The sequence below is a fragment of the Pseudopodoces humilis genome, chromosome 19, assembly GCF_049639895.1.
Source record: "Pseudopodoces humilis isolate 2021_Gansu_Grassland_sample_001 chromosome 19, ASM4963989v1, whole genome shotgun sequence".
In the NCBI taxonomy this organism is placed as follows: Eukaryota; Metazoa; Chordata; class Aves; order Passeriformes; family Paridae; genus Pseudopodoces; species Pseudopodoces humilis.
This window is the reverse complement of record NC_142218.1, coordinates 9716410-9857447: the sequence shown is the minus strand read 5'-3', so window position 1 is coordinate 9857447 and position 141038 is coordinate 9716410. Positions and strand designations below refer to the sequence as shown.

The following is a 141038-nucleotide window of genomic DNA, read 5'->3' as shown; positions in this document are numbered from 1 at the left end:
CTGGAAAAGTCCTCTAAAACCCCATAAAACAAACCTGGCCTACATCCCCCTGCTACAAAAAAAAAAAAAAAAAAAATCCAAAATACTGTGCCAAAGAGAGCAGCTCAAAGCTCAAAGTACATGAAGAATTTGAATTCCAGTGGTTCAGTAAAATCCTGCTGCTCCCCATCTGCTGCCATAGCTTGATGGACTTTTCAGGGAAATGACATATCCGTGTTCCTTAAGAGTTGCTAAAATTGCGAGTGGAAAAGGTGTAGTTTCATAACAGACTCATCCACACCCAGGAAAACACAGAATGAGAGAGTGCTGCAACCTTGGGGACTTTCTGCACAAGCTCCATCATGTCCCTGCTCTCTGGTTTGGAAGCTGCTGAAATTTCTCCTTCCATGGAAATTATTCAGCAGAAGTCCCAGCTACAGACCTTCAATCAGAAAACTCCAAGAGCCACGCATGGACTTCTCCTGGGACTGGTCTGCAAGACCCAGCTGATGTCTCACTGTTCATCCAGATGTACTTGGGGACCAAACAGGTATAAATATATATACATACATAATTACTTTTTTTCTTTGGGTACTAGGCCATTATTTCTGTGTTCCAAGCTGAGAAAATGGTGTCACAAAAAAAGTTTTCCTTCCAAAGAAATACTGTGATTATAGAAGTGATTAGATAAGAACTGATATCCAAAACCTGGACAACTTAAGTTGTTTCATAATTGATTTCTATATATGGGACTTTATCTTCTGGTGAGGTCTTTACCTTTAAAAGCAGGTCTGTACCTCATAGAAAGGATAGAAAAGAGAGGTCATTTGTTATCTTATCTTCTAATGAGATCAGCAAAGAAAGACTTTTAAGGCCCTCCACAGCTTATTCATGGTCTCAGTGTGGTTCTTCAATTGCAGAATCAATCCAGGTGTAAATTGGGATGCTGGGACCTTGTCTCCTCCCTTCTGCCCTCATCAAGGAGCATCTGGGACCATGTCTGTGGGTCCTGAGTTGTGCTGGATTTACCTCTGGTGTGATCCAAACCATTGCTGCTGTCCCCACTGCCTGTCACCTCTGCTGCTGGCACATTTGGTAATTCAGATTATCAGTGGGTGGGGAGGAAGGATCAATGCAGGATGTTGCCTAACCCTGCTCCACACACACACACACACACAGACACCTTTGTGCCTCCTGCTCAGGACAGAGGCCATCACCAGAAATTGCTTCAGTAGTTTCAATTCAGTCTGCCAGAGCCCTTTGCTCCTAATGCCATTTAATCCAGTTCCTTCTTAGCCAGATTTTCACTGATATCAGGTTTTGGCCCAAGAACAGTGCAGATCCTTTTGAGCTGAATATCTTCAGCACAACACTTACATTTTGTCAGAAAAAAAGCCTGAACCAGCAGAAACTCTTTTAAAGCTAAGGCAGCATCATTACCATAGAGGCAAACACTAATTTAATGTGGTTCACAGTAACAACACACCATTTATTTAAATACTTCACCATTTAATTTATTCAGCATTTTATATTGAAGAGTATTTTCATTAGGATTCCTCTGCAAAACCGAAGAAGGCATTAAATCATTTAATATACTGACAACTCGCTTAATTTATTTAAGCACAGGAGTCTAATTCAAAAAAGCCAGACCTTATACAGAGCCCTGTCTTTACAGCCCTGGCATACAAGGGCCTATTAATTTCAGGGTAGTGCGTTACATGGATTTATTTTGAGATCCCAGTACGTGCTCTCCCCTGGTCAGCAGCCTGCTGTGGGGCTGCACCTGCCAGAGCTGCCTCTAGGAATTCCTCCCAGTGCACACCAGTCCTGCTCCGTGCCTTTTGCCTCTGCAAATGCCAGTGAGCATCCAGCCTTTTCCATTTGTCACCTGGCTGGGTTTGCTCCTTGATGTGACACAGAGTGACCAGCGTGGCTGGAGCAGCAGAGGTCAGCAGGGAAACAGAGGCAAATCAGCAGGCACTGGGGTCATCAGTGATGTCTTCAGATGAACTCATGGCATTCAGAGCACTTGGTGAAGTCTGGGGGATGCACTGAGATGTACCCCTGACTCGACAGACACAGAATTAACCAGGGACTCTCAGTGCTGTGGTGAGGCCCCTCCAGCCCCACCCTGAAGGTGCTGAGCAGCCTCAGGAGCTGTCACATCCAAGCTCTCACACCCTGCCTGAAGCAAATCCTCCACTTGGTATTCTGGGTGCTCATCTCCTTGGGCAATCCAGCCCTTGTGGCTTATTACTGATGTCCCCAGATGTCCCATAACGAATGGCAGAGAAGACAAATGTCACCTGTGACAAAGCTCTGGATGATATTGGGGTCCCCAGTGGCTCCCGGTTTGGCTGCTTTCCGAGACTGGTGCTGAAGCAGAACCTGGGAAACAATAGCACATTTTCAATAGGATGCACAGGGTGACATTAATAAACATTAGGGGGCTTGATATGATCAGGCAAAAGCAGCACAGCGAAATGAGGTACCAAAAGCAGGCTGGAGAGGAGGGGAAGGCACCTGAACAGGGTGTTTAATGACTCCCCCGGCTGGGAAATGCAGCAGAGGGCAAGGATGGGAGAGAAAACCTTTTAATGAATTCAACATGTGTGCACCCTTTGAAGGCCTAGCTCCCCATTCCCCAGTGGCGTTTGACCCACCTGAAGATATGGATCATACAGAAAATAATAACCAGTAAGTAATAATAATAATAGTAATAATAGGAAGAGCAGGACCTTCATCTCCAATTCATATTTATAATCCAGCAAATATCTCACCTAAAGCCACAAAATTTATGGGTTTGCATCTATAATTAATATCCTTCCTTAAGCAGGAAAGGGTATGTTTTCCTACAAATAAATCTGGTGCTCTAGACCTGGATTTTGAAGACTAATATTTAAATCCCTAGCAAGACACAGTTATTGATTGTATAGATGCATACAACAAAGACACACCACACACATTTACAGAGATAGCATTGTACAGCTATTTTAAAAATAAATAAAGTTTCTCTTTTAAATGCAATAGATGAGGCTTAATAAGGAAAAAAAAAGGAGGAAGATGGGGCAGTGGACTTGGTGTCTGCTCCAAACTGTCCCTATCTCCCAAAGATTTCATTTGTATCAGGCCCCTTGCTAAAAGCAGGGCTCTTCCTGGGCGCCGAGGCACATAAAGGGCTTTGAGACAAAGGGAATTGATTTGGTTTTAGTGTTATGAGGAAAATAAACAGTTAGGCTGATATAACAGTAAAAGGGTCAAGCAGGGTCAGGGCTAATGAAGTGACTTATGGCAGGTTGGAATTAAAACACCCTTCCTTTTCTCCATCCTCCCCTCCAGGAGTGATCCCTGTGAATGCCCAAAATCACACCTCTGTGTGACAGCAAAGCACCAGCCAAGGGTCATTTGGGGCTGGGCACTGGACTTGCCTTGGCTGAAGGTTTCCATGCCCAGCAGCACCTGCTGAGCCACGGAAAACTCCAGCCAAAGCAAGCCCTGCCCTTCAGCTCCCCATCAGGGACCACAGCCACTGCACATAGTCAGGGAGGCTCAGTGGTGCTCCAAATCATCCCTCCAGAGCTGAACTGGCCACTGGTGGGTGGAGGATCTCTTTAAGGGTCTGTGTTGTAGGCTTGGAGCTTTGCAGCCTCAGGACTACGTTGCTGTCACACACTGGGTCAACACCAGCTTGCCCAGCTTCTGCTGCCTCTGGTCTGTGCTCAGGAGATCTCCTCACTTTCTGAATATTCTCTACAACCAGGTTTCAAAGGATTTATTGGTTGTTTTTTGTTGGTTTTGGGATTTTTTTTCTCAGGGGTTTCTTTTCACTTTTGTGAGTTGTAATGAGCAAAGTGGGAATGTGCTGGGTAAGGAACCAAACCTAGGAAAATACAGCTTCTCTGGAGCAAGCAGAGATATATCTGAAAAAATATTGAGAATTACTGGAAACTTTAATGTAGGCATTCAACAAAGGTCAAGGGTGGAAGCATCACCTCATTTAATGGTGAACTTACTAACAGAGGTAAAACACTTCTGCTGTCCTTTATCTCAAGAGTAAAGACACGAACAGAGCCCAGACAATTGTATTTATGTTGTCCTAAGGTATTTAATTAATGGATATTTTAGTCAGTCATGTTTAAATAGCATTCATCAAAAATTTTAAAAAAGTCTTTTTGCACTCAATCATTTAAGGAACTCATCAGTGACAGCATGTGGGAGCCTCATTCAAACCTCACGGGGAAAGAGCTTCTTCTCCCCAGACTGTGGGCTCCCAGAAGGGAGATTATACCCAGGGGGCAGGAGAAGGAAAAGGAAGAAATTGGCAATAACACTTGTGTGGTGCCACCAAGGGGTGCTGAGCCCCCAGGCAGGCTGGCTGCACCCTGCTTTGGGGAGTGAGCTCCACCACCATGGATTGGAGATGGTCCTTCCCCCAAATGTTACTTTCAAGTGTCACAAAGCTTGTGTGGAAAGAGGGAAAAGAAAAAGCAAAAGAAACCTTCTGGTGAGCACTGTGATCCTCCAAAACCTAGCGACCATGGAGAAGCTTTCCCTACAGACATGCTGTCCAATGTATGCCCTCATGTTTTTTACCTGTGTGAAGATTGTGGGCTGTGGGTGTCCAGACACTGCTCTGCAGCTCTGGAAGGGGCAGGAATTCATGGCTGCTGCTCTTCAAGGCACAGGAGCTTGGGAAGCTGCAACCAGTGTGGGGTACTCAGCCAAGACAGAGCTTTGCTGCAGCTTGGTTTTCATGATTTAGCATTCCTGCTGTAAATAATTGATACTAATGTAAGTGAGATAAGAGACAGACTGTCTGTGGGTTGGGAGGAAGTGGATCCTGGTGACATCCACCTGGAAATGTGCTTGCGGATTTGTCTGAAATAAAAACGTTGAGAAGCCAAACACAATGTCCAAGAGGTGGGGAGGGAGCAGGGATGGGAAGGGTAATCAGTGATCAGCTCCGTGCACTCTCATCTCTCTAAGAAAAAGCTACCACTAATAATTTCCTTAATAAGAGAATTCCTGCACTAACTAGCACTTCCTCACTCTCTGAACATGGCTCTCACACTAGTCCATAAGCTGTGTTCCTGCATTGCCAGAGAGCTGGGTGGGTGTTAGCACAATTTAAGGAATTAAAATGTCATTAAGGGGGTGCGTGGAGCACACCCTTCCTTGTCGGACACCATGCCAGCAGGAAAATGCCAGTGAGCTCAGCGTATCTGATGCCTTTGGCTTAGGTTATCTACAACCAGCTGAGTACCAGGAAGGAGCTCTCCTGAATCTCAGCCTTTGAAACCGGAGAAGACAAAATTATATCTCTGGTCCTGTGAGGGCGGCCATGAGACAGGCGATGGAGACAATCCTGCTGGGTGGAGAAGGGGAGATTCCCCTGCTGGGAACCTTGGAATCCAGCACGTCCCCAGGACCATTACACCATATCCATTTCTAAATCCTGATTTGGAGGCTGCTATTGGCATTTCACATCCTCTGAGGAGTCTGTGCCCGGCAGCAAACCGACATTCACTTCCCCCCGCATGACATAATGCCTGTTTTCATCCTGTCTAGGGGATATAAAAAAAAAGATAATGTCAGCTTAAAAAAAAATGACATCACTATTGAGCCACTTTACAGCTCTCTGCTTCTCTCTCTCCTGTGTCTCCATCTTCACATCCCACCTGTGTTACCTGTTGCTCATCAGCCCGAGGACCTTCCTGCAGCCACTGCACTAGGTACGTGTGCCTGATGGTTTTAACTTGCTGCAGGAGTCAAGTGCCAAAGTGAAAGGAATTTGCAGTGGCAACTCCTTCATTTTAAACTATTTTCTTGTGTAAGGAAGGTCCCTCATGTTCTCTGTCTCCCTACAGCAGTCAGATCGCACTCCTCTCCTGAAGGCCATGCCTTTACACATCACTCTGGTAAGAGCATATTCAGGGCTCTAAATTTGTTTTAAAATACACTTCCTAACCTAGAGATTTCCTGCAGAAAGGCAGAGAAAAAAAGCTGCTTTGGAAATGTTAGGAAGGAGCAGCATTGACTCATCAGTGATATGAATGGGGAAAGCCAGAGGGACCTTCTCATCTCTAATGTGATTTTATGATTCAGTGAATAATGCATATTAGCATAATACTAACTAAAAAAATCCATACTCATCATAGAATCACAGCTATCAACATTATCCTATTATTAATTATTAACATTTACACTATCAATCAGCCCCTGGCTGACTGATAGCTTAAAATCTTGCATAAAGATGGTTACAACAATAGCCACAGTACATCACGTAATGTGCTTCACAGTCGGGCTGTGATATCCTCATCTATAAAGCTTTTTACTAATGCACTTTACAACATATCTTACAGTACATAGATGAAGAATGTGGCTGCACCCAGTAATAATTCCATTAATTATGAATAAAGCATTTACAAATGACATCCTTATTTAAAATTAGTGATGAACACATTTTGGTTTAATGCAGATGCACTGTGTAATTTGTAATTGGATAAAAAGCAATGCTGGCAGCATGGGGTAGGGAAAAAGGGCCAAGATCTTATGATCTTTGCATCAGCAAGGAAAGGGGGGGAAAAAAACAGTGGAGAAAATGATTGACAAACAACAAAACATTGGCATAAAGCTGACCAAACTCCAAGGTGATGGTTGAAAGCAATGATTAAAGGTGCCCTGCAGAGCTGAAAGGGAAAAATCCTTACCCACTGACCTTGCACTGCAGTTGTGTTAATAAAACTCACTCCTATATTAATAAAGTTTATATTTTCATTGCTTTCTCTCATTTCAGTGTTTTCAGCTGGCTGGCAGCTCACCAAGACTCGTTAGCCACATACAGTTTGCCTTTGCAGTACCTTGGTACCGCTTTGTCCTGTAGGCTCTTGGAGATGGCAGAATATTTATTACATACAATATTTCACTGAGGCTACTTACGTCAAAAGGCTATAAATACATTACTCTTCCCAGTTTACTTAAGGGATAAAAAGTGAGTAGCTAAGTTTACAGAGCAGGCTCAGGCTCTATTAATGTGTGGTCTGTTCATTTTCATATAGATCTCAATTGTTTGAAATTATTTTCCAGATTAATCCTGTGAGTGATTCTTGCCTTGCTGATCATTTCCGGGCACTGCTGCTCGACTTGGGCAGTGGTCATATTCAGGTTATTACATGTATTATGGAAGAAAGGTTAATTTAAACTGTGAATATTTATGTGGTCATAGTTTTCTACTGAGAGCCTTGTGCCAAGAACTTCTTATACTGAGGTTCAACTATTTCAATGCGTCACACTCAGGGATGCAAAAATCCCAGCAGCTCACCTCTGGCCACACTGGTATGGGAACAAGAGCTTTGGTGGTCAGGAGAAAGTCAGAAAACTCCTTTTAATTTCTTTTTCCCTGAATTTCCCCATTGTTTACAGCAGTCTGGATCAACAAGATAATGCACAGGCCATGGTGTCATGTGTCTGTTAGCACGGAGCCAGAGCTGTGCATGGTGCTGCGTGCTGAGGTTCAGCAGACTCAGAGAGTCAGAGAGAGACCTGGATCCACCACATAAAGTTAAGGGAAAAATTGCCTCGGGAGGGATCTAGTTTTGGGTTCAGGCAGATCTTTCTGCATATTTTCTAAGGAGATGAGATTGCAAGCCAGAGCTAAGCTAGTCAGGAATTCTGTCTGAATTATTTTCACATTCTCTTTTAATGTCCTGTCCATGGGTGATACCTAGTGCAATGCATGACACCTGACATGGCCCTTTCCCCATATTTTCAAGTTAATAAATGTAGTAAAAAATAATATACAGTGTTTATTGCCAGGACTGTCAGGGAGGACACTGCATTCCCCCTCCCCTCCAAACCCAGGGAGTGTAGGAGAGGCTGCTGTAATTACAGGTCTCCTTGTGCAAGACTGCTTTGAAATTCCCAATATTTCTCCAAACCACCAGCAAGTCGGTTTTCAGAGCTGCCTGACAGAGAATTTATTTATTAAGGTCTTGGCTGTTTGCAGCAGTGGCTGGGCAGCAGCAGTTCTGCAGAGTTATCAAAAATCTATTTCCTTGCAGAGTCACAAGTAAAATATCAAACCCCCTTTGAAAAGCCAAGTGCAACATTTACATTTTAATCTCCCCAAACACTTTCGTTTCTGACAAGCTGGGTTTTTTGGTCTGTGTGTTATGGAGAGGAGAGGCAGTGGGGCTGGAGGAGGAAGGTTTATAGCCCTGGGAGGAAGCGTGGGCTGCTTTGAGCGTGTGACACCGCTGGAGTGGCACGGTGACCTCCCCGTGCATGGGGACTGCAAGGACTGTCACCCTTCAGCACTGCTGGGGCCAGGTGAAAAAGAAAAGCAGCCTGGCCCCAAAATCCAGCAGTGCAGGGCATCAAACACTGAGCTGGGTTAGCAATCACATGTGCACTTGTAGAAAAGGAGGAGCACCAGCCCTGTGCTGGGCACAGCCTCTCCTGGCTACCAGCAGCCCGCATGGGGGGGTCAGTGGCCACTTGCAGCCACTGATCTATAGGGACAAAAGCCTTTATTCCACTGTCTGTTCACACCTCTGCCTGGGGTTAACTGGGCTGAAGTGGAGCAGCTGGCTGGACCCCAGCTCTCCAGTTTGTGGTCTGGCAACAAAAGCCGCTCTGCCTTTCCCTTGCTGTCAGCGGGGCTGAGGTCCTGCGCTGCCTCTGTGGAGTCACTGCAGCAAGCCATGAATTATGGATGAAATGAAAAATCCCAGCCCGGTGCACAGAGGGAATATGCAAAGTGCAGAGCGATCACCTTTGTGTGTGAGCCTTGCTTTGTGCCACCTTCACATGCACAAGGCCCAAAACACTCCGCTCTGCTTCGGCTGCGACACCCTCGGCCCACGGGGCCCAGGATTCCCTCCTCCCGAGGGATCTGGCTTCTGAAATGATGTTCATTGATTTGAAAAGCACGTCCTGGTGCTTTGTGGGATGTTCCTGGGAGCTACTGAGGGTGCTGTGTGGATGAGCTGTGTGGAGCTCACACTCAGAGGTGCCGGCATGGGCAGGGCGGGTGTCTGGGGCAGGCTGGCCCTGGGCAAATCTGCCATGGTGCCATGGGCAACTCCTGCACATCCACTCCAGGAGAGCTCCTGAGCACATGAACACACATTTGCAGGTGAGGTGATGCAGGAGTTCCCACCCAGGCACGGCCTTTCCACACACAGAGGATCCCTCAGGGGATCTGCAGAGGTGACAGTTCCCACCAGAGCTCCCTTTGCTTGAAGCAAAGCGTCAGAAAAGCGCTTGACAGGCTCTGACTTCAAGACTCTGTGATTTGGGGAAGTCTCTCTACTCCTAACTTCTCCTTCAGAGAGAAGATGCCATTCAGGAGGCATTTTTGAAATGTCTTTTAATTTTTAAATGCTTTAGCTCCTCATTTGCCAATCCAGCTCTCTGCTTTTGTGTACCATCTAATAATGTGCTTCCACACAGCCATTTCTGAGTGTGCAATATCAACATCTGGGCTAAAATCAAGCAGAAATTTTTCCCTGAAGCAAAATTTTGCTCTGTATTATTGTTACTTCTTTTTTTTCCTATTTAATGGTTTGCTTGTCATGGGGCCTCTTCAGCCTCTTATTTTCAGGAAATGAAGGTTCTCTGCCTCTCGCTCCTTGTCAAAGACACCCTGGCAGGTGAGAGCAGCGTCACCCTTGTCCCACCTCCTAAAAGCATTTTACTGAGTGCTCACTAAAACTGTGCTGCAGTAAAGCACCCCACTGAACTGGGTGCCTGATATGCAGCAGGTTGGCAGAATTAATTTATTGGTGTTAGTACAGCCTTTTGAACTTCTCCTGTTACGTAGGTGTCAATGATGATAACAAGAATAAAAATATTATTTTATTATTATTTGTATTGTTATTCTGACTTTCCATCATAGCCAATGATGAACATTCTCCTGTGCACGTATTTAAGCTATCCTGTGGGAGTTGCTTTGTTCTTGGTTTGATTATTTTAAGAAGTCCTTTAGCACATCAAATCATCAAATAATTTCCCTAGGCAAGGATTTATAGGAAGGTCTTGAGAGCTGTCAGAGTAATGTTTTTCCAGCAGTGAAAACTTAACCTCCTCTTTGATTTTCATTTCTGTTTTGTCCTGGGTGTAGCTGCAGCGTGTGCTTGGTCACAGCCATCATGATGGAGGAGATGTGTTGTCAGTTGTTTTATTTTTGATCCCATTTGAATGTGTCAATCAACTGCCTCGAATCAAAGAAAGTGAGAAGGAGCCTTTAACTGTTGTGATTGAAAACTTCAGACTTACCTTTTTTTTCTTATTTTTATAGACACTAAGTAAATGGTTGGCAGGTTCTTGTGAATCATAACATTTCTAAATATATCAAAGAGGCTCTTTGCCAAGCTTCTGAAGAAGGTGGTGTCTATTCCTATTGACTCCTTTCTCCCCTTCAGATTACTTTTGCATTTAATAATTTCAAATCATAACACAAAAAATCAGAGACTCTTAACTAGGCTGGCTAAGGCTGTGATTAATGAAAGTGTAATTCAAGCTACTGTAGAGTCATTAGAAACCAGTTAGCTAATTAGTGTAATCACAGAGGTGGAAATAATTAAGAGACCATAAAATAGAGGTAACCTAATAACAACATTTTCCTCTGACCCAGAACTGGTGAGAAAAGGATGGTTTGTTAGGTTAGGAAGGGAGAGGAGTGAGGATGGAATGTTCTGCGAGTAATCACTGTCAGGGAGGTCTCAGAGCACAGACAAGTAGAACAGAGCAGATTTTACACCAACATAATCCAGACTGCAGCAGAATCCTCTGGCAATGGTGCTTCACACCTCTGCATCCCTCTCCCATCTTATGCACTGCCACAATTTAGTGACAGACAATCAAGACACGGTGAGGCAGGAACTGGCTGCCTTGCTCTTTCTTACTTTGTTCCTTTTCTTCTTTCCCAGGTTATTAGCAAATATGATATTAAAACTAACTTCACCTTGCAGTGCCTGAGTCGACCAGGTTTGGTTTCAGGAAAAGGAGAATCCTAAGGTGTTTAAGAAGAAAATCCTGTTAGAGGATTCCCTGTATTTATAGAGTTCCTCATGTATTTATGTATGTTATTCACTGCAGTTTCACAGGACTCTACAGCTGGTTGAAACATCTCATGCTAAGAGGGAAGAGTCTTTCTGGGCAGAGGAGAATCGTGCAGTGATTGGTGAGGGTGGCAGTCACTTCCAGAGCTGCTCACAGGAGATGGGGCCAAGCAGATGTGTCTCCCCTTAAACCCTCCTCTGCTGCCTTTGCCCCCAGGGCAGCACTGGCACACTGGATCCTGAACAACCCCAAAATGTGCCCCAGTGCTCCCCATGCAGGACTGCCAGGCCAATGAGGGATGTGGGACAGTGTGATGGGCTGGATCTCACTCCTGGGGTTCGAAGTGACCTACCCCTGGCTTCTGGATGAAACAGGCAATAAAAATTCTTAACCTGTAATTTTCCAGCTGGCGTGGGTGACCACGATGACCATCTCCATTGGTTCTTAGCAGTTCTGCCACGGTTTGTGTGTGTTTCGTTTGACCTGGGTCTAATGAGCACAGAAGCGGAGCTGCAGACACACAATCAAGGCTCAGCCGCCGAGGCTGATGAGTCTGCCGAGACTGCTAAGTGGGTCTTCATTAGCGATTCACATGCGAGGAGCAGCCCTTATTTATTCTTCTTTCCTAGGTGAATCTATTTTTGAATATCTTTTGTAGTGATCTTGTCTGGGGAGGGTGGCGGGGAGATTGGATGGAGGGCACCACTACTGCCGGTTAACTGGATTATTGTCCTGGAAAAACAGGCTGTGACACCAAGCTGGCAGCAAGCTGCAAAGAAGAAACAATGTGATGCCATTTAGAGAAGGAAGAAATCATTTTCCCCAGTGACATCTCTGGTGAGAGGCAGAACTTTATCTTCTCTTTGCAGCTCAAATGAAGCATCACAGCAGCAGCATTAACTGTGCTTCCACGTTTCCAGCTTGTCTTTTCATTAACTTTTTTGGGGTTTTTTTTTTTTTGCTGTAGCAAGAAGCACACTTTCCAGGGAGGGTTTGTGGGTGAGTCACTGGAGCTGCAAGGCCAGGATGTCCCAGGTTGGTCCCCAGGCTGTGGCACATGTGCTGCTGTTGCAGCCAAATGGATGAGCCTGGTGGTCTGCAGGGAAGAAGGGAAACCTGATTTATGTCCACCTTTCTGGTGGAGAGGGGATTTTGGAGCAGCAGGTCACAGTGAGCCTTGCTCCACTTGTGCTTTCATCCCCCCAAGTCAGACATGTGGATCACCTGGGATGTCCTGGGACATCCTGAAGGACACCGAGCGGGCATTGCTTGACCTCCGGCAGCACCAGTGGCTCCACGTTTCATGTGAACGAGCCCCTTTTCCACACTGGGCACTTAAACGCTCTCCTTTAAGCTTTTCCTCGGGCGGGGCTGGGCCGGTGGGGTGCGGATCCTGCCGCCCTCACCTGCCTGTGGCGAAGGCTGCCCTCTCCCGACGCCGGGATCCGAGGGATGCGGTGGCTGAGCCGGGCCAGCATCCCCCGGCAGCGCCCACCCTGCTCCCCGCGGCACCGTGCCCAGCCCAGCCCGAGGAAAAGCTGCCAGCCATCAGCACAGAGCAGCACCCAGATGGCCTCGGGCATCCCCCGAGCTGCCCCAGCACCGCCTGCCTCCGATGCTGGATCCAACCTGCATCCCCCTCTAGCACCATGGGGATGCTGCTTGAGGAACCTCCTGCTGAATTGCTTTTTACCCATCCCAGCCCTTCCAAACATGCTCGGTACCTTCTTCCTTTTTGTTTCGTTTTATAATCTGGTAGTGTAGGTGTGAATCCCGTACTCCTCTGAGTTATCTTTCCCCAGCTGAGTCTGTGCTGCAGACTGTGTGGGTGACACCCTCGGGAAAGCCACGTTTAGCAGCACATTGCTCCAGGAAAAGTGTTTTTATATGAACAGAGATGTGAGACAAACTCTTGCACCTCTGGGGTTGGCAAACTGCTGATCCATGAGAGATGAGTTTTTACCCCCTTGTGATTTTGACCTTACTTGCTGAAAGTGAAACATCACCCAGCCTTCCAGGAAATACCACAAATCTTCTATCTGATATAAGAACATAAATCTTCTGTAAGGGTTCATCCATTCTGTATCTCAGGCCTCTGGAACTGAGGTGTGGACACTGGAGTGGGAATCTCAGCCTCCTGGACCCAGGGCTGCTGAACCTGAGCCCCTGCACCTCCCCAGCCTCGGGAAAAACAGCCCCATGGGGTTGGCCCTTACTGAGTTGGTTCTGCACCAGTACCTCATGGAAAAAGGGGGGGATTTGCCTGAATCACCTTGAGCCTTTTACATTTTTGTGGGAGACATGAAACTCTTCCCCTCCAGCTCTGAGTCTGGCTGAGATAAAACACAGCCTAAAGCAACCCACCTGTCCATGCTTCAGCCTCCCCATATCACCTCCTGGGAGAGGCTGCAGAGGTGTGGGGCTCTGCACCCCACGCTCAGCAGGGCAGTCCCAGCTCACTCCTGCAAGAACACATTTCCTGAGAGGATGCCTGCGGGTCCCTGACCTTGTCTGTGCACAAGCCTTTGTGGGTTTTGCCCCCACCCTGTTTTTTGGGGGACCACAGAGGCCTTTCTGAGAAGGCAGTGGAGCAGCTGTGGGGTTATTTGACCAGAAGAGGTTATTTGTGGGAAGACGTGGCTGCAAAATTTTCCACCCCCCCACCCTCCACAAGTGGTTTAGGACGTTCTTTTGCTCAAGAACTTTGTGCTTTTACTTCTGCTCCCCCTGGGCTGTATCCTTCAGTGTGCAAACCTCTTTGCTTCATGGCTCTTCCCCAGAGAAAGAGCATCCCAAACCCCAGTGGACCTGGGGAAGGCTCGGAGCCACCTTTGCACTTCGCTGTGTGTCCCTCCGCATCAGCTCGGTGACATTCCCAACCCTCAGCGGGCTGGGGATCATGGCTTTGACTGAGCCCACAGTGATACCCCTCCAAAAGCTTCAGAAAGTGAAAAGTGTCCTTTTTTCTGCCTGGGCCACTTTTCCTTGTTTTACCACTAGATGGGAGAGTGAGACTGGGCTAAGTCAGCTGCTCCCCTCCTTACCCCGGTCGGAATTCCGAGGGGAGAAGAGAACTGACAGATGCCCGAAAGTCATCCCGCAAATCCTCCCACCCCAGGAAGAGATCGGGTAACTCCCAAAACGTCTGGTTGTTGCTTAACCCCAAAAGTGCACAGTCGAGGGGCTCTAAAGCTTTCCTGGTGCTTTCCCGAAATACCAGGAGCCCCGTGGATCCCGCTCTGCCCTCATGGAAGGGGGATTCACTTAGACAAAGATTGGATATATTCTTGGGGTGAAACATTTCATATTTTTCCTCAAATCCACCTGTCCTAGAGCAGAGGGAGATAGGGGCAGCACTTGCAGTTCACTCCTCTCATCCATACCCCAAATCCTGCATCCCAGGAATCCAGGTGACCCTAAAAATTGTATGGAGAGGTTAAAAAGTCATAGAATCACAGAAAAATTAGGGCTGGAAGTGACTTTTGGAGATCATCTAGTCCAACATCCACCAGATAAATATAAATAAAGCATCATTTTCTCCTCCTTTCCTTCTACAGGATTTTCTTTCTCCTGTATGATTCTTGTGTAAGGATCCACCCAGTGATATCATTTTCCTGCAGAAAATAAAACTGGGCTGTTGCAATGATTGCATGTGCAGGAGGACAATTCATGCCACAGCTCACCCTGGGAGCTGCTGTGGGTGAGGGAGGGGACAGCCCTGGGCCCATTAATGTCTTAGTAAATTTGCTTTAACTGCAGCACTTCCCAGCTCCTGAGACTGCCCAAGGTTTTGCTGAGACTGGGTTTATTTGGGAATTATATAGCTGCAGAAGCAGTTTCTCAACCCAATCAGATTGTCCAGTTGGACTACTTTTATTATTGTTAGGTTTGGGGCTTTGAAAAGGAACATTTTGCTTCCTGAGATTTCACAGATTTTGCAAGAAACCTCACAGCAGACAAATTTTCCGACTGCCTGTGTGACTACACCAGAAGATGTAATCCCTGTAAAGTGGAAATTATGTTTTTGCAGGGCTTTTCCCACTGCCCAACCTTCTAAATTTGCAAGTTCTTCAGAGAAGTGACTCATCTTATGTGTTTAATTCCTGGTATAGTTGGGCAAGGAGATGAAATAATTCTAATAACTTCCCTAACTGCAGTACCCTTGTTGCCTCCATTGGGGTCTCCTGGCTTTGTCACCACAGGAAACATCTGACATTATCCTGCTAGACAGAAAGAACAGCTTCTTTAGAAGACAAAGTCTGATTTTTTACTGGCTCTATCTACTCTTATTTCCCATAAGCAACAGCTGTCCCACCCTGGATGTGCAATGAGGCCACTGAGTCACCATGGAGTGACCAGCTCATTTACCTGGCAGGGGAAGACCAAAAATCCCCTCCATTAAAAAGAAGAGAGATCTTCCTTCAGTTAATAAGCAGAGGTGAAAAAAGGAAAAAAACATAAAGAAAAAAAAAATAAAACAAACCAGAAAAAATAAAGAAGAGAGTCCAGAGTTGGATTTTTAAAATCAGACAGAGCTAGAGTGATCAAAACCTTATATGAGATAGTGTTAGAATTAGCCTCATGATTTCTTCTCCATATTTACAGGGATAATATTTTTCCAAAGTTCAAAGTCTTCTTCTGCAGGAAGCATGTGATGTGCTTTGCAGTCACACCATATTTTGGTGCTATGAACAATTAAAAAAATCAATTTCTGGAGCGATATTTTCTATGTTTATAATCTCTGAACTAATTACAGGGCTGGAAAATCGATAGCTATCTGGAAATCTTTCCAATACAGCCAACTAAGCATGCTACAGATCATGCTGGAATATATTCCTCCTAAACACAGGCTGCTCCTGACCGTCTCCCAGATCCCACGGGCAGATATACCACTGTCAATAAACCTCTGGACCTCATTGCCCTGCAGTGGCAGCATTTACCAAAATCTGCAGAGGGCATGGGGCTGAGAAAATTGCTGAGAGCTGGAGCAATGCTTCTGCCAGCATTTTAAGCCCATGACAAAAAAAAAAGTTGAAAGACTGAGTTAGTTCAACAGGAACCTAAAAAACGAGTGTGAAATAAAGCAATTATAAGTCCATGTCTTAGTTATAATGCTGTTTTTTCATCAGGCTTTATTAAAATAAAAAGCAGAACCTTTGGTGATTGGAAATAATGGGCAGTTTGATGGTGATTACACTTGAGAAACACATGTAAAGAGGAAGGGTGTTGCTCTGAGGAACAGATCTCCTCTTGCTGCACAAACACACCGTGTTGACTGTGGCAGATCAGCTGGAACAGGAGTTCAAACCCTTGTGCTGGTGCTCTCCACACTTCCCACACACTGCAGGCATTGCCAGGATCCCCTCCCCCAGATGCTGCCCTGTGAGAGCTCCATGTGCCTTTCCTTGCTGTGCTGGAGTTTGTGCTGCTGCTGGACTAAAATATGTGCTGGAATAAATATTCCCACTGGACACGGTGCCAACAGCACAGCGAGTGGATAAGGGGCACAGACCAGAGTGCAGGGATTTTCCCCACATTGCCATTTGCACTCCTGCTTGGTACAAGAATGTGATGAATTCTGAGCTGTCACAATGCCACAAAGTATTTGCTCTGATTTTATGTGTTTTTCTCTGATTTTTCTTCATAGCTTTTTACATCCAGTGAACTGAACAGAGGAAAAGCAGGACTGGGGCACATCTCTGCCCTCACTGCAGGCCCAAGCTGGGGGATTCCCACATCTCTCCAAGGGGTGATCCTCATCCTGGATTCCCACAGCTCCCCAAGGGGTGATCCTCATCCTGGATTCCCACATCTCCCCAAGGGGTGATCCTCATCCTGGATTCCCACATCTCTCCAAGGGGTGATCCTCATCCTGGATTCCCACAGCTCCCCAAGGGGTGATCCTCATCCTGGATTCCCACAGCTCCCCAAGGGGTGATCCTCATCCTGGAGCGGAGCTTTGTGTCTAGCAGCCCATGGAGGTAAAGTACAGCATTTGCCCTGTCCTAGCCCTCATCTCAGTAGACAGGCAATAATTTATAGTCCCTCCTATATAAGAACTTGTCAGGCTGGTTATGCTCAAAGAATTTAAATTTTGGAGTTGAACACAATGCATGCCATGATCTGGATTGTAAATATTGTTATTATTAATTTCTGATTGCACTTCTGTAGCACTCCCACGTGCAGCTGAGGAGCTCCTGTGCACATTGGGACAGAGGAAGGAGCCCATGAGCTGCTGACAGCCTGCCCAGAACAGCCTGCCCAGAACCTGAGAGGCACCAGGGGTGCTGATGGCAACAGCACCCAGAACACACCAGTGGTGTGGCTTTGCTAGCCTGGGCTGCTTTCTGCCAAAAAGCACACGTTACAAAAGCACTGTGTTTATCATCACCACACTGAAAATTTCCCTTTTAAGGCTGAAAGGTCCTTGGTGGGGACGTGGAGCTGCCGTGTGCCACGCACTGCTCAGACTCTGCAAGGACACACCTACAGCTGCTGCACTCGGCTTCAGCGGCTTTTCCATTCAGATGATGGTGTCTTTGGACTCTGCTATCATTCTTGAAATTTTAATGTCATATTTCCTTCAAATAAACTCAGCTGGAGTGTGAGAACTCATTTCTGTTTCTCTCTTAGGAAAGGAAGGCTGCGGTGTCTGCACATCACCTAAGGGGAATGACCTGAGGAAGAAGAGCTCAGACCCTTCAGAAATCTTTCAAAGAGAAGCTCCAGCTCTCCCTTATCTCTTTTAAAATGAACACATCATACTTTGCACATGTTGAGCAACAAATTTCCTAACGCAGCTTCCCAATAGCCCACACGCCCAGTGGGGCAGTGCCGTTGTTTTAGAAAGAGGGTGAGAACAGGACACTCACTCCCCTGGCCAGTGACAAGCAGCACCTCAGGGACAATCTGGAGTAGAGGTTTGCACAGAGAATATGGGGTTTAACAGCCACCAAAGCCTGTGTCACCCATGAATTTGTATAATTCTTCCTTAAACATAGTTACAGAGGCTCTGTGATGCCCCTGACACCAGCTGCTGTTGTTTAGTCAGCAGCTACTTTACACCTCCTTCCTCACCCTTTTCATTTACAGAAACCTTTGCTTTTGTAATAATGAAGGCAGCTCACAGAGCTGAGCAGAACAGATTCTGATGGTCCAGTTTGCAAAGACAACGGAGTCTCACAACAAGATAACACAAAGTCTGGTAAAAATCCCAGGGGGAGAATTTTCAGAAGTGCTTTTCTCACTGCAAGCCAGCACCAGCAGTCTTGAAAAATTCCATTTTTATTTGCTATTTATTATATGTTTCCTGTGAATAAATTTCTGGCTCAAATTAGACTTATAATAAAACTCAAAAAAAATCTGCTTTTGGGAAAAAAAACCCACCACAGATCTATTCTTCCTTCCTGGAGATTTGCTGCCTGTTCTGCAACAGGAGATGTGAACCATGGAAGTATTTATAACTGCAATATTAGGAAATGATCATTTGGGCACCAGAAATCCATATGAGATATTATGGCTTTAAATAAATTGTTTATTGCTATGTTAATCTAATCTTGTAAATACATGCACACTTAACTATATTAAAAATGTAAATGTTCCCAGACCTGGATTTCACATGATGAATAAATAACTCCCCTATTTTGCCTTGTCAGCTCTGTGGGTCTGGGAAAAACAAGATTTGATGGGCACTGAAAAAGTTGATGTCTGCACAGATTTAGCCAAAAGATTGTCACAATAATCTCATGGCCCACGTGGCTCACAGGACTGAACTTGAAGAAACCTCTTTCAACATCTGCTCATGACAGAGCAATTCCAGCTCCAGGAGTGCCTCCAGCCAGTGACTTCCCTTCCGTGGCACTGAATTTGCATTCATTAAACCCAAAGTTTTAATGATTTATGGAGATTTATAAAAAATGGCAGCCCAGAGCTGCTGACACTCCCAAAGCTTCTGACAGGAGCAGAACACATCATAAATCCATCCTGGTGTGAAATATTGAATGAAAACCCGTGCAGGCATATCTGCAAGTGTTAACATGTCCCATAAAATCAGGGATTGAGGCTAACTAAAATTATCAGTACCCCAAACCTGAGGGGATAACATATATAATAACAATAGCATAATAATTATAATGTTAGTAATAACACTACTAAGAGAGTTACAAGTCTCCTTGACATTGCTTATTATTGTCACTGCCTGGATAATTCTCAGCTCCAAGGATGGACAGAGGCACACACGGCCCCATGTTTTGAGAAACAACCTCTGTGCTTTGGGAAACAAACTCCAGCTTCTCCTATCCCTTAAACAGCTACCAAGATCTTTGGGATGGCTCTGGAGGAGCTTTCTGCCACTCACACAGCAAGGTGTGCATTGGCTCACGCTGAGCCCCAGGGTTTGACAAACTGGAGTTTAAACAAGCATGCCCCTGGGACAGACTCCTTTTTATTTACAAGTGAATCAGCAGAGATGACAAGGCTGATTTGCAGTGCCTGCCCAGAACCTCTTAAAGATTTTAGGAGGAAACAGACTTCTTCCAGGTGACCTCTGTCCTTCCTTGCCACACCTTCCCCCTTGGAGACCTTATCACAGTTGCTATTAGCTCATGCAAATCCACAACACAAGTTCCTTATCTTTACATCTCCCTCACCCAAGAGATAACCTACTTCGAGATGCTGAACAAAAAACAAAACAAAACAAAAAAAAAAACACTAAAAACTAAGTCAAAAATTACTCTGGACCTCTGAGGACAACTTCAGCCAAGGCAGAATGGACCAAAATACATGTGGAGAAGTGAGCTGAGCTGGGCTGAGGAGCAGGGTGCATCCCCTGCAGCCAGAGCCAATGATTCACGCAGCTCTGCACCCTGGAACAGGAAGCGTGGGGGGATTCCCCAGCTCGGATGCCTTTGACGCACTGCTTCACCTTTGCACATCTGTTGTCCTTTCCACCCTGTTTATTTAGAATAAAAAGGGTTGGAAACAGAACCTTATTCATCAGTGACTGCACGGCACCAGCCAAAACAATAGCCCAGCTTTGTTGTGCAGAAAATGATTTGTATATGATAAAGCAGTATCAGTTTGTATACATGGAGCAAATGTTTCCCGGTTTTCCTGGCCACAGCCTGTTGTAAACAACAGGCTCTCCTGCACTTCATTTTACTTTAAAAGCACATTCAACAGCTCCCAATTTAACCAAACCCCACAATAACCTCATCTACCCCCAGCTCCAAGGGAAGCAAGGATGCCACAAAGAGGCAGTGCCTTCCATCTCTGTTTTGGAGCCACAGAGGATGAGGAAGAGGCAGTGATGTGAACAGCACATCACCACAGCCCAAGCTGAGCTTTGATGAGCTGCTGGGTCTGCTTCTGCCTCAGCCTCTGCCCCAGCTCTTGGTTCCTTGTGTGTCCCTGAGCTCTGGCAGCAGCTGTGGTGCCACGCTGCTGTCCCTGCACTGTGCAGAGAGGGGATGGCAGCTGGATGGCAGATGTCTGCCCACGTCTTTGCCCTCCTCTCTGCCTCCTGCAGCATTAGCTGGGCTTTTCCATTAGCCAGGTTATCCTGTGTACTCTGGGAAATGGAGCACTGATTGCACTTCAGGAGCTAAACATGCAGGGCCTGAATTATTTATCTGTGAGCCTGCAGAAACGAGCCAAAACCCCAAGTGATGTGGAACGGCTCTCAGAACACAAAAGGAGGTGCAGAGGCAGCACCGGTGGGCATGAGGAGCTGCACAGTCAGAGCCACACGTGCACATCCCATCTGCTGGGACCCTTCCTGCCCAGGTGGATTGTGGACTGGAGGGTGTGGAGTGCTCGGGTGTGGGTTCTGATCTAGAGACTCTTCTGTGAAACTGCTCAAGAGCCACCTCTGCGCCTCAAACCAACCACTGTGACGGCGAGACCCCAAAAAGCAAAGAAAAACGCTCTAACAAATGTGTGAATGCAAATGCGGGGAGTTTGGGGTGTCCCACAGCTTTTCTGCTCAGCTCCCTCAACTCTGGAGGGCTTGTGCATCCTCTGCAATCATTAACTCAGCCGTGCCCAGCCTGACAGTGCCCGGCACGGTACCGTACCAGATAGTGCTACGATAGCCGTGTTTGTATCTCGGGTTCGATAATGCACCTGCTTCTCCACTTTCCTTTTTCCTCAGCCAGCTCAGCTCCAGCGATAGCTGGAGGAAAGACCAAAGTCCTGTCGCTGCTCTCTGCCACCACAGACGCGGATGCAGCTCCTCCAGCTCTGTTTTCCCCTCGGTCTGGCGCAGGGATGTATCCCCGAATGTCTCCGTGAGCCTGCCGGGGGTGCAGGGAGGCTGAGATACCCCGGACGAGGGTGGGCAGCCCAAGCCTGGGGGCTGCGAGGCTGTAGGTGCGCAGGGGCCGGGAAATAGGGCGGGTTTGGTGCGATGCCGAAGCCCTTACCCCTATTCCTACCCCTCCTCTCGCCTTACCCCCCTTCTTCTCGCTCCACCATCCCTCCCCCATTTTTCCTGCCCCCATACACACAGGACCCTCTCCCTACCCTTCCTCTCCCGCTCTCCAGCTCCCATCCCCGTCCCTCCCTTCGCCCGCATCCTCTGCTTTTCCCCGCTTTCACTTCGGCCTCAGTTTCCCCCCATTGGCCCGGCCGCCGGCGGCGTCCCCGACGATTGGAGGAGGTGTCGGTCTGTCAGGGCGCTGCCCGCCCCGGCCCCGGCCCCGGCACCGGCCCCGCGCCGAGCACCGAGCACCGAGCATCGCGCACCGAGCACCGAGCATCGCGCACAGAGCATCGCGCACCGAGCATCGCGCACAGAGCATCGCGCACCGCGCACCGAGCGGAGCCGGCGGGGCGCGGGCGGCGGCGGCAGCGGGTACCGGGCGGTGGGTACCGGGTATGGGGTACCGGGCGGTGGGTACCGGGTATGGGGTACTGGGTACCTGGCAGCAGGTACCGGGTATCGGGCGGCGGGTACCGGGTATGGGGTACAGGGTACCGGGCAGGGGCTGCTGGCAGGGATGCGACACCGCGGGATGCCCGGGAGAGCCTCCCCAGCCTCGGCAGGAGCTGCCGGGCGGTGCCCGCGGGGAGCCCCGAGGGGATGCGGAGCTCACGGGGGGCTCGGCCCCGCCGTGCGGGTTTTCGGTGGCCGCAGCGCGGGGTCCGTGCCGGGAACAGCCCGGTGGATGTCACGGGGAGAAAGTCACCGAAATGGCCCAAGTCGCTGAGGTTTTCTGCCTTGCGATGCTGTGCGAGGATGCTGCAAGGCTGCGTTGCTGCCTGGAACTGTGTTGGGGCTGAATCACCGCGGTTTGGGGTTTTCCTTGTAGCGTGACCGTGTCTCTCTATGGAAAATTTAAAAGATGCTGAGAAAAGACAGAAAGTAAGGAAAGGTAGTAAAGTGGCATGGCAGGATCCTTACAATAAGAAAAAATGTTACGTTAATGCAGAACTGAAGTTAGTAGCGGGCAGGATGCTGGGTGGAATCGGAGCACTGTAGTTACTTGCTCTATATTACTCTTATAACCCATTTGTTCAGATGATGCAAATCAAAAGCTGCTATAATAAAACCATGTTTTTTCAGCTCGGAGAGCCTAAAAAGCACAAGTGGGCCTTAACCACATGAGTTTGTTGCATTAACATTTTATTACCATTTTATAGGCTGCTTGATTTCACCAGGCAACACAATGCAAACCTGAAGTTATCCCTGCCTGGCACCTCCGTATAAATATATATATAAAATATATGTATGTTTCTGGGCTCCTACTTTCTCTAGTGCCACTTGGTAGTATACACACACATTAAAATAGCATTTGAGGCAGAAATGAACACAAAAGAGATCTTTAGAAAAGTGTGTCAGAGTGCTTGTAAACGTGAGAAAGGAAGAAACTGTGGGGGGAGCGGGTTACTCAAATAATGAAAAGGAAAAAAGAAATGTAGCTATTTATATGCAAAGAGGTCTGGTTTGCAAACTGCCAAAAGTGGTCGGAAACTGAAGCAGCAGCTCTGTGCACTGGGCGGGCTGGGGGGGACTGAGCAGAGCCAGCAGGGCTCCATCAGAGCCCTGCAGTGAGTGGTGAGCATGGTCAGGTGTCACAAGTGCCACCTGAAGCCCTGGGAAATAGCCACTTCACTGATATTCCCTGAAATTCTCCTGCCCATGGGGCAGACCTGCTCGGTGACAGTGGCAGAAACATGAAGTGTGAGCCTGGGATGAGAGGTGAGAGTGGGAAGCAGCGGTTCCTGCGAGGGTTGGATATTCTTGGCCAGTGAAACCAGGAGCTACCTGAGCAAGTACTTGCTCAGAAGTCTTTACAGAGATTAGAGATTTGCAGGCAAGGGGGAAGATGGGATCAACCACTAACAAAAGAAATACCCACGGGCTTAGGGAGATCAGCATCCAGCTGCTCGGTGCCTCATGACTGCAAACTCCTCCAGGCACTTTTAATCTTTTTTTTTTTTTTTGTGCATGTCTTTGCAGCACGGAGCATGCTGGGGAGGATCCTACCCTCCCATTTCGGGCTTTACACCCTGCACTAGCAGGGAATCATGGCTCTGTTTTATGCTGCTCATTTTGCTCAGTCCACCCCAAAAAGCATCACTGAACACTTACTTTGCTTTGCTTTATTTTAATTGGGTGTACCAAACCCAGAACGCTGCCTTTGCACAGATGAAGGTGCTCATATGCAGGACACCATTCTGCTTTACCATTTGGGATTTCTGTCTTCCTCACGTGGTTCCTTGAGGTGTTGCCTGTAAGTTGGTTATTCAGAGCCTGGGACATTTGTATCTTGCATAATCACAGTGAATGGTGGAAAAGTTTTGCAAGACTCTGCAGCCACGGAACAGAGTTGGCAGCTTTTTGTTGGTGGGTGAGATGCTGGGTATAATTTCAGGGAAAATGTTCCCCCTTGGGATTTTGTGCTTAATGAACTGAGGTTGCTGTGTTAAGGCAACATGTAAGGTATCAACCACGCACAGGCTGTTAGGAGTGTGAGCATTGAAATGCATTGGCCTGGGTTTCTGTGGCCACCCTGAAGGTGCTGTACTTCCCCAGCACAGTTAAAAACTCCGTTGCCTTGGTCTGGTGAGGGGCTCATCGTTGTGCAGAGGAGCAGAATTTGGGATCTGTAGCAGTCCAGAGCAGGCACAGGCAGGCTCAGGGCTCTGTCCACAGGGTGGGTGCCAGCGTGGCTCTCCTTGCACCTGTCCCCAGCTATCCCAGCCCTCTCTAGCTGTGGGATCTCCTCTCCTGCAGCCACTCTCCCTTTTCAAAACTGATTTATTGCTAGACCTTCCCACCACAGAATGAGTTTTGTTCCATCTTGGCCTTGAGTGACCTCCTGGCGTGCGAGCGCGGGCGCTGAACAGCGGGATTGGAGAACAAAGAGTTCCAGGGAAAATGCTCCGAGAGGTCAAAGACTTCATCTGGTTTATGAATCCCAGACAAAAGCATCCATCCTACTTCAGTAGATGGGATAAGTGATTGTAGACAAGTACTCAGAGAGGGCCACTAGCTTCAGTGGATTTTCTGTCAGAGCTCTCTCTAGTACAGAGAGCGTGTGATGAGGCACTGAAGTGTTTAATATTAGCTGAGTGGTGTTGTTCTAACCTTAAATCTCTCTTCAGGCTGAAGTACCCCTGAACCTGGGGTTATGCAATGGTGCTGCTGCAAAAAAATAGTGTCATTCCACCTCTAGGTTGTAAATGAGCTTGAGCAGTGGGCATATGTTAGCACTGGGAAATATTCCATTTATTCTGGTTCACCTCATTCAGAAGTGTTGAGCTTTTCCAGCAGCTCTTGAAATTCCTGGAGTGGTGACATCCCCTTTCTTCTCTTGTGCTATTTCATTGACATCTGTAGAGTTACAGTAAAACTGAATTGAATTGCTATTGTTAATGGCTTATTGCTGTATGGCATCAATAATCTTCAGTCACTGGAACTCCCAGAGCTTGGCTTCGTTGCTTCAAGAAAGAAAGTGAAATGCTGACAAGCTTTTGTGGCTGATGGTTTGAAGAAGTTAGGGAGTAATTTTCATGTTGAGAAAGCAAAATCAAACACTTTTTTTTTCCCTAAAAAATACTTTGATTTTGTAATATTCTAGCTGAAAAAAAAAATCCAAGTAAAAGTACTTTTTGTCATTTTTATAGCTTCATATTTGTCAGTTCAAGTGCTTGGGATATCCTCTGTGATAGGAGTTTATTTTTTGAGATGGGATTAAGAGATAAAATATATATTTAGAGTTTTGATAAACAGTAGCAACCCATGACACAGAAATAAAAAGTCCCCAAAATATCTGAAGGACTTGAGCTCTTTTAGAACTTTTTCTCTCATAGCTTCTCCTTGAAAAACTGCATCAATCTTTTTAGCTTGCTGTATTCCAAATAAATCAGATTTGAAATTTTAATTCAATATTCTTTTGCTTTAAAAGCCCTGTAGGAAACAGAATCTCAGCCAGTCAGAGCAGTGATGAGGCTTCTGTACCTTGCCTGGTCTGGGAGGGTTCACCCCTGTGGAGCTGTGGAGCTTTATCTTAACATAAAAATTCCCAGAAAAAAAAAAAAATATTTCCTCCCAGTTCTTTCAGAGCTACTTTATAGTTTCCTTGCATTGCTGGAGTGAATTTAGTCGCTGAGGATTTAGATCTTTGAGCCAGATGTGTGCCTTGGATATAGCAGAATCAGCCATTTCTGGAGTCCCCATATAACCCTGAGTAACCTGCAATATCTTTAGTGTTGCATATTTTCCTTTTATTTGGCAGTAAACCTTGGGAAGAGTTTAATTCAGAGAAACTGAATTAAAAGGAGTGAAAAGTAGGTAATCAAGCTGTGATACACTGATTACCTGTCTCCAATATTCTTTAAAATTTTTAAATAACTTAAATAATTTAAATAATAATTTTTAAATAATTCAAATTTTGAAATACTCCCTTTTTTCAAGAGGCAATAAAAAGAGTGCTTACTACCACAAACCAGCTGATTTTTGTTCTCTTGAATTCCTCTTTTGCTTGCTTTGAGCCATCCTGAGAGCCCTGCTTGGATGCCTTGTGTGAACAAGCACCACCCTGGTTTAGCAGCAATTGGCAGGATCAGGACCATCATTTTTGAAGGAACATGGATCAAACTCAGTCCTCAGTGACCTCCCTGAGCCAATGGCCAAGGACAAGGTTATTCTGCTGTGTCCATTCCTCCTGCTGGGGAGACTCTAGGATGTGAGCAGGTCCTTGCCAAGGAAAGTAGAAAAGTTCCTGAGCCAGAAATGGAAACCACACTGCTGCTGTGTGGGAGTGGGAACCCCTTGAAGGCAGTCTCCAGATTTCCAAGTAAATCCATCCTCCAGCAGCTGCTGTCCGAGGCTGTGGTTCCTGGTGCCTGAGAAAGGGGAGGGCACGAGGCAGAGCGTGGCTCGCCACTGCTCACGGACAGCAAACCCCTCCAAATCCAGCAGATGTTTGGGGTTGACAGTGGGAAAGTTATATGCCTGTTTATTCTTTTATCTCAAGAATAAACACCATTTGGCACCAAGTTCCTCCCTGGTGGTTGGAATGAATTGCTGACCTGGTTGAGCACTGTCAGATGTAGGACAAGCCAGCCTGCAAGAGGGACAGCCTGCAGAACCTGTGGTGCCTGCAGGGAGTGTGCACTCACCTCTGAACACCTCCCTCTCTGTCCCTTAGTGTGGTTATTGATGTGTGTGTGTGGAATTGCTGTTTCATACTGAGCTGGGGTTCTCAGAGAGGTCTCTGAAGGATATGGCTCAGCATTTTTCCACCTCTCAAAAGAGTCAGTGGAGTCTCACCTCTTCTGATCAGGGGGGATTTCTATTTATTTATTTAGAGGCATCCAGGCGTGGGAGAAGCCAGCACAGCCAGGATGCACCTGCCCATTCACAACCCTTGTGCTTTGTGGCCACACCTGAGATTTTCAGTGCTTTCTGCATGAGATGATGCTGCACCCTCTGTTGGAACTTGCAGTACACGGAGTTGCCATTGGAATACATCTGAGGTTTCTAAGGGAAGTAGAGTGCCAGGCTGGTTTCTTCCCACCCATCCTTGGTGGCAGTGGTCAGCAGCCCTGCATGCTGCCACCGTGCTGATCTCATGCTCTGCCCCAATTCCCCTTTGGCCCTGAGTTCCTGCCCTTCACCTCATAGCTGCTCTCATTTTTGGTTGTGGTCCTGGTCTGGGATTTTGAGTCAGAGAACGAAGTCATCCCCTTGAAAGTGTTCATCATTTCCTCTCGATGATACAAATAGGGATCTGCCTTCTTCAAAGAAATCCCCCAGTATACCACAGCCTGTCAAGATCTAGGGTATTGTAAGAGCAAATGCAAATTATCTGCAAGCTGACATGCTGTTCATATAAAAGTATGAAATAAAATGAAGTGTGATGCATGTTTAACTCATCTTTAGGGGATGGATGGGGAGTATTTGGTATCAGGAAACTTAGAGGCTGCAGATGCCATGTCAGAAGTCTTACAGCCATGTGAGCCTGTGCCAGTGCTGGACCAAATTCCCTGTGCCACACAGGTTTGTGCTGAATGGGTTAATTTTGCACCATCTGGCTTTGTGCTAGATCAAATATTGTTTCTGTTGTGGTAGCCAACATGAGGCCAGAATAAGCTCAGAGTAATATCCTCAGCTAATCCAACAGAAATACGATTATGTACCTGTTCTTTCTCCAGATCATATCTGCAATAATGGGTGATTTAGCAACACAAAATCATCCTTGTGGAGACAGGGGAGAAGACTGAGGGTGGAGCACTCCTGCTGGGAATACAGGCTCTGACAGCTGGGGTTGTTCAGCCTGGAGAAAATATATCTCTGGGGAGACTTTAGAGCCCCTTCCAGTGCCTAAAGGAAGCTGGAGAAGGAAATTTTACAGGGCCATGGAGTGACAGGACAAGTGGGGAATTGCTTCAAACTGAAAAAAAAAGTGGTTTTAGGTTAGATGTAAGGAAGGAATTCTTCCCTGTGAGGGTGGGGAGGCCTGGCACAGGTCACCCAGTCTCTGTGGCTGCCCCATCCCTGGAAGTGTCCAAGGCCAGGTTGGACAGGGCTTGGAGCAACCTGGGATAGTGGAAGGTGTCCCTGCCCATGGGTAGGAACTGGATGGTCTCTGAGGTCCCTTCCAACCCAAACCATTCTGTGATTCTGTGACTTGAGGGCTCTGGGTATCCTGAATGTGATGATCTCCTTGTACTTGGCAACAGAGACACAGTAGGAATGTCTAACTCAGATTAGGTACTTAGCTTTAAACAAGTCATTATGAGATAAAAATTTGCAGTCCAAGTCCAGAATGGCTTCTTAGGGAATCACCTGAGACACAGAAATGGAGGTGATTTAACTTTGCATTTTGCACACTGCAGTGACCTCCGAGGTGCTAATCTGAGGTTAACCAGAGCAGAACAGCTGGAGTTCTACTGCATTTTGAAGTCCTGCACATTTCAAGCAGTGAGTTCATTTAAGTGCTGTCTGGGAGGCTCTGCTGTTCCCCTGCTTGGCAGGAATCTCAAGACTAATACCTAAGAGGATTAGGGAGCATCACTGGATGTTAAACAAGATCCAGGCTAAGTGGTGTGCACCGGTGAGCTCGTGCTCCCAGGGCTGTTTGGGGAAGCTGTTACTTGCTGATCTAGAAAAAACAAGTGGATTTGTGGGGAAATACCCTTCCCTCAGCTGAATCCTTGGTGTGTGTCTCATGCTCCCACCTGGCTCCGTGTTTCCTCCACCTGCCCATCTCCTGTTGTCCTGTGCTCACTGCAGTGGTGTGTTGCAGGAGATGCCAATGAACAGCAAGTTTCTTTTTCTGTGGTGATTTTAGCTCTTCTAATGTGCTCCACTGAGCTCTGTGTAGCCTGGTTGGTCATGAATGAGTGGGCATCCAGCCCACCAACACAGGGCTGAGCTGGAGAGCTTGTCATAGAAAGCTCAAGCTAAAGTCTGTCCTTGGCTGGTAGAGCCAAATGACCTTTTTGGTATGTGATTTTCCCCAGAAAGTGCCCTCAGTGCAGAGAAGAGGGGTTGGAAGGCAATTGTTTCTCAGGAAAAAGTGAAGTTTTAGGTAGTTTCATGGTAACATTCCATCTGGTTTTCCTTTTTGTTTCTACCTTCATATTGATCAAACCATAAGGATTAAAAAGTGTAAGTGGCTGTAAACCATGGTAGATGTCAATATTATTGAAATACATCTGTTCTGAACACAGCATCCTCGGGTTGTGTAACACAGGATGTTGCATTTTTTGCATTTTAGTGCTTCTATCTTTAGAAACACCAGAGAATCACATGTCTCACATTCTTTATTTGGGTTTTGCTCATTTTGTTTAATTTCTTACATCATAAAGGATTTGCCTGAGTCTGCATCTTCTGCTTGGAAACAAAGAGGAGACAGCTGTAGGAACTAACTGGTAATCCTTGGGAAGAGCTGACCAGCAGCTCATGCAGAAAGAGTGTGCTGAATACAGAACATTCTTTAATGGGTTGTAAGAATCCAAATGGTGGAAAATAACACCATGCAGGGCTAGGGGCTGGGAAAATGCTGGTGGTGTATCTGGAAACACCCAGCTCCATGGGCACTGACAGGGATGGAGAGCACAGTGCTGTGCCAGCATGGAAACCTTCCCAGCAATGGCCAAATGTATGGGCAGGAAAAAGACATTAAAGCAAGAGTGACATTAGGGAGAGTGAGTTAGGAATTATGGCACAAAAGACTCTTTTGTCTGGTTAATCTGTGCTATGGCAAAAAGCAGTGCCCAGGTTAAATCTGCTCCGTACGTTGGCACTGCAAGTTTTTAAAGATGGTCTGAGGCAGCTGCAGCCAATTGTATTTGCACAGATAAACTGGAACAAGTAAATAGACTCAGAAAATCTGGCTAAATTTATCTTCAAAGCATTTGCAAGCAGCTAATTGAAAATTATCCAAGCCACCTTCCTGATTTCTTGCATATTATTGCAATAATTTCCCAACAAATGGAAAGCACTTGGAAAACATACACAGGGTTTGTGACTGCTAAGCTCTACTATTTGGAATTTATGTAATTATAAATATGCCCTTGCTCATGTGATAATTCAAAGCCAGTTTCTGCTGCTCTCTTCCATGCTTCAGATTCCAGTAGGGCTAATCATGTAAAAGCAGGTCTCTGACATGAGGGGTGGCTCAAGATATTCCTATTGTCCCCCATTCCTAGGACATCCCCCCTCATCCTCTGTCTGTCCCTGCAGCACTGCTGCTGAGCACATCATTCAGCACACAGTCATCTGGTTGCTCTCTGGGTGTGTTTCTCACTCCTGAACTTTTCCATGTGTGCAGGACCATGCTGTTCCCACAGGAATTGCTTACCAAAGGCTCCAGTCTGGTCCTGGTGCCAATCCTGCAATAGCAGCATCCTCTTTATTGCTGATCCAAAGGGATGCTTTTTAAAAGTGGGCTAAAAATGTCAGGTTTACACTTGGTGTGAGCTGGGTGAAGTTCCTCTGCTGCCAGGAAAACAGTTCAGTGTTACTCAGAACAACTCACTCATCCCATACTTGCTTTTATCTGCCTTGCACTGAAGCAGTGCCCTAAGGACAAGCCCTGTTCACAGGACTGGGATGTGGATTTATCTCACTTCTGGGAGGCTTCCCCACTCCTAAGGCAGCCAGTGGATTACACTTGATCCATATGGTGTTTATCAGCCATGACAGAAGGAGTGCTGCTAATCCTCTGAAGCCAAACTCTCCAAGGAAAATTCAGTGTGTGTTACCAAGAGAAGTTAAATGGACAAACCCAGATGAATTTATCCCTTGCTGCAGTAATATGAGCTCGGTACTTGGATGTGGACTTTCCCAGATTCTAGGTACTTGGTCAGTAAGTCCAGGATCACTCACATATTGAGGAAAATAAAAATAGAGGAAGCCCAGAGGAAAATAAAGGAGACCCATCACAGCTACAGAAGCATCGCCTGGGGCTGCTCCTCTTCTGTTTGCAGCACACTTCCTGGTCATTTTTAATCCCTTACCCCTGTTCATTAGGAAATATCTCCATGTATGCAATAGAACTGAAAAAATGCTAAGTCTACTCATAAACTGTACTCAGCTGTGGAAAGCAGAAATTATATATAGATGTTATTTGCCACAATAATACCATATAAAAGTCAAAAACCATAATGTGGAAGGGAAGATTAACTATTATTGGCCATGTTTCAGCAAATGGGATTATTTTGCATGTCAGTTATGAGTTAATTTGCAACATTAATCTCATCACAATCCTTGGCAGAAATACAAAATGTTTTTAATTGGTCCTGTGACTTTTTAAACGATCACCTGATGAAAAACTTGTAAGTTTTACTATTGACTTAATGCTAAATATTATGGGGGGGAAGTCTTTACAGATTTCATCAGGAAATACAAATCATACGCTTTCATTGCCTTGCTGCTTCTGCTGTGTTGACTCGATAATGTTGGCACTCTGGAACCAGCTGTACAGTGGAAAAAAAAAAGCAGAAATCTTGCAGCAAAATGAGGAAATCTATGGCAGAGAGATAATAGCATTGGGTCTGATTCAGTGTAAGCAAGAAATCACCCGCTGAGTCATTAAAAACAGAGATGAATGGGAGGCAATAAATGGATGGCTCGGAAGAGTATGAATGATTAGGAAGTGCATGAAGTTGCTTGGGTTTTTTTTTCCCTTGAAGATTATATTTTGTCCTCTAAAGTGGCATATGGCTCCCATGAAAGCTGATACCCACAGTGAATGTGTCTCAGGCAGTTTATAAATACTTCAAGAGATGCCAAGCAGCTCGGGGGACAGCGCAGAGCAGGAGTGGGCTCCCTGCCCACGGCACCTGGGCACGAGTCATTAGCCCAGGTCCACTGGGATGTGTACAGGAGGGGGATGTTGGGGCTGAGAAGCCTTCTGGGTGGGGGGAAACATCTGCTGCCTGGAGGAAAGGCTGGCTGCTTTCTTGGAAATGTTTCACCCTGTTTGCTGTTAACTCGCACTGACAGTGGCAAGAGTTGGAGGGGGGATGATGTGGTCACCTGGGTCCAGTGGCTCAGACTGCTGCTACCAGGGAAATAAAAGCTTTGATGAAGAGCTGTAATCTCTTTCCTGACTTACGAAATACCAGAATATCAATATAAATTCATGAGGTATCAGAGGAGAGATCCCAGTGTTTAAGGGAGTCTTTCCTCCAGGGTGAAATTTTGGGAGCTCACGGCTCCTGCTTGCATATCAGGTAAGAACAGAGATGTGCTTTTTTTGTCTGCTGAAATCAGTGAGAGCAAAATCAATCCCCAGCCAAGAAACCTTCTTTACAAGTGCAGTCAAGTGTAACATCAGACACGAGTCTGATACAAGTTTGATAGGAGGAGGGTGCAGCTGCAGTCCTGGCTGCTGTGCAAGGAGGCGTTTGATTTACATGAGTATGAACCATTTCGCCCCTTAGAGCCTGATTCAGAGCCTAATAATCACTTCTGACTTTAACAGAGTGCTAAAGCAGGCTTATTTATTGCTTCCAATATTGCATCCAAAGATGAGAAGCAGATTTAGAGCTGTAAGAGTCATAAGAACACTGGAGAGGCAAAAAAAGTGGAAAAAATAGAGCCTTGCACCAAGGCATAATTTTTTTTTGTGCCAGCACATTACAACAGTCTGTCTCTGCAGCAAAATTTCAACCCCTGCAGTCAGTTTTTGCATTTACACTTTACACATCGAAGTTACCTGGCTGTACTTGGCCAGCTAAGGTAGGAGTTACCTGGAGGAGTCCAGCGTGGAGCTGCAAAGCAGTGCCCTCCTGCCCACCATGCTCACCTGCCCTGCACTGTCATCAAATCCCTGCTGGAATCTGGACCTTGAAATAGGAAATAGTCCATGCACTCTGCTCCCCAGACAGGGTAATTAAGATAAAATCATTTGCAAATGAAAGTTGGACCTCATTTGTTTAACCTACTTTGAGGACCAGACGTGTTGTAGCAGTACTGACATGAATGTTTAGGATTTGGTAGCACACGTGGGATGTCCTCTGCCCTTCTGGGGTGGGAGCAGCACCTTCTGCTCAGTCCTGCCTCAGTGCCTGCAAGACCTGCCGGTGTGGAGAATCACATCTGTTTAACAAATGTCAATAATTTTTTTACAGCAACACACAGATAAGTATTAAAGTCTTTACCAAAGGGTGCAATATTCCCAGGTTACAGCCATCTGAACATAGTTCATTTTATCAGGGAAAAAAAATTCCCTTTTTCCCTCTTCCATGCTGATGAGGCTGTCATCTCAGGGGGAACCTTTTTTGTGGGAACCTCTCAAACAGATATTGGCAAAATTATTGAGAAATACAAGATGCTTTCTAATAAAAGAGTGCTCGCCTAGCATTTGTTGCATATTTAAGACCAGTATTCAAGGGAGAACCTTATTATTTTCATCATTTATAGTTCAGCCAAGGCATTTAAGGAAAAATACTCTTGGTTCCTGGCACGGTCAGGTGCTGCATTGCACAGGAACAGGGTGAAAGAAGGCAGTCTGCATCAGTAATCAGGTTAGAGTCAGCTGCCTCTGCCCTCCAGCCTGCTCTGAAATGGCATGTAGTCTAATTAGTTATAGAAAGGATTTTACTGAATAGTTGTAAACAGATCTGAGGGCTTGGAATAAAATCAATCTGACTGTGGAAACTTTTCAGGATAATTATAAACTGTTACTGGCAGAAAGAGAGACCAAAGGACTTCTAGCAGTGGGAAACTTGTAGCTGTGTGGGCTGTTCTCTGCCGAGGGAAGAAGGGGGGATGGAGGTGGTGGGGGTGTCACCAGGTTTGTATCAGAGGAGGGATAAGGGGCTTCAGTCAGTGAGGACACTGCCTTTGAGGTGCTTTTCTTTTAAGGCTCTTGAATTTCTTTTCTGTAATGTTAGTGATGCCCTGACACCTGAAGTACCAACACATCCCAGGGTGGAAGGCACATGACCAGGTGAACTGCACAGTGAAATGCTTATACTTGTTTACAAAAAATAAAAAAAAAGAAAGAATATTTGAGGGGTTTGAGCATGGTTTTATATAAAGGCATGTAAAAATTCTCTTTGCACAGATCAGAATGGTCTTGGCTCAGACCTTCACCATCTCCCTACTGAAGTAAGTGCTGAAAATTGCATCTCCTGGACGGGCTGGTCCTCGCTGCCCCACAGAGCCACCCTGGCCACCAGCCCCCCTCAATCTACCGCTGGACTCCGCATTCCCCTTCATGGCAATGCCCCAGAACTCCACCAGAGAAAATGGCTTTTGTTTCGCTCAGCCCCTCGACTTCTCCTGCCCGTGCCCCGGCCCTGGCGAGGCGGGCCGGCCGCTGGCTGCAGCTGCTGCCAGGGATGGCCACAGCACGGCCCTGAGCAATGGCATCGCCTCCTCGGGGGCTGCCAGCCCCTCCGAATCCTGCTCCGAGCCCCTCTGCTCGCCCGCCCCGGCCGAGGAGGAGACGCCGCTGGAAGAAGGGATTAAATACGTGTCTGCCGAAGGGGAGGAACTGGCCTGCGGCTGGGGGGGCTTCACCCCCGGCTGCTTGCAGCTCTGCAACACGTCCAAAGGGGTCTTGTTCTTCCTCTGCGTGGCCTCTTTCCTGCAGGGCATGACGGTGAACGGCTTCATCAACACCGTCATCACCTCCATCGAGCGCCGCTTCGACCTGCGCAGTTACCAGAGCGGGCTGATCGCCAGCTCCTACGACATCGCGGCCTGCATCTGCCTGACCTTCGTCAGCTACTTCGGGGGGAACGGCCACAAGCCCCGCTGGCTGGGCTGGGGGGTGCTGCTCATGGGCCTGGGCTCCCTGCTCTTCGCCCTGCCCCACTTCACCACGGGGCAGTACGAGGCACGCTCAGCTGCCCTTGTGGGCGTCTGTGGGGGCAACCAGAGCCTGCCCTGCTCCCAGGCTGCCTCCAGCCTCTCCGGCTACAGGTTTGTCTTCATGCTGGGGCAGTTCCTGCACGGGATGGGAGCCACGCCGCTCTACACGCTCGGTGTCACCTACTTAGATGAGAACGTCAAGACCAACTACTCCCCTGTGTACATTGGTGAGTGGGGCTGAAGGGACAGCTGCTGGGTGGTGGCACAGGGAGAGGTGATGGTCCCTTTGCCTTGGCCAGCCCACACTGGGAGCGCCTCTCCCAACACTGCTCAGCCTTTTGTTCCTTTTGAAGGGAGAGGTGGAAATCGGGCAGCTGTGGATTTATTTTTATTTTTTTTTTAAATAGCTGTTTTGATTATTTACCAGGAGGAAAAGTGTGAGCTCTGTGAGTTGGGTGTAGATGGGGAGTGCCTCCTGCTCCTGGCACAGCACCAGCCCATTAGCATCACTGGCAGACAGCCATGAGGCCATACCCCCATCCCTGCAAGGGGGCATAGGATCACAGCATGATTTGGGTGCAAAAGGACCTTTAAAGGTCATCTAGTCCAATGAGAAGGGACACTTGCAACTCGATCAGGTAGCTCAGAGACCCATCCAATCCGACCTTGAATGTTTCAAGGGATGGAACATCCACCACCTGTTTGGGCAGCCTGTGCCAGTGTTCCGTCACCATCATTTAACCTAAATCTTTAGATCATCATCTCTTCAGGCCTCAGCACAGCAGGGGTGGTCACTGGGCTGCTGAGCTGCTGCTGCTGCAAAGCACAGCCAAGAGAAGAGGCTCAGCTCGCTCCTCCGTGTCCCTGGTCACCCAGCAGCTGCCAGACGCTCACAGTCCTCTTGGTGAAAGTGCCCAAAGGGTGATCTTTCAGTAATTTGAAAACGTATCAGTCTGTCCAGGCTGTATCAGAAGGCTGTGTAGTGAGGGAAGGAGATCACAAGAGATCATCAGCAAGTTAATGGTTTAAACAGCAAACTGAAATAAGTGCCAGTGGTGCTGTGTTTGGTGTAGACAGTCGTGTTGTCAGTGGGGAGGGAATCCTGCTGCTCCTTGCTGTGGCTCAGGATGTGGCAGTGGGATCAGCTGCATCACTGCTAGATATGATTTATTTCTGAACCAATTTTGCCTGCCCCATACTATAAAACTTTCCAGGCTGGAAGCAAAAGCTTCCCTAGAACAGAAGCATGAGAGGAAAATTCTTTGGAAGGATCTGGGTTTGTGTCTTGGTGGTTTAGGGGGAGGATGTGAGGCAGCCAGAGGCTGATTATCCTGCATCCAGGAGGGAACCGGGCTGGGGATCCCTGGCTGACGTGTTGCTGGTTGTCTGACACGACTTGTTTTCCCTTTCAGCTGTTTTCTACACTGCTGCAATCCTTGGGCCTGCAGCGGGTTATCTGGTAGGAGGAATGTTTCTAAATATTTATACTGAAATTGGCAGAGAGTAAGTCGTTAAAAAAAAATCTTGTTCCTTTTCCTTTCTGCTCTGTGTTTCCTTTGGGGTAGAAAAAATAATAACAATGATCTGGAGCAATGAGCTGGTGGCTGGGTGGAACTGTGCCTGGGGTGTTGGGTGGTGTGTCTGCAGGAGGGGGAGGCTGGGAGGGTGGTTTGCATTACTGCTGCTGCTGGAGGGAAATTGCTGACAAACCTGTCAGCTTAAATCCCTCCTCACGCTGCACTGCCTGTGCTAATGAGGCTGTGAGCAGCAGGTGAATTTTTTGAATGAGTTCCCTGATGAAGTAGTGCTCCCAGCAGTGCTGCTTGCCCTCCCAGCCATCCCACCAGGATGCTTTGTAATATTTGTAATTCATTCTTGTTTCTTTATGCGCTCTTTGGTAGACTATAGAATCACAGAGTGCTTTGGGTTAGAAGGGACCTTAATGATCATCTAGTTCCAACCCCTCTGCCATAGGCAGGGACACCATTTACTAGACCATATGAATAGATTAAAAAGGGGGAATGGCTTTCCAGGGGAAGAAATTGGTTATTTCCTCCACTTTTCTTGCAAAGGGTGTTTTTGGGGTGGAGCAAGGATCTTGGAAACCCTCAAAGCACGGCTGAAAAGGAGTGAGGTGAATGTGCAAACCTGAGATTAAATGGGAATGAAGTGCTGTGATTTCGTGGGCTTGTGTTGTGCTCCGGTGAGGCAGTGCTGTGCTGTGGCAGGAAGGATGGAGGACGTGGCATCCATCAGATCACTCAGTTTCCTCCACTGTCACCCCCCATGGCCCCCCTGTCCCCTGCCAGCCTCAGGCAGAGGCACACGGAGCTGCCCCGCTCCGTCTCCAACCTCCGCCTCTCTCCCTTGTGTCCCTTTGGCTTTGCTCCTTGCAGGATCGACATCGCCCCCGAGAACACGCTGTGGGTGGGGGCCTGGTGGATCGGATTCCTGGGGGCTGGAGCCGCCTCCCTGCTCATCTCCATCCCCATCCTGGGCTACCCCCAGCGCCTCCCAGGTACGGAGCTGCTCCGCTCGGGACTCGGGGCTGGGGCTGCGCCGTGCTCCCGCTTGCCCCGGGGCTTCCATCCTCATGCACGTGTGGAGCAAAGGAAGAGCTTCCTGTGTTTTTAAGTTGTAATTCCTAAATGGATTTCACCCCTTTGGCTTTCCATCTGCCTGTGTCACTGCTCCTCCCTCGCAGCTGTTGGTGGAAGGAGGATGTCACGTTGAGTTTTCCCCCTGCAAATCCACGGCTTCAGGAGCATCCCCATCCCGTGTCTGACAGGCTCCTCGTTCCCTTTGCCTCTCATTTTCAGGATCCCAGCGCTACATCGTTATGAGGGTGTCAGAGGCTCATCAGCTAAAGGATGGGAGCCACAAAAAAGCGTCGGATCCGGATTTTGGGAAAACAGTGAAAGATCTGCCTCGGTGAGAAAAGCACCCCACACAGAGATTAGGGAGCCCTCTGCAGAGGGGAGAGGAATGAGCAGCTCAAAGGTTTTGCCCTTCCTCAATCAATGAGACTTTCTTGGCAGAGAAGGTGTCAAGGTACCCGGTGCTGTCACGGTCGGGGAGCTCTTGGCAAAGAGGCTGAACAGAGCTGGTTCTGGGGAGCCCATGGGGCAGCAGGGCACAAGTAGCCAGTCCCATCTGGGTTTTCTGAAGCTCATGTCCACCTGCAGTGCTGTGCCACACACTGAGTTTCGCTGAGAGTGGGTTGATGCCAAGCTTTAGGTGATGGGAGATGCCCAGGCATTGCCAGCTCCCTCCCTCTCCCCAGCAGCATTATTTCTGCCTGCCTGCTTCTGCCTGGCCTCACCTGGCCCAATTGTGTGTTTCCAACAGCTCCTGCTCCCCAGCCCCTCGCAGCTCTATTTCTTTCCTCTATTTTTACTTGTCTTAGATCCCTGTGTTGTCATTTTTAATGAGAAACGAGATTAAACAGGCCCTGTGATTCTCACAGCTCCATTCCAAAGCCAGGGAACAAGATACAGCACACTGTAACTTTCAGTTCCCTCACTCTTTTATTCTTGGCTTCCTTTTTTTTCTTTTGCCTTCACATCTTCCAGCCACCTTTTATGTTTCACTACTTCTTATCTCTCCAGCAAGTCAGTGACACAGCAACTTGCTTAATCCTGAGCTGCTGCTCAGCTCTGTGGTGGGAACAAAGCAGGGGCAAAAATGAAATGTGATCTTTCAACCACAGATTTTTGTTAGGGATTTTTAAAATATTTTATGATTTTTTTGTTGTTGTGTTGAGTTGTATTTGAATGGAGGGCAGGGGGAGAGGTGCTGCTTTATTTATTGCTTGGGGTTAGCTGGCATGGAGGCTCTGGATGTTGTGGAAATACCTGGATATTGATTCCTTTTTGAGGTTGAAGTCAATAAGGGGATCTTCCTTTTTTCTTTTTTTATTATTTCTCCCAGGACCATTTTTAGGGAGGAGATTTTATCCATGTGTGGTGGCTGCTCCCTGCAAAGACAAATGGTGTTGCTAAACCTCAATTGCTGCCAGCAATCACTTCTGAGCTTTATTTGTGGTCTTTGTTGTGCTGGCAGGGGAGGATGGAAGCAGGTGCTCAGAACAGGAATTTTCAGCACCAGTCGAGCTGTGTTGTGTCAACACAACGACTCACACCCATCTGAAATTCTTGAAGGCTTCCTAGGAAGTTTACCAGGGGTTAAGACAGTTTTATGAAGAATATTACATTGAACAGATTTCAATGCTGTTATTAAATGGCATTCTTGACTGGGTGCCATTTTCCGAGGTCATGGCTTGTTCTCCTCACGGAAATTGAATTCAAAACCTGCATTTAAATAACGATAAGGCTGTGACTAAAAGCAGCACAAACAGGGCAGCAGAGAGGGATGAAATTCAGTGGTTGATGCTTTTCTTGTTTGTCTGGAACAAAGCTCCCACTGTTTCTGCTGTCTGGCAGCAGGAACAGAGACAATCCTCCTCCAGGAGCATCTTGCACACCTCGTTCCTGAATGACAAATACCCAAAGGTGGGAACTTGTATCAGACAATTCAGACCAATCCAGACCTCAGTGTGGTTTGAAAGCAGGAACCAAGCAGACTCTTGTGGTTCCTGGTTTTGATTAATAAAAGGGAAGTGCCTTCAAGGCTTTCTGCTCTGGAAACTTGCATTAAAGAGGAGATCCCATCTGTGCAGGCAGCTCCTGGGGACACGTGTACCAGGCTGGAGAGTGAGGCCAAAGGACACTCACTGTTCCTTTTGTGCTAGCCAGGGATCGTGTGCCACACATTTTCTCACAGTGTGGGCAGTAACAGTCTCACAAAGATAAGCAGAAATGCTGATGAAATAAAATACTGTTCCGTGCCATCAGGTCCTTTCTTAGTGTTGTTAATGAATTGCTGCATTCACAGCGCTGCCTGAGAGCAGCAGGAGCTTACAGGAATGCAGCCCATACAGCCTAATCCTCTGCCCTGGAGACACTTCTGTCTTAACTCTTGGGTTGAAAAGGCCTGCTAAAATAGCATTTTCCTTTCTCTGCTTCCATATGATTGCTCTCTTGGAGTAACCCCTCCTGCCAGAGCAGAGGGACTCAAAGGGAGGGTGTGTAGAGCTGTACCAAGAGGAGGTTCTGTCCCTGCAAGCTGCAGCGTGGAGTTTGTGAGGATCACTCCCTGGCCTGGCGAGCTGTGGTCAGTATTTCACTGTGGTCAGTATTTCACTGACCACTCCTGGATTCGTTTCATTTCATGGTTTTTCTGCAGCTTCCCCACATTGCAAAGGGAGGTTGGTTTATGTTCCTGTGGGATGCACGTGGTGCCCTCTGTTCCCTTGGTGCTGGTGACAGTGGGTGTGGTTTTGTGCTGGAAAAGCCCCCATTCCCATGCTGTAAAATTGTAGAAATATCCATTTATTAATGTCTCATTATCTTGTGTCTCTACTCTGGTACAGTCAGGGGTGTCCTGGGCATGCCAGTGTTTCTCAGAGGAGCAGGCTCTGATCAGGCAGGTGGTCCCAACCTACTCAGAGGACCATTATGTGAGAAAGAGTTCCTGTATGTGCCCATATCAGTAAAGCCTTGGAGGATCAGCTTTTTTAGGTGGTGGGATTCTTCTCTGTGCAGTGCTGGACCTGCTGAAGTCTCTTTGGCTGCAAGAACTGAGCACTGCCAAGACTAATCAAGAGTTAGGTGATTTCTGGCTGTGTTTAAAGTCCTACTGATGTAATAAAAAGGTTTGTGTTGTCTTTGGTAAGGTTTTGTATGCCATAGCTCCTCACAACTATATCTTATGTCTTCAGACAGATTAAATTGAGTAAATCCTTATTCTTAGTGCTGAAAGGAGTTCCCTTGCATTTTCCTACTGGCAAGTCCAGGCTGTATCTTTTGGGCAGAGGGCACAAAGTCACACTAGTGCCAGTGAGCAACTCTTCTCCATAAAAAGGTGAAGGCACTGTCCATTTTCTGCCTCAGCCCCAAGATCTACGAGAGTTTTCTCACTAAAATGTTAGGCTTTATGCTTCCAAATTAAGCACAGTCCAAAAGGTCTCGAAAATAAAATAGTACATTAAACTAATCCCAAGAGTTAGGCAGTGTAAAGCCCTCTGTAATCAAAATGTAGGAATGTGTGGTATTTCTGTCTTTCAGCTTCTTTGTTCTTTTGATGTAGTGAAATTCTCCATGTGAGTAAAGTTGCATAAAACTGACTCTGAGCCTCAGCACATCTCTCCCTTGCTTGTACCAAGGCAGGTTTTCTCTGATCTCACATCTCCTCCAGAGCAGGAGGTGGTGACAGTGCCCTCCTGCTCAGTGGCCACCCCATGGCATCACCCTTGCATGATTTGTGCCCATCCCAGAAATGGAATCACCCATGGCACTGGTCTAGGCTTGGCTGGCGAAGTCGTGGGGCAGCATTTGAAGCTTGTTACAAAACATCCTCTGCAAAGCAATGTCAGCCCTCTTAGTCCAATATCCGAGATAGTGAGAGATAATTGAGACCATTCCCTGTGCCCGAGGGCCTTTCTGCATCTCAGGGATGGAATTGTTGCTGGATCTGCATGTAAATGACACATGGCAGTTTTTCAGTCGTATCTGCAGCTGTCTCCTGAATCCCAGTGGGTCGAAGTAAAATGGAATTACTCAATTTATACGTTAAGCTTCAAGTAAAACTGGGCTTAGATTGTGGCAGAAAGATTGCTTTCTGTTTCTCAGGTGTCTTGGAGGTGTTTCCTCCATACAGAAAGGTTTGCTTGGTATTTCCCCTGAGTTACAAAACATCCCTGGTTTTCAGAGGTTGTTATTGTTCTGAGAGTGTGGGTGCACAAGTAATGTGTGTTTGTGAGGATGTAACACAAGTTGCTCTTGGTTGAGCCAGGAGTCCCAAGATAATTTGCCAACAGGCACTAATAAAACCTTGAAATGATGGAGGTCAATGTCCTTTCTGTATTGCCCTGTTTAAAAAGAGGAAGTACTCAGCCTGACCCTAAATGTTGGAAAATTACTGCTGAAATCATCCGTGTAGAAGTCGTGGGTGCCCTTACTGTGAGTGATTCACACACATACATTGTTTGTGTCACTGACTGGAAAAGCTCTTCCAATCCCTAATTAGCTTCCTTTTGGTGTTTTTCCTGTCAAAGAGTTGCAGGATGATGGGATGCTGCCTTGTCTTACATGTGATCCTTCTGACTTAGAAGGCCTGAAATCAAAATGTGCCTGAAATCAGTGATTCAATTCCAATCTTTTGGTCCTTCCCAGGTCAGTGCTGCTACTTCTGAAGAACCCCACCTTCATCTTCCTCTGCTTAGCAGGAGCAACCGAGGCAACCCTGATTGCTGGGATGTCCACGTTTGGACCCAAATTCCTGGAGTCTCAGTTCAGTTTAAGTGCCTCTGAAGCTGCCACTTTTTTTGGTAAGGAAACCATGTTTTTGCAATGTTTTCCCATTTTGCCAACAAATAGAAGAGCACTTTTAGCTCATTTAGAGTGGAGACAGATGCTTTGCAGTTTAATTTATGGACTGGTTATCCTCTTCAGCTGTTAGATAGGATCATTTCCTATCAGCACACCTACACCCAGTGCATTTCCAGAGCTGCATCTACTGACATCAGGAGAAAACATGCCACTTCTGTAGCCATCTGTTACCCTCTAGAGGAAGGCAAAATAATTGTAATTCCTGCTAGTGTATCCCCAGGAAACACTGGCTAAACGTTTCCTCTGAGAAGGGATGTCAGAGCTGCCGGGGATATTTTGTCAGCATCCCAAAACTGGGAGGATCCTCACCTAAATGCCATAACATAGACCAAAGAATGGTGCCCAAAAAGCATCAGGACTCACAATGTGCTCCTTCAAGAGTCAGTTTTAATATCCCTGGGTAGGAAAAGCTGCTGCACCAGCCTGATAGCCTGGGCTGTTACAGCAACATCCACTGAACTCCCACCAAGAAGCCACACAGAAAACAAGGGGTCATTTATATGCAAAATACATTGCAATTAATGTACTCAAACCTGAAAACTCCTTGCTGACATTACTAAACTCACTTGTGGGTTTTTTCCTCTTGTTTTTCAGGTTATCTGGTTGTACCAGCCGGAGGGGGAGGCACATTCCTGGGAGGATTCCTCGTGAATAAATTTAAACTGCGCTGTTCAGGAATCATCAAGTTGTGTTTGCTTTGCACAGTGTCGAGTCTGCTGGCCATATTCATATTTTTTATCCACTGCCCTAACATGCCCATGGCAGGAGTAACCCAGATGTACGATGGAAGGTGACAACAACCACCCCGTCTGTCTGTCCTGAGGGGCTCTGGTCAGAATAGGAGGATAGCTCAAGCACACAGTGCTGGTGCCAGTCATGTGTGGGTGTGTTGGGGGTGAAAGTTGGTGTCTGATCAGTCCTACAGGCAGATAGCGAGGCTGAGACACAGAAAATAGATGTCCTAAGTTTTGCAGTGAGATGGAGTTTATGGAAGAGACTCTCTAGTTAGTAAGAGAGGGAAGATCAGCAGCACCAGGACGGGAGATGCTCCACTCTACAGCTGCCTTTGCAGCAGCCCCCATCTCCATCCAGTAGCATAAACTGGACCAAAAGTGGGAATGTCCTCTTTGAATGGAAGTGTCACCCTAAGAGCTGGTCACTTAAAGTCTCTTGGTGGCTGTGGGAGAGACAGCTCCAGGGCATGGTTACAATTTGGTGGGGTGAAAGCCTTCCCAAGCCTGGCTTTATGCTCCCTGGGGATCCATCACAACTCCCACTGTCCCCTCCTCTCCCCATTTCCTCCTGTAAAGTGCTGCTCACTGACTGCTCCTGTGTTTCCCTCAGTGCTTTGCCAGGAGGGCACCTCAACCTGACAGCAGCCTGCAATGCCCAGTGTGGCTGCTTGCAGGAGACCTACAGCCCTGTCTGTGGCACTGACCACATCATGTACTACTCTCCCTGCCATGCTGGCTGCAAAAGGGTGGCTGAAAACCTCAGGAATGGCAAGAAGGTAGGTCTGAAAGCACTGTGGATGAACATCTCTGGAGTGATTTGGCTAGCTCTGCAAAAGGTTTGAGCTTTGCTGCAAATCAGTGTAAAATCAGCCAGGGCTGGGTGGATGCTCCCAGGTACCACGTGAGATGAAGGCAGAAGGTGCTGTGAGGTCACCCTGCTTTGCTTCTCTCGTTGTGTCCAATCCTCTTTGCCTCATTCTGGGACAAACTGCTGAAATCCATGGAGAAATCACCCAGGAAGGCAGGGAGCTTGGTAAGCACCTGATTTCTGTCCTGGTGCTCATTTTGGGTTTTGAATGAACATGATGCATCTCCTCATCCTTCCAGCATGTTGCTCATGGAGTCAGGCAAAGGCTTAGGAAGGGTAGAGGTGATACTCAGCTGCCTGGCAGAGTTAATTTCCCTTCCTTGATTGACCTGTTTGTAAACAGAGGTGTGTCAAAAATGCAGCTTGATTTCCACTTCGTTCTGGGAGTCCAACCTGCTGCTTTCTGCCCTCCCTGAATTTCTTATTTTTAAAGCTTTGATGTCACCATGCTCTCCTCAGCAGAGCCCCCACCAGCCTTTCTTTCCCAGGTCTACCACGAGTGTAGCTGTGTTGACAAAGCCCTCCTGCCTGGCTCTGGCAAAGCTGAGGCAGGGAAATGCACCTCCTCCTGTGCAAAAAGGCCCTTGCTCCTTTGCTTCATGTTTGTGGTCATCCTCTTCACCTTCCTGAGCAGCATTCCTGCCCTGACTGCCACCCTGAGGTAAGCATGGGATGGCCTCATCCTCTGCCAGCACTGCAAGAAGCCTCAATATCCTCCTCTCTGTGCTTTTTCCTGTTGGATCAGGCATGGGAAAGGTGTGATGGGAACCACTGAGTTAGTGGCAGCCTGGAGACATCAGGACTAATTCCTGTCCCAGTCTTGCTGGGAAAGGAAATTCCAGCGTTAGAAGCTTTGTCCTGTGACAAGGGGTACACACATTTACAACAGGGGTGGAGGGAATTGCACTGGGGTGATCCTAAATCTCCAGAGGGAATGGAGGTCCCAGGCATGCTGGACTCAAGGACCTGGAGTTGTGAAGCACTTTTAAACAAACCCCTTTTTTCCCCAGGTGTGTCTCTGACAGACAAAGGTCCTTTGCACTCGGGATCCAGTGGATTGTGGTACGAACACTAGGTATGGAGCAGAGGGGATTTGCACTCCAGAATGGTCTGGTGGTTCTGGGAGGTATGTGCCAAGCTGTCACCCAAGAATAAAACACACTGGGTTGGAAAAGAAGGGGATAGGACACACACTGCTGAAAAGGAAGATGCTTTCTTATATTTGCTGTCATCCAGGACAACCAATTCCCTTTGCAGATTTGCAAACTGAATGGAGGGTTCTGTAAAACATCACAGGTGACAGAGGTTCAATGTCCTGCCAGTGTGCCCTTATTTTAAGGAAAAAAGAGGAGTTAACAGAGTCAACAGAGGTGTTGAAGCTCCTGTGAGTGTCTTTTGGCTCTTGTGCAGCATGTAGGTCAGGATGGCCAAAAGACCTGCTGGACTCTCAGATCTTGAAATTCAGCACATTTTTTGATACCTGGTGGCTCTGGATGCTGCAGGATGAGTTCTCTTAATCATGGTATCAGCAGAACCTGGTGCTTTTCTGCAAGGGCTGGTGTGTAGGTGCTGCCCAAACTGAAGGTGCCCTCTCTCTGCCCACAGGAGGCATCCCTGGCCCCATTGCCTTTGGATCCATGGTTGATAAATCCTGCCTGCTCTGGCAGGACCAGTGTGGCGAGCAGGGCTCCTGCTACATTTACCAGAACTCAGCCATGAGCCGATACACCCTCGTCGCTGGACTGGTCTACAAGGTGATGCTGCTGCTTCACTCCACTCCCTGATAAAGCAATCAGGTCTTTAGGGGACAACATTTTGCTCTGGGAAAGAATTTTACAAAATTGCATTGCCCTGATCTGTCCCACCCCCAGACGAAATTAAATTTTCACACAAGAAATGTCTCAGGGAAGGCAAAAGCCCTGTTTGCTTCTCATCAGGTAATGGTGCTCCAGACACTATCATTCTGTTAAATTCCCATTATTTTCTAGGCTTACAGCTTCTGTTGCACCATATGAAATACCTCCTTCCAACAGCAACCAAAGTGATTTTTGCTAGAAATGGAGTAAAATATCTAAGTGCAGTGTATTAGTTAGAGTGAGGGATGGCATTGTGGACAGGCTGTAAATAACCATTCCCCAGTCACTGCTAGAAAATAAGAGAGCTTAGAGCTGTGGGTTTTATTTATTAGCAGAAAACCAGCATTTTAACTGCTCCCAAATAAGCACTTGCCCTAGATAGTAGTGTTTAGCAGCTGCTGTGATAAAGAGGTTTTCAAAAGCCTTCCAGCAAAAGGCTGAGGCAGTGTTGGCTCATGCAGCGCTGTGCTCCAGGTGTCTGTGTGGGGCTGAACTTTTCCAAATTCCCATTGCTATGGGGCTGGCTAAATTCAGATTTTTACCCCCTCTGTGTACTGCTCTGCTTCCCAGGCTGGCCAACATCTCCTCCCCAAAGCTTGGTCAGCAGAGATGTGGGGTGGGCACCTGGATTTGGGGGAGAGCAGACAGTAATGGGGTGTCTCCATGGCTGCAGGTCCTTGGGACAACCTTCTTTATAGTGGCCTGTTTCCTCTACAAGCCCCCACCCCCGGAGTCAGCCCCAGGCAGCTCGGATGCATCCGAAAATGGCACCAGTGACCTCCAGGAGCACAAGCCTTCACTGCCAGCTGAAGAGGATTTATAGTGCTGTCCACATGCAAGCGACTTCCTCAGCCTCAGAAATACCACGAGAAGACATTATGCAGTCTCCCAAGGGGTTTTTAAATCAACAGTAATATTTTAAATTTTTATTCTTTTTTTAGTTGGAGATAAATAATTTAATTAACCACTGGTGTGCTTTGCTATTTTCTTAACGGCAGAAGCACATTTAAAGTTGTGCGCCGGTGCCACGTGCAGTTATTTAATTTTATTTAAAGAAAGGGCTATTGTAGATTTATTCTGTGTCTGTGACAAGCCAGGACCATGTTCTCCACTCGTGGAAGTAATCACTGGTAACTCCAATGGAGCATGTGGGGTTTAAAACACCAGAGGATCTGGGCTAACTGTATTGAATATCTCAATTGTAAAGCCAACTGTAGCAAAACTCCTGTTGGGACTTGCCAAGCCTGGGAGGAGCACTGCTGTCCTGCAGTCTGCACTGCAAAGGGGTCAGCTGGCCCTTGAACTGCTGCATGCAAAGCACACAGCCCTGGCAGTGTCCTCCTCCTTCCTGTGACACACAGGATCACTCTGTTCAGGAGCAGCTTCTCTCGTTATGCAAGTTCCTATTGCTGGGAGAGGAGATTTGATTAGCAAATGCATCAGTACACTACGAGCAGCCATCCCCAGAGCTGCCTAGCACTGTACACTCACTGCCTCACTCATTGCAGGGTTTACACGGTGCTGACACTTCATTTTCTTTATTTGTGTTGTTTAAAAGTGATGCCTTTTGTAATGCACTGTGCAAAACCTGAACTTCTTGCTGTTTGCTGGGCGTGGGAAGATGTGAGATACAGATCTATGCAATGTTTCTCTTGGGTTGTTCTGTAAAGACAGTGGGTTTGGGTAAATGGAAAGGTTGGAGTGAATTTAGTTTGTCTCTAGAGCAGTAGCCTGAGGGATGGCTCTGCCTTGTGGAAGGGGGATGCTGGCTTGTAAATGCCATGCTTGCAAGGAGAGAGGGCAGCGCTCCCAAAAGGACCTTTGAATGTGCTCTTGCAGTATTGATCAGGGGGGCAGAACTGGAATGGGGGCACGTGTGATTCTGGCTTCCCTCAGAGTGCAGATCAGGCCAGGTTAGTGCTTGGTGTGGCAGAGTTTGCACAGCCACGTGCTGCAGGTGCATCCCATGGGAGGCTGTGGCCAGCCCCTGGCACCCTGCACTGCGGGCACAGGGCACGGGACCTTCATCCCTGAGCTGCAGAACTGGCACTGCCTTGGTGCCAGCTCTCACTCAGAATTACTTTGTAGATGTTTTTGTATATTTTGTGTATTTATGCTTTCACAAATGGACACAGGATGGGCATTTGCTTCTTCATTAGGAAGGGAGTGACTCTCAGAGTGTTCCTGTTGCAGATGGGCATGGTGCTGCTGGGAGTGTGGTGGATATTCAGGTCATGGAGGAAAGCAGCTTCTTCCATTCACAGATCCCCTTCCACCAAAGCCACGTGGTGACCTTCCTGCTTCCAAGGCCCTTGTTTCCCATCCCCTGTCGAGTGCTGGGACAGACTGTGCATCCCCTGCCCCATCCCTGGAAGTGCTCAGTGCCAGGCTGGGTGAGGTTTGGAGCAAAACTGTCCAGCTGAAGATATCTCTGCCAACAGCAGGGGATTGAAACAAAATGATCTTTAATGTCCCTCCTAACCCAACCCATTCCATGATTCTGTTTCACTCTCTAGTAACTGCTGGAAAACCTAAAAGTGATAAGGGTGAGATGGATGGTGGCTTTTGGCTGCTTGTGGATGGGCAGCTGGTGCAGCTTTGATGGGGCACAGTGTGCAGGAGAGCCCTGTTTTTCTAGGGAGGCAGGATTAGACCCACTGATTCAGGATTTAACCCTAACACCTTCAGCTGGGTTTGGATCCACCTGCAAACACAAACCTGTGTCCAGGCCTTGCCCCTCCCAGCTTAGACACTTCGGGTACAAGCAGGGATCTTAGATGGGGAAATGCATGAATGTATTTTGGGAGCATATTTTATGTATGATGTATTTATGAAAGTTAGAAGTTTATATATATATGTATATGTGTATATACATATATATATATGGATATTGCAATGCAATTTTAGTGTTTATAAAATGAGCTTTATCTGAGTGTGTCGTTTCCAGAGATAAATAAAAGCTCATGGGATTCTGGGCATTTATTTATTATGTTGCTGTGGGACTGGTAACTCAAGGATTTTAGTAAGCAGCAACATGGCATTCCTGTTCCATAAACAGGCTGTTTAGGTGTACAGGTAACTTAAAATACTTGGAAGTACGTTTCCCAGTCTGATATGAAGTATTTTATTGCTATAAAAGCATAGAAATATAAGCACTCTTTCACAGGTCCTTGTGTGTGTGTTTTTCCTCGGTTGTCACCCTTTCCCAGCTGCAGTTCTTGCCAGGGGTGTATCCATGATGCCATTTGCTGCAAGGTCATTGTGGGATCTCCAAGGAGGAAGGTTGGAATTCAGGTTTGTGTTTAATTTGTGGCATTAATAAAGCCCCTCATGGCTACAGGAGCTTCAGGCATCAGGTGACATTGAGACCCTGTGGGTTGGTGGCTCCTGCTGATTTATCCTCTCCTCCTGAGACAGAGGTTGTTGCTTTGGAGGGCAAAAAGAGCTTTGTGGTGGCTGGGGAAGAAGAATCATTTCCCTTCTTCATTCACAGACCAACCCTGCTAAAGCCCTGGAGTGTCTGCCAGTCCTGCTCTGGGTAAAGAAGGGCAGAGTTTTTGTCGCCTGTGGTTTGCTCAGGGCGATTCACGCTGCTGGGAACTGCGGGGAGTGAAACAGAGGAGCGCACAGAGGGAGGGCAGGCAGGAGGAACTGGATGGTGTTTATTGTGGGCAACATCCCAGGCAGTCCATGAGCTGTTTCTCTCTGCTGAGGAGTTTGTTTGGAAGCTTCCTGGAGGTTTTAAAATGCCAGTAAATAAAAGCTTTGAGCGACACACAGATGGTTCTGCAGAGCTTCCCACCCTCCTCCTGCTGCGGTCTCTCCTGTGCCTGGGGGTGCAGAAGAGCCTCGATTCCTCCCTGTCCCAGCAGCTGCAGCCCTTGGCTTCCCCTGCCCCATCCCTGCAGCCCTCTGCCTTGGTGCCAGAGACAGGACTGGCAGCAAACATCGACAATTCACTTTTTATACTCGGCTTCATGTAACGCAGGAAGGGAAACACGCGCCAACCAAACGGACTGGCGTGATGTGATGTGAAGAGGAAGAACCCCCCTCTTTTTCCAAGGGTCAGGGTTGTGTGGGTCAGGGTTTTGTGCAGGCCCAGCTGGGACTGGGAAGGTGCCACTCGACTGGGGAAGGTGCCACTAGATGGCAATGGAGCACGGTGCCATGGCCAGCACCTCCGTGTGCTGCTGACAGCGGCCTCCTGCTGCTTTAGGGGAAGGAGAGAAATCAAATCACTGCACTGGATTGCACCTTTGCAACAGCAAAACCACAAATAACGTTTTATGACATCCAAATAAGGTCCAAAATTAAAATTTTGGTGTCTAGTGATACATTATACTGGGGAAAGTACACAATTTGTAAGCAGAAAGCTGTGCAACAGGTAAGTGTTCAAACAGAGCAGCTTTATGATTTCTGCAAAAGCTGGTAAATTCTTATTTGAAGTGTTCCCTTCCCAAGCAAGGATGGAGGGCTCTGATCTGTCATTCAAAGGGCAGTTTTTATATTTTGACTTTCTTTCTTCAGATGTTACAATTTGGGCTGCTATTAGCCTGATCCTTTCGTCTCACTCTGGGACAAGCCTGCCTGTATTCTCCTGGAGTTAAAAGGATGCTTGGTTTGGAGCACAGGAATAATCCCAGGTGCTCTGGCCCAGGTGCAACTCCATGCTGAGCCCATTGGTCTCTAGGCCAGTCTCATCATTAATAATATATCTAACTTGCTTTAAAATCAAACAGAAGAAGAAGAGTGGTAGGTTAAGGGAGATATGTGTGTTTTACCAGCCAGGGCAGCCTAAACTCAGCAAATGTGAGGGTGCCAGGAGGTGTGAGGGGTGGCTGTGGCTCTGTAGTGGGAGCAGAGCTGGGTTTCCATCACAGTTGCAGGGGATTTGAGGAAGCATAATGTGCTGGCATTTTCTGTGGCCAGATAACTTCCTCCAGATCAGAATGAATGCCAGAATTTTCTTGTCCTCCCTCAAGTTTTCATATTGACCTGCAAGCAGCAATTTTAGAAGAGGAAAATGAGACCATTCTGCTCCTTCTAATGAGGTGCTCTATGTCTTCTCCAGCCAGGGACCTGCCATCCAATTTCTTAGAGATGCACAGAAGAACGACTCTCACATTAAATTTGAATTTTCTGTGGTGTTACATCTCGCCTGCTTCATTATCAAGTAACACTCTGTCAGTTAAGAGAGTCCTGAGAAATCTCCTGTAAGTGTGTAGAAAGGGATGAACCCACCACAAATTCTCTTACAAAACCTCTCTTTCTAGTAAGGGGGAAGCAGAGCTGCTGTAAAATGAATATTGCAGTAGTTCAGTGAAACACTGATGCACAAGTAACTATAGAAACTGTAGCTCCAGACATGAGTGTTCAACATACTAATGTGCCCTGCTTCAAACTAATGTGCAAAATGTGATCTCTTACTATTCTGGCTTTCTGATTTAAAAATACAAAATCTGTTCCAAGTGGAGCAATGCTCTGGAAGTTGATGAAATCGTAGAAGCCTTGCACCTCAGCAGGGGGAAGAATTGAAAATCCTGAGCTACTCCAGCCTCTGTGGCATTGCAGATAAAATCTGCTCTGTAGTTCATAGAATCATGGAACCATCAAATGGTTTGGGTTTGAAAGGACCTCAAGGCTCATCTCATTCCACTCCCCTGCCATGGGCAGGGACACCTTCCACTATCCCAGGCTGCTCCAAGCCCCATCCAGCCTGGCCTTGGACCCTTCCAGGAATGGGACAGCCACAGTTGCTTTGGGCACCCTGTGCCAATTCCAACTGTGCACTTACCACCTAAACAGTAGCAATAAAAGGATTTTTAATAGAAAAAGTAAAGTACTTGTTGTCTCTGGATGCCTTCATTCCTAAGGATGGATTGGCAGAGGACTTGTCTTGGGAGATGCAGACACTAAGTTTTGTTTTTCTCTGTGATGAAGAAAAAAATCAGTAAGGTTGAGCTTGATGCAACAAAAAATGATAGATTTTTGTTTTTTTAGCATCTAGGATTGTCCATCTAACTTTCCAGAAACTCCCCTGCTTCTCCTGAGAGAGCCCAAGCTGCTGCAGAAAGCCAGTCAGGGACCTTCTGAGGTGTGGTTCATCCTTCTGTAACGAGATCTTAAAATCTTATTTTCATCTTTTTTTTTTCTTTTCAATTTTCTTTTTTAGATGTGGTAATTCCCAATTCCCCACCAGCAATCTGGGAAGATCATTTGTGCAATCCTTTTAACACTTCATTTGGATCTGCTCTGAGAATATTCCCTCATTAAGACACTGCAGTGCCTTTCATTTTCTCTGTGCTGGGAGCTGGGCCCTCAGCAGTGTGCTACCTGCATCTGCATAAATCAGATAACTGGGAGGAAAAGTGATGAAGACCCAGTTTATCAGCGTTTTTCAGGGATCTCACAGGTTGTGGGTCAGTGGAACTGTGAGTGTTCCTGGCACCTTATCTGCTTCTCGTCTTGCTCTAAATCTTATCTTGGAGATAAGGCTCCTCTCATTCTTCCACAGCTCGGTTATTTTGCTGTCCTGGAGATCCCAGGAGCTCCATGTGGGGTGGCTCCTGGGAGCTCCCAGTTGGGTTTGGCATTCCTTGTGCATCCTGCGACCGCTGGAGAACATCTGCTCCTCCCTGAGCTCCGCTGGCACTCCAGCTGCATGGGCTCTGCTGCTCGGGGACCTGCTCAACCTCTGCCTTCGGCCCCAGGCATTTAAAAGCTGGAAGAAGAGCAGGAAATCTTCCCACTCTGCTCTCCTGTCCGTCCCAGGGTGGGCACAGGGGCTGTGGGCACAGGAGCTGTGGGTACAGGGGCAGTGGGTACAGAGATGTGGGTACAGAGATGTGGGTACAGAGCAGTGGGTACAGAGATGTGGGTACAGAGCAGTGGGTACAGAGCTGTGGGTACAGAGATGTGGGTACAGAGATGTGGGTACAGAGATGTGGGTACAGAGCAGTGGGTACAGAGCTGTGGGTACAGAGCTGTGGGTACAGAGATGTGGGTACAGAGATGTGGGTGCAGAGATGTGGGTGCAGAGATGTGGGTACAGAGCAGTGGGTACAGAGCTGTGGGCACAGGGCTGTGGGTACAGAGCTGTGGGTACAGGGGCAGTGGGTACAGAGCTGTGGGTACAGGGGCAGTGGGTACAGGGGCAGTGGGTACAGAGATGTGGGTACAGAGATGTGGGTACAGAGCAGTGGGTACAGAGATGTGGGTACAGAGCTGTGGGTACAGAGCAGTGGGTACAGAGCAGTGGGTACAGAGATGTGGGTACAGGGGCAGTGGGTACAGAGCTGTGGGTACAGGGCTGTGGGTACAGAGATGTGGGTACAGAGATGTGGGTACAGAGATGTGGGTACAGAGCAGTGGGTACAGAGATGTGGGTACAGAGCTGTGGGTACAGAGCAGTGGGTACAGAGATGTGGGTACAGGGGCAGTGGGTACAGAGATGTGGGTACAGAGATGTGGGTACAGAGCAGTGGGTACAGAGCAGTGGGTACAGAGATGTGGGTACAGAGATGTGGGTGCAGAGATGTGGGTACAGAGATGTGGGTACAGAGCTGTGGGTGCAGAGATGTGGGTACAGAGATGTGGGTGCAGAGATGTGGGTACAGAGCAGTGGGTACAGAGCAGTGGGTACAGAGATGTGGGTGCAGAGATGTGGGTACAGAGCAGTGGGCACAGGCTCCCGGCTCCGGGGAATCCGCTCCCTCCGGAGCATCCCTCGGCCAGATGGGCGCTGATCCCACAGCACAAACTGGAGAGCTGCAGGGGAAAAACCCAAGTGGCTGTGCTCGTGTTTTGCTAATCTAATTAGGCAAAAGAACATCATTAATACTCTGTGTGTCTAATTGATTAACATTCCCGCTCGGCGCAAGGCTGCTCTCATTAGCGGAGTTTGGGAGCCGCGAACGCCTCTTTGCCCGAAGTTGCCGATGTGTTGTGTTATCTCTCAGGCAGCGTCTCCTCTCCGCCTTTGTGAAGTACTTTGCATTTTTACAGGGCTATTAGTGATGAGGGGAAAGGGAGGAGATGCAGGAAAACCCCCGGGTACAGAACGGCAGAGGGTTTTGCACAATGAAGGCTTGTTATCTTTTGTGCCTCATTAACAGTGGAAGGCAGAAACATTCTTATTTTTTTCAATCTTATAACAATAACATCGTTTTTTTTCTATCCCAAAACGTGACAACAAGATTTTACATTCTGCGCAGGAAAACCTGGAACTGTTCAACTTATTTCCATCTGAATGAATCAGACCTCTACATTTTCATTTTGCAGATCTTCTTTCCTTTTTTTCCCACCCCCCTTTCTTTTTTTCCCTTTAGTTTCATAAATATCTGTATATCAGTGTTTGTTTACACCAGGAATTTTCAGCTTCTAAAAGGAGAAATGTGAGATGATTTATGTCTCTTGCCAGACACACAGTGACCAGAGGGATTTCCCAGACTCCAGCACCTGATCTGGGTGTAGGAACAGAACTAAATTTAGACCATCAAATGATTCCTTTTGCAAGCAACTAAATGAAAATCCTGGTCGTGTTTGCCCTTTTTCTTATACTACTAGAGGGATAAAAGAAGTTATAAAAATATTAAGAGCTCCAGACTTTCTTAGGGAACTTACCAAGAGGCTGTTTTTTCAGGCAGCTTTGACCCCTTTCCCAGAGGGAAAACTCTTTCCCAGGTTATTTTTCTCAGTTGTATTTACCTGGCCCAATTTTCCCCAGCAGCAGAAATCAGTCTACAAGTTACAAACTGGTCCATCTGAGCCCATCCAGGGCAAACAAAAGCCCAGGGTGAGGCCAGTGCTACAAAACCTAAACGTGGATGGGCCTCTGCATTCCCTGGTCTCATTCTCCAGAGCGGTGACAAATCCCGTGTGAATCTGGGTCACACCAGGACAGTGACAAAGGAGCAGCACAGGCTGTGTGTGCTGCAGCTTCTGCTCAAGGACAGCCCCGCTCCAGCTGGGAAAAAATTGGTTTATTCTTTAGGAATGCACATTTAAAAAAAAAATAAATAAATAAATTGCAAAGCAGATTAATGCAACCAATTGAGTTTCATGCTCATTTCCTATAGAGTCATTGTGGAATTTTATTTCTGTTTGTTTCAGGGGAGAAAAAGGCACTTCCAAGAAGCAAATAATTGTATTTACAGAATTATTTTCATGTTCATAAGCTCTTGGGGGGAAGCAGTGGGAATGAGCTGGGCATACTGTGATCTGACTCACAGATAAACTGCTCAATGGACCCACTTCCCAGACTGCTACTGCTAATTTAGGTTGGCATTTGTTTATTATTTTCCTTTCATGTTGCTCGTTTCCTCTCCAACGCCCGCCCGCCTGGCATCGCCCACACTTCTCATTTCAGCAGGACAAAGCACCAAAGATGCTCAAGATATAAAGGGAAGGTCCCATCACAAATGCTCCCCTGTACCAGGAGGCAGCTGCAGGTTATTAAGGTTTATTCTTGTATTTTTCTGGCTTCCCATTTCCAAAGTGACACAGCTCAGGGAACCCAGACCCAGGGAAACAGTTTTCCTGTCTGGATAAGGAATCTTGTTAGTGCGGTAGGAGATGGGGCAGAGGGGCAGCAGCTTTGGGAGGTGATTTATTAACCCTCCTCCTCCACACAGCTGCCCTGGGAGTCTCTCCCATCCACATCCCCTCCTGTCACCTCTCCATAGCCACAATGCAAGGAAGTGATCCCACATTTATTAAAATAACCTCCTTTTTTGTCTCTGTAGCTCAGGAAAAAGCACCCATCCTATACCTGGAGTCCTGTTCTTTTAAAACACATATTTTTGCATGTGTTCAGCCTAAAATAGGGCTTCTGTGGATTTGGGGGATTTTACCCACATCCATGCCATATTAGGTTTTGAAAGAAATAACATCTTAGCTTATTCCACCCAGGATCACAGCAAATCCTCTACCTCTTGAGAGCTTTAGTTATCAGATTTCGTGGAATTCTTACACAAATCCTGTCAGTAGATTAAAGGCAGATCTGAGGATTTTGTACCCTCCAGGGCTGCAGGGCCAGGGCCCCTGGGTCCCCTGGTGGCTCAAAATGGGGGACAACCCTCTCCAGGCACACTGCAAAGGCTAAAAGCTCTTGCCCCCATCTCCTCAAAATTCCTGAACAAAATAAGCCAGAGAAGAGGTTTTCATCATCCCCTGGATCGTCTCAACATCAGCAATAATTGCAGTGACACTCTGATTTTCTGTCTGCTCTATTAACCCAACCTTGGGGACCACGGTCCCCACGAGGATGTGACCTCCCAGAGGTTTCCTGTCACATCTTCCAGCCCTTCTGGGGATGCCTCAGCTTCCGTGGGGGGTTCCAAAACAGCACATGACGTGCGTTCAGGCACCTGAATCCTTCCTCAAATGTCAGCCTCCTTTGGAAGTTTCACAGAAATTCACCTCACTTTCCCTCTGGCATTAGGTTACACTGTGCATTGCAAGAGCCGTGAGCAGGAATATGCATACACAGGGCTAGAGGAAGAAAGAAATGAAAGATCAGGTTATGAATTAAAGATAAAGGAAATGTGATTACTGCAGAAACCAACTGAGAGCAGGCAAATGCTGAGGTGGATTAAGGAGGAAGTGCTCACTGAGCGTTGCCACATTTGCTTCCGTAATATTCTGTTTATAGAGATAAAACCAAAGACAATATGTAGTTTGAAAGGAGCAACATTTAATCTCCCCTGTGCCAAGGGCTTTGATTTAGGCTTCTCTTGATGTGCCAGATGTAATTAAAACTCCTAAACAGCCGTGGAAATAGTGGAAATCCATCCTTCCCTACCTGCAGCCAGTTGAAGGGTGTCATTGGAAGCAGGTGGCTAAGAAGGCACCGGGGAGAGATCATTCCTGGTAACCTTTTGTCTGACAAGTGTAATGTTAGGGGCTTCCCTTCCCTCTCTCTGCTCCACAGCATTCCCACCTCACTGTTTCCCTTCTCTCCCACACAGGCAAGAAGTGAGAGTGTGCAGCCGTGGGTGTCTGTGGGGAAATTCACCCTGCGCAGCCTCCTGACAATACACAGAGTCCAGAGCTGCATCCTCTGCTGTCCTGCTGCCTAATTAGGTTTTACATACCTGGGAAATGACATTAAACAGACCCAGACTGGAAAGTATCTTGGAAAAGACAAAAGAAGTTAAATTTTGACTCAATGTAACACGGTGACCATGGTACATTAGCTTAAAACTCTGTATCAGACCCAAGTGCTGCTAAACCTTGACAGGTTCAGTTTTGAATTCAGATAAGATCATGCAAACTTTGGTGCAAACACTGAATTTTAGGGGCCTTATGTCTGAGTTAAAACCCAAGGAGGGTTGGCTCTTTTATCTTCTTGTTTAGCACCTGAGCAATCCAGGTGACTTCAACCCCTGCAAGGTCTTGGTGCTCAGCCCCACCTCTGGCCTGCTCCTAAACTGAAATTTCTGCACAAATCTAAGAAGAACTAAGAAGTTTTACTTGACATTTTAGAAAATCACTCGGGGGAGACGGAGTTAACACAAATCATACCTCCCAGCCAGCAGTACATGCTTGGAAAATAGGCTTCATTTCACTGACTCAGGTTTTTTTAAGCTCTATCCCTGCTGGAGAAGATGGCAGATAGCAAAAAACACATGGTGGAACCAGGAGCTGAGAAAGAAATGTTCTTATCTCATACTTACTCATTTATACCCTTAAGTTCTTATTTATCCCGTGTCCACCATCTGCTTTTCTCCTAATTAATCCCCTTTGGAGGGTAAACCTTCCTCCCACTGCCTTCCCCACACATGAGCTCTTCACAGGTGCTCTAAGATGCAAAAAGATTGTGGTGCACAAGGGCTAAATAAACAAAGAATCTCCTCTTGGGGGGATCCTGTAGCTGCAGGGAGCAGAGGGGGCTCCCCAAACCCCAAATCCCAAACCCCAAACCCCAAACCCCGTGTGTTTTCTCCTCCTGCCTGGGACAGCATCTTGCCAGGTCTCAGTGGCATTTGTCTCACTGCCATCACACCTGGTCCTGAAAAGGTTTTCTGTGTGCTGTGCTCTCAGCTGTTAATTTGGGTAATAGCATCACTGTAATTAGAAGGGAGAAAAAAAGCACAGAAAGAAAAGAAGTCCTGGGGTGTGTAGGGAAAACAATGAGGTTTGTTTGAGATTCCTCACTGCTTTCTTGATCTGATCAGTGGTTGCAGTAAATACACACACATACATAAATCCACACAGTCTAGCTTTTTCCACAGCTTACTCTGCACAGACAGAATGTAAAAACCATCATCATTTGATACTATAAAACTACTTGACATTTTTCATTGTGGAATATCAAGACTGTTTTCTTGCCACTGCAAATCCCTGCGGATGCGTTATGCCCAGTTATCTCAGCTCAACATATTTCACAGGGGGACATGTTATAAGAGTGGCAAGATTGACAAAAATAAAAATTCACTTGAATGTGGAAGGCAAATCTATTTCATGTTTAGCAGGCTCTGGCAACTGGTGCTTAAACAGCTCCTCATGCGTTTGGGATGCACTCACAGCACTTGGGCAGAGAAATCGCTGCCTCCCAGTCTGGAGGAGAGACAGGCACTTTGCACCACCCGTCTAATCGTGGATCATCAGAGCTAAAGCTGCACAAAAGCTGCTGCTTAAGTGCCTTTCAGCCTGGGGAATTCAGAGCTGCCTTTGTAAAGCATTTTGTTTGTATCAAAGCGAATTGGTTTAAGCATCGCCCTTATCTGGGCCTGAGCGGAGCGAGAGGTGGTGGAGTTCCTGCTCAGCTAAGCAAAACAAATGGACATTTTGCACCACTTCTGGATGCAAATTCCCTCCACTAGGAATCGGGGCTGGGAGAGCTAAAACCCATTGCAGGACTCAAAATATTTTAAAGTATTGTGTCCAGCACTTCATTCTGGTGGAGACTTGCCTTCAGCAGAAAATAAAAACCTAACAGGATCTGGATAAGAAGAAAGAGCTGGTGGACAGGCTGAATGATTCCAGGGAAGCTGGTGGGATTTTGATTTTGTATTCTCCCTGGGCACTTCACCAGCCAGCTCATCTCCTGAGCTGGCCACGATGCCCAGAGATGTGGGAGCAAAGGTTGGGGTCCCAATCCATGACCTGATGTAGGTGGGAGCCAGCTGTGGGTGGCAGCTCACCAGCTGTTATCCAGATTCATGGAAAATGGGCAGGAGACCCAGCTGGCTCCCCTGGGTCTGGTGAGCAACAATCCCAACGCTGAGTGAATCGCAGGAACAGAGTGTGTATCATTAGAAGAGCTCCTCATAAGTTATTCATTGTTATTTAGACTCAATACCAGACAGCAAAATTTAATCAGCCAGCATTGTGAAATAGCAGTGAGGGAAAACTGGTGAGCAGCTCCACATTTCCAGAGGCATTATGAAATGGTCCCTGTGGCTTTAGCTACTAATTTTGCCATGTTTGTTTGCAGTCCTGCTCCTCCTGTGTTATTCCTGCTAAGCAGAGGCAGTCTGTTTTGCTCCTCCACCATGCTCCCCAGCAGCTGGGAAAGGATCCTGGCTCACCTCTGTGACTTGTCTTCGTGGGTGAGACCTTGTGGTTGGTGGCACATGGGCAGGAGAAGACTACCAGAGAGTCTTTGGTGAAGGATTCACTGACTAAACTGTGTTCACACTCATGGCCAGCTCACCTGGTCCTTGAGTATTTAAATAGAGAATGCCTTTCAAAGTGACCTGCCCCAAAACCACAGTTACATGGATTATAATGCAGGAACATTACCTGTCTTCCCTCCTTTTGATCATGCCCCTTCAACCAGCAGCAGAACTGGATTGCCATGAAGAAGATGTAGCTTTCCTCTTTTTCTATTTGCGTTTCAAGTCTGTAAAGCTGTTCTTAAGGCTTCATTCACTTGACAATAACATTGTATTAAGATCCCCATCCACAGCTCCTCAGGTTTTTCCTTTCCCTCAGTGCTGCTGTCCTGGGTGAACCAGAGAGTTCTTTAAACTGAAATGGTGATTGCCATCATTGCAAAGAGATGCTGAATTTCCCAGTTGTGACTTGATGGTTAATTTGGTTTGTGAGAGGAGCAGAAAGGACCACTGGGCTCTGAGTGGAGTTTGAAAGGTGACCTTTTAATTAAAGTTAGAGGCACCAAAGAGGATTAGCCTGTCTGCAGTGCCAGCTCTGAAGGGTGAGCACAGCAGATGAATGGGCAGGAGGATCAGCACAAGATCACTGCTAAGCTGGGGCACAGAGGGAGGGAGATGCTCAAGCTGCCCCCCAAAGAAAGGCTTGGCAGCCACACCTTGCCTGCTGCAATCCTTTCTTGAAAAAACTAGGAGAAATCATTTAATCTCCTCCAAGAGGGAAAGGGAAAACATTCCAGTAATTGCTATCATTGGCTTGTGGCTATTTACAGCACCTTGAGGGGCAGCATGCCCTGTCAGAGAGCTTTGTGATCCTTTACCTGGGTCCTTTCTTCAGTTAAAATTGGAGATGTTCCCTTCATTTCCCTGACGTCCTTGGCAGGCAGCAGGCCATATGCTTTTAATACCTGCTGGTAAGAGAATTTCCAAGTGCCCCAGAAGTCTGATATATTTCTGTGTGCCTTTTTAAAATGGAGGGACACATTAATCAATTAATTCCAGGACCCAGGAGAATCTCCTTGCTTCCCAGCTACACATTCTCGGTGCTGGTTCCCAGTATCCATGGCAAACCACACTGCATCTCTGTGAGACAAGGAAAAGGAGGGTAGCAAATCCCCCTGAAAGGCTGATGCATCAGTTTATTGCCTCTCCTACTCTCACTAAGGCCATAATCTGATGGAATTAGGAGAGATGGTCCAAAAACCAGGAGAGTGGAACGATTCCCCCCAAAGCCGTAGGTACCCGTGAACCGCTCCCGCACGCACCCGTCTTTGCCGGATCTCGTGTGAGCAGGGAGGCAGCGGTACCCCAGCAGATGTGGAGCAGCAGAGCCATATGTTTGAGTGCTTTATGGCTCCCGGGGGGGCTGCTGCAATCACTGTCCTGTGGACAGCAGCCCTTGCTGGGCAGGATAATACAGAGGCAGAGCGTGTCTCGACAGGAGATGCTTTCACAGATGTAAGAAAGGGGTGTTTGAGGGCTCTGTGGGTGCCTGGGAGAGGTGACAGGGTTTTGTCTCCAGCTTGGCCCATCTTCCCTTCTCCTATCAGCACTTGGAGGGGCTCCATCCTGCAGCTTCATCTGCTTGGCTTCCTTCAGCACTGCTTGTTCACAGCCAGCCTTCTGCTCTGCTTGCTGCTAATGAAGTAATCCAGCGTCTCTGCCAGCCACCTGGTGCCTTTGTTAAACGGGGAGGGAGCAGCAAACTGTTCTCATCTCATTTCTAAGATGACAACTTTTCTCATGTGTAGAGTCATAAATATGTAGGAAATTCGGCGACCACATCAAATGCCTGATCCTAACTTAAACCCGACTCTCAAAGAAAGACACATCTGCTCAGAAATCAGCCGTCCTGCACTTTGACTGTTGTGCAGTGCCTGCTCTCTCCCGTGATCTTTACTGTGTCCCACTTGGGCTCCCACTAAATGAATAAATTCATACCTGTTAGTGAAAATTGGGTAGGGAACCCTGCACCAAAAAGAGGAGAGATTTTGTGAATATTTAATCAGATGGAAGAACAATGGAAAGTCCCAAGGCATGCACTGTTTCAAGCAGGAGGTGATGGAAAGCGGGTGTGAGAGGCTCTGCTGGTGGCTGGATTTGGCTTGGCACAGGGATTCCATGATGGGCCACGTGCAATGCAATGGTCTGGTGGGGAAATAATTGCTGGAGAACAGAGCTGGACCACTCCATCCATAAGGATTCAGAGGCAATTTTATGTACTACGAGTCTCATGCATGCTCATGTTGATTTCCCACATACCTTGTGTTATTTATGGCTTGAAGCTATAACTCTTTGGCTGAGGAAAAGATTCTGGATGGGTCCAGATCTTTTTCCCAGCCTACAGATAATGGTGTTCCTCCATAGTCTCCACCTGAGTAAGAGAGATCTGAATGTGAACAGTACATTTTGCATGCTGGAACAACATCAACTTATGGAGCCTGCCAAAGGTCACATAATGATGGAATTGGGAAATTATAGAGGTGCTGGGAAAACATTAGGTGGTATCACAATTACAGGCCACAGAGCTCTTAAAAGATTAGCCCAAGCCACGACAGCACTGACTGTGCTTTGTGATTCATTGACTTTGGGAGGAAATATTTTGCTTTAAAACCTCTTGAACCAGAAGGACTTCCATTAAAACACAAAGAAGTTCCAGCATTATCAGAGCTTTCCTTTTTCTTCTTTCAGGAGCTTCTTCGGAGTCTAAGATGGTATTTTTAGGTCTAGCTGGAATTTGGGAATTATTAAATAAAGAAACCAAAAGGAGATGAGTTACTAAGTGCATTACACAGCCAGGCTAGCCCTTTGTACCAGAAGTGTAAGGAAAGTGGGTGACTATGGATTAATTAGACTCGATCTTCTGGTTGCCGAAGAAATATAAATTTGCCACTCTTTTTTTTTTTTTTTTTTCCTTAGTTTTTATTTTCATTTGCCTGTAACAGAGCTTTAAATACTGATTCCAAATGTAATATGCTTCCAAAGCAGCATTAGTGCTGAGTCTAAACCAAACATTATCTGATTAAATCTTGACCCAGATGAGTTTGTCTACTTTCTGTGCTTCTAAATACATATTTACCATATGTTGCCTCATATGCTGCTTTTGTTTTTTACTAATTCTTGGGTCCAAATGCTGTAATAATCATATGTTCCTTTTAGTTGTAAGTCAATCAAAGTTCCAAGTTTGAAAGTCTGAAAATTAAAGGCCATCAGCATCCATGGCCAATCAACACCCTGGTCAATCCTGATGCTGTCACATCTTCCCAGCTCCAGAATTGGTGGCCAAAGCACCAGTGGATGTGGATTTTTCTCTGCTGAGGCTGCCCAAGCACACAGCACCTTGCAGCCTCCTCAGGACCCCTTGATGCTGCAAAGTCCTGTAGTGGTTAAATTTATCTAATTTTCAAATGGGAAGCAGTCTGTGGTGCCTCTGGGAGGTGGTGATGCCTGCTCCTGCCCTAGATATCTCCCCCATGAGAGATCTCTTTCAGCCACAGGAAGGGCAGGGACAAAGCTGAGCAGCTCCTGAGGGCTGGAGAACACAGGTCAGGAGACCCCCACGGGCACCCAGCACTCTCCAGCTGGGCAGCCTCAACATCACAAGTCTTTTAGCAGCTGCTGAGCCTCCAGCCCCAGGTCACACTTGAACTGTCAGATGAATCAGCACAGAAATGTGTCAGATTGGACTGAGGGCTTTGGTTGGACCTGGCTGGTCCCTGGCTCCTCTTCTCCAGCATCTTGTAAGGAAAACAGGAAAATATGTTCTGTCTGCTGGGGAGGGCTGTGTTCTCCCACCTCTGCTTCAGCACAGGTTATAACCCCATGCACAAACCCATGCTGCTTCTCTTTTTTGTCCAAATTGCCAGAGCAATCATGAGGAGGCTGTATGGATCCCATTTTTAGTCTGCTCCTTAAAAATATCTTGCTTGTTGGGCTGGGCACAAGGCTTACTAAGCTGCATATTTATACAGAGTATTCAGACTTCTTCATCAACTTGAATCAAATTTGACAGTGCCTACAAAACCTCTGAGTATCTGGAAAATCTAAATATTTTTTAATGTGTTTAAGTATTTGCACTGTTGAAATGAAAGTGAACATAAATGCTGGTTTAATATTTATCCCGTTTGTTCGTGGATTTTATTTTCAGGGTTCTGTGACAGTAACATAAATGTAAGTTATTGCTGATACATATTCACACTTAATTCCTCTCTCCCAAACCTCTTTATACTCGTGCTACTTATTCTTGCTTGAGCTGTCTCTTTTTTTACCTGTTTCCTAGCAAATTATAGCTAGAGGTGAAGCCTTTACTAGTTCAAGCCAATTTCTAGAATTATTCAAGCATTTAATTTAAGGAAAAGTGTGCAATTATAGCAAAGTACTTTGAAAAATTTTAATCCTTAACTAAGAAGTTTGGAGTTTCTGGGATGCACATCCCCTCATCTCAGGCTGAACTGGGAGCCCACAAAACCCATGAGACAATATTCTCCAGCTTCAGCCCTGTGCTTGTGTTGTAGCAGACTCAGCATTGATTTTGGCTGCTGCAAAGCTGGTCCCATTAAACACACCTACAAGAAAGCCTCCCAGGAGAGTGGGTTTCTGTCTGAACAGCAGAAGTTGCTGTGTTTAATTTAAACATTTAACATCGAACATCCTCTCACTCCACGCTCAGAATTGATTATAAACCTCAGGATTTATATCGTCTTTCTGTGAAGGAAAGGAAAGGCTGCTGCTCCTCTCGTGGGCTCAAATCCACATGTGCTGGCCAAACCCCATTATGTACAATATTTACACATATTCTGTATGCCATCCCTGATCTGCCTTATTGCACTGCAGGTGCTCAGCCTGGCTGCAGGAGTGGCAGCTCTGAGCAGTAACAGCAGGTTTCCTGCAGCTTTATTGCAACCTGCACCTCGCCTTGATTTATTCCAAAACAAAAGCATTTCTCTGGATATCGTCACACAAATGTAATTTCATTCATCTGTGCCAGGTTAGAAATTACACCTGTGAATGGGGTTTGCTGTTGGAGTACTGGAAAATGACACTTAATGTCATTTAAGCCATATAGGACCAAACCTCACTGTCATGACACCCTGGAGAACAAATCCATGGGCTGCAGGAACCAGGGGGTTTCAAGGGAGGTTTGTCTGAGATGTTTGTTCAGTGCCAAAACCAAGCATGAGGATTTGCTGCTATTTTATAGGTTGGCAAAAAGATCCACATAAACACAAGCTGTAATAATTAGGTTGAGCCAGTAAGACACAAGTGCACTGAGTTAGAGGAAGGGAGTGGATTTTGACTCTGTTGTTTCTCCACTCCTTTTGATTTAGATGGTGGCATAGAATCATGGAATCATTAAGGTCAGTAAAGATCTCCAGGACTATCAAGACCAATCTTAATGGAAATATGAAAACACATTGGTGGTGATGGCTGAACCCAGCCTGTTATTTAGCTCCCAGTCAGCTGGGACATGGCAAAAAACAGGAACTCCTGGATTCTGGTGCAGGTCTGGGCAGTCAGGAAGGCAGGATTGGGCTCAGATGTGGAGCTCTGCCACTGATTCCAGATTCTGGGCAGAAAAGGAGCTCACTGAGGCTGTGTCTCCATCCTCTCTCCACAAACTGGCAACATTCAAACCTAATTTGCCTTGTAATGATTCTCATCTAATATTTTTTTCAGAAACAGCAGCAAAACGTGTGATTTCATGAAGAGAAAATCAAAGATGCTGACAGGGGGTTCCTGTTATTATCGTCACATTTTGGTCTCTGTCTGTGTGATCAAGTAAAGCAATGAGAATGAGGATGATTATTGTTGTCACTTGCAGCTCCTCTCCAGCATAACCTGCCCAGGATTAATACCAGTGGTTCTGGATAACCATGTTCCTGCTGAGCCCAGGCCAGCCCATCCCCTGGGACAGTGGGAAAAGGTGCTGCAGCAGGTCTGGATCTGCTCCTGCTTCCTCCTCCTGATGAAACACAGCACAGGAGAGACCCTGCAGACTGCTGTGCTTTGATTTTGCATTGCTGTGCATTGACTTTAGCAGAGAATGGGAGACAGGAGTGCTGTGAGCACCAGACACTGGAGGGAAGGCCTCATTTTGGGGAGAATCTCCTCCTGATCCAGCTGGAGGTGGCTAAAGCAGAGGCACTTCTTCTCATGGGGACAACTTCATAAACCAGAACCATGTCTTCCAATCACCCTGCATGGGTGGATCTCCAGGAACTTGGGGTGGCATTTATTTGTTTCCATCTTTATCAGCCCCCTGGAGCCAGCAGGATCATTCCCTGTGCTCCCTGTTGAAGCCCCATCTGTGAGGATTCCCTGGCTGGAAGGGTCACCTCCAGTAGCAGCTGCTGTTTGCCATGGAGCTGAGCAGGGAGGCTCCCCACCAGGCAGGAGAGGAAGAAAAGGATTGTTTCCATGAAATAACTGTCTCCTGGAGGAGTTATAATAGTAGGCTATCACCTGGTGAGTCTGGTGGGAAGGTGGGCAGAGCCCTGTCAGTGAAGAGTGATTCACTGGATAACTGTTTTACAGGAGAACTCGCAGCACTAATCACAACTTCTCAGTTGCTAATGGCTGAGAAGAGTTAAATGAAGAGTAAAAATAGCTTCATGTCTTCTGAATCCTCCATGAGCATGGCACTTGTGAGGAAGTCTGCAATTAGGCAAACCGAGAATCTATAGAGAAATGGATTTGACTTACCTGCTTGACTTTTAGCACTTGAAGAAATTCAGCCTGTCTGGAGCTGAGCATGAGACTATTGCACCTCTCCTGGATTAGGAGCATCACCTTCTCCCAGATCCTCTGTGATTAGGTTCAAAAGCCAAACAGGATCAGGAGTCCCTCCTCAAGCAACAGAGCCCACTTGGACTCCCTGTCTCCAGCTCTCTTCTCCCTTTCTTTGAGGCTGGAGCCAGCCAAAGAGCTGAGAGGTGTCGTGGCTTCCGCAGTGATGTGCTGAATGCCCTGGGTCAGTTCCCATCATGGGCTGCAGGAAGGAAGGGTCCAGCTGCCACAAGACCCTGCAGTTGGGTTTGCTGTGGGTTGGTTGGATGGTGAGGGTGAGATTGTCACATTTTCTGTCTCTATTTGCTGTCAAAATCTGCTCTAAACCAATTTCGCTTAAATTTGCAAAATTGCTTCTTCACATCATCCCTTTTACATCTTGAAGCAAGTGTGCATTTGATCAAAATCTTTCTTTTTATACTTTGAGCTCAGCCTGTGACATGTCACGCAGCTAATTCAATACCTACACATGCCCTTTTATTCCAATAAAAGACGAACAGATAAAGTGATCTCCTCATATTGCAACACAAGATGGATTTTATTTCTTGCAGGTTTGCCCTTTTTCAAGCATATCTCAGATCTCTTTATATGGCAGACTATCAATTTCTCCTTCTAGCTGGCATATTAGGCTCATAATAAAATGTGTTTGCATACTTATCAAGGAAAGCAGACAGTCTCACAGAGGACAGGGGTTTATTTCTGAGCTCCTTGGAGGGGCTGCTGGGAAGTGAAGATCTCCATTAAGGTACAGATATGAGCAGGTGAGAATTACATATTTTCCTAATGCATCCAAAGCTTAGTCCTCACAAAGATGAATTTAGGACTTGCTGCTTGCTCAGCTTGTTTGCCAGTGGTTTCAGAGGCTCATCAGTGCTATTAATTTGTTATTCTCCCAGTTATGATCCACTGAGGTGTCTCAGGTGCTTCTCTATCTCCAGGGAGACACTCAAATGAAACACCCCTTGAGAAAAGATTTTTCGGGGACAACAGCTGAAGAACTCCCAAAAGTCTTTAAAAATATCTCCTGGTATTTATGGTCAAAATTCCATATTTTTTTTTTATAAGCCCCATATTGTTATAGGCTCCAAATATTGCAAAAGCATTTCCAAGCATTGGCCTTGCTGTGCAAATTAAGCTGTAGAGGTGACAGAAAGTGTTGCCTGGGGACTTCTGCCCTCTAAAAGTATTATGGAAACAAAATCCAGGCAGATCCTGCCACCCTGACTTCAGCTTGACTTTTGCCTTTTAATTCTTGAATTTCAAAGCTCTGTTTCTCCTTGTGCCTCCCTGGCAGAGGAATATTTCTCTTTGCACTGAGGTCAACCTGCTCATCTTGCCAGCATAGCTGCAGGTAAGACAAGGGCTTCGAGTGTCTCTCTGAACCTCACACAGTATCAGAGCCAAGCTGACCTGTGGCTGCAGAATTTGCTGAAGGATCAGAGCAAATTCTGGAGAATCAAGTCATTTAAATAAATGATTTTGTTAACTGAACCCTGTCCAGCTGCCTGCCAGTTCATCTCACAGCTGCTTTTGTGAAAGTTTCTGTCATTGTGACTTCTCTTTGCCACCTGGTGAAATTAGGCTTTCTCTGATGAGATGATCATTACTGAGGAAGAAGGACTCCATCTAATTTTTCTAACCAATTTCACATTCTTGTCACCAGTGTGGCTTTGCTGATGTTTAGCAATTTCTTGTATGAATGCATCCTTCTACCCAAATCATTCTCCAGACGTTTTTCCTCAGGCATTCAGGCCTGGGTTCAAGGCTGGGTGGGCAACATTTTCTGCTTTGCTGTAAAATCATGTACTGCACTAAAAGTGAACTTGTTTTGGTTTCAACATCTGTACACATGGGCTTTGTAAACAAAAGAGAAAAACTGTAGCCTGAACTTGGGAAAAGAGAAAGCTCTGGAGTGACCTAATTGTGGCCTTCCAGTTCCTGAGGGAGCTCCAAGAGAAATGGAGAGAGACTATGAGCATGGAATGACTGAACAAGGGGGAATGGCTTCAGACTGACAGAGAGCTTGCAGAGCTTAGACATTAGGAAAAAAAAGGTATTTCTTGTGAGGGTGCTGAGACCCTGGCACAGGGTGCCCAGAGAAGCTGTGGCCGCTTCCCTGGAAGTCCAAGGCCAGGCTGGAGGGGGCTCTGAGCAGCCTGGGAGAGTGGAAGGTGTCCTTGTACATGGCAGGGGTTGGAACACAATCTTTAAAGTCCCTTCCAACCCAAACCATTTTATGATTCCAATTCAGCAATTTCCTGAGGAGCTAATTACCAGTTCTAGCACAGACACCACAGGATCACCCCTTTGCTTTGGCACAAGGCTTTGGAATGATACTCACAGGTTAGGCAAGACAAGAAGCAGAGCAGGGAAGTCTCTAGAAACAAAAATGAAAATATGCTGCAAGAGCACACACTGTTTTTCATTATAGGATGAAAAAACCCAACTTATTTTTTAACAGTGTGACAATTGAAAATATTTTCCCTTGGAGTCCAAACAGTTTGTCTGTGATTTATGAGAATCTTTAGAAAGATAGCTATTGTCCAGAGAGTTCCCCTTCTCAGTAAACATCTTTCCACTAAATCAACCAAAGATTTATTTCACACAATCTGGGCCCATTGTTTTTTTCACCCCTACATTTCTTCAGTACCTGCAGTTCCCCAAACACCACTGATGAGACTTAAAGAAAAAAAGATGTCATGCATTGAATGCAGCCCCAGTTATCACTGAAAGGCACCGAATGAGCTCTCTCTCTAACACAGGATGAAAGGAATTAACTTCCCTGGCCTTTTGTTTTTGTAGATTTTTTTTTTGTTTATCTCCTGCTTCCTTTGGTTGTTTTCTTACAGTTTAATTTAGAGCAGTCCCAGGGCTGCTTTACATTATAGAGCCTCTGGATTTGGGGCTTTTACCTGAATATGGGAACCTTTTTCCTTGGGTTGGGTGCAACAACATCTGAGCCATAATTGAAGAAGGAAAAGAAAATCCCTCTCCAGGGACTCTCTGCTCACTCTAAGGGGGTTAATAATGGTTTTGTCATCTCTGGTCTGAGATGCTTGAGCTAAGATATTGTCTGGGTAAATCTGGCCAAGGGGAAGAAGGAAATCAGCACAGCCTGAGGTGTGAGATGTGGCTGGGAGGCATCAGGGTGGGCACAGGGCTGGGAGCTGGTGCCTCTGCAGATCTGCTGGGATCAGTGGGACAGCGCCTGCCTCAGAAACAAAGGAGCCCAGGCAATCCCACAAAGTGATCCCAACAGTTTCCTGGCCACAGGAGCATGAATAAACCCTTCCTCTGAGTCTCACATTCACCAACAGAGCCCAGGTCCTGCAGTGACATCAGTGAGAAAACAGCAGGATGGAAACTGGGATTCTCCAGGCAGGGCAGGGATGGAGCTCAGCAGCTTCAGCAGCCTCTTCTTCCTCCTCCAGGTGATGATCAGGAGGGACCCTGTCATACCCTCAGAGGCTGCAGAGCACTGTCAGCACCCTCTCCTCACACAGGGACAGGGATGCCAACATGGCTTTGGGAGCAGCCCAGGCTCAGGGTGTCAGTGCTTGAAAAAATAGGAGGATGTGAGCTCTTAAAGGGAAGAATAGCAGGAACGAGCCAGATTACAGAGAACCAATAAAAGGCATTTGCAGAGGTCACAGCGTACTTTGGAAGACGTGACAAGTTTTTGAGTTTGAAACGTCACAGAGTGACTCAAAGACAGGGTAGGGTGTCCCAGGAAGGTTTCCACTGGGAATCCTTCTGGAGCTGACCCTGCTGCATCCCTCAGTGCTGGTCTCCTGGGAAAAGGAAAGGGACTTTCTGGGTGCAAGGGACTGGGGTGAAGGGTGTCTGAACACATCCTGTTGTTTGGTGACATAGAGCCAAGAAAAAAGCTCTTCCAGCCCCTTGCATTTCCAGCATTTAACAAAAAAGCTTCACACCAGGAAAGAGCACAAAGCATGCCTGGTGCTTTGTGTGTTTCCTGAAATCCAAGGCATTAAATCAGGATCTGGGAGTGTTTCAAACACATGGGAAAAGACAGTAAAGAGTGTTTGGCTGCCAGGGATTTTTGCTGTGCTGCTTTTTCCTTTGCATTTTACAATTACCAGGCCCACCGAAATTTTGGAAAACGGCATCAACTATTTGGAGGAGGGCTGAGAAAATGAGGTTAATCTGTGAATTGAGTCCTGAAACTTCCTGAAAGATGCTGGTGTGCTGTGTGAGGAGCAGGGACGGCGCTGGGCTGGAGCTGGAGCATTCCTGGCAGCCAGGGCTGTGCTCTGAGCCGGCACCGCTGCGCGGAGCTGTTGGAAGCACAGCTGGCAGAGCCAGGGCTGCAAAAGCAGATTAAACCCCTGGGGAACAGAGGAACAGCCCATCTGCATGTGCCGTGCTTGGGGCTGTGATGGAGGGTCCCAGCCAGTGCAAACTTTCCATTTAGACTCCTCTGTCAATTTTTGCGTTTGTTCCTGGAATAAACCGCAGAATTTCCAAGAAGAAACCCTGCGTGCAGCACGACTGTCTGTGTGGTGAGCACTCGTACTGCATATATAAAGACAAAATGCATTTATTGCCACGAGGAACCAGATTTGGGCTTGTTGCACTACCAGCCCAAGGGACCCCAAACCCCTTTATCTCTGAGCTAAAGCAGTTGATATCTCCTGTGTGTGTCCAGTTAATGCATCAGTCTTGGATGTTTGTGACAAACACTACAGGGTCTGTCAGCCAGTTTATTCATTATCTTTCAAGGAGTTTTGCCTGAGTAAAGGACTGAATTTGACCATGCAGTGCACAGAATACAGCAAAAGGTGCCAGAACACTAATTTCCCAGTTCTTCCTTCCCAGACACTGATCCCTCTTCAGAGTGATTCTCTCACCAACAGCACCACACACACCACAGTGTGTTCTGGGTTTTGGGCTGCCTTTTTCTTTCTTAAAGCTGTGCAAGAACACACATGCTGTGGTGTGTGATCACTGCTCTGCTCTGGGCATGTCTGTCCACTTTGCCAACCCACACACCGAGCTGTTCACACTGCAGAGCCTCAGAGGGTGAATCTGCCATGAAAACCAGAGTCAATAAATTTCCTGTGTATCAACTGGTTTGATTTAAAATACTCTTCTGAAATCAGTTCAGCCAAAGGCAGTAAATATTGTTTATTGCTCAGCCAAGCCAACACTTTATTTTGCAATAAGTTGAGTTTAGGAGTGCCTGTAAGTAATGATCCAGTCAATATTGCCACCAACAATGCTGATCGATGTCCCTTTTTCTATCACCCCTTTCTCCCCCACTTCCTTGCTTTTCAGGCACAGCATGTCCCCCCAAAAAAAATCCCTGTACACCCCAGGATTTTACTTTCCTAACCTATCCTAACCTATCTCAGACACCCCTGACTTTTAGGGGGGAGCCTGTCTACAGTGAGCCCACTGGGAAGTGATTTTAAAGGCTTCAATCGGTGCAGCATCCCCTGCCTTGTGAACCTGCTCTGGCAGGGGTTTGGGGCTGGGTGCTCCATGGGAAAAAGGTTGATGCTGTCTCGTAGTACCAACCTCCTGCAGAGCTTTCCCTTTGCTGCTTCCCGTGCCCTTCAGAAAAATCCCACCCGATGAAATCAGGCAGGAATAAATTCCTACTGACTGGAATCACCGGGAAAAAGAAAAGATGAAAAACACTTGAGTCTACATAAAGGGGAGTGAGGCTTCACCTCTGAGGCACAGTGGGACCCTCTGCTTGAAAGTCCAGGCAGTTTAAATAGATGAGGTCTTTGGGTGACATTTTCCAGCAAGATTTTAAGTAAATGCCTTGCTGTAACATTTGAGATCAGGCGTTTCTTGGTTTCCATGATTCTCTTCCTTTTTTAAGCCGCTGACACACACACACAAAATATATTAAAACGAGCCCAGATTAGCTAAAAGGTCGGCTGGTTCCGAAACAAACAGTGGGGATTTATGGTGGAGGCTTTGGAGCACCAGAAGGAAGTGGTTCATCCCTGCCTCTGCTTCGGCTGGAAAGGGAACGTGGATTCAAACCTTGCTGGGAGCAGAAGTGAAGGTGAGAAGAGATGCTTTTGTCATTCATTTTGTAGAAAGGGAATTCACAAATCCCCCAGGGCGTGAGCTGGCAGCGGGGAAAGAAAAGAGGCGCTACAGAGAGGCAGGAAAGGGGTGGGATGGGAAAGGGGTGGATATCTTGGATGTCTTCCTTTGGCAGGCTCAGCCTCTGCCCGCTCCGAGACCAGGGCTGAGTCTCGGGCTGGAGCAGCCGCAGGTGTCCAGTCCTGTGAAAGCCAGCTGAGGACAGAAGGGACAACCTGACTGAGCAAAAACTTTCTGGAAAGGAGGAGAGGTTGATCCCTGTGTGGGGAATGCAAGGCTGCATCCCAGGAGAGGAGCTCTGTGCTCAACGCCCTGTCTGAGAAACAGAGCTGTCTGCCCGGGAGAGTGAGAATCCTTCATGTGTGGCTGAGGCAGATCTGACAAGGAATTCTTAGAATTTACTACATTAATTAGCTCATAGAAACGTGCTGCTGAGGCCTTTCCTGATGGGAACACTCAGCCCATTTTTGGGGTGGTCCCTACCAACTTTTGGGGCCATAGCTTCCCTGTGCACTTTTAGGGAAAGGAGAGATTTGGCTGGTACAAACTGCGCCAGCCTGTTGAAGTGTTGATTGTAGATCATCAGCCACATTATTTCCAGGTACCTGCTATTTCAGTTTGCAATTAGAATGATTATTAAACTATATTTTTTTTGATATTCCTTGCCAGTACTTGGCATGGAGGGAAAGTGGAGGAGGCAGCACATGGAGCACTCAGGAAGAGTCACTGGGGTAATTCTCTCCTTGTTGTCAGCCGTGCCTGAGCATCGTCTGTGTGCAGAAACATGAGGCAGCAAAACCCAAACCAGAGCATTTCTGCAGACAGCTATTGATATAAACGTGCACATTCACACTGCAAAATTAGACCAGCAGATGGGTATCTTGTTTGTGGGAATAGCAACTGCTTTTCACAAGGCCAAAACGAAGTTATAGCACCAGAAGGGACAATAACTCTTTATTACAGATAAAGATCCCAAAGGAACTCACTCGCTGCATCTATAGGAGAGCTGGTTTAGTCCATATTTGTGGGTTTGTGCTTAAATCATGGGGCTCTGAACTCCCCCCAGCTTGGAGGTTGAGGGCTGGGGACAGTGGGCAGGAGAAGGTTTGCATCCCAGCTGCCACTCTCCTTCATGCATCAGTACACGCCACCAACTTACCTCATGTTCCACTTTCCTTTTCCAGGATAAATACTCTTGATCTATCCCAAGACCTTGTCCAGGGGTCAGGAGCAATGGGGGAGACCAGCTGGGAACAGCAACTCTGACAAACTGCTCCCAACTAATAGAAATTTCCTAACAGAAGAGCTTAAATGGAAGGAACATTGGTGTTAAGAGATTATTAGTCATTCTCTAAAGTAGAGTGGGATGAGTGCCAGAAAATATTTCTCTCTAAATTGGTATGAATAACATGACTAAATAAATCTGGTTTTGGTTATTCTTCCATGGATGGATGGATGGATGGATGAATGGATGGATGGATGGATGGATGGATGGATGGATGGATGGATGGATGGATGAATGGATGGATGATGGATGGATGGATGGATGGATGGATGGATGGATGGATGGATGGATGGATGGATGGAAGAGGAGCAAAGCTGGGGGGAATATTGACTCTTGGTGGATGGCTGGTGAAAGTTTGCTGTTTGTAGTCAAGAGATGATTTAATTGACTGAAGAATTAAGCATCTTTCATCAGCTAGGTAAACTGTCTGGTGAACACAGAGCCCCCTGGATGTTGGAAACAAGGCACTCAGCATCTGCTAAGGAACAGGAACACATATGCTGTCTTTGGATAAACCAGTGATGCCCTAAGTGGGAATTTCCTCCATCCTTTCCATTTTTAAAGATTTTTATCTCAAAGGCAACTGAGTGGACAAACAGCTCACCAGAGTCTTACAGGGTGGCTGAAAGGGTAACTCCATCACAGACCACTCATCCTTGGGGAACCTTTCCCTGTGGAGGATCCATTTGTCACCTTCAGCCTCACCACGGCACCCCCACAGCCCCTGTCCCTGCAACAGGGAAGCTCACAGAGGAGCCTACATCCCCAAATATGAAGATATTAAGGGAAAAGTCACTGATAGGGACCAAAGCAAAGCAGCTGAGCCATGGCACTGAGGATGCCACAAGCAGGTCAGGGCACAGGTAGGTATTTTTCGGTGTGTTCTCCCTTTCATTTACACACATTTATCCTAGCAGCAGCAAAAGCTGAGTGGATATTTGGGAATCAGCAGTACTTACAGACGTACAAGAGTGTCAGAGCACCCCTGATACCTCTCCTCACCCTGTGGGGGATGAAAGAGGGGGCTCAGACCCACAAGCAGCCCCTTACCAGCCCTCAGCTTCCAGCTGTGCCTCTGTGTCTGACTGAGTGAGGGATGAGGAAGGTGTGGGGGGAGTCTCAGTGGGGAGTGGATGCGCAGCCCAGCCCGGGACCTTCTCCCTCCGTCCCTCCCGACACGAGCCGCACTCTGGGCACCGAGCTGGGGCTGCAAAACCCCTCTGGGCGGCGGGGCCGGGGGTGCTCTGCGGGGGTGCCCTGCCCGGCGGGGAGAGCGCGGCTGTGCGGGGTGTGTGTGTGTGTGTGTGTCTGTGTGTGTATATGTGTGTGTGTGTGTGTGTGTGTCTCTGTGTCTGTGTGTGTGTATGTGTGTGTGTGTCTGTGTGTGTGTATGTGTGTGTGTGTCTGTGTGTCTGTGTGTCTGTACCGGTGTGCGGGTGTGTGTAGCCGCGGGGAGGAGGCAGCCGGGGCACACATCGGGGTGGGTGTGGGAGGCAGCCGGGGCACACACCGGGGTGGGTGTGGGAGGCAGCCGGGGCACACATCGGGGTGGGTGTGGGAGGCAGCCGGGGCACACACCGGGGTGGGTGTGGGAGGCAGCCGGGGCACACATCGGGGTGGGTGTGGGAGGCAGCCGGGGCACACACCGGGGTGGGTGTGGGAGCCGCGGGGAGGAGGCAGCCGGGCTGGCTCCGAGCGGGGGGCGCGTCTCGCAGTCGCACACGCGCGGCAGCCCCGGGACCGCCGGCTCCTCCCGCCGCATTAAAACGAGCCAAGTTCCCCGGCGGGGGCAGCTGCGGGCCCGGGCGGCGCTGCCCGGCGCCGGGGATGCACCCGAACGCCACGGCCCCGGCCGTGCCGCTGCAGCCGCACCCCGGCTATGCCAACGCGTCCAACCGCTCCGACCTGCTCCCCAAAGTGCCCGACGAGGAGGACCTGGACGTCAACACCGACATCTACTCCAAAGTGATGGTGACCGTCATCTACTTGGCTCTTTTCTTGGTGGGCACCGTGGGCAACTCCATCACGGCGTACACGCTGGTGCGGAAGAAGTCGCTGCAGAACCTGCAGAGCACCGTGCACTACCACCTGGCCAGCCTCGCCTTCTCCGACCTCCTCATCTTCCTCCTCTGCATGCCCATCGAGCTCTACAACTTCATCTGGGTCCATCACCCCTGGGCTTTCGGGGGGGCCGTTTGCAAGGGCTACTACTTCCTCCGGGACGCCTGCACCTATGCCACGGCACTCAACATCGCCAGCCTCAGCGTGGAGCGCTACATGGCCATCTGCCACCCCTTCAAAGCCAAGAGCATCATGTCCCGCAGCCGCACCAAGAAGTTCATCAGCTGCATCTGGATCGCCTCCTTCCTGCTCGCCATCCCCATGATCTTCACCATGGGGCAGATCTACGGCAAGGACCAGGATCCCGACTCCCTCATCTGCACCGCCATCGTGGACACCTCCACGCTGAAGACCGTCATCCAGGTGAGGACCCAGGCCCCCTCCCCCGGCTGCCCAAACTTTGCGGAGCCGGGCGGGGCAGGAGGGGGAGGATGGATCGGGGCTCGGCTCAGGAATGGGGGTGTCCCGGGCAGCCCTGACGGGACCCAGCACCGGCCCAGGGTGAGCTCAGGAGGGATTCCTGCGGGGTCTCGGCTCCGCTTGCTGCGCCCCTCCCCGCACCCGCTGCTGCCCCGCCACGCTGAGCAGAGACCTTGCACCGGGCTAAATCCTGCTCCATGGTTAATCCGGCCCCGGGCCTCTGCAGCCCTCCCCGGAGCTCCTTCCCCTGCCCGGAGCTTCCCTTGTCCCAGTCCGGAGCTCCCGGTGCTGCACAGCCCGGGACAGCCGGCCCCGCTCCGCCGTGTCGCGCCGGGGACTCTCGGGTCCCCCACAAAGGTGGCCAGAAACCCCCAAATCTCCACCCTTTCTCTTAATTTTCTGCATCTCCTTCCCTTCTGCTGGAAAGCGGCCAGCAAGTTCAGGGGGAATAAAACCATTAAAACCCCCTCTCCCACTTCGTTGTGTTGAGCCAGAGCCCTTTTCTTCAGTGTAGTGACAGCTCCTAATTTCAGAAAGTTTTGGATACAGGGTGTAGCATGGGCTTCTGGAAAGGACCTGCACCGTGGAAGCCAGAGGCTGCTATTTTTGCTGTTTTGGGGAAATCCGTAGCTGGTTTTAGCAGCCCCTCCTGAGTTGAGCACGGCTTTGCTGCTCTCTGCACGGTGCTGAACCCAACACGCCCATGCGTGGAAGGGATTTCAGCATCGGCACTCGCCGTGCTCCGGCGGGTTGTGGCGTTTGTTTACTGGAGCATTGAGCTTGAAAAATGTAAGAGACACGGAAGGAGGGACAAAAGAGAGCAAGACACCAATCTCCATAGTCCCTTGGCTGCCAGGCTTGCATGTGATAGCTGCTCAATTTTTTATTTGGAACATGAATTTCAGGTGGGGTTAATCAGCGGGCAGTCGGAATTTAAGGCTGCGTGTTTATTGAAGTCTTTGGGATATTCCCATACTTGAAGGGAGGGAACTTAACTGGAAATGAACCAGAACTATTCCTTCCTACTAAAAGCAGGTGAGGGTGTGTGCATTTAGATTTAAGACCAGAGTCAGTAAATGTTTAGACATAACCCTCCCAGTTTCCCTTCTGTACTCTTCCAGTAAACCAAAATCAAGCACTGATAGCAGTCCTGGATTCCCTCTGTGTTTTGTCATGATTCCTAACTTTCATCTGAAGTGGTGAGGACTGCATTTCTCCTGTAGATGCCTGGAAGGTTTTGTCAGCGGCAGCCCAGCGTACTTAACCCAAATTCTCTGCTCTCTGAGGAGACGTGAGACATCTGATTTGAGAACAATGGGACTGAAATGCATTATTTCCACTCATCTTCCTTCTAGGATTAAACTGATGCTCATTGTTACCATGGTAGGGCTAAAACCAGAGGATTATTTCCTATCCATATCTTTGGAGATTACACTTTAAACAATTCTCAATGTACCTTTACAGTCTTGCCGTTATTCAGGCTATACCTTATCCCATTAGCCAAGTCAGGAGTAGGAAGACATGAATGCATTATGTGTAAGTGAATTTCACCTGTGGGCTTTTCCTCATATATATATATATATTTAATTAGCTAGTAGATTAATTTAAAAGTTAAAAGAAAGAGGCAGCTGTTGGGGGAGAAGGACAAACCAAGCCCCAAACTGTGTCAGTCTGTTCCTTCTCGGGGGATCTGGCTGCAAAAGTGGCTTTGCCAAGACTAGAAGGTTATTTCATGGTTTCACTTCATTCCTTTGAGCACAAGGAAGCATCACACAACGTGAGGCAGGGCCCTGGACCGGGGAGGGCTCTGGGGTGAATAAGCAAAGCAGCTGCAAGTCAGGTTTGAAGTGCGTTAATGGAAACCATTGCACAGCGTGTGAGCCGGCGCTCTCACGGCGTAAGCCGTGCAGAGGTTTAAAAAAAGACAAATGATGGAAGATCCGGGAGAGAAAGGGCAGTGCTGATGTGGAGTGTGACGTGCAGAGGTCTTGCTGGGTGGCAATCTGGAGCCCTGGTCTTTCGTGGCGGGTTCAAGCTGCTTTAGAGCATCTCTGCATCTCTTTGCATTCATTTTCTGTCTTTAAATTAAGGAGAGCGATGATGCACTTGCTCGAGCTGGCAAATCACTTGTAATAAATCACTCAACATATTTCACTTCTATTCCTGTTTGGCAAACTGTCTAAAGCAAACTGGCTTTTTTTTTAAAAAAAAGCCATTAGTTGTCCAAGTAGTTTTATTTGTTGACTGATTGAAAGAAGTTCATGTTCTGTCCCAAAACAGGGCATCGTAACCATTTATATCCTCAGAGACCAGTGAGCTATGGTTTTGCTGGGATCATTACAGGAGAATGATCGTCTCTGAACTGGAACAAGTTTCCTGGAAAAAGTACTTCACAGAATCACAGAATATTCTGAGATGTAGGGTAGCTATTAGTTGTAAGTTGTAGTTATTTAACATCTCTGATTTTCAAAAAGTTCCTCTGTATTTGCTTTGAGCATTCAAATTTTAATGAATATTCCTGAGTGAAATTAGACTGAATGTGAACAATAAGGATTCCTTGTTATAATAATAAAAAAAGTAATTATTCAAACAGTACTCAGGATATTTGGTTCTTGCACATATTAACTTGCACCACTTAAGCTCCACAACAACTGTAAGAGGTAATTACTGATATTCTTGTAGCAATTACAAACTGTTCAGGGCAGCACATAGGAAGAGCAGTAAGTGAGGCGTTCTGCAGGTGACACTGCTTGTCCCCATGGTCTGAACACCAGGCACATCTCACCTCTCACCACTGAGGCAGAAGCCCTGTGTGGCCTCTAATATGAAATTCTTAGAGCTGTTTCCCAGCTTTGCTCATCACTGTCCTTTCGCAGCTGCTTGAATCAGCCTGTGGATCTGGTTTATTATATATTCTCCACTGGCAAGTTTTCACGTTGCTTCTGCCAGTCAGGGATGTCTGGTTTGGATTTTGGCATCCATGTGGGATCTGGTACCAGCAGTAAGTCCATTATAGCCACACTATTTAGGTCTAGTAAACTCTTTAGCTGGCAGACATCCTCTGAGAAGCACTGTTGCCAGTTTTAGCTTCTTTTTCCACCTAGATTAAACACCTCTTAAAGCCATACAAGTAAATTCATGTTTTCATGGCACTTCAGCTGGAGGAGGTTTTAAAGCTCCTCATTGTGGCAGCAATAGATATGAGAGTTCTGGGGCAGGATGAGAGGTTTTCCCTGGTCACTTATGAGTCTGTGCCTGTGGGGTTGGCTCTGGAACCCTCAAAACAGGGTCCCACTGAGCGTCCTGATCTACCTTGTGCAGCCCTGGGTGCCATCAACATCACACAGTCTCAGCCCTGATTTCCAAAAAGCTCTGAATTTTACTGGCCAGATGCAGTGCAAATTGATTTTCTTGCTTATTACTTTCTTACCTTCATACCTGTTTTTTGGAGAGGTTCACAGCAGAACCTGTGGAAAGAGGGGAAGCTGAAGGGAATACCTACAACCCTGGTGCACCGTCAGTCCCCACACACAGAGCCGGCAGCTCCTCAAGCTAAAATCCCAGGATTTCATCTGAGCCTGGACTGGGCACAGGAGAGCTGGGTGTGGGCAGCTCCTGGCACCCCAAAATTCACAGGGGGAGATGTTTTCCCACTGGCGTGGCACAGCCTGTGCGTGGATGGCCCTGCTGCAAAATGTCCCCCAAGTTAGAGCAAGTGCCTGGGGAGAGCGTCTGACACATGCTAATGTTTGATTTGCACGGACAGCTGGTGTGATCCCATTTATTAAAACACATGGCAGCAGGCCCTGCTCCTCCAGAAAGTGCCACAGCTCCAGCAGCTCCGAGTCGCTCATTTGTTAGGGCAGCACTTGGGGAGCTCCTCGGGACCTCCTCGCCCTTTTGAGGGATCTCTGTTCCCCTGTGGGTCTGCCCTGCCTCAGCCCACCCTGCACCACTGCAGCTCACCCATCCCTCCAGAGCCCTCGTTCATCGTGTTTTATGAAGCCTGCTCACAGTTTGGATGATTTGTAGAGTAAATAACCCTGCACATGAAACAACTGTTTGCCCAAATGGCTCCTCAGTTTTATTTCTGCCTATATTTCTTCATGCAATGCCTTTGAAGGGACCTGCCAAAGAGCCTCAGGTGTGAAGGGGATGGAAAGGAAGAGCCAGGAGTCTCGACACCCATTACCATGCTCTCTACACACTCTTCCAAGGTCATCCATTCCATTTCCATTAGTCTGACAGGCTCACAGAGTTATTAATTCCATGTATGATGTTGCAAACACTCCCTTACACTTTCCTCTGGTGAGGAGCACCTCGGCAGGGTGGTGGCATGTGCTCACTGCTCTGGTGCTGTGGAAGGCAGGGCCCTGCCCACTATCAGATCTGTGATGTCAAGTAAATAAACATGACAAGCATTTCTCCATATTAAGTGAAAATAGCAAGCCATAAAACCAAGTGGCTGAATTCTCTCCAGGTCTGCTGGCAAATCCTATCCAGGATTAAATGCTTCAGGAATCCTGTGTTTATACTGGTATTGACTAGAGGAATTGAAGTTGATTTCTCTTCCTTAAGTCACAGCCAAACTCCTGCTGTGGCTTTTAATCACAGTGCTGCTCTAAATCACTCACTGCACCAGAGAAGTCCTGGGTGCCACTCACCCCTCTGATGGCACCACAAATGGCACCTTTGTGGCATGACTGTGTCCCATCAGGTGATGCTGCTGCCACACCCTCAGGTAGACAGGAAATTGAAGATATTGGTGTGTAAATGTGTCTGGATCCATCCCCACAGTGGTGGAGAGAGACCTCCCGCCCCAGCAGCGATGCCCATCTGTTGTGGTGGGAGCATCCCTAAAAAGCTGCCTTTCCTTCATGGACTATTGAGGGAACCCAGGGCTTTAATTCAGCATATGCACGACAGCCCAGCCTGCCTAATCCCAGCCCGTTTACACTCTGCTCTGTCTCGCAGCTAGATCTAATTTAAATAAGCTCTTGTGTTCATTGCTTTACATAACCACTTGGCCTGCTGTGTTTTGCCAGTTCTTACATAATTTCTTCTCTTTTTTCCCCCCCAATTGGTTTTAATTCACTTGATTTCTTTTTCCCTCCCCCTTCCCAAGATGTTAGATGGAGAGATAATAAAAAAATGAGGAAATGTGGCCGATCAATTTAGCTCTTAGGTTTTCCTCTTACCAGCAGTTTGCAGAGGCAGAAGAGATGAAGGTAATCTCATAGTTGCTTTTCCCAGAGAAAAAAAAAGAAAATCCAGAAACCTTCATCTGCCTTTAATCTTTCAGATAATTTAAAACAGCTATTTAATTGTCATCTCCCTGCTTCCCCCCTCCTTTCCCTTAAAGACTTTCACTCCCCTCTCTGTGCAGCATCTGCTGGAGACTCACAGATGGCACTTTTGCTTCCTGACGTTTAGAAACGCCCCTGTGTCCTGCCCGAGGCAGGCAGGATGGGCAGCATCCCCCTGTGGGACACAGGGGTGCCTGGGTGGGGGACAGAGGGGCTTCCATGGTGTCCTCATTGCTTTTTCCCTGCTGTGAAATTGCCCCTTGCTGAGGCCCAGGGGGCAGTGAGTGGGCAAAGGTGCCTGGAGGGGCTGGGGGACATGGTGGTGTCCCGGGCTGGCCAGGAGGGAAGTCTGAGCCTTAAAGCACAGAACATTAAATGCCAACCCCATCAGGCCCAGTGCTGCCGCCCCTCCTTTCCCTCATGTTAAGCAGATGAATCTGTGTTTTTACATTCCCAATCAGTCTGGTCGTTCTTTTCCCCCCAGGACAGGCCATCCTCACTGTGTGAAGCTGGAGATGCCTCCAATGCCCAGCTTGCTCATCATGCTCCAGTAATATCTCCCCCATGTCTTGCTTCCCATGGATACCATTTCTTCTATCCAATTGCAAAGTCTCTTAGGTGTGGGATTAAAAAAAAAACCAAACATATAATGATGATAAATCAGTTGAGCTGATGAGTTATTCAGGAAAAAAAACCCTGAGGTTTAGAGAAGCTGGTGATGGTGGAGTACTAACCCTGAGTGGGGAGCAAATTTCTGAGCTGACTGTTCATTCCCAGCATTTTTCTGCATTCACTTGTTTTCTGCATATGGGAGGAAAATATCAGTGAGACAAATTTGTATCCCATTATTCATTTGCCCTGTCTGTGGAGGTCCATCCTCCTCCTCCCTCCCTGGGGTACCAGAAACTCTTCATCACCCCTGCTCCTGCCAGGACAGAGGATGCTGTGGCACAGGGCTGTGCTGTGTGACTCTCAGCCTCGGCCTTTGGAGTGGATGCATCTGGTGGGCTGGAGGAGCTGCTCACCTGCAGGTGGTTTCAGCATGTGAGATTTGCTCCTTATCTCCTGTGGCTTTTTCACTTCAGTAATTCTCAGTGCACAGTGCACTGCTGGGCACGGCTCCATGGGGGCTTTTCCTCTCCCAGGGAAAGGAAGGTAGGATGGACAAGGTCTTTGTACTGAACTTCTTCCTTTGAGGAGCAGTTCAGTGAGGATTCTTTGAAGCTTTTGTGTTGTCATGGGCCAGGAGCAATTGGCAGCTGAAGACAGGAGTCATAGAGATGAGATTTTCCTAGTAGAAATGAAAAAAAAAAAAAAAATACAAGGAAAAAATGTAAACTTTCATAAAGCCTAGTATTTGAAAGGGGAGAAAAAGCATCTTCTTTATGCAAAATGCTCATGAAAAAGCTGGGAGCACCTCATGGACAGAGCAGAAAGCATATTCAGAATCACTAAATCAGGGAGGCATGGGAGGGGCAGCTGTGTCAGAGGCTGTGCCCTGGGTTGGGTGGCACTGCTCATGGCTGTGCTGTCACAGGGCTCATCCATGGGTGTTCCTGCTGCCATCTCATCCCTTAACCACCCCACTTCCTTCCTCCTTTAACCTTGGAAGAAGGGGTTCATCACCTTACCAGCTCCAGCCAGACCTGGGAGCCTGGACCTGCTGCAGATCTGCCACGAGCTCTTGGATGCAGGATGACATCTGGCTCAGCAGACCCCTACTTTTGATCAGGACTCCAAAGAGCTAATTAATATAGTCATTGCAATGCCACATCCCATTAATTTTTACTTAATCAAGAACAAAGGATGTCTGCACTGCTGAACCGAGCAAATGTGGTCTTAATATGTGGCAGGACTTTCGTACCACCTTGTTCCCTTGGAGAATTTGTTTAATAAGTCCATAACTATTTGAGTATGTTCAATAAGAAATTAACTCACTTTCCCCTCCTATTCAATGATTTTTTCAAAACCATCTTATAAAAATGCAGCTCACACAGCTGCTGGGAAAGTTTAACTCATTACTCGCATCATTATTGATTCCTCCTGCAAAGACCTTATATTTTATCCCCACAAGGGTAATTTATACATTTTAATAAACTCATTTAATTCCAAAAAAAAAAGAAACTCAATCCTTTGAGTTTTCCAGGTTTCATTTTTTATTGCTGTCAGTCATGGGTTGCAATACTGTCATACTTGTTCCTTAAATCCAAGTGTGTCAAGTTTGATAAAGCACTGTAGGCAGAAGAAGGATAAGTTTAGACTAATAAAGAGATTATTTGACCTCAAGGTACATTGATGGGGAGCTGTGTATGTCCCAAACACACTTAATAGACTGCACCTACTAACCTAAGGACCAAACTCTGCCTCAGGCTTGCCTCCCTCACAGCTTGCAGGTGTTTCCTGGCCAATGCAGGATGGAAAATCCCTTGAAAGGCAAACAAGAAAAGGTAGAAATTTGCTCAGTAAGTGTCTCAGAGTGCAGCAGTCCAGAGGAGCTGGGCACGTGGCCAGCCTGGCACTCTGAACACAGCCTGGAGATCAAACCATGCCAGGAAACAAACCCTGTAATACCTGAGGCTCCACGAGGCTGAGAGGAGCTGCAGCAGAGGAAAACACTGAGGAAAAGCAGCTAAAAAGTAACCAAATTCACTTCTCCTTTGGGATAAGCCTTTTTTTCCTCCCTTGAAAGTCTAATTGAATTTTCTTTGCTCCCATCCTCAGCAGCCCAAGGGGAGGCTCCAGCACAGCCTTCTGCCTGCTCAGCCTTTATGGAGAAAATCCATAAGCAGAGTGTGGGGATGGGGAGAGGGAAGCAAAAGTGTCCACAATACTTCCAGCACTCACAGAGCTTGGGCTGACACCATTAACCTCACAAAACAGGTTCTTTTTCCCCCTAAAAAGAGTTTCCCAGGGCACCAAGGATGGAAGTTGCCACCACTTTTCCCTTCAGCAAGTCATGCAGATGAGCAGAGCTGCACAGCCCACTGTTAGCAGCTCTCACACTTGGGGCTGCAGTCAACAGGGGGAACAGTGTTTGACTTAAATATGGCCTTTAATTTATTTATAACTGCATATCCACCACTCAGTATCATATTTAATGCAAATAACATTCAAGTGAAATCCCCACTGAGAGGCACATTATGAAGATTAACAGCCTGGCTTTTCTATTACTCTGGTTTATACGCTGTGGATTTGTGCCCTGTGCTTTGTAGGCAATTGCTGGCAATATTTGAATCCAAAAATCTATATCTAAGCCTGCTGTTTTGCAAAAATCAGTGCCTGAGAACCTGCTTGTGATTCCACAGCCAAGGAAAAGGGCTGGAGGCATGAAAACCCCTGGGAAATGCTGGCATCCAGGTAGGTGAGAACCTAGAGAAGCTATTTTTGCTGGCCATGCAATAGGGCATTGGGGAAGGGTTTATTTCTTTTAATCATATAACCCACTTTGCTTTTAAACAGGCTGTCAGGAAAATTAATCTCGCCAAGTTTAAGATGATACTGAACATATTCTCATGCCCTGAGATTATCTGGAGCTGGTTTATTCCTTTGGATCTTCATGTGGTGAATTCGTCAGGTGTAATGCCAGGGGCCCAGCACCTCATTATGGAATTTTCTAGTAGGTTTGCCTGGGTTTGTATCTGTTTGGGTCTGTTCCTCCCTCTGTTCACCTCTCATGGAGGAGAAATGTGACTAACATCACACTAAAATGTGGCCAGAGCTGTTTGTTGCCCCTGCAGAGTGACACCACTTGTTCCCTGTGCCATCATGCAGACACTGGCTCTGTCACTGCTGCACTTGCTGCTTGCTGAGAGCTTGTCTCTTGTGGCAAAGGGGAAGGGAAACCTCTCCCCTCCTTTCTCCAAGAGGGAGTCAAGCAGTGGGGAGACTCCCAAGGGCAGCTGTTGCTTGAGGGCAGCGTTGGAGGATGAGAAGGGAACAACCAGCTTTAACTGGAGAGAGGTCAGTGCAGTGGCAGCAGGGCCAGAAACATTGCCTGATGTGATGGCTGTTTTCTAAGAGCATCCTGGAGCCAAGGAAATACCATTTATTCTCTAGTATCTAGCAAGAAAGGGAGTTTGTTTGAAGACAGAGCACTAGCAGCTGCAATAGCCATTTTTCTGAGTTGAAGGAAACAGCAGAAGCCTATTAGGCCTTGTGTCACTGCTGAATACTCTGCTTGGGAACAGCAAAAAGCTCAGGGAATTTTCAACTCAGCTCCATTATGGGTACTTTTTCCCTCAGTTCATCACAAGCCAAAGTATGGGGGTGTCACCAACAGTGTGTCCCAGGGCAGTGCTTCCAGTGAGAACAAAACCACAATTACCCAAAGAAAAGGGCTTTGCCAAGGGCCAGGACAGAGAGGGGATAAATAATAACAGCAAAACAGAGTGGGGCTGCCAGCACCCACTGCCCAAGCTCAGCTCCCTGCCACAAACCCTCCCTGCTCCTCTCAGATCCCACCACTGGTGCTTTCTATATTGTCCTGTTCCAACAAGGGTTCAGCTTGGTGCCACCCCTTGCCAGCCTGCTCCTCCAATTCCCCCTCTCTAGGTTCCCACTGGGTGAGGGCCAGGCTGGCAGCTCAAGGAGATGCTTGGAAGGAGAGGAGTGTTTCAGGTTAAAAACAGGGAAGGGGCTTTAGGACAGAGCTCAGGCTGAGGGAGCTGCTCTGAATTTTTATATGAAAGAACAGGAATCTTGCTCACCAGTGATATTAATGATAGGGGTCCTGCAGGAAAAGAGAAGCAAGATGAAATATGGCAGGGGCCATTTATTTTTGAGAATGAGATGCCAGCTGCATTTCTGCTTTGCAGTTCTGTCTCTTCCCAACAAATGAGTCTCCCAGCCATCCCTCCCTGCCAAGCCCAAGTTCCTGCACAAGGGGTAGAGATTGATCTGCAGGGAATGGCTTTATCAGAGGGAGATGAGGCAGAAGGGCTTTCCCTTCCATGATTGCTTTTATCTTCCCTCTTGCCCCTGTTATCAATGGGGTTGCTGCGAGAAAGTCACAGATACAGTGAGCAGCCAGAAATAAAGCCTGCTGCTGTCTTCATTACTTTAAAAAGAGTGTGTTTGGGAAAGGAAAAATCGCTGCTCATACCCCAGAGGTTTTCTCATATCATGTAGTGCTGTGCAAAACTTCATCTCTTAAATATTGCCCGGGCAAAAGTTGTTTTTAAGGGCCCTCAGGAGCTACCCTCCTCATTGCGGGGTTATGTCTCTGTGCTCTTGCATAAACCAAGTTCAAATAACATTTCTCTTTTCTGCTCCAAAGGTTGCTGCTTTTTCCTCCCATGAAATAATGAAAAAATTTGTTAAACTCATCAACTATTTAGGGGAAAATGCAATTTACTCAGTTTCAATTAAAAGAAAACACCCAAAGCAATAAAAAACCACTGGCAGCCTATAAGAAGTAGAAGCAAAGAGGCAAGGGCAGAAACAGGGCAAGAAATGACAGTTTTATAAACCTCCTGCTGGGTAGGGGTAGAAGAGGTCTTTGTGCCTACAAAACAAAACTGTTTTTTTCTGTAAAGCAACTATTGACTGGAGCTCTACAACTGCAGCTGGAGCTGTGCACAGCAGCCACACGCCTGCAAGCAGACTGACTTCCTCCCTCCTGAATTCAGAAGAGACAGGCAATGCTTTCCCTTGGTGCTCTAAATCAGAGCTGTGCTCTCAAATTCGAGAAAAAACCCTAAAACATTCCAGGTGATTTTTCAGGAGGAGGAGTTATTTCAGGTGATTTGAAAGACTTCTTTTTTTCTTTTTTTCCCCCCCAGTTTCCCAGGGCTGCAGCAGCGTGGCTGTGCCAGGTGCCTTTAGCTGGGGCTGTGTCTGCCAGGGTGCAGTGCCTGATTTTCCATGTGGATTTGCAGTAACACCTTTCCTAAGCCAGCAGAGAGGAGCTTGCTTAAATGGCCACGTGTATTGATCGGGCTGGAGAGATTATCTTGGCTTGTGACCTGTGGGTTCTGTTGAGACAAGATTGAAGCACAGCTGAAAATCTTCTGGGCATTAATTCCATTCCAGCATTGGGCTTCTTTCCTCTTTGGGAGGCTGGTCCACACCTCAGTTCCTCACACTTTTGAGGGTCAGCCTCTGCTCCCGGGCACTGAATGATAGGATGAGGTGAAACAGCCTCAAATTGCACCAGGGGAGTGCCAGCTTGGATGTCAGGAAAAATTTCCATACTGAGTGGCTAAGCAGTGGTGATTCTATGAAAACATTAATAGTTAGCAGATTTCCCTCTCTTTCTGTCCTACAAATTTCACAAATTTCCAAGCACACTTGGAAAACCTGCTCATGCTCCATGGAGCCATCACATCGACTGACCAACTCCAGCATCCTCAGGAGCAGTGCTGCTCTCCTGCCAGGACCCAGCCTGGGGCTGGGGCCTCTCAGGGCAGCAGCTCAGCAGCAGGGAAACCACTCAGGTGGAGAAGGAGCCTTCCTGCCTGGCTGCCTTCACTTCCAACCAGACACCAGTCCCAGACAGGGGGCTGGTGTTGAGGTGGGGCTGGTGTTGAGCTCCTCGGAGCTGGGTGATCCCAAAGCTTGGGAATCACCCAGGAATGGGTTTGGCTGCCAAAGGCCTCTTCACCAGTGCTGAATCATTGAATCACAGGATGGTTTTAGCTGGAAGGGACCTAAAGACCATCTCATTCCAAGCCCCTGCTGTGGATAGGGACAACTTCCACTAGACCAAGTTGTTCCAAACCCCGTCCAGCCTGGCCTTGGACCCTGCTGTGGGTGGCATCCCAAGAGGCTGGTGGGGAGAAAATCCCCCAGCCCTTTCTGGGAATGAACTTGATGAAAATTATTACCAGCAAACATCAAGAAAGAAGCCTTGAATAATTACTTTCCAGGATGTGGCAGTGGTTGTTTTGACAGAGTTTTGATGCCTTCATTTGATATTCCATTGTAGCTTCGCTGGAGATAAATGATCTCATAGAAAACAGGGCTTTTGTGTCTGGTCACAAAGAATTATTTGCAAAGACTGCTCAGGGAAGTAGAGTACTTATCCAGGGAGACAAGAATTTCAGCTGAAAATAATCATGGCTTTTTCCTTTGTAATTCTAGCTGCAACTTGTCAGAAATCTGCCTCCATCCAAGCTGATTGGGCTGGAAATGGGGTAAACCAGTGATAAAATGTGGACTGGTCCCCCCTAAGAAAGCAGCTTGTTCCAAGAATTACTCACAAAATACTTCCAGCTTCTCCTTCTGCTCACAACGTGGTGTGCACCAAAACCTGGGATGTTTTTAGGAGCACGTGGTTAAGGTGGTAATTTAGATGTGGAGTTGCTGCCCTGCCAGCCTCTCACACATGTCGGGTAAAGTTTTGTGTTTAAATTGTTTTAAGGTGAATGAGACAAACTTGCCTGAAGCACCAGCACCAAGCCCAGCAAAAAAATGGACTTACTAAATAAACAGAGATTTCCCTGTTATTAGTGCTGTTTAGATAACTTTGAAATGCTTATTTTTCAAAGTAAATGACTTACATAACCCTTTCCCCTATTTTTGGCTCAGGAAGGAGTCAGTGAATTTTCTGTTTCAGAGCAGAACATTTGTGCTTTTCACCATGATTCAGGGAACAATTTTTTAGCCTGAAACTGGTGTGTGGATGATTCACAGTGACACATTTTGTGTTGGCAGCAGGCCCCGCCTCGAAAGCCTCGATGCACCGTGTGGTCTGGGCTGTGCCTCTCCAAAATTTGGGCTTGAAGCTGTGCTGAGTCTGGGGGAACCAGGCTGATGATCCCTGGACCACACCAGAGTGCAAGCTGGCATCAGAACTGGTCTGTGACAGCCTTTCTTTTGTTCTACTTTCCATCATGGTTTACATGTTCTCCATTTTTTGATGTTTTCTGGGCATCTTTTGGTTTGGAGCTCTGGGATTTTTTTTTTTCTTCTTTTCTTTTTAAAACAAAACAGGCAGGATTGGAGTGTGGGCTGGGTCTGCTTCCCAGAGGGCTGTCCTTGCTGCACTGGAAGGAAAATAATTTCCCACCCTAGCTGTCCCTGGCTTTCATCACTGAAAGTGAGAAGAGATGGAGTGGTGCAAAAAGTGTTGTGGAAACTGTGCTGTGTAACTCTCCCTTTAGTGTGTGATCCACCAAAGTCATTACATGCAGCTCAGGAACCTCAGACTGCTGCGACAATGGCATTCTCCTGTAGCTTTCTATTTCCATCTAATTAAAATGTTATTGTTTCATTCATGTTAGTTTGCATTTTAAATAAGGAGATAGGGATGGAGGGGCTGATTGGTAACTTATTCTCTGTGTGAGTAAAGATTAACACTAATCACCCTGTCATACTTGTGCTTTCCTCTTCCTTATGCATCTCAGACATCAAATTGCAAAAGAAGGGGAGGAAGAAGCTGGGGTTTGATGACACTGATTTATTTCCTCTGCTGGGTGTCAGGAGGGGAAGGTGACATGCCCTTGCCCACTGCTTGGGTAGTCACTGTCTGCACGAGTTGCATTTTGAGGAGTGAAGGAATGTTCATCCCAAAAACAAAGCTCTGCTTTGGAATTTAATGGGCTTCCATCTCCTCTTGCCTTTAATTTGTGCTGTGCCTTATCACCTGCCTCTTCACTGTGCCAGGAGAGGGCAGGGAGGAGAGCAAGGCTGGGCATGTGTGGAAACATCCCTGTTGGAAACATAACTCAAAATAGTCTCCATTAAAACGTGGAGTGGCTCAGCAGCACCTCAGAGCCATGATTTGCTCCCAAAACAGCCAGGATGCAGCAGGCACCATCCATCCCCAGCACCCTGGGAGGCTCAGCAGCTCAGGCTCCACCAGCCCTCCCCGATCCCTGGCCACAAAGCCCCTCAGCCACGGGGATGATGCTGGCTGGAGGTTTGGGCACACGAGCTGGGAGCAGAGGTGTGATACCCAGCCCAGCTGGGCATGGAGGGGGATTCAGCTGGAATCTGGCCATTTAAAACCTCCCCTGCTCTGAGGGTTCCTGCAGCCCTGGAGCACGTGTGCTTTTGGAGGGTATTTTTAGCAAACTTCGGTTTACTGAGGGTCACAGAGAAGTAGAGCATCAGCATCTGGAGGAGCTGTCATTCCACTTCCAGTCTTGCAGGAGTAACACATTGACTTATTTATGAGAGCAGTCAGCTCCCCTCTCCCTGTGTGTAACAATCTGCTTTACCTCTCCCAGCTCAGAGAAATAATTTTATTGTCAACCATTCCGTGCCTTTAATAAAACCTTAAAACAAGTTAAGCAAGCTTTGAGGGAAATGGAAATGTTCCCAGATTTTATTTTATTTTTTCATTCTTTCTAAAATAACCCACTCCTTCACTGTCTAAACCAGCAAGCAGTAATCACTGCTCTGGCCAAAAGGAGGGGGAGGAAATTACTTACTTTACAAGACAACATCCAAATACTTTGTGCCCAGTAGGAGAAGCTTAATCTATTAGCTGGAAAATGCCCGTGTCAAGAATGACTAATCTAAGACCAAATGATACCTGGAAAATGAAGATATGCAATGCTCCCTGCAGAGAAAGATCCATCAAAATGAAAGGACAGGCTGTTTCCTCCTCCTTTGTTTCAGTCCAGATTAACTTTCTTCATTCCTGCGCATTTTTTTTTCCTGGATGGGGGCAGGAGAGGCAAAATACTCCGAAGGCACTTGTAGGTCACGCTTGAAAACAAAGTTGCCTTGCTGTCACAACCTCTGCACCAAAATGCTGAGCCTCACAAAAGCTTTGGGAGAAATCTTGACCTTCTCTGCCGTGGTGGGAGCCCAGATGAGCTCCTGCCATCAGTTGGGTCAGCAGGCTCCAGATGAGATCAGAGCAGGTGGGTGATCCCAAGGGCACGCTGCTCCCAGTGCTCGTGGGCTGGAGTTTCTCCTTCCTCCTCCCTTTCCAGTGATGGGACTTCTTCAAATAATTCGTTTTCAAAGGAGAAAAAGGAGCTTGGGTCAAGTCAAGAAGAATGAATTAAGAAATTTATCAGGGATGAGTTAAGCTAAGCAATTAATTCAGGGTTGACCTGCAGCACTTTGTGTGCAAATTAAGCTTCTAGTTTGAGCTGAGGTGGATCATTTTGCTTCATTTTGGGCTTATAACTCATCTTTTTCTTCTTTCTTTCTTCAGCTTAGGACAATTCTGAAATAAAGCAGAAGTTCAGCATATTTTCTTATTTAATATTTTGAAAAGAAATGTGTTAGTGTTTCCAGGGAGAAAACAACTGTTTATTTGAAAACACTGAAATACTTCAACATTTCCCCTTTTTTTGTCTGTACTGTATATTGAATTATGACAAGTAGCTTTTGATTTCCTTCCAAAAATTCATTTTGCATCAAATTCACCACTCTCTTTAGGGGATTATTTGTCTATTATTGCTGTATTCCTAAGCAAGGGCTGTGTCCTGAACCTCCAGGTTTGTAACTCCCCACCTTTCTGCCTCAGCCTTTGTGGGGTGACTGGTGGAGCTGCTGGAGCTTCAGCCAGGAATCTCCAGAAGTACAAGCACAGGGTTTTATACTCAGTTTAGAGGCTTCATTCTGCAGGAGTAGTCAAAAAAAAACCACTGCAAAAGCTGTTGGAGCAAGTCTAAGTTATAGCAGATATTCAAAGCTCATAACACAGGTACAGGAGGTTTCTAGGGCCACAAGATTTACTTTCACTTTTTCATTTAATTAGTTTTTTCTAATTGCCTTTAGTCAAGGCAATTAGAACTACTTCAGCTATTAGAAACCTCTTACAGGACAAAAACATTTTTCAGTTGTTTTTATAACTTGTGTTCTCACATCTCCTCAGTCCCTGTACTTTTCATTGCCTTACAACAGCGTGTCAAAACTCCTTAAATGCAAAATGATCTTAAATTCTCCAAACAGATCTTCCTGGTAATATTTTTGTACAGCTTTCACTGTGCCACTGTGATGAGTCAAAGCACATCTGATTTGGCTTCATCACTCCCTGAGCCAGGTTCCACTTCTTTTAAGCATTTTAATTAATGTGTAATAAATAAGTAAACTGATACTTAAGTTGTCCCCTAGAAGTTAGGCACAATCTTCTTGGCATTTTCTCTTGATTAATTGTGTTTGAAATATCTATCTTCAGTGTGCCTTTTTTTTTTTTTTTTAATTTATTTTGCTTTTGCTCCTTCACTGCTAAAGATCAAATGTTTTTCCTTGCATGTGTCAGGTATAGACCAGAGAGGTCCTGGGGGAAGAGTCTTTAATAAGGTCTCTAATTTGTTCTAAACATATTAATCCAAATAGCACTCAAGTGGCTGGTGCCTCTCCCCCTTTATGTTTGGTTTGTGCTTTTTATTTTGGTTGTGAGACTGGCTGTGTCATTAAAGATCAGACCAGCCCCTTTTTTTCATCCTTATGATTTCTGTTTTACCAAAGGCTGTGCAGCAAAGCAGAATAGCTGAATCCCTGTGCAGCAACAGAGGGGCCCTCACCTGTGAAGCTTTGACACACTCAAATTAGGTTTGAACTCTACCTTTAGAATTAAATCTGATCCATGCATGTATTCATACAAACAACCATTTTTTCATGCAAAAATGGCTTTATACTTAGACAGAAAAGGGATTTTTGCAGAGCCAACAGCTCTGTCTGCTTGTAATGAGTGCAGCTGCAGAGACCTGAGTGTAGCTGGATGCCCAGGGGTTTGGGCTGAGTGAGGAGGGACCTGCACTTCTCAGCCCTCTTGTCTAAGCTGTGAGCCTCAAAAAGTGGTCAAAGTTGCCATAGACCTGTCACTGTAGCATTTTTTTCCAAGTTAAGCAGTGCCAGGAAATAGAAGGTAAAATGAGTGAGAGCTGTAAGTACAGGAACAAGAAGCAGCAGTGTGTGTTAACCATCCCCACAGGAAAACATCTGCAATAGAGTGATGCTCAGCAATTCCTCTGCCCTGGCTGAGCCCTGGCTTTGGTCACTGTCCTTGTCTCCATCACTCACCCGTTGATTGTAAACAGCAGCTCAGCAGGGAGCTGAGTTTTGGGAATGTTTAATTTCTATCTTAAACGAAATCCAGTGATGCCTTTCTGAGCTGGAAACTCAATACAGCCTAAATGGGGGGAATGATTCACACGGTGAGGCCCTGGCACAGTGTGCCCAGAAAAGCTGTGGGTGCTCCAGTCCTGGAAGTGTTCAGGACCAGATTGGACAGACCTTGGAGCAGCCTGATCTAGTGGAAGGTGTTCCCATGGGGAATGGAACGGGATGAGTGGGGAATGAATGGGGAATTCCACAGGGGCTGGAATGAGATGAGCTTTAAGGTCCCTTCCAACCCAAACCCTTCTGTGAGTCTGATTCCCATCAGATTTACCTGCAGTGCTTTACCTTTTCCAGCATTTAACTGCAGTAAACATGAAGGAAGCAGCATTTGTCTCCTTACTAACATCTAGTTTTGAAACCAGTTAAAAGACAGGAGACAATTGGAAGGAAAATGTGCAGTGATTCTTCTTTCCCTGCCCATGGTGCCACCTTTGCTGAGCGCCGCTTGCCCGAGACTTTGTGAGTCATTGCTACACAGGAGAGCTCAGAGTTCAGTGTGAAACCAGCACTTTTGTTCTTGCACACTCTTATTTAATATCCCTCCTCCTCCTTCAGCACTTCCAGTGCCAGTGGAATAATTGAGAACATGGATGTTTTAATTTCCATGACTCGGTTTCCGAGTTGGCAGCACATGCCAACAGAGGAGTCACTTCTCCAAGGTACTGCAAATTCCTTTAAACAACCATGACAAGGCCCAGTTCTCTCTGCACTGGTGTAAAGGCAATTTTTTGTACTGAAATCCAAATTTTGCTTCATTCATTTATAAGATTCATGCACTCAGTCTGCCAGCCTGGCATTTCAGGTCCCCTGTGGATGTTTCTATTACCTTTACTCAAGGCAATATTGCACAGGAGTTAGACTGAGGCATGGAAAGTCAGATTCTCCAGGGTGACTGGACGGCTTCATTTATAAATAAACCTTGCTAGAAAACAGAGAAAGTCACTGTGGAAATGCTGGGGAAGAAGAGGTTTAGGCCAGACCTAGTAACTCTCTGTCTCTGTCTATTTACCTGAAAAGCAGGAATTATAGAAACTTTCTTGTGCCCAGAAGGGAATGGATGGTTTTGCTTAATGAATCACTTAATATCTTTGTCCATAAAATGATGCATAAATTCATCACACTTCCACCATTTCAGTGCTGTGTATGCTATTCTCTCTCCATGAAAATTCATTGCAGTACCTGAATGCTGAGTGCTAATGAGAATTCTGTGCACTTAAAGGGCTGAAATTAAAATGCCGCAATTACCGAAGTATCTTCCATTAGATGGAATTATTTATGAGAACTTGTCACTTAAAAGACTCTTGGATTTTACTGAATCAAAAATCAAGAAGTTTCAGGCTATTGTCACGTCTTTTTTTCTACCAGAGTGACACAGGATCATCTCTTCTACATTGCTATGAGTTATTTGGGAGAATAAAGTCCAGGGTTTATTATGAGTCTTCTCTAACCAATGTGGAGTCTCTGCAAACAAATCAGAGCCGAATTACTTAATTTCATCCTTCTCATGTCTGGTCCTTCATGGAAAGTCAATTTGGAAGGGCTTTGTTGTCCTGGATTAAAATTAGTCCTAGGAACTGACCAGAGGGAACATTGTCCCACCAAATAATTACATTTTCCAGTTTTTTTTGGAAGAAACAGACCTGAAATTGGCATCGCTGATCTTCTCTGGTCCATCTTACATTTTTAAAGCTTGGAGTTTCTAAGGCTACACTCAGATCCCAACTGAATGGGGCTTTACTGCAAGCAATTCCTTTTCAAATGGAAGAGGAAACAGTATCAGAAGTGAGCCTGTCATCCATTGCAAACTATTATTTTGTAGGGCAGAGAAAATACCTTTTATTAAAATAATGAACTGAAATGAAAAGCAAGCAGACAAAGTAAGGACCTGGGTGAGTTCCTGGGAAGGCAGGTCCTTCTTTGGTCTCAGGTAGGAGCAGACACCTCAGTTCTGTATCAGCAAATCAATCTCTCAGTGTAACTGGGGTGCAAAGATGCCCACACAAGAAGCCAAGGACACTCCTGGCAGCAGCAGAGGTACATTTGAGGTACATATTTATTGTCCCTGGGGCAGGGGTGAGCTGGGGGTATCTAACATGCCATAAAAGCAGTGGCATATTCCATTCTGTGTTAGTTAAAGCACTGGCAGTGGCTCATCTCTGAAGTAGATGTTTATACTTAAAATAAATTCCTTGGTTTAAGGGTAGAAAGGGTCACAGTGTATCTTGATTTTTTATTAGCCTTTTGCAAATAGAAATTATTTTAAGAAATGGATAGTGATAATGCTGCTTCTCTGTCCCTGCCTTATTGTTGAAAGAAGAAAAAAGACTGCAGAAACTAATTACATTTGAAGTGTACCTGATATAAAAAAAAATAAAAGAAATTGAAGAAGTCATCAGTCACTGAAAAGAGGAGAATGTTTCATTATGAAGACAATTTGCCCTTTATTGTGACGGATGTGTGCAGGTGTTTGCTTGCTCTGTGCCACTGAGGCTCTGAGCCCGCTGCTCAACATCTGAGCCCATCGCGTCCTTCTTCCCATCCCACATTGACCCACGTTCTCACAACATCCTGGAGGAAAAATGGAGCATCTTTAGGACATTTTGAGACAGAAATCGGCCACCAGAGAGACCCACACCAGCAAGGGCAGGAGCATTTCAGCTCTTCTGCTTCTCAGCTGGGTTTCTGCTCAGGGAAGGGGAGGGGAGTTTGGCACATCTCCCCAGCACAGCTTCCTCCTTGGTCACTGCAACTGTGCCAAGGCCTCCATGGACATGGGGGCTGCAGAAGAGCAGCAAGAGGACACCCTGCTGTCACTGCCAGAGGGGACAGGGATCCCCCCATGGCCTGGAGCCTGCTGCCTTCACCTGGGATAGCCGCGGCCAGCGTGCTTAGGGCTGGCAGCTCAGGGCAGGGAAGGGTCAGCGAGCTCACAGGGTCCCAGCCAGCCAGCACCAAAAAGGCTCTTTCCCCACAGCCCCAGGCATTCTTTCAGATCTCCCCGTGCCAAGCTGGGCTCAGGGTGAGCAGAGCTGCTGTGTTTGTGTGGCAGTGAAAGCCAAAATGCTCTGGCTGCCCGGAGCAGAGGCCGGGCACAGCCGTGCCAGCCCCACATGTGGCACCAACCGTGCCCCTGCCTTGCTGCCCTTGCTTTGTCCCTTGGGCTGGACGTGGCACATGCCAAAACAAGGCAGTGCTGGGCAGCAGCCCCCACCTCACAGAAGCTTTTTTTGCGAGGAGATGGAAGGAAAAGGATCAAAGGATGAGTTCTCTGTCAAATTTTGTTCGGCGGCATCAAACAGGAGCATGATGTGTCGGTTCACTGTTAGGTGGCAGAGCCAGGTGCTCCCAGTGCTTTGGATAAGATGTGCTTCATTTCATTCCTTCAGCTTACTCTGGAGCTGGATTTTAGTAGTGAATTAAAAATATATAAAAAAACTAAAGACTAAATACTTGATTCTTGGCTATGAATATTTATGGTGGTATTGGACTTGCAAATCAAAGGTAATTTAAATGTCAAAACTGGTGTAAAGTCTCTCCTTTGGAGAATAAGTCAGAAAATTAAACTTGATTACAAGCCATAACATTGGGAAATTAGCATCTTAGGGTATCAGTGATAAACACTTCTGTACATCCCCTTTTTAAGTAATATATTTTTGAGAGATGAGAATTAATTTTAATAAATAAATGGTCCCTTAATTAACAGTGTGGTAATTAACAGGGAAATCCTGGCTGCATTCACAACACTGTGATTACTTCATCTTGCTAAATCACTTCCTCTTCTGTGAGGAATCTGCCTCCACAACTGTTTGGACAGGAATAGTTCCTACCTGAGAGAGTCTTGTGTCTGGGCAGCCTGCCTTAGGGATAAAAGCAGCAATTTTTTGCAATGAAATTTTTGTGCTTCAAAAAGGAAATTATTTTGGTTAATGCATAGCAGAAGCCCATGTAAGTAAGTGCCAGCAACAGCAGCTGCAACATCTCTGTGAGCAGAGGGGGATGTGACCAACACTCGGAGCCTTGAGCAGCACCAGGAGTTACTGGGTGCCTGCAGAGATTTGGCTCCTGATTCCTGCATTGCACAAGTCAGGAGACTGGAAACTGATATTGCTCCAGGTCAGCATTTTCAGCCATTCCTCCATGGAGCTGTGTGGTTTTGAGAAAGGTAAAGCTGAAAAACAGCCCTCCTGTGAACTGTGCTGCAGGAGTTTGAGCTGCCAGGGGGAACTGGTTAGAGATTCTTCTAAACCCGCAATCAGAATCTTGATTTGAGGAATAGCAGTTTATACCTTTGCTCCATACAGAGCCCAAGGAATTATTTAGCCCAGCACCTCAGGATTCCCTTATCCGTCAGATTTTTAGCCAACCTCAAATGCTGGCTACAGCCAGGTGGGTACCCCCACCCTTTGGGGTAAGGTACAGAGAAATTTATAACAGCAAAGGAACCATTCCAGAGGCAAAACATCTTTCTCATGCCAGTCATTAGCTGGCTGGATTATGCTTTAGAGCAAAGCAGGTTACATAAAGTCTGTACTCAGTAATGACTCCTCAGCAGAAACAAATCTGACATTTGGCCTATTAGCCTCATTTGCAGTCTGATCCTATAGCATTTGGTCTCACATGTTCATTTTGTGCTTTAATTTGGGAAAAAGAAAATCAATTTTGAGAAACGGAAAAGCATTCAGGGCTTGCATGTGCTGTGGTTTGCAGGAAAGAGCCGTGACCTTCTCGATCTGTTTTGCCTTGGGTTCATTTTCTGAAAGACCATGTGGATTTGGGGTTACGGGGCCTTCCAGCTGCCCAGTCAGGCTTTGGACCCACAGCTCATTAGGACTTGACCTGTTCAATGCAGTGGCTTTTAATTGGCCAACAGAGACATTGTCACCTGGGAGAGGTGGCTCGTGTCTCCTTTCCTCCCTACCTGTGTTAGATTTTTACCTCTGCATGTCACCTGGCCCCGTGTGTCATTCCACACTGTCCCCACTATTTGAGTATTTTCATGCTGATTTATCTTCATTGCTCTGTGAGGGGGCAGAGCAGCAGCCTGAAACCAGGAGATCCTCTGAGCTCCTTGGAGGTGCCAGATCTCTCTGCAGCCCCTTGTTTGTCTCATCTCCCTGACAAAATGGCTTTTCTCCAAAATCCTTCCCCCCACATAACACCTCCTCAGGATGACACCTGTAATTCTACTGTAAGAGCAGCAGAGTGCATAGTATTACTGTAAAAATATTAAATAGGGCCTTTCAAGTAGTCTGAAAGCCTGTGCATGAATAATCACCGTGGTCTCTCCTCAGGAGCTCATGGCTTTCCATGCAATAATGTTTCCAGACCCCAGGTGATGTCTCCGCAGCAGCCCTGAGTGCCCATTGCAGCACCGGTGGATCCACGTGGAAGCTGTGGGTGGAGATGTCCAGGATGACTTGTGTCCACTGGGGACCCTCTCAGAGCAGCTGTTTACCCTGAAAACCCCAAAATTGCAGTTCCAAGATACCCAAACCCTTGCTCACCTTTGTGCCCCTCTGTGGCTCCAGTTCCCAGCTGGTTCAACCCTCGTGTCCATCTTGCAGAGGGAACAACCTGTCCCAAAGCTTCAGGCATGGAAATTGCTCACTCAAATGGAAATGCACAATTTCATCCAGTTCTTAAGCCTCCTTTGAAAAAAAAGAGCTCTGAATGTCTCTGGCTATGAAGCTCTTATTTGCATCCCTTCCCACATTTATCTGAGCCATTTGTATTTCATCCTCACAACACAGGAGAAAAAAAAGGGAAAAAAAGTGATAGACACATTGACTGACAGTGAATGGGCTTTTTTTCCACCCTCTGGATTTATTCCTTTTCCTCCTCCAGCTCTTCACATCCTCAGTTTCCCAGCTTTCTTTTTCTGTAAATATCCTTAACAATGAAAGGAGCCAGGAAATGTACTCGGGAACACGCAGTTCTGTGGAGAACTCAGATCACATAGACTGGGCTAGAGAAATCACCTAAAAATTATGCTGATCATTAAAGCTCCATCCTAGAATGAGAAGCTGTTCAGGACGGAGGCTGTTTCATCTCCTGAGGATGCTGGGGCCAGGAGCAGGTCCAAGCAGCAGCCACCAAATTCAGCAGGAGCCCTGGGAAGTCAAAGGGACACAGTTTCCTTCTGGCCTCGCATTTGACCACAATGTCCACAAATTTTCTGCTGGTCTGTTTTTTCCTATTTTTTTTCTCTTTTTTTGTGGTACAGCCATGGCATGTACCCTGCAGGAAAATGAGCTCATTCCAGCAGCTCCCAAAGTCAGCAGGAACAGACCTGGAAAACAATATAATGAGGAGTTTGTTGATTTAAGTGGCACGACCAGAGCAGATGTACCGACACACTCCTGGGAACACCAGAGGACCAAGTTGTTCCCATTTCACATTGTATTCCTATTTTTTCCCCCACTGGCATTCATCTGAAAAACTGGGGGATGCAATGTAATTAATGGGTGATGTGGAGCTAATGTGTGATAAAGACAAATCTGGTTTTGTGTTCAGTTTATGTCTTGCCCACAGCAAGAGTGAAAAAACCCAAATGGATTTGGCCGGTATAAAGGAGGTGCTCCATGAAATACAAATGTGCTTTCTGGCTTCCAAAATAGAAAAAATGCAGGGAAGTGACTGAAATTATATCAGGTTAAGTTAGATCACAAAGAACCTGAGACCTCCATGAATAGTGCCTTGATGAGAAATCAGTAATAGTCTATAAACAAAACACGCTTCATGATTTGCCTTGGTCACACCGCTCAAGTGCAACAAAAAGAGATAATTTCAGTCTTCCTCAAGACTCTGCCTAGTTAATACTTTTCCCTGGTGGCTCATCCAATCACCCTGATTGTGGGATGCTTTGGGGAGCAGCAGGGGAGGGAATCAGGAGAGATGAGCACTGCCAGCACTGCTTGACCTCCCTTCTCGGCGAGAGGTCGGGTTTGAGAGGCAGAACATCTTGAGGGAGAGCTGGAGATCTCTCCAGCCCACTTCAGAGCCTGATGAGGAGAGGGACAGGCAGGTACTGCCTCCTGGGGAGGACTGCCATGGAAATAGGAACGTCAAGAGGGTCCTACAGCATTTCCTGAAAGCTCAAACCTTGCTCTGCTAAGTGGCACCACTGTCTCAAAGCCTTTATGTCAACCAGGGGAGGTGCTGGTGGCTGCCCAAGCTGTGGAGCGCTGCTTTAGGCTGCAATTAATTTGTGTAAACTGGGAAAAAATAAAAAAGGAGAAGAAAAAAAAAAAACAACCAAAAAACCAAAACAAATCAAAGAACAAAAACAAAACAAATCCAAAAACAAAACAAAAAAAAAGGGGGGAAAAAAAACAACCAAAGGAAATAAAAATCCACAGCTTAATAAAGAAGCTTGGGGAAGAACTGTAGCATTTTCTCTGTAAATTGAGGTATGTTCCAAACTTCAGCTTTAAAGTTCAGGCCCCCAGAGAGATTGTTAGATTTTAATTGCTACCTTAATCAACATTTATTAGTGCTAACCAAAGCTCCTCATGGATTTAAAATTCAACCCAATTGTCAACTACTAATTACTTTAAGCAGACAAGCTGTTATTTTACCAGCTGTATTAATGAGACTTTTCAGCATATGTGAAATATTACAAAAAGCTTCAGAAAAATTGATCCTGAAGTGTAATTCAACAGATAATTTTTTTTTTTGTCTTGACATTACTTGCCCCTGAGACACTATAGCATCTCTTACCTTCCTCTACCTCCACCTCATCTGGCGGAAATGTAAAACCAGAATTGGGTCTGATGTATTTTTTTTCAGTAGGAGAATGTTGTGGGTTTCTTTTCCCATTTGTGTGGGTTTTTGTTTACCTTAACCTTCCTTTGAATTCTTCTGAATTGGGTCTAACGTGTTTCTCAATAGAATGATTTGTTCTTTCCATTTCTTTGGGTTTTTGTTTAAATTAACTTTCCTTTGGATCCTCCTGCAGTGTGTGCCTCATGCATCAGGCTGAAGGCTGTAGTCCTTGGCTGGTTTATAACAAAGTCTTTATCTTAAATCTTCAGCATCATCATGGGGAATGGAGCTCATTTATTAATTACCCTGTGCTCTAATGAGTTTCTGCTCTCCTGTCAGCCAGCTGCTGATTGCATCCTCGTTTTTTCCCCACAAAGGGCAGGACAGAGGGGCCACAGCAGCTTTGCCCAGCCAGCCCCTGTCCCCAGAGAGGGACAGGGTGGCAGAGGGGAGCCCAGCACCTGACTGCTCCACACCCATGCACATTCCAAGTGTAAAACTGGAGTCTGGCAGGCACCACGTGAGCCAAACAGACCCACACTCTTCTCTGTCATGATCCACCTACCAAGAGAGAGTGGGAAGAAAGAAAGCACCACTTGATTCAACTGTTTGCTGCTCCTCACAGTCAGAAATCTTTGCTTGTTTTGCTCCCGTGCTCGAGGCTTTGGCTTTGTTCCCCTAAAGCAGAGTGTTTAGTTAGAATCCTGAAACACTCGCTGCAAGTGACTTCATACTCATGTGGGCAAAAACCATCCATTTTGATTATGAGGGATGAAATGACTCAGTATTGCCAGAACAAGGAAAGTTGGGGGATAATTGACTGTCACCAGGGTTTGAATATTTTTCTTGATGTTGCCTGTGAGTAAATATCCAAGCATAAGTCTCATTCATGACAACAGCCATCCCAAACCTGAACCAAAGATTGGAATAACAGGCACAGGTTAGAGAAGCAAGGGGATGGATGTTGGCTGACAAAACCAACTGCTGTGAGTTATTTACGTGGTGACAGTGCCCTCAGGCATATGTACAGCCTGTGCTGTGGTGGCTGCCCCTCCTGCAGCATCCCAGGCTGCAAAAGCCACACAGGAGAGTCAGATGTGCTGAGCACTTGCAGTTGTGGCCAAGAACACAGGAAAGAGGCTGATTTCCTGGGGTTTGACAGGAACATCATCAGCCATGCTCAACAGAGAGCATCAGTCTGCTCCATAGGAAGCACCATGGAGACACTTTCTTTGGATGAATATCCACCATGTGAGCCCCCACAGCCTGTGCAACCCAGTAGGAAAGAAGAACCAAAAGAAGTAGCCAGAAAATAACTGCAAAATCTGGATTAGGATTACTCAGTCGTCAGGAGCATCAGGCACCATATGAACATTTATTCAATTATTTAGAGGCTGACAAGCAGCAGAGCTGGAGAAACCCAAATATCTTGTGAAAGGCAATGGGCAATATCCCCTTGGCGAAAACAAGCAGGAACCAAAATACCAGCAGACAGTGAGAACTGAAATCCAATTGCACTGGTAAATTATTTAAAGCGTATTTCCAATCTGTCATTTGAAGTTGAAGTATTATTTCCCCTTCAGCAGAACATAGCTGCTGGGGAGGATGAGGGGGAAATAATAACAAAGTCCTGCGTGTTCAAAGGGAAAAGCATGAGCATTATTCACTGAGTTTTTGTTCAACCAAAAATATTGCCCTAAATAGTGCAATGGATCTGAGGAGCAAGGCTGAGGCCAGCAAACTGACAGCATATGAATTGACTTTATTCCTGTTTGCAAGCAAAATTGGGTAAATTGAATTAATTTACCTTGTAGCTCAATGTACCAGTCACAGGAAACAAAGAAGGAAGGAGCTGGACTCGATGATCCTTGTGGGTCCCTTCCAGCTCAGAATAATCTGTGGTTCTGTGATTTCCTGAAGGAGGAAGTGGGGAGGATTTGATGCTTTTGGGTTAATGATGATGTGATGGAGGATCATCACTGCTGCTCTGTCACTTCTTCTGTCCTCCCTTACCAGGCACAGGAAGACAGCAGCTGTCCTATGCCAAAACCCTTCCTTTTAAAATTCCACATATCCCTCTTAAATCAGCAGCAGGAGGCCCTAAATTAACTGGAGTGAGATGTACTAGGCACCAAATCCATCATCTTCATCAAGCTCAGTCCTAGAGAGAACTTGGGTTATTTGTTTTTTGGCTTTTTTTTTTTTTACTTTGGCATTGGGTTTTTTGATTACTGTTCCATTTTTCTAAATAAACATTTTTCCTTCAGTTTTATTAAAAGCTGAGTATCCATGATATACAAGGCATTTCCAGTGCACAGTGATAAACCTTAGAACCTTCCAATTTGTCTACTATCCAGTCCATTATTTCCAGGATTTCCTGAATTTCACAGTTTTTCTTTCTCTTTGGAAGGTGGAATCAGCAGAGTCACTGAAGTTTGAGTTTGGTGGGCAAAGACCAGGAAAGGAGGAGTTTTTATCTTAAGAACAGTTATAATGGAGTAGGTTCTCTGCCATTTAGGGAGGTAATGAAAAGCTCTGAGGTCCCCAGGGAGTTCAATATTTAGGTATTACCCTTGTGCACAATTAGGAATAATAAGATTTACATGAAACACTCATGGATGAATCACATCTTTTGTTGTTACTTACAATAAATAAATAAACAATCAAACAAACAAATTAATAAATAGTTATAAATACATATAAATATATAGATAGCATATATTATTGTATTTTATAAGCAATATCTATATTATATATATGTATATATCTCAAATGAATAAATAAAATCTGAAAATAGTTCAGGTCACAGCATTGTAACCATGCAGAGGAAATGATGTTAAATGATCCTTCAGGTATCCAGTCCTGCTCAGGAATGCCACCATTACTCAGTGTTCTGACATCTTTCCCAACCCATCGTGAGCAAGAGACCCATTTAAGTTGTTCTGCATCAGATGTTATTTTTTTATGTACAAATGTTTTCTCCAAGGAGGGAAGTTTATGAATGGGAATGTTTTTGCCATAGATATGATGGATGTTTTTTGTCAGTACGCAATTTATTTCCATCTGTTCTGTATCTGATTAACTCCTGCAGAGTTTGTGACTAACTCAACCTCTCAACATCATTAGCTGCTTTGCATTCCTGTTATAGTTCATCAGTGTGGGACCACACACAGGCTTGAAAATGGTACACGTTGGTTATTCTTAAAACCTTTATCCACACTGCCTGGTTATTCTCTGTGATGGCCACAGATCTACAGAGAGAAGCCAGGAAAACATCACTATTGTGGAGCAGACACAAAATGCTAATGAAAACAGAGTTTAAGCAGATCCTCTTTCTGATCTCAATGCTAGAGCTAAATAAAGCCCTTTGGAAGAGTTCATGGCTGGTGTTATCCAGCTGGAGACAGTTCTGGAGGCATCCAGCCAGCGCAGAGAGAGGAGAGGAGAGGATCACTGCCCTGTGCATGGCCACATCCTCCTGCAGTGCACCAGGCTGTAGGCTCTTGCACCTTGTAGATCTCCAAGCGCAGCACAGACTGCAGTCAGTGCACACTGACACCCCAAGCCTTGTAGTAACACAGATTTTCTTCTGATATAAATATCTACCAATACAAAACCTGAAACTCCTCCACAGCATCGAGCAGCCAGAGCTCAAGAACAAGTCTTTTGCATTATCCTCTGAGTTGTCTTTGGAGGGGTTTTCCCTCAATGAGTAAAGCAAATAAGTGGATGTGTCAGGAACAGATGCTCACATGTCCTTGCCGTGCAATTAATTGAGCTCCAGCCTCAGTGACACTAATGGCTGCAGGGCAGCAGCAGCATGGGGACAGGAACCAGCCCAGTGACTCGAGAACATCCATCAGTCCCATCTGATAATTTATCTTCAGACTTATCTGTTCTCTTTCTTTCCCCTCAGCAACAGTACCTGCAGTCCCCTGTTCCCAGACCACATCCAAGGCAGAGATGAAGGTGGGGCTCCTGCAGAGGTCTGAAACAGAGTTTTGGCCAATTCCAGCTACTGTGGGTGGTGCCAGCTGAGGTCAACAAATCCTGCTGAGTTTGAGCAATGGATTGGACAGGATGAGCCTGTGTTCTGGGCTTTGGGATTTTTTTCTCCCCTGGATGAAAAACTCTGGATATCATGCTCATGTCTGTGTTTAGATCAGACTCACACTCTCATCACTGCCCCAGCTCCCGAGGTTTAGCTGCTTGTGACTGCCATTCACCCTCGTGTCCTGTGTCCTGGCTTCAGGCTTTGCCTCTGTAACTCAGAGCTGATCACACATTTTGACATCGATACCTGTGACTGGGAGCAACATTTTACATCATCGTAACCTTTCTTTAAAATGTCTGGGCTTGATATTCAGTGCTTGTGAAAAGGTCTCCCCGAGGCAGAGGGAAGGTGCTCCTCAGTCTCTCTGAGCTCCTGCAGCTCCAGGGGGTGAATGGGGGAGATCTTTGGGATGAGATCAGAACAATTCACACAGCCACTCTCTGTTACCTTTGATAACGTGTATGGAATGTGTACTCACCTCTGACTGGGTAGAAGAGGAACAGGGTATACTGGGACACAACAAGCAGAGGCTTTTGTGGCCAATTCTCAGGGTGTTTCAAAGAGGAAAATAATAGCTGGGTTTTGATATCTTGTCTTTGGCTATTCATTAAGCTAATGATGGGATATTATATCCTGGATCTACACAGATATTTGCATCCTGTCCCTCTCTGGGAGGAAAGAGAAGGGTTATTTCACAGGGCTGAGCTCAGTGGGTGACCCTGCGGGGATGCAGGATTCCACCATGCCCTCGTGTACCCTCCAAAAGTGTCTGCACAGGGCACAGAGTGCCAGCCACCCACGTCAGCAGCCAGCCTCTGTCCGAGGGTGACAGCTGTGTCACCCCTGCCATGCTGTCAAGGCTGCTGGAGGGAGCAGCCGCCCGAAATGAAGCGTGACAGGGAAACCTGCCCGAGCTAAAACTGGCAGCGTGTAAAGGTCGAGCTCCTGCTCAAATGCGCTGGTAGAGCTCCAGATACACACACAGGCTTTGGCACTTGGCCAAATATTCCTATTTACCCAGAGTTTGTGCTCCTATACCAGGATGCCTTTATCCAAGGTAAGGACCAGTGTCAATACCTTGCAGTAGTGGTCCCCTCAAAAAATTCCAGAAGAGATAAATTCCATTACTGGGCTGTCCAACTTCCATGTTTTTCCTGTGCCAGTCGCTGGCTCCAAAAGCAGGGGTTATTTTCTTCTATCACTCACAAACACTAACCTCTCCTGCCCTGCTGTAGCTAAGGAATGGCATTTACCTGATAATTGTTAGATACTTGGCATGGAAAACTGGAGAGCTATGTAAAGGTGGGGTTAATTAGGTGATAATTTATTTACTGTGGGGGGAAAAAAACCTGTGGATGTGTTTTTCATCAGACATATCCTGTGAACATCAAACAAGAGTGCCACTACCAAATGCTCCCTTTGGCATCCCAACACGATGTACCTTCCCCTTCCCTGCTTTGTCTTGCACAGATTGCTGTATCCTGGAATGTAGTACTGTGCTTATTAAGGGCTGAAATTATCCACTGGCTGGTTAAAAAAAATGCTAATTCTGGCTACTGAGTGAGATAACCAGTAATTTTGTAAAGTACATTTAGTCAAATAAGATTTTTTGGCAGCCAAATGTTGTTGTAGCAGAATGTGCTTCCCTGATTGACATATGCTAACAATACTGCCTCCACAGTCAGGGGGAGGATAATTTACTTTCCATTTCCATTGGAAATGAGGTGAACCAGAATGTGGTAGATTGTTAAAATGTAGCTCTGTGGTTTAATAGATTTGCTCAAAACAACAAATCAAACAATGTGCTGTATCCTCAGTCCTCTCCCTCATCACTTCCAGGAAGCCAGCAAGGACACATCTCCTCCTGAGTGAGTTTTCAGCTCCTTTGGGGTTTCTCACCCATTTCCCCAGTACATCCCCAGGGGTCTGCACTGAGAATCCTCCCCAGCAGAAAACAGGAAGGCTGCAGCATTCCCCAGGTGTGCACAGGGAAACGAGCTATGAATGAAGCTTAGTGGGGACAGATGAGGTTTGTGGGGACAGACCAGCTCCTCACCATCCACACTTCTCTCCATTTTAACTGTCCTTCCCACAGCCCTGGAAAGAAAGGGAGAAAACTCTCTCTGGGCATCCCAGCTCACTGCTGACAGTCCCTGGAGAGGCTGTGCTGACAGAGACCACAGATCTGTCTCTGCTGTCACCTCATTTATCAGGCTACAAGGGAACATCTCTAATCTCTGACACAAAATCCCTGTCATAACCCAGGGTTAAAATTATCCCTTAATCTCAGCTGGCCCCCATGTCCACTCCAGGGGCCTTGCTCCTTGCTGGCAGAGCATCCCAGCTGCTTCGTGGGATGCACCACGCTGTGCTGCTGCTGTGACCAGCATTTCATGCTCCACTGGCTTTGGGGGATTTTATTTACTTATCTGGAAAAAAGGCATGAGGGAAAACCCAAGACCCGTGTTCAAAAGTCTTTTATGCTCTCAGTATTGGAACATTTTCTATTTTCTTTTCAAAACTCTTTCAATTAAAATTTTGTGAGTAGTTCTGATTCTTGGCTGTTTTTATCATAAATATTTACAGTGTTGAATTTGCCACTGTGTCTCCAGAAGAGCCTTTAGCCTAACATTTTTATCTTTAAGCACTTAAGTTCTCTAAGACCTCACTCATTTTTTCTGTGCCTCTCCAAAATCATGTGCTGACTGTGGGAACAGTCAGCTGCAGGTGGCTCAGGCGATGAAGTTTTGCTGGGAGCAACGGAGAACCATAAACAAGTGTAACACTCATAAATTTTACCCTCCTTGCCTTCAGATATATCTAACAAAAAAGGCTTGGCTTTTAGTAGGGATCCAAACCCCATCTTTTTCCAAAGTGACCTTCAAATCTGTGTTCCTCCAGCAGTCACCTTGGAGCACAAAAGAATAAATCTTTGCAAACTCTGATTTACAGGACTCTGTCGAAGCCCTCTGGGGAGTTCCTGTGTGGAGTTCTGTGCTCATCTTCTCCATCACAGCTGCAAGGGAGCTGATGGCTGCTCTTAGTGGTAACCCAGGGAAACCACACAGTCAAATAATTTGAGGGACAGCTTGGCAAAAGTGAATCACGTCAGCAGGAAGCTCAGCAGAGCCAGGGGAGCAGTGTTCCATGCAAAAGATTTAGGAAGAGTCACAAACCTGAGAATTGGGTTCTGCTTTTGTGTCCCTTGGTTTTGCTGTCCCTTCCCCCATGTCTCCCCCACACTCTTGTTTGGAAGGAAGAAGCAAACTCACAAGGCGGAATTCTCTGTCTCACACAAAGTCTGATTTTTGTTAAGCTGTGAGGCTGATAGCTGCATCATCTTCCCTTCTAGAAGTTTGATTCAATTCCCACAAATTTCCATTTATCTTTCATGAGTTTATGAGGCCCTGCCCTCAGCTTTGCTCCATCTCCTGTGTCCTGCAAAACCCTGCATAATTGCAATGATTCCTATCTCATATTAAAACCACCTCTGGCAGTAGATAGCCGAGAGAAATGGGATGAAGATTATCACTGGAGAGCCAGGAAGGCTCAGTGCTGGGGCAGGGCAGGACCCCAAGGCCTGCAGGCCAAGCTGGAGCTGGGAAGGTCATTGTCACCACCCTGGGGACACTGAAGGTGTTGTACCTCTGAGGACTGGGTGAGTCACAGAGGTGTCTCTGCCACCTCCTGGCATCCATCAAGTGATCAGAAACCTCAGATGTGCTTGTGGAGGTTCAGGGTCTCAGCAGAGGTTTCTGCTGGGAGCTCACCCTCAGGTGACATCTGTGTTGTCATTGTCCTGCTGAGCACAGCCAGAGAGGGATTTGTGTCTCTGGCTGTCACTGCTCGGGCAGTGCTAGAAGGGAAGGTTGCTGTTCTGGACAAGACAAAACACAATTTGGTCCTGAGGATTAATCCCATCCCACAGATGCTGCCAGCCTGGTGCTTGAGCAGCATTTAGGATTGCACTGACAGCAGCGTGGAACTGGGTTAGTGTTTCATTCTGTCCTGCCACTGGCAAACATTGCAATATTGGATTTTGTTTTGTTTGGTGTTTTTTTGTTTTGTTTTGTTTTGTTTTTAAATGAGGATTTAGCACACAGTCATGGGGTTTGTGGTGTGTTTGTGTGGGTTTTTTTAGCCTAGAGAGCAGCCAGGGCTAAGCCTTTCCATGCACAGCTTTGTGCTTCTGCACTGAGCTCATTCTGCCCATTGTGGTGCTGGGCTCACTTTGGTGCAAACACATCAGTTTTGAAGGACAGGAGAGTCAGACTGAACCACACTTGGTGAGAGCAGAGATGAGGCCAGAGCCCTGTGTTTATGCACCCAAACAGCCCTGAACACAGGGTTAACTCCAGCATCACACAGACTGTGCTTTCCATGGTGAGCAAACATAAATCTGAGACTCTCAGGTCAAAAATGAGCCTGCACCCTCTCTAAACCCTCCTTCCTGGGGCCAGAGTAGTCTGTAAAGATCTTCTAAAATCTCCAAAGGCTCCCATGGGTGTTCATGGACAGCTGTAGCCACTTTAGCCCACTGATGTTAGGAGACACTGTAAAAAATCCCATTAAACACCTCTACAAGTCTTCCTGCTCCTGAACTTTTGAATGTGTAGTCCTGGGATCCCAGACCAGCTTCTTTTGAGCAAGTGGGAAATCTTCCATTGACTTTGAAGTTGTTGCAGGCACCAGCTCCAGCAGCGTGCAAAGTCACCTGAAAATGAAGTGTTGCTGCACTGATGTGCACAGTGTGCTGGGCTCCCAGCAAGCAGCTAGACAGAAAAACAGAATAGAAAGTGTTTGCTTATGAAAATTGACTTTTCTAGCCCTTATGTACTTCGGGACCTCGTGTTTGCAAATAATTCGTAATTCTTTCAACAAATTAAAACATTCTGCTACTGGGGAAAATATTGATTTATTTTTTTATTTTATTTTATTTTACTATATGAGATTTTTGCTACAAATCAAGGCAGGGGGAAAAAAAAATCTTTAAATATAGCCTTTGATAAAAAGTATGCAATATTCCCACTTTTACCATAACAATTCCTAAAAGGGAAGGTCAATGTTATTCCAGCCAATTTCTTAAGCTCTTTAAGAGACTTCACAATGCAATTATGGAATGAATCAAGGCTTTGAAGAAAGCTCGGAAAAGACTCCTAGAGTTCTGCAAAATTATGTCAGGCAATTCTAATTTACATCTGGGGCAAAATTTTAGAGTGAAAACAAATAAATCCTGAATCTCAGGTGACAGAGTGAAACATTTCCAGATTTAAGTGCTGCATTTTGCCGATGTGCAGACATTGTGCAACAGTGGGGAAGAAGAAGGGCATTCTGCAGCTAGAGCCGCAGAAATTGGAGTGAGGAGCTACAGGGTTCATTTCTTAGTCTGACCTGGTAAATCTGAGCAATCATTTCACCCCTGTGTGCGCCAGCTCAGCCTGGCTGCATTGCAAAGGTTAAATAGTTGGTTTTTACTGCTTAATGATCTTTCTTAGCCTGTGGAGACAACTCCAAAGGATAACTCTTCTTTATATACAGGAGGCTGTGAGATCTTTTAGAAGCATAGAAAACTGCTTTATACTTAACAAAGGAGGCCATTAGCTGCTGCTGGTGGTGGGGTGTCTCTAGGAACTCACTCAGGGCACAGAGGAGCTCTGTTGTTGTTACCAGCATAAACGGGAGAGGATGTTCTCACCGTGTGGGCGAGAGACAAAACCCAGCTGGTACTTTTGCTTAACGCCTTGAGCTCCGGAGCACAAAGTTGTACAGAGACTTGATCCATCCAGAGGAAACCTGGACAGTGCCTACCCTCACCAAAAGAGGACTTTGTGCTTCAGATTTATGGACAGAGAAAGTGAAGTGCCTCTGGTGTGTGTCTGCTCCCTTGTGCTTATGTGCTGCTCATTTCTTTTACTGCAGCATCGTGGGGGTGTGTTTGGGTGATTGCCATTCTCCTCCAGCATTTCTGAATCCCTCCAGAGCCCACAAATCTGCACCAGACACTGTGCACAGAGAGCTTTGTCCACCGTGGTGATGGTCCAGCAGGGGTGTGTGGGTGGAGAGGGGATATCTCCATCCCAGCAGATGGAGCACCTGCCTCTAGATGGGGTTTTGCAATCTGCAGGGGGACCTGGCCTTGGCTTGGAGTGCAGGGTTGTTCTGTGTCGTACACCACTGAGGTGAAAGATAAATCACTGTCTGGGGAAGAAGCCAGCCTGCCTTGGAGCCCTCCCACTGAGCAAATTTCCTCTTGAGTTTTGTAGTTTCATCTTTTTGTCATTTTATCGCTTCTAATACAATTGCTTTCACAGCGATTTGCAGCACCATTTAATTCTTGTCATTGTTTTGAAATTCTAAAAACTGGAAGGGCTTTTGATTTGTTCCACACTCACCTGAGTGATGTGCTGAGTCTCCTCCTGTGCCATCCAGCAGAGAGGACAAGCTCTTGGGCTCAGCAGAGCAGCTCCCCATCCCACCATGGCAGCCTTGCAGATGTGCAGGCAAACCCTGCACGTGTCTCTGTTTCCCTAGCTGCTTTTTGCTTTTTTTTTCTTTGCTTCTTTTTGTTCCACTGAGGTTTCTAAACAGCCCAAAAGCTTTCCTGCATTTGACATGAACTGTGACTTCTACTTGATTCAATCACTGGTTAATTTGATCCTCCATTTAATTTTATCAAAACTGTAGTAATCAAATAATTTGTAGTAAAAACATTATGATTTCCACTTGTTTATTCTGATCAATTTTAATCCTTGAAGGCACAAGGTTTATTTAATTTAGTTACGAGGTAACAAAACACTGTCATTAAATCTACAAGGAAAAGACAGAAGACAAAAAAAGATAGTTAAAAGGATCCCAAGGAGTGTTTGTAATGCAAGAAAAAGACAATAACACACTGTTATTTAGAAGTCACGCTATGCATGATGAAAGCTAAGCAACATCCTGCTGGTTGTGAGAGGAAAAGATCAGTGGCATGTTTCATTTGAGACATTTCTGGCAATGAACTGCACTGAAAAAGGGAAAAGAATGTAATTAGAGATGAATAATTTTGCCTTTTTGGGTGTTGACCAACATGAATGAACCTGCGTCAGCAGTGTTTGATTTCTCCCTCTGTACAATAAACCTTCAAAACCAGCTGAGTAAGAGAAGGGACAGATTTCCACTGCAGGCTGTTCCTCCGTTGCTTTGAGAAATAAAACCCAACCTCCTGCTCCGCTGATCCTATCCCTGATCGTGCCCCATCTCTCCCCTGCAGGTCAACACCTTCATCTCCTTCGTGTTCCCCATGGTGGTCATTTCTGTGCTCAACACCATCATCGCCAACCAGCTGCTGGTGATGTTCAGGCAGGCGGCCCAGGAGAACCAGGTGTGCACCATTGGTGGGCAGCAGACCATGCTCAGCATGTCCATGGAGCCCAGCAGAGTGCAAGCCCTGAAACACGGCGTCAGGGTCCTGCGTGAGTATCGCCCTCCCTCGGTGTGCAACCGGCTGGAGGTGGCTAAAGAAATATCATTTGAAGAGTAACAGGAGGAAATTGGGAAACACTTTCATCCAAAACACCCTCTCCTTTTGTCTTTGCTTGTTGGTGTGCAGAGCTAACAGGCAGACCTGCTCACTCTGGAAAAGCAAAACCAAGCCAGCGTTTTAATGATTTAGTCGACAGCAATTTAAGCCTTGCTTTTATTGTTTCATTACTCCCCTTTTTCTGTGGAGCTTTGGTTCAGACAGAGCCTAAATAAAAGATCCTGCACTCAGGAATTGAGCTGTACTGCAGAATAGTGGATGTCTCGATTAAATAAGCTGAGGAAAAGACCAAAGAATCTGGTAAATTAACCTTATAGAGGATAAAGCAAAAGCTATTCAAAAATAGTACTCAAAATAGCTAACAAAGCGTGCCCATTGTGGTTTCAAACATTAGATGGGGAGAATTTGTAAACAGAAAGCTTTTGATGTTCTGGTGTTTTTAGAAGGGTTTGGGTTTGCAGGGACCTTAAAGTTCACCTGGTCCCAAGCCCTTGCCATGGGCAGGGACACCTCTCACTAGGCCAGGTTGCTCCAAGCCCTGTCCAGCTTGGCCTTGGACTTCCAGGGATGGAGCATTTGGTATTTGAAGTGCTTCGGCCCAGACCACATTTCCAACGAGAGAAATCCCTAGAGGAGGCCCTGGGAGCCTCCATGACATTTTCCCAGCTGTTTTTGACAAGGAATGCATCCCGTGCAGCACTCCTTGCCTGTGCCATAAGGTGAGCCACCACATTCAACCCAGCTTCCAGCTGGGAAATGCTTACTGAGAAAAGGGAAAGAAAAACACAGGGGACATTAAATCCCCACAATTATCTTGTTGGACTGTGTTTGTTTACTATCTCTGCACCCCAATGAGCTGTTATCCACAGGTGGGTGAGGAGGGAGCCTTGATTCCCCACGGAGCCTACAAGGGGATAGCTCCTTGCTATCCTTTTCTGATTTTTAACACTTCTGCCTGCTGCAGTGAAGTGAGAAACTGCCTTTTCTCACTGGTGCTACACCACCTCACACCTCTCTCTCCTTTTGGTATTGTATCCTCTTTGATCTTCAACAAGAGAGAGCTCTTCATGAATAATAGCAGAAAAACCTAAATCTACATCTAATCTGGCATCCCTCAGCACTGGGGGAAGTGCACCCCTCACCCACAGGTCCACATCTCTTCTGAGGACTGAAAAACAACCCTTCGCTTTCTGAACAATAAGCATAATTTTCTTTTTCATCTTCTTCTGCTACCTCTTTTTCTTCTCCAGGCAAATTTTTGAGTTTGCTGTGTAGTGCAAAAGCTGAGGCTATTTCGCAAAAGGGAGAGTTTCAGTCTGGAGCTGGTTCAGAAGTGGGTCAGATGTGGCACCACAGGGCCCCCTGAGCAGCGATGCCCAGATACTCCAGGCATCTCCTCAGGGCCACCCCTGCAGCAGGGCTGAGCTCCCCTCCCTGCTGGGAAGGCAGTGAGAGGGCAGCTGTTTTTTGCGTTTCTGTGATGAGGAAGATCCAGCAAATAAAGAAATCCTTCCTCATTTTTGGCTGTGATTCACTCCACCATGCAGAAATGCTCTTTTTATCTAGCAAATGGGAGTGAAATCCTGCTGCACTTCAGTTTTTCAGATACACTTGATTACTGGAGGTGCTTGATTCACACTCACGTTTGTCACCTGTGCCTCATGAGTTATATTTTAATAACCCAGGTCTCTGAGCTGTCTGAAAAGTAGCAAAAAATACACAGGGATGCACATGATTTATCCTGGCATCCATGACAGCCAAAAACATGAACAGAGTCAGGGCTCATTTATGGAAGAGGGTGGGAAAAGAAAAATGATACGTGTCCCCCCCTTATAAAACTGTTGGCAGAGTATCAGATCTTCATGGGGGGTAAAAGTATTTTCCATTTCCAAAAGTGAACTTTGGCCTGAAGTACAGAGGAGGCTGATTTGGGTTGAAGGGTGAAATGTTTCAGAACTTGTAAAAGTAGTGCTTAGGAAACAATTTTTAGTGGTTCATGGTGTGCAGGGCTGTTGGATAAGATCAGAGCAGCAAAAACTTCCTTGCTACAAATATACTGAGATTAAGTATTTGTTTACAATGAACTAAGAGCTAAAAGTGGCCAGGCTAACAGCCTCATTCAAAACACAACAGTGTTTTCCTCCTTTTTGGTAGCATTTGTGTATTTTCTTGGCTCTGTCTGACTTTGGTCATGTACAAACTAATGAGGCTGATCAGGATCAAGGAATGTGTCAGGCCTGTTGCCTGGGAGCACCTCATTAAGTCTGTAAGCATGAGATTCCTGATTGTAATTCCCTCTCTGCTGTCAGAGTTCACCAGGTGTGAGGATTCAAATTCAGAGGGCTCCAGGCACTTGCAGCTTCTCAGCTTTTTTTTCCTGAGGATAACAGGGCAACCAGTTCTGTTGTTAAAAATACTTTCCACCAAGAGATTTCATACCCTCCTTCACCCTTCCAATTCCTTCCATTAAACCACCTCCAATTTGTGTTGCTATTCCTTGGCTATGTTGAAGCCCTGGAATGCTGAGTGTCCCAAAGCTGTGTGATGCTTCACAGAATTGTGAACATTCTCTGATTGCACTGCCTGATATTGCAATTACTTGATAAAATTCTAAATAATCCTTAAATACTCACATGCACACACACACACATCAGAACAATCATAGAGTCATGGAATGGTTTGGTTTGGAAAGGACCTTAAAACTCATCTCATTTCACCTCTGCCATGGGCAGTGACACCTTGCAGGATCCCAGATTGCTCCAAGCCCCATCCAACCTGGTCTTGGACACTTTCAGGGATGGGGCAGCTTCTCTGGGCACCCTGTGCCAGGGCATCACCTCCCACACAGGGGAGAATTTCTTCTTAATATCTGGTCAAAGACTTCCTTCTTTCAGTTTAAAGCCACTCCCCCTCATCCTGTAACTCCAGGCCCTTGTCCCAAGTCCCTCTCCAGCTCTCTTGGAGCTCCTTTAGACACTGGAAGGATCAACAAGTTCTTCCTGCAGCCTTCTCTTCTCCAGGCTGAACAACCCCAGTTCTCTCTGCTGCTCAAAAATCAGGGTGTATTTGATCTTGGCTCAGGATGAAAGCTCTGCTCAGCCACAATCTCTTCTGGAAAGGGGACAGTTTTGTGGCATGGACTGATACCCACACCTGCCTGCAGCCCCTTCTCCTCCAAGCAGCCCTCAGCACCTCCTGGCTGCCTGTCAGATCAGCTCCCAGGTGGATGGAAGGAAGGCAGGAGTTATCAAATGGCACAGCTGAGCTCTGATAACGACATTGAGACAAATTGATGGACATCAAGGAGAGGCTTTGCAAGGGGACGTTGGCTAAGCCTATTAAAATGTAATCAGTTCCAGGTAGCGTTTGCTCTGTTACTGAAGCTGCTTAGTGAAAGCAATTATAAAGCACTTAGAGGTTTAACCAATTAAAAGAATATCCTTCAGTCTCCCACAGCTGGCTGGGTGATGCCTCAGTAAATGATTTTTAGCAGATGAAGTCAAGCCTCATTTTTTACTGAACGTCTGTGAATTTTTAAATTATGATTTAGGAGCCTCTGCATTTCATCAAGACAAAGGCCAAGAATTAATGATGTATCCATGTATTTCATTCATTTGTGCATTAATAATTCCCCTTCTGAACAAATACTTTGAAGAGTCCATTCATTTCTTCTCACCAGTGCTCCAAGTCTGAGTTACTCATTTCAGGAGAAGAATGTTGCCATGAGATTTAGTATAACCAGCCTACAGACAGGAATAATAAATAGCTCATACTTTGCAACCACAATACACAGAAGAGCACCAGTCTAAAACTCCTTAAACAGTTGTATTTCATAATTCCTATATTCTAAGGAAAGTAGGTTTATTTGTTCATGAATCATTTCTTTTCAAGAAAGGAATAAAATTCATGGCAGTTTGTATCTCTAATAAAAAGTCTGAGCAACTCCAAGTGGAGTTCAGCAAAACCCCTGTGGCATTATGCTTGAGTGGAAGCTGATTTTAACAGCTGAAGTGTCACACTGAAATTTGGGAGGATAAATTACCTATTTAACAGTTGTATATATTTCCCAGAGATGTTTGTAGTTGTAGGTTTACTTTTCAGCCTGCCAAGTGAGATAAAACGAGCAGCATCAGGGCACTCTATAAACACCCTCAAGGAGCAAAAACCAGGGCTGGCTGCACCTCCTGAGGCAGGGAGTCTCCTTTTTCCCCTCTCCCAAGACGTGTCCCTCTGCTGGCACCACAGCTTGGCCTGGCAACAGCATTCCTGCAGGAATTGCAGGTTCTTGTGGCTGCATCTCTGCAGAAAACTCCAGGATTTGCCATGCCCTGAAAGCAGATTTTCCAGGTGTTAAGCCATGACAATGTGAGTGTTTAAAAAGTTAACTAATGTGATTCTAAACATGTAGCCTGGCCAGGGCTTTAGTCACTCCAGAAGCATGCAGTGAATACAGTTCCAGGGTCCCTTTGATGAGCAGAAACCATTCTGGGAGGAACAAAGGATATGTGAAACTCAGAACTGGAGGGGAAAGAAGAAAGAAGGAAGCCAGTTCAGGTTACAGCTGATCTCACCAAATAGAAACAGACTTGAACCTGGTGAGGATGAGATCCCTTCTCTACCTTTCAAAGAGGAAATTCTCTTCCTTTCTTCTTCCTTCTCCTCCAAGCATCCACACATCCCCAGGGGAAATAGCATGAATGAAGTCTAAATGGAATCAAGCAACCTCTTCTCTAATTTCCAAAAGAAAATTACCTTAGAAGGAAACTTGGGAAGAAGACTCCAGTTTGCGCTGGGACAGCAGTGATGTGCTGCTTGCTAGTGCCTGTTCTTGGGCCAGCTTTAATCTGTATTTTCTGCCTTGCTCCTTATGGATGAAACTGGTGCCAGGGAATGATTTAACCACTGGCATGAGCTGGGGCAGGAATTCACATCTCTTTTCAACTCTGTCATCTGAAGTCAATAAAAATCAGGACTGGAGAATACAGTCTGAGTGAAACATGTTGATTTGTAATGCCAAAAGGTTTTTCCATTCACTGTGCTGACTTTCACTAATAAAGAAGAACTTAGAGTTTTTTCCAATAATACATTCAAAAGCATTAGGGGATTGTATCCATCAAATGCTGTGTGTTTTCAGTGGTGTCTAAAGAAGCTGAGGGTTTCCCAAGCTCAGTTTTACTCCCAGTTTCTTCTTTGCTCTCCTGGGTACTCCTGGTTCGTGCTGGCGGTCCCCAATCCCTGCTGATTGTTATTGACTTTTATGGAAATCCTTTATTCCACAGCCTTATGACCCAAATACCAGCATAAGTAGTTTTCATTTTACTGGGCTCATACCTACCCTGGCAGCTCCTGCAATCCCTACTTTGGTGCCTGCTGATATAAATATTGCCAAGAGCCTGTCAGGTAGAACATCATGTTAATATAAACAACACCTCGAGGTTTAATGAGGCAGCACCAGCTGTGCCTGCACTTGGCCCAGCTTTCACCACCTCTCATACCAAACAGCACTTGGTGAGATGTTCTCCTGTAATGGCATCAACCAAATAAATATATATTAATAAAATGTAAAAGCCAGGAGCTTGGGATATGCAAGGATTGTTTCTCCAAAAATCATCATTACCCCGACATGAGCCCAATAACCTTTTGTACACCTCTTTAGGACCAGTTGGTGTGTGACCCCTTGGGCAGCATTGGGGATGAGTCTGAAACAGAGAAAAGGCTGAGAGCTCTTGTTCAGGGGGGTCAATATCTCCCCAAACAGCTCCTGCCTTTGCTCAGGAATTCCACTGTGCTGCTCCCCTTCAAATGCAGAGAAAAATATATTGGCTGAAATATTCTGGGCAAAACTACCAGGGGAAGATGGATCTGAGCCTCTCTGGAGGCCTTAGCAGCAGCAGAGGTGGTTAAAGGAGGAGCAGTGTCCCTTTCCTGCCTCTCCTGGAGAGAAGGGAGGACAGGACAGAGGGATGCCCATGCTGAGGGCCACCCCAGGCCGCAGGGCTGTGGCTCCCAGAGGGGCTGGGGGAGATGGAGCGAGGAGGAGAAGACATCAGCCCAGATGTGTTCAGCCCAGAACAACGCTCAGCCCAGCCGAGCGCTCTGTGCCGCCGCAGCTCCCGGCTGAGTCAGTGGCTGCGGCTCCTCACCCGTGGCTGTCCCGGGGCTCTGAGTCACTGCCAGCCTCACATGGCCCCACAGAGGGATGGGGGCTGGAAACCCCTCCTGAGATCACTCCTGAGCTCAGTCACACCAGTCAAACCCTGGGCTTCTTACTTGTGGTGCCTTGCCCCACGCGCATGCCAAGCCAGCGGTGGCCCAGGCGCAGGGCCGCTGCCCACCTCAGCTTCCACACAAGGCAAAATAAATACCCGCTGTGATCCAACAGAATTTATCTTCCAGGATAGCTCCCACATCCAGTTTAGTCTGAGGATTGAGACTGGCACAGTTTAAGTCTCCTGCACAGTGAAAAAGACGTCAGTCAGAATTGATGTTTCTCTCTGCAGGACTTCCTGAGGGAAAAATAAACCAGGGCTCATCCTCTGCCACTCCTCCTTCCTCTCCCCTTCTTCCTTGGCATGCAGTTCAAACAGGCAGAGAAAAGAGCTGTTATGAGACAAAATAAAAAGACACAGGATGTAATAATTCAGGGTTTAATACACATCTTAATTGGGAGTTTGATTTAATAGGGAAATGAGGGCATACATTGGTGGAAGGATCGTTCCCTCCCAGCCCTGGATCACTGGGGTCATCTTGCTGGGGTCCCACTTCCACTCCCCAGCCTTGAGGTTTGGCACTTCATATGGGAAACATCAGAAGCTTATGGAGCAGGTCTGCTCCTATTAGAACCTTATTGAATTAATTAGAAGTGAGGGATGTGTCTGGTTTATTTTTAGTTCAAAAAAAAAATAAAGGCAGGAAATCTCCAAGCTCACAAACACCATCCTGGAGAGTCACCCCATCACACATTGAGTCAAACCCTTCCCCTGCAGTGCTCAGCTCCAGCAGCCTGACCTGCTCCTTCTTACTCCACCAAAGGAACCCACGTGTCAAGCTTTTGATGATGAAGAACACATCCTAGGAGCTCATAACAGCAATAAAAAATCACTTTGGCAGACAGATTGCCCAGGATTTGTTTTACTGCTCAACCATTTTGATAGGCAGGTGCTCAGGGAAGAACAAAACAGCAGGAAAAGGAACCAGGTATCTGAGAGAAAAGGATATTTTCATTCTGTATTAGGTGAAAGTTAACACAGTCTCATGTTTCATATTCCTCCCAGGGGAGAGGGCCCAAGAGGGCAGGATTGCCACCCGAAATCTGCTTGATCCCTTATATGATAAAATGAAAACATACGGATTAAGGGTGACAAACTCAGGTTGGGATCTCCTAATCTGTGCAGCACAGAACTTCACAGTGTGTCACCCAGCTGGGACTTCCAAATCAGACCATAAGTGTCTCCAGTGCTCTTCACATGTTTAATAGAGTTTTAATTGCGGAGTGATTGCATGCGATATTACAGAATTATCACAGATTACTTAATTACTGATGTTAAGCAGATACTTCTCTCAATATGTGTTTTTGTTACTATAGATCCATATTATTTGGCACAGCATAGCCTGAGCAGCAGAAGCAGAGATCAAGGAGAAAACCACTTCCATTTAACGTGTTGGTAAATTTAACAAGCAGATGTGTGAGATTCTTATAATTGGCTGTCGAAAGAATCTGGATCCTGCCGTTCCTAAAGAGCTGCACACAGGGGTGAGCAGCTGAGGAGTGCCAGTGTGTGGAGGTTTCTGCAAAAATTATGATGTGCCTGAATGAACCTGTGTTTGGAGCCATTTGGGAAGCTGCTTTTGCAGCCTGAAAACCCAGCTAATCCTGTGCAGGCGCTGGGAGAGCAGATGGGCTGGAGCTGTGATGTTGGCTCGTTCCCGCTGGCCTGAGGCTGCCGGATGGAGGAGGAAAGCCTGGAGAGCATCTCCTGCAGCCCCTGGGAGGGATCTCCTGGAGAATCACGGGGGGACTGCTCCATTCAGGGCAAACCAAAGGCCCATCTCACAGAGAAATGCATTTCGGGAGGTGGCCAAAAGCGGGTGCTGAGAAATGCGAAGGAGCAGGGCAGGCATCCATGCTCCCACCGAGCCTCCCAGGGGATGCCCCCTCCTCTCCTGTGCCACACCATGCAGGGGCTCTGCCATCCAAATTCCATCAAAGCTCTGCAGGGAAGGATCAGACACAGGTCAGATCCAGTCACTTGATGGCATCCAAAGGGCTGCAGGCTGTCTGGTGATGAATTACATCTGTGATCACTGTGGCCAGAGAGCAGCCAAAAAACAGTTTGGAAAAATGAATTCAACTTGGACAAGAGAATAAAAACAGACCCTCCAGCCTTCTCTCCAAAACATGTCTCTTCACTTGCTTAAATCTTTATTGGATAAATGGCTTTTGTGGCATTCCTGGAAGATGCTGTCATCCATCATGGAATAAAACCTTCTCCATTGTTAGCTGTGTGTTTAGTGAGAGAGGGAGCTCATGGAGTTGGAGTAGGGTGTGAGCATGGAGCTGGACACCGGGAATTATTTCATTTCTGCTCTCCTGTACCTGTTGGCTAAGCATCATTGATGGAGAGATGCAGCCACAGCCAGACTTGTTCCTCCTGGACTGCATTATCCAAGGGAAACACATCTTCTGCACATCTCCTTGAGCTATGATGTGGTCCCTTGGGATGACAGCATCTGGGTTTGGGACATATCCACATAAGTATTTTCAATCCCAAGGCAGAAAAAATCCCAGCCTTTGGCTCCATGTGCCAAATCCACATTACACTTGTGGTACCTCACCCTGGAGCAGAGCTCTGCTGCTTCCCAGCCCCTTTCAGGTCACATAAAGGACAAGAGTGATGTGTCTCTTGTTGTCTGTAGAGCAAATTTAGGACCAAAAATTAACTTAATTCTTTTATTTAGTCTTTATTTTCTTCTTGCCTTTTATTGTGTTATGTTTTAACTGAGATTTCTTTATTTCCTGCTAGTATTCTGCTAGAATCCTGCTGTTCCATAAAGAGGTTGAAACATATACAACAAAAGGAAACAAATCTTTCTCTTGATTGCCTGATAAATCTACTTTTTAATCCATACTGACAAATGCACTCTATCTACAGCACTTTCATGCCTCAGAGTTGTTGCATTTTATTTTCCATTGTTTGACATCCCTTAGAATCCGGAAAGGAAAAAAAAGCCATACTGTCTTTCTCTGCTTACCCTTTAATTGATCATTTTTATTATGGCAAAGTCCAGACCCAGACACGTTGTAATCTCAGGTATGGCACAAATGTAGAAGAAAAGGATGAGCCCTGCCATTAGAAAGAGCAGTTTAATGATGCCCAGCACTGTGGCCAGTGGCTCCACGTAACCAACTAATGGAATTAGAGTGGCCCTGGTTCCCAGTCTACCTGGATGAAAAACACACACCAGCTGTCTGTGAATATTTTGGATGAGATACCCGGTGCCACAAGGGCGTGAAATACAGATGCAAACAGTTCATCTGTACCTTCTGTTTTTCCTAGCATCCCTGCCCCAGTGCTCAGAGCTGTTCTCTGTTACTTCTGTTTTCTTGTTTTTACAGACATTTGCAGGCTGGTTGTCCCTCAGGGTTATTAATTCTTTGCACTACAGCAACACAAGAACAAGTGGGACTGCAGGAAAACAGTTCCAGCAATTAAACCCAAGCAGACAGGTCCCTTTTTCACCCTGATGGAGAATTGCTCACAAAGTTAAGGTGTTTTTTCCTGCCTTGCAGGTGCTGTGGTGGTCGCCTTCGTGGTCTGCTGGCTCCCGTACCACATACGGCGTCTCATGTTCTGCTATGTCCCCTCCAGCCACTGGACAGAGTGAGTCACACCAGGGGGACAGGTCCCCTGTGCAGGACAGGCTGGGGGCTCAGGGGATGCCAGGGCACACACAGGTGTGGAGATGGAGGTAGGGATCTGGGAACAGAGGTGCTCTCCAACCAAAGGGTTAAAGTCTCAAGCTCCTCATTGCTGTTTTGTTGGGTTTTTTTTTTCCTTTTGGATGTCTCAGTGTTTGCCAGGCAAATTAAGAGTCTTTGTTTAACCTAAATCCCCCAGACACGGTGTAGGAAGCATTATCTTGAACCAAAACTCATCATCAGCCCCTCCTCCTCCTCACCCCTGCTGGCAGCAGCCATGAGGCTTCATATCAGGCAGCCCTTGATGAAATGACATTTGGACAGGGGGGCTGGTACATCCAGAGTGGATTTCAGTCTCTGTGCCAGAGATATTGATCCCAGCCCTAAGATGCAGCAGCTCCTGTCAGCACACAATTTAGCTCCACGAGGCCACATTTCCTCACTGACAGGGGAGATGACACAGGTGGGGGAATAACTGTGCTACTTACTGAGCCTGGGCCAGGTTAGTTACTGGGGTTTTGCAGGGAGTGAATCAAAATAAAATACCAGCAGTTGCTGCTGATTAGAAAGTGCCCAGATTGCCAGAGAATTCCGGGATAATCGCATGAACACACATGCGCTGCTAACAGATGTGCAAAGGCACCCCAGGAACTCCCTGCTCCTTTCTGAGGCACCAGGCCAGGTTCTTCAGCAGAGCAGCCACCAAACTAATTATTATTTTTAAATATGTCATTATGAGCTGATGCTGTCTGGGGATGCACACTGAGGAAGCCTGAGATGCCGAGGGATGCGCTCTTGTGTCTTCTGCCATGGTGTTACATCCCTGTTCTCCCTGAGACTGGGGCTGTTTCTTTCAAGGGAAAGGAAAAAAAAATCTAAATACCAAAAAGCAGACCAACAATAAAAAACTAAAATTCTATCAGCTCTGAACACAAAATATAATAAATTGGGATATAGTAGTCTACTCAATGGGACTGTGGATCCAGCCATGGTAAAATCCAAAATCTATCTTCAGTCATGAAAACAGAGCTCTAGGCACACACTGGGACAAATTCTTGTTTCTCCTTTGCTTTCCTATATGAAAAGCACTTAAGGCACTGCTCAATTATGTAATGACTGCATTTGCTTTGAGCAAGAGGGGTAGAGAAGTCTGTCTGCAGTCAGTGGGAATTTATGCATCGTGGCTGCATTCACATAATATTTTTTTCTTCTTTTTAAAACCATGAGTGATCTTAGGAAAACACTGAATTTACAGAGTGATAGTGACCTATCAGTCTGGTGGCTAACCAAGAGTTTGCAGCAGCTTGGCATGTTCATTTATAAACACATGTGCCTTGCCCCTGGAGAAGAGAAATTTTTCCAATATTAATTCTTCACAACTACACAAAGAAACTCTGGATGGGCCATGCAGTCCTTGGCAGCACTGAGGGTGTGTGGAGGGATGGGCAATGTAGTCCAGAATTCCTCTATTTATCTTTTGTCAGATACAGATTAGAAAAAAGGTCTGTGATTTTCACCAAGATAACTGATTCTGAGGAACATCTTCCTGAAAATGAGACCTGTGGTGTTTATAAGTGCTTTACCAGCTCAGGGCTGCTGTTCTCAGTTGGCCCAAGGAAATATATATACAAAACTGTAAAAGATAATAAAACATTTTCAACCAGTTCTAGTTGAAAACATTAAATTGTGGTGGTTAGGATGTGTTTCAGAAGCATGCTATCATCAGCTTGCCCCCAGAACAGGAAATGCTGTCCCACATTACAGACAAGTCCCAACCCAGGGACCCATTAAATGAGCTGATGCTGCTCTCACTGCCAGAGGGAGGAGAGAGCTGCATCTGTTACTGGAGTTTGGCTCTTCTGCAACCTCTGTAGATCAGAACTGCAGCCAAAAGAGTCAAGTTAATGTGTATGTATGACACAGAAGCAAATTTCCATCTGGCTTCCTGGTTTCCAGAATGACTACTTCCAAAGAAAAAATGAATGTCTGAGCCCAGGGCTTAAATAAGTCTCTAATTGCTGGTGAGTGGGGCAGTATCTTCATAGAGGCATGTGTTCCATGTTTGACCAGTTCCAGTTGAAGATGCAGATGGGTTGTGGTGGTTCAGGCACCACTGGTAAGTTCATGTTTGCAGCCTAGAAAGGTTAGCTGGAAAGCAGCTCGTGTTTGTCTCACCCTTGTGACTTTGAGTTCTTCACACTCAGATTTTTGTCTTTCATCTGTTCTTCCAGTTTCCTTTACAACTTCTACCACTACTTCTACATGCTGACAAACGTCCTCTTCTACGTCAGCTCAGCAATCAACCCCATCCTCTACAACCTGGTGTCGGCAAACTTCCGCCAGATCTTCCTCTCCACACTCACCATCCTGTGCCTGCCATGGAGGAAGAAGAAGAAACGACTGGCCTTCACCAGGAAATCCAACAGCATCTCCAGCAATCACACATTTTCCAGCCAGGTCACGAGGGAGACTACGTACTGAAGCCAAAGGAGGAGGAGGAATGCAATTCATCGTGGAGTCAAAACTTGAGAGAGGCCTCTGTGACTTTCATGCATGGTCTCCAAATTCACATAACACAAATGTGTTTAGCAAAGTCATTTTTGTTGGAAAAAATAGGCTTTGTTCTGCCAGTAACTTTGAGGTTATTTTTGAGCATTGGCCTTGCCTCTTGTGAGTAATGTCTACATGTATTGTAACTTCAGTCTGGCATAAATCCAGATGTGGTGTTAACTGGGAAGCCAAAATGTGTTCAACTTAGGCAAAACTGTTCTGCATTTCATCCTTCTCTCAGTGCAGAGATGCCGTGTTCACGTCCAAGGGTTTGAGATCACATCTCCTGGTGGCACCAAGCAGAGGGCTTGATGAGGAGAAAGGAGCTTTGGACAGAAAGGGATGTTCATGGAGAATGGATGTGCCCATCTGTGGGATGTTCAGTGAACGAGGAGTGAAAACTCAGGGAGCCAGGTGGTTATTTTAGAAATATATCTCCATTGTGAGTAATATAACCGAGGTGCTCAAGAGAGCCACTCTAGCTCCTTGAAATTAAATAAGAGCAGATGATGCCTTATCTAGGCTGGGGTGGCTGTGGCCTGGGGAGTGGGGTCACTGGCTTTAGGGCATCCACAGTGCCTGGCTTTGGTACCACTGCACTGATAACAGCAGAGTCTCTGGCAAAGTCAAGAATGCAGTGGCTGTGCCCAGATGGAGTGCTGAAAATGAACAGAAATGGAAAACCTTCCTTTTGCCATACAGCCAAATCCTATTTTTTATCAGAGAGAACAGTTTGCTGGCCTGCATTAAGAGATGAGAAAACTCTGAGCTCATGAGAACTCCAGGCTGCTGAGAAAAGAGCAATCTACCCCAATTCTGTGCAACCTTCAGATTTTTCCCATTCTTATACCAGTTTTAGTTGTTTCCTCTCCATTTCCACAAGGCTGACATTGCAGTATATAGCAGTTGTAGGCAGCAGGTCCTCTTGTTCTACCTTTTCTTTCATTACTTTTTGCTACCAGAACTGTTGGCACACTTACCTGCACCCCCAATATTCAGATAGTTCAAATGCAGATCATAAGAAAGTCTAAACTGGGGAATCTTTGCTCTAAACCCACTTTCTTTTAACAAGCCAGAGGAACAGAAATAAGGCTTGAAAATTCTCTTTGAAATTTCCCAGCTGGTAAGGAGAGGTAGCATGAGCTTTTGTCCCATATGGTTCCACCTCTAACAGCCCTATATGATACAACAAATTGCTCCAGAGTCTTTAGTACTGAAATAACAGGGCTCTGGGACAAGCTAAAGGGCTTTTTCCCCAGATGATGACCTGCATGAACCTGGAACTGACCAAGCACCCTGTGCAGCCCTTGCTGGTGGTGACCTGGTGTCCCCTTTCACACCACACATCACTGGGAGAGCAGGACTTGCCTCTGAAAGGTGACAAAGTAGAAGAGTTGGCTCAGTTTGGCTTTCTGGGCTTTGCCCACCCCATGTCGTCCTTCAGCTAATGAGCACCTGTGGATCCTGACTGAAGCCACAGAGCTGGAGGTGTGGATTGGCCCAGGTGAGGGTCACACAGTGATGGAGACCAGTTACTGAACCACTGGTGACATCTCCTGCTACAGATGTTGCATGAATGAATCACAGAACAGGTCAGGTTGGAAGGGACTCACAAGAATCATCAAGTCCAACTCCCTGGACTTGTGGTTTAGGTCCTGTTGGGCTCAGCACGTAGAGGAAAAACCCATTTAGGGGCATTTGCTGTGAGTTGCTGGTGATGAGTGGCTACTTCTGGGGCATTTATAACCTGTCCCCAGCTGGCCACCATGGCAGCCCATCAGCCACAGTCTCCAGCCACACCTGCCAGGGATGGGAGGTGATTTTAATGCCTATTACAGAACCCCTGCAAAAGAAAGGGCTCAAAATAAAAGTCAGTGCGGCTTTAATTTCTTCTGATTCAACCAAACTGCAAGCTCTGTTCTGTCATGCCTTCTCGTGATTTCTTGCCCTGGTTGTACCAAGCAGAGGGCAGAGATTATATTTGACCAAGCACTTTTGTTGCTCATGAACTGTTGACTCCTCTTTGACAAAGAAAACAGGTAGTGGCACAAAAATAAATAAATTGAAACAAAGAGGTGAAAAGGAGACTGGTCTCTTCAGAAGGAAATCTGTGAGAAACGAGCAAGTATTTTCTGTGCATGGTGTGTGTGAAATGGCTTGGGCATGTTGGAAGAAGAAGACCTGCTCATTCTGCCTAGTGGGAAAATCCAGGTACCATGAACAGGAAAGTGGAAAGATCTGCCTTGAGAGGAAGAGGAGTCTTGACATCACATATTTAACACTGGCCTTCCAGGCAAGACCCTTCAAATGTTTCTGGAGGACCCAGTTTTTTTACTTCACCTCTAAATACAGTCAGCAGCTGGGAGGAGCTTTCTGAAACCTCCCAGGGAACCTGTAACTGCATCACTTTGACTCACATTACAATTTAACACCCTGCATGTCTCATTTGCTTTTGGAATATTAAACATTATTACTACACTTGTTCAACAACCTGCTGAAATGTGCTTGATTACCTTAGAAAACACTGTACAAAACTTGTTGTTTCACATAAGATGCTTGGTTTAGGTTTTCACTGCTGAGATACACTGGCATCTTACAGAATATTTGATCACAGCTCAGAGAAACTGGCAGGTTTATTTTTGGTTTGACATGACAGTGGGCAGAAGCTGGAGTAAAAGTGAACTTACCATAAACTCCACAGTGTTTGTTGGGCCACTCGAGTGCTGAAGAGCTGGGGGAATTTGGGGGATTTATCCAAGTGGTTTGCTGACTTGTACAGCTCTGTTCTTGCAGTTTAACAGGAGAGCAGACCTGGCTCCATGGCCTTAATCTGAGATTGCAGCTCAAAGCTACCTCTTCCACTGGCCAGATCTGAGAACCCTGAGCTGAGCAGTGTAAGTTACAGCTGGTTTCATCCTCTCTTCCCTCCTCACCTAATTTTGCAATATTCAGCTGTGGTTCCCTCGAGCTCAAAGAAGTGAGGACAACTCACTGCAAACCCCCATGGTTTCCAGAGAATCACTGGACAGTTTGGGTTGGAAGGGACCTTAAAGACCATCCAGTTCCAAACCCCTGTCACAGGCAGGGACATTTTTCCCTAGAGCAGATTGCTCCAAGGCCCATCCAACCTGGTCCTGTAAAGGGAAGCTGATGCAGTAGAGAAGGAAAAAGGTATAAACTGCCCCATATTTACCAGAGAAATAGCTCTTTACATGCCTTTTAACAATGATTGAACTGCTAACCCAACAAGGTTTTTAAATTTAGTCCAGTGTGAATGGCTTTTGCCATTAGACAGAACAAAAACTCCCATCTGTTGTGCTCCTGTCTTGGCTGCACTCTTCTCTGAAGCAGAGGCTGGGGCCTCTGCTCATCTCTGCAAATTCCCTGTGTTTGGAACTGTTTGACTAAACAAAGAACAAAATCTGTGGAACCTGCAGATGTGAAGTGCTGCCAGATAGATTCTGAGAAACCCCATTCTGAGGAGAGTCTATCAAGTGACCTCTTCAAACATTATTTTAAGGTTTTGTTTCACTTCACGGTGCCCTTGCCAGAGCCATGCGTTTGGCAGAGTGTGAATTCAGGTTTATAAAGTCGTTTTGCTATTCAGAAATTTCCCCCAGACAGGACTGTCTCACCACAGGCCCAGTCCATCAGTGCTGGAGCGCTCTGCTGAGCTTGTCTTTATTTGTAAGGCACATGAGAAGTGAGCTTCAGCGAGCTTTTCAGGAGAAAACTCACTGGAAAATCAGTGAGGAGGGTGAGCAGGGCATGGCAATAGCAGGAGCTTTGCATTTCCAGCATCCAGAGTTCAGTGAAACAGCCCCCGAGTGTGCAGCTGCTGCAGCCAGCTCGTGCTGCAGTTTGAACCCAGCATCTGTGCAGCTGCATTGCTGCTGCCCTTGGGCAGGGACAGCAAACACCCCCAGGGCGTGGGAGCACTTTTCTGTGCGGTGCTGTGTCAGTCCAGTGTCCTGGCTGTGTTGTCTGGTGACTCTTTAACCAAAGCTGTGTTTGCTAGAGCTCTCTATGGTTCTTCACATCACAGCTCAAGCACTCTTCCTGTTCTCAGTCTGGATTTGCTTAGTACGAAGGCAGAAATTGCTGATCCAAAATTTCATGATGCTGTGTCCTGGCTTTGTGATCCTGAGTCCTTCCCCAGCTGTGCCACCTGATAGTCCTGCACACATTGTATTCATGGAAAATATTTTTAAAGTGCACCTTTTTTTTTTATTTTATTCTGAGATACAAAGTGTTGATGTGCTTTATTTTCTGTGGCCTGTTGCTCAATGGGGAAAAAATGAATGTTAAAAGTGTGTCAGTGTCTACCTTGTAATGTTTTCTGTGACAAAGGGAAAGAAGAGGGTATGGAATCCTCCTGTGTGGCAATGGGAAACACTCTTTTAATGTAACATGCTATTATTGATACTGTATTTACTGATCGAAGTGTAATGAAATGGTTAATTCCTGATATAGCCTTTGTACTGTACGGTATTTTATTTTGTCATTTATTGATCCTAAGAAATAAATATCCAAGTTTAAGGCTTGGGCTGCTTTTCCTTGAAGTGGCAGGTGTGCCTTTATCACACAGCCTGGTTACCAGCACAGGCACCCTGGCTGGGGTCTAAACTGCTGAAATCCCATTGACCTTGAGCTGGGATTTGCAGCTGCTCTGCAGGAGGGTCCTGAGTGCTCCTGTCCCTGCACTGTGCAGCACAAACAGCATCCAAACTTCAGCTGCTGCTTCAGACTTGAGGTCAGCAAACAAATAGGGGGACGGGTTAGGTTTGAAGGACACTCCCATCAGTGATGTTTGCCCTGAAAAATCCTTCCTGGGATCTGTTAAAAGCATCAGGTCTGTGCTGTCCTGCTCTGCTGCTGGGCAGAGCGGTGGAGAGCATCCAGCCCATCCAGGGCTTGGAGCACGTGGAGTGGGGGAGCCTCAAGGGTGGGAATGAGGTCTGAGCTCCCAGACTGAGCTGCTCCAAGTGCTGAGATCCCAGTGGCACTGCAGGGCTCTGAGCTACTGCCTTGCCTGTCTTCCCTGCTTGCTTCTCCCTGTTGCAGGGCAAATGTTACAGATTCCTCCTATCTTCCCATCTTTAGTGTGAGCCTCTTCCTCTCTAGCATTTATTTTTCTAACACAAATGTAATTTTGTGGGAAAAGAATGCTTGAGTATTACCCATGATATTAAAATGTTCTTACACTAAGTGAGCAAAAATCAGTCACCTCCACCCTCCCTGCAGCTCCTGGTTAATGTTCTGTTGTGCAATAGCTGAGCTGAGCCATAGAATCTTCACAGTTTTTAACCATTCAACCATTTTGGTTTGATTTCTGATAGAGGGAAAGGTTGCCTGGAAAGCAGCAAGACAATAAAATTTAAATATTTGGAATTATTCATTCCTGGAAAATCCATCTTCTAAAACCTAGCTCAAATGCTCTCCAAAGGTTTTTTGGTGCTGCTTCCAGATGAGAAGAGCAGGAGCCTCCATTGTCCCTACACCATCAATAATTTATTTTATGGGTCCTTTTATTTGGTATTCAGCCCTGCTCTGCTCAAAGGTGTATTTTCAGTCCTCAGCTCATGTCTTCAGCACTGGCAGCATCTCTGTTTCCTGGCTGCAGGAGATTTCTGTGCTGGGCACGGTGCTCCCAGTGGAGCCTCCATGGCTTCTGCAGAAATCCAGCCCGTGTTCAAGCTGGAGTGAAAAATGTTGCTGTCTGCTTGTGACTTGTTTAGCTCAGGGCTGACTCCTTGACAAAGCCAAATCCTGGGAAGCAGAGCTTCCCATTCCTCCCAAGCCACCCTCCCATCCAGCATCACGCAATCGCGCACCACGTCATGCCCCGCAAATGTGAAGGAAAACAGAAGGCGTGGAGAGTCAAATAATTCTTTTTTTCCTTTATAAAGGCACAAGGACTGTACCTCGAGCCATAAGGGATGCTTTCAGCTTGGCCCTTATTTCTCATTTCAATTATAAAAGCAATTTCCATAGTTCACGAGGGGAAAATTTCAGGCCCCTTTCGGAAAAAAACGTTACATTTTAGTAAATGGCTTCATAAAACTTAATAAACATCCATGAGAAGTTAATTTATTTAAAATATCTTTAAATCCTGCTCTGCCTTATTGAATTTTTTTTGAACTGTAGATCAGGCTGGAGTATATTCTTGAGGGCATTTAAGCAATAAGGCAGAGCATCACAGTTATTATTCCAGGCCTCCTGTGGGCTGGGAAGCACAAAGCAGAACCTGAAGTGGTTTTGGGCACTCAAGTGCAAAACCCCTCCAGAAGCACAGGCACAGGCATGTCCTGAGTGCTGCAGGGTGGCCAAACCAAGCTGCTGGGGTTCTTTTCTGGGAACAAAACCATGCCAGGGGAGCTCACAGCAGCCAGCCCAGCATCCATGGGCTGCCAGCCCCATCCTGGGCTCGCTCAGCCGAATACCAGGGGGAAAAGATCATAGAATCATGGAATCACAGCATGGTTTGGGTTGCAAGGAGCCTAAAAGTTCATCTTATTCCAACCCCCTGCCATGGGCAGGGACACCTTCCATTAATCCCAGGCTTCTCCAAGCCCTGTCCAACCTGGCTTTGGACACTTCCAGGGATCCAGGGGCAGCTTCTCTTGGCACCCTGTGCCAGGGCCTCACCTCCCTCAAGGAATTTCTTGCTAACATCTAATCTAAATAGAGAAGCAGCAAAGTTAGTTAAACACCATATCACTGGTGATCCAATCCAGCCAAGCCAGCCAGGATTTTCAAGAAAGAGGAAGAAAAGGGCCAAAAATCAGTAGTGAGTGTATAAGTACATGTGTGGATGCTGCAGGCACGCCTGGCATGATGTTTTGCCCAGGGTTGTTCAGCCTGGAGAAAAGAAAGCTCCAGGAAGACCTTAGAACCCCTTTCAGTACCTAAAGATGCTTCAAGAGAGCTGGAGAGGGAGTTTTTCCAAGAACCTGGAGTGACAGGACAAGGGGAATTGGCTTTAAGCTGAAGGAGGGTAGATTTAGATCCCGCCAGCACCCTAAAATTTCACAAGTATGATGGAGATGTAGTAGCTATTGTGATCAAGATTTAACAGCATTAGCACACTTCCAACAACCCAGCACACTTCATCCCTTTGTCACTGCAATGGAGCTCTTGTTTTAGGGATGGATTTCAGGCACAGGAACTTCTGGGATTCACCCCAGGGCCCCAAGGAAATCTTCTAGACCAGAACCTCAAACCCCAGTGTTTCCAGCAGTCAACTCTGCTTCACCTTTCCCTTCCCTCAGCATCAGCAGGTAGCTCATGAGCTATATTAAGATTCCATTCCAAGACACATATTAGCAAAACATGCCAACATTCAGCCATTAAAAAGCAGCTTCTCACTGCTTGTCAGCAACAGCAACAACCTTGTCACAGCACTTGGCAGCTCTCAGGGTGTTCCTGACGGCGCTGTTATCCTTGGTGTCTGCCCCGTGCAGATTGCAGGAGAAGGTGAAGCATTGTGTGCTGAATTTGAAAAATAGCCAAACAGCAACAAATTCCATTAAATGGGAGTGACCTCAGCAGTGCCACAGGGAGCTCTAACGAAATCTGTGACACCTGACATTTTCGATGTTTTAGTTTTCCTGACCGGCTGAAAAGCAGCAAGGACTGCCAACAGCATTATTAGCACAGCTCCCACACAGAGCATGAATTCTTACAAAGTTTCCTATTACTGCAATAAATCATTTTTTGTCTTCCTTCAGACCGGCAATTGGAATAAGATTAATTTCTATTTACTGTCAACAAAAGCATGAAATATCATTTTTCGTGAACAGTCCAGGAAAATGCCTTATGTCCTTGTTGGTGTTTTCTGACTCAGAACTTGAGACTTAATCCCTCTCTTTCCTCTGGGCTTGAGCCAAGCAAATGGTACAGGGATTTTAAAGGTGGTCACCAGTGGTACCACAGCAAGGCAGCCAGACTGGTTAATCCTCTTGCCCAGAGAAGTGAGCACCCTTCAGGAGGCTGAAAACAAATGAACACAAGTCTACAGGCTTTTGAGATGAAAGAAAATACAAATTGGTGGAGCATTTCTGAGCCCTGATGAACGCCCACCTGCACAACTGGTATAAACCTGTTTGCATCTGCAAAGAAACACAGTTTGTGTTTGTAAGTGACCCAATCTACCTCTGTTTCTCTTTCCTGAGGCTTTTTTTTTTTAAAAAAAATATCATTTAGCAGGGGAAAAGAATGCTGTTCATTCTGTTCACAGCTCCAGTCTTAAATGCCAGAGGTGCTTATCAGATTAAACAGAAATCAGAGTTCATAGATTGTGTCTGGAAGGAATAAAGACTCTGGTGCTGATTTTTATTGAATACAGGACAATATCCCTTGCTTATTGTATATATTACAATGGTGAGGGGGGAGAGCTGTTATCACAGCATGGCTCAGTGCTTTTCAATATGTTGTTCATCATTTGGAGCTCACTGACATTCACTTGCAGATTTCACTTTGTATCTTAAAAAGTTTTCATGGAATTTTGGAGACAGGGAAAAATACGTTCTGCCACACTGCCAGTCTCACTCCATGGATACACCACTACCATCAGCTCCTCATGACTAAATCCCAGAATGGTTTGGGTCAGAAGGGACCTTAAAAATAATCTCATTCCAATCCCCTCCATGGACAGGGACACCTTCCACTAAATCAGGTTGCTCCAAGCCCCATCCAACCTGGCTGTGAAGAGCATCATGAAGAACCTTGAAGAGCAATGTCTTTGTCTTAGAATGGCTGGTAATAATTCCTCTCCTCTTGTCCTAGGGCGATATGATCTCTGGGAGATCAGCCACGTTGTTGTCATATGATCCCTGGGGAAGATTCTTCTGGGAGATCATTTCATCAATGTGCTTAACAGAGAGTCAGTGTGTGAGTGGCAGCTTTATACTTGTAGTGAAAGGGAAAGCCAAAGCTACACAAAGATGATCGTTAAAATAAAAATTGGGGAGGGCTCTTTCTGCTCCACTCCTCAGAAAATGCAAAATTAATGAACCTCTGTATAGGGAGATAGAGACAGAAAAGGTTTCTGCAGAGAGAGGATCTCATTTTTGCTTCCCCCCAGCCCAAAAATTCTGACTTTTCAAAGCTGAGCTTTGAGGGAGATTGTGCCATATCAGCTTAGGGTGTGGGTAAAAGGTACAAAGGATTTCCAATATCTTTAGAAAGTGTGGGCACCATCGGTGCATAATGACAATTCCATTTCCTCTCTGTGTTTCTCTGTACATCACATCATCAAAAGAATTCTCAGACTTTTCCCAGGGAGAATACAGTTGTGTCAGTAACATCAGCCTGCAACCAAAAAAAAAACAACACTGGAAAATGGAAACAGAAGAGAAAAAAAAAAGAGAGAATACATTCTGCTCCTGTCTGATTTTTCTATTTTCACAGATCAGTCAAAAGCTTTCCTCTACAACCAAAATCTCACTTCCACTTGTTTACAACAATTCATCTCCCTTGCTATTCATTTTCCTGGGAGATCAGCTCCAGGGCTTGGGATCTGCCTGTGTTTCATATCCATCTCTCCAGAAGGCACCATAGGGTTTGAAGATTGCTTGTCTTCATCAGCAGGAAAAGCCTGTTCTCTGTAAGAAGGGGCCATGAGTCACACAATGACTTGGATGACACCAATAGACTTGCTTAGAGATTGGCACCAGAGCACTGGAGAATTGGGAGCTGTAGGACCAAAATGAAATAATGAATCAGAGGATGTGATGGGAAGGGTGTTTCGTTGGAGTGAAAATTTTTAAAGCTGAGGGTAAGGCAAATTTATTTGAAATTCAGCCTATTTCTTGTGAGGCACAAATGAAGTTTCTCAGGAAGAAATAACTTTAACTGTGCACAGAGAAATACAGAATAGGATTGTGATAAAAATGAGAGGAAACAGGGCTGGTCAGACCATCACCCACTGCAGTGGGGTGAAGCAAGGGCACAGGTACAACCCTGTCAACCTGCTCAGTAAATCATCCCTTCACCAAGCATCAGAGTAAAGCAGAGAAGCAAAGAGTTAACTTTGCTCACATCTCCCAGCAAATGCCTGTTCCCACAATCACTGTCTCTTTTTGGCCAGAATTCTGTATTTTTTTAGCTGTTCTCAACTGTCTTGTAGAGCAATTATTCCTAAGTGCAACTGAGGACATTTTCCCTTCTGCTCAGATGAAATTTACTTCAATTCAGTTTGGTAGTAGCTCCTCAGAGCACCTAAGAAAATCTCCTGTGTTTAGAGTCTTCCTTGTAGCTACCCAGGGATGGGAAAACTGCTAAAACACTTGGGAAGTGAGTGGGAGAAGAGAGCAGAAGGGGAGAAAGAGGATCAGAGCTGCAGAGGCTGAGGAATGGGACACTCACCTGGCGTGCAGGAGAAAGAGGGAAGTAGGATAGCCAGGAGAGAGATAAACACCCAAATCTGGGAAGGTTTTCAGGTTTTCCTGCTGCCACATACAGCTCCAGAGCAGGTTAATCTGCATCTTTACCAGTACCCACCTTCCCACATTCATATTTTCAATCACAGATGTTTTCAAAGTCATCCTGCTCTCCAAATATTAAATTTGTTCAGTCACAGAGCCTCAAAATGAGGGTATGTTTGGTTTGATTGATTTCATTTCCAGTGCAAATATTCACATCTTTCCAAGCAGCTCCTTTTATTTAGGATTAACAAGTAAAAGTTTCACTCAAGCAGCTGTGGTTCCACCTCATGAATGTTTAAATTGAGGATAATTTGTGTTTCTGTTCATATCAAGGTATCTGCTCTATAAAGTATCTTGGGTCAACACTACATTTTTACTGTCTATGAGCAGAAATATTTCTGGCTTATTGGTGTTGTGGACAGCTTTGTTCCTTGCTCTGTTTTATTTAGTAAGGTTGTAACTTTAGTAAGATTTTAATGCTGAGACTCAAACTACACAAATTTCAAATAAATTAGGTCACTGATGAAGGCACAAAAGAGAAAATATTTTAATAAATTGAATATTGCTTCCTATCTACTGTTCTCCCAGCAATAATAACTTGCAGTCTAAAATACAATTCAACTCTAGCCATAAATATTCATAGCTAAGAGTCCTTCTTTTCCTTTAAACTGTTCTGTGCTACTGGAAAGTCCAATGTTTCAAAAGTCAAACACTGAGACCTCATCATAATCAGATGTACCCAGCAGAAAAACCGTGCTGCAGAAAAGTGGATTTCATTTCAAATAAATCATGAGCTGTGGTGGGAACAACGCTGAGTTCTGATACACGACATTTCCGTAGGTAAAGAGAAATCAAATCCAAGGCAGGCAAAACTGGGATTGCACACCCAGATATGGGATATGAGGATACATCCTGGGGACTGTGCAGCCACACATGGATCTCACCTTAAGGAAAGCTCTCCAGTAAGAAGAGACCAGATCCTTTTTAAGCATCACTTGGAAAAGTTCTGGTTCTGAGTATCAGCCCTGTAACACTTGAGGAGGTCATGAACATTTCCTTCCTCTCCTCTCTGCTCCCATCCCCTAGCTGGGGGTCACGTTTCCTTTTAAGCCACACCAGGAGCTGGCAATTGAAGCAGGTGGAGACCAGGACACCTTTGGCCAAGGCTCCCACCCTTAGATGCAGAGCCAGAGGCACTTTGGGCTATTGCTCAGAGTGTTCATGCACAGGCAGGGGAGAGGAAGCAAGGGTGTCTCATAAACCCCATGACAAATGGGAAGACAATGCTAATTCAATTATTCTGCGCAATGATGTTACAAAAAAGGATAAAGAACTTAAGGAGATAATTGTTTATCCTTTGTTTCCATTGTTGATTCAAAACTAATACAATTACTTGTGCAGGTGATGTCTCAGCTCTGATTCACAGGGGGGATACAGCACTTCTTGTGCCTTATGAGCTCTTAATTCAACATGACAGGCTTGACCTGAGGACACCAATAATGTTGTCATCTCAGCTGTGTGATGGCACAAAGCTGAACTGATCCGTTCTGTCTCAAAGGCTCAGGGAATTCTGTGAATTTGGTGGAAGTGGAAATCTCTCGGGTGACAACTGTGTTCAAGAGCAGCTTCTGTCCTTTTTTCCCCCCATAACTCATAGCCATGGTCTTCTTACACTTTGGTTTCACCACCCAAGTTTTTCCTATGTTTTAGCTCCAGTAAGGGAAGGGATGTGAGCAGGGAAGCCACCTGCAGAATGGGCTTTGGAACAGGTAGGCAACACGGCTGTGGCTGGGTTGTTCAGTGCTCTGCCTCTGTCTCCTACTGCCAGCAGAAGAGAATTGCTTCCTTTCTCCCCTAATTCTCCCTGTCACTCCGTGGCAAAATCCTCACTCATGCTTTCCAGCTGCTCTTTCCCAGAGGAGGAGGCTGGGCTTGTGCCAGGGACCCTTCTCTTTGAGCAGTCCCAGTTAAGCTTCCAAACCCTCCCACAGCCCCTGCCAGGTCCCTCTGTGCCCAAGCACAGCCACCCCTGGGACGTGGCACCAGAGGCCAGGGTGGTGGCACCTGGGACCTTCTGATGAGGGACAGATCATCCCAATCCCGTGCAGAGCTGCCAGGCTGCTGTTAGAGCACCTGCACATCTCAGGAACACCTGGAGAGGGGATCACAGCACAGTCCCAACAGCACCCAAAGGAAATTATTCCCAAAGATCAGACACAAAATACCAGCTAGGAACCTGAGCTGTGGGATGCCTCTTCTCACTGCCTCCTCCACTGCTGTTGACAGAAATAAACCTGCTCAGCTGTCACTCTGGAGCTGGAGATGGGCCATGGGGAGGCAGGACGTGTGGGGGTGGATGAGGGGGGAGGATTTTTTTCTCTGTGAAAACATCCAGTTTCACCACTGACAAGTCTGACAGGTGGAAACCAATTAAAAAAAAAATAAAAATCCTACTCACAAGTGGCTTCTTTGGAGAAGTTCCTCAGTTTTGCTCCCTCCTCTGTAGTAGCTGCTGGGTGCTGACACAGGAAAAGCCTTGTCCCCCTGGTACTGCCCTCCTGCTGAAATAGGGGCTGGGCTGAGGTCTTTGACAGATAAGGGGTAATGTGGTCACAGTCCCTCATTTGCACATTTTTGTGGGCTCACACATGAAGCACCCTGTTTGGAACAATGCTGCAGAAATGTTGACTGCAGCCTTTTGCTCCCATTCTCCCATGAGATGCTGACAAAGTGTCTCAGCAAGGCATCAGCTATTTCAGTTTGATGCTTGGCAAAGCAAGGACAAGGATTAGCCTAGCTTCAACATTACATTTTCTATCACATATTCAAAAGGATCTAAATTAAAGTATCTGTAAGGCAGGTCCTGCCAATTCATCATCACTCAGGCTTGGCACAAGTGCAGAAAATTAGTTCTTCCCCTCCTAGGGTCAAGTTTGAATTTAAACACAAATATTACAGGGAATCTGCATCAGAGATGCTAAACACCTCATAACAGAAAAAGCAGGATGGCAAAAGAATGTTATTATTCAGCTACATTTGCAAAATTCCCATGCAAAATAAATGTGCATTAGATGACTGCTGTAGCATCTCTGAATCACAGGCTCTTCAACGTTTTAAAATTCCCTCATGAGCTTTGCTCTGCCAGCTACTAGGCAAGTTCCCCCTGTATCCTGAAGAAAGTGTGGAGAGCTGCCAACACTTTGTAGGGTAAAGCTTTTCCCAAGAAAAGCTTTTCCAGAAAATCAACTTGCTTTTTGTCACTTCAGAAAAGCCCCAGGAGATCTGAACCCTGCAGGCTCAGACAGAAGCAGTCTGGGTTTAATGTTCCAAGAACAGATCAGACACCAAGAGCATCAGCTCCTCCTCAGCTCTGCAGGTTTGGGAAACATCACCATGGACTCCCTGGTTGTGCTGCATTTCCAAGCCAGGCTGCACAGTGAAACCCAACATCCATCCAAACCTTGGCCAGGGATTCTCCTCACAAACAGGGTTAAACTTCATCATGAACATCTGGGTACTCTCAACAAACATGATCTAGTGGCCACAGCAGTGCAGAGGGTTTGGGTTTTTCAGTAATTATCATGATGGGGCTTTAATGTCAGGAGAAATAAAGTCACTGTTTTAACTTCTTCTGACTTTAGGATGGGTAGGACGACAGCATTTTGTGGCAGCAGCAACAACACTGTGAGTTGCTCTTTCTTAAATTACACTACTACATTTAAAGTATTTAATTAGCTGTGGAGATCCTACTAAGGGCAACCACAGCAAGCAGCCCCTGGCTTTCCCTGGCTGACAGCAGAGGTCTCACCTCATTGTGCAGTCGGAGCTCAAGCAGAGGAGCCTCTTTCTCCCCCTCCAACGCTCTTGTCACAAGCTCTTTTTCCTCTAGTGTTTGTTCACCTCTCAGGATGCTGCCCACTCAAGTGAATTCATCACAAACCTCACGCTTTGGAGCCTTTTAAAACGTTTCCCCTTTCGTGAGTGCCACTTCTCTTCAAGGAGCCACTGTGGCCTGGTGAGCAAAGTCAACATCCCCACCAGCACAGTTGCATAACTCAGCTCACTGCAGTGCAGGGATCATTAACACAGCCTGCCTTCCTCTCCAGTCGTTCCATGAGGGCATTTGGGACTGCCTGGCAGATCACACAGCAAGGCCCCAGAACCCCAGCTTGCCCATTCCTGCCCTAATAAAGGGATCTGTGGGGTGATGACTGACAGAAGGTTTGATCTGCCAATGTCTCTTACCCTGCACTCATGAATTTTCATCCCGACGCCTTCCTCACAGGACTTCCCGAGAGCCAGGCTGATTTTATTGAATGTGACAGGAGATAACAGCGCCTTATAATAATTGTGCTTTTTTTCCATTATGAAAACTATATAATGCAGCAACCTCCAGCTCACTGATGAGCAAAGGGACGCCTGCCTAAGCCACAGGCTGTGATGTGGGCAGGAGAGCTCTGCTTGCCCTCATTCCATCCCACGCAGAGGATGACCCAGGAGGTTGGAGCTGACGTCCAAAGCTTGTCATGCCTCACTTAGTCCCCTCATGGGCAGCAAAGAAGAAATTAGAATGGGAGCAGAAACACACTGGAGTGCACCTCCTTTCTGAGGGACATCCTGCTAAGAGAGGGAATTAATAAAATGGTTTGCCCTACATTGTAATTCTAGTTTATTCCTAGAGACAGCCAGTTAAGTACTGGGTAATTCCAACCAGGGAATCTTCTGCCATGGGCAAGAAAAGTCTTGCCTTCATTTGTAAGACTCAAAGGAATTGATGGCTGAAATGTTCTCCAAAACCAAAGGGAAGACCTCTACCTACATCTGTCTCTCTCCCATGGGCACCACCACCATGTGTTACAAGGGCAGGAGGTTCAGCACAGGAGCAGGACCCACACGTGTTCGAGGTGTGTTGTCCCTTGTGCTGGTCGGGCTCTTGGCTGTGCAGTGGCTCCCAGCAGTGGCTGTGATTCTGGCTGCAAGCACAGAAAAAAGCTGGCTGCACTTTTTCTAGCAGAAAATCAGGAAGTTTGGTGAAGATTAGAGCCAGAGCAGGAAGCAAAATTGCTCCGAATTCTGCTTTTTGCATAAAACCACTAAATGAATGCTCACATATTTCATTTCTTCCTTTCAGCCCCATTGTTCTCCAGTGACTTTCAGTTTGCTCCACTTGTAATATTTTTTCTCCAACAATAATGAAATTTATGCTATTTTCACTAGCCCTCAATTTCCTGCATGTTTAAGCAATACTCTTGGAAACTGATACAGGGAGAGTGTTGCTGTCACTTGAAAGCAAGAATTAATTAAGGTGCCTACAGCCATCCCTCAGGTGTAAACCTTGGCAGAGCACAGCCAAAATGAAACAGTGGAAGGATTAGATCTGGAAAAGGGAACATGGATACCACTCCAGCACCAAAAAGCTCCAA

The 141038-nt window shown here is 46.4% G+C and overlaps 2 protein-coding genes and 1 long non-coding RNA gene across 4 annotated transcripts; all 3 read left to right on the top strand.

Moving 5' to 3' along the window:
* The first annotated feature begins 11794 nt into the window (after nt 1-11794).
* On the top strand, nt 11795-18529 carry LOC148182818 (uncharacterized). Its single transcript, XR_015774186.1, has 3 exons — nt 11795-11880; nt 16691-17024; nt 17677-18529. It is a non-coding gene; the product is annotated as an uncharacterized LOC148182818 (long non-coding RNA).
* Nucleotides 18530-21266: 2737 nt separating this feature from the next.
* Nucleotides 21267-48532, top strand: SLCO4A1 (solute carrier organic anion transporter family member 4A1). 2 transcript variants are annotated; one of them, XM_088064763.1, is made up of 13 exons: nt 21267-21411; nt 21651-21905; nt 34074-35052; nt 36238-36328; nt 37222-37343; nt 37645-37756; nt 42058-42212; nt 42868-43063; nt 43618-43783; nt 44364-44536; nt 44886-44950; nt 45481-45629; nt 46405-48532. In XM_088064763.1, the coding sequence occupies exons 3-13, from the start codon at nt 34227-34229 to the stop codon at nt 46552-46554; spliced, it is 2205 nt and encodes a 734-aa protein (XP_087920889.1). In that variant the 5' UTR covers nt 21267-21411; nt 21651-21905; nt 34074-34226; the 3' UTR covers nt 46555-48532. The 2 variants fall into 2 exon arrangements, with proteins under 2 accessions (XP_087920889.1, XP_087920888.1); XM_088064762.1 differs by having other exon boundaries at nt 21551-21905.
* Nucleotides 48533-75294: 26762 nt separating this feature from the next.
* Nucleotides 75295-129662, top strand: NTSR1 (neurotensin receptor 1). The gene is made up of 4 exons (XM_005524811.3): nt 75295-75989; nt 112450-112651; nt 122510-122600; nt 124870-129662. Exons 1-4 carry the CDS (start codon nt 75333-75335, stop codon nt 125117-125119), a joined length of 1200 nt encoding a protein of 399 aa, XP_005524868.2. The 5' UTR covers nt 75295-75332; the 3' UTR covers nt 125120-129662.
* The last annotated feature ends 11376 nt before the right edge of the window (nt 129663-141038 follow it).

Excerpts from the sequence above, each read along its gene's own strand:
- NTSR1 (XM_005524811.3), top strand. The coding sequence starts at position 75,333 with ATGCACCCGAACGCCACGGCCCCGGCCGTGCCGCTGCAGCCGCACCCC. Across the intron at positions 75,990-112,449 it reads CGCTGAAGACCGTCATCCAG|GTCAACACCTTCATCTCCTT; the intron begins GTGAGGACCCAG and ends TCTCCCCTGCAG. Across the intron at positions 112,652-122,509 it reads ACACGGCGTCAGGGTCCTGC|GTGCTGTGGTGGTCGCCTTC; the intron begins GTGAGTATCGCC and ends CCTGCCTTGCAG.
- SLCO4A1 (XM_088064763.1), top strand. The coding sequence starts at position 34,227 with ATGGCAATGCCCCAGAACTCCACCAGAGAAAATGGCTTTTGTTTCGCT. Across the intron at positions 35,053-36,237 it reads CTACTCCCCTGTGTACATTG|CTGTTTTCTACACTGCTGCA; the intron begins GTGAGTGGGGCT and ends TTTCCCTTTCAG. Across the intron at positions 44,951-45,480 it reads GATTGTGGTACGAACACTAG|GAGGCATCCCTGGCCCCATT; the intron begins GTATGGAGCAGA and ends CTCTGCCCACAG.